Source organism: Mustela nivalis, assembly GCF_964662115.1.
Source record: "Mustela nivalis genome assembly, chromosome: X".
Taxonomy (NCBI): domain Eukaryota; kingdom Metazoa; phylum Chordata; class Mammalia; order Carnivora; family Mustelidae; genus Mustela; species Mustela nivalis.
In genome coordinates this window covers 20,741,724-20,885,902 of record NC_139040.1, presented here as the reverse complement: position 1 = coordinate 20,885,902, position 144,179 = coordinate 20,741,724, and positions in this window count along the sequence as shown.

Sequence of the window (144,179 nt, the reverse complement as noted above, 5' to 3'; positions counted from 1 at the left end):
TGGCAAAGGGAACGAGCATCAAAATTCAGGAGGTTCAGAGAACGCCCCTCAAAATCAATAAGAATAGGCCCACACCCCATCACCTAATAGTAAAATTTACAAGTCTCAGTGACAAAGAGAAAATCCTGAAAGCAGCCCGGGAAAAGAAGTCTGTAACATACAATGGTAAAAATATTAGATTGGCAGCTGACTTATCCACAGAGACCTGGCAGGCCAGAAAGAGCTGGCATGATATTTTCAGAGCACTAAACGAGAAAAACATGCATCCAAGAATACTATATCCAGCTAGGCTAAAATTGAAAATAGAAGGAGAGATTAAAAGCTTCCAGGACAAACAACAACTGAAAGAATTTGCAAACACCAAACCAGCTCTACAGGAAATATTGAAAGGGGTCCTCTAATCAAAGAGAGAGCCTACAAATGGTAGATCAGAAAGGAACAGAGACCATATATAGTAACAGTCACCTTACAGGCAATACAATTGCACTAAATTCATATCTCTCAATAGTTACCCTGAATGTGAATGGGCTAAATGCCCCTGTCAAAAGACACAGGGTATCAGAATGGATAAAAAAACAAAACCCATCTATATGTTGCCTCCAAGAAACTCATTTTAAGCCTGAAGACACCTCCAGATTTAAAGTGAGGGGGTGGAAAAGAATTTACCATGCTAATGGACATCAGAAGAAAGCAGGAGTGGCAATCCTTATATCAGATCAATTAGATTTTAAGCCAAAGACTATAATAAGAGATGAGGAAGGACACTATATCATACTCAAAGGGTCTGTCCAACAAGACGATCTAACAATTTTAAATATCTATGCCCCCAACGTGGGAGCAGCCAACTATATAAACCAATTAATAACAAAATCAAAGAAGCACATCAACAATAGTACAATAATAGTAGGGGACTTTAACACTCCCATCACTGAAATGGACATTTCATCCAAGCAAAAGACCAGCAGGGAAATAAAGGCCTTAAACGACACACTGGACCAGATGGACATCACAGATATATTCAGAACATTTCATCCCAAAGCAACAGAATACACATTCTTCTCTAGTGCACGTGGCACATTCTCCAGAATAGATCACATCCTCGGTCCTAAATCAGGACTCAACCGGTATCAAAAGATTGGGATCATTCCCTGCATATTTTAAGACCACAATGTTCTAAAGCTAGAACTCAACCACAAAAGAAAGTTTGGAAAGAACCCAAATACATGGAGACTAAACAGCATCCTTCTAAAGAATGAATGGGTCAACTGGGAAATTTAAGAAGAATTGAAAAAAATCGTGGAAACAAATGATAATGAAAATACAACAGTTCAAAATCTGTGGGACACAACAAAGGCAGTCCTGAGAGGAAAATATATAGTGGTACAAACCTTTCTCAAATAACAAGAAAGGCCTCAGTTACACACCCTAACCCTACACCTAAAGGAGCTGGAGAAAGAACAAGAAAGAAACCCTAAGCCCAGCAGGAGAAGAGAAATCATAAAGATCAGAGCAGAAATCAATGAAATAGAAACCAAAAAAAAAAAAAAAAAAACAATAGGACAAATCAACGAAACTAGGAGCTGGTTCTTTGAAAAAATTAATATAATTGATAAACCCCTGGCCCGACTCATCAAAAAGAAAAGAGGAAGGACCGAAATAAATAAAATCATGAATGAAAGAGGAGAGATCACAACTAACACCAACGAAATACAAACAATTATAAGAACATACTATGAGCAACTCTACGCCAACAAATTTGACAATCGGGAAACATATAAACTACCACAACTCAACCAGAAAGAAACAGAAAGCCTGAACATACCCATAACCAGTAAGGAGATTGAAACAGTCATTAAAAATCTCCAAACAAACAAAAGCCCAGGGCCAGATGGCTTCTGGGGGAATTCTACCAAACATTTAAAGAAGAACTAATTCCTATTCTCCTGATACTGTTCCAAAAAATAGAAATGGAAGGAAAACTTCCCAACTCATTTTATGAGGCCAGCATCACCTTGATCCCAAAACCAGACAAGGATCCCATCAAAAAAGACAGCTATAGACCAATATCCTTGATGAACACAGATGCGAAAATACTCAACAAAATACTAGCCAATAGGATTCAACAGTACATTAAAAGGATTATTCACCACGACCAAGTGGGATTTATTCCAGGGCTGCAAGGTTGGTTCAACATCCTCAAATCAGTCAATGTGATACAACACATCAATAAAAGAAAGAACAAGAACCATATGATACTCTCAATAGATGCTGAAAAAGCATTTGACAAAGTACAGCATCCCTTCCTGATCAAAACTCTTCAAAGTGTAGGGATAGAGGGCACATACCTCAATATCATCAAAGCCATCTATAAAAACCCCACCTCAAATATCATTCTCAATGGAGGAAAACTGAAAGCTTTTCCGCTAAGGTCAGGAACACGCAGGGATGTCCATTATCACCACTGCTATTCAACATAGTACTAGAGGTCCTAGCCTCCGCAATCAGACAACAAAAGGAAATTAAAGGCATCCAGAATCAGCAAAGAAGAAGTCAAATTATCACTCATCGCAGATGATATGATACTGTATGTGGAAAACCCAAAAGACTCCACTCCAAAACTGCTAGAACTTATACAGGAATTCAGTAAAGTGTCAGGATATAAAATCAATGCACAGAAATCAGTTGCATTTCTCTCCACCAACAGCAAGACAGAAGAAAGAGAAATTAAGGAGTCAATCCCATTTACAATTGCACCCAAAACCTTAAGATACCTAGGAATAAACCTAACCAAAGAGGCACAGAATCTATACTCAGAAACCTATAAGGTACTCATGAAAGAAATTGAGGAAGACACAGAGAAATGAAAAATGTTCCATGCGCCTGGATTGGAAGAATAAATATTGTGAAAATGTCTATGCTACCTAAAGCAATCTACACATTTAATGCAATTCCTATCAAGTACCATCCATCTTTTTCAAAGAAATGGAACAAATAATTCTAAAATTTATATGGAACCAGAAAAGACCTCGAATAGCCAAAGGGATATTGAAAAAGAAAGCCAAAGTTGGTGGCATCACAATTCCGGATTTCAAGCTCTATTACAAAGCTGTCATCATCAAGACAGCATGGTATTGGCACAAAAACAGACACATAGATCAATGGAACAGAATAGAGAGCCCAGAAATAGACCCTCAACTCTATGGTCAACTAATCTTCAACAAAGCAGGAAAGACTGTCCAATGGTAAAAAGACAGCCTCTTCAATAAATGTGCTGGGAAAATTGGACAGCCACATGTGAAAAATGAAACTGGACCATTTCCTTACACCACACACGAAAATAGACTCAAAATGGATGAAGGACCTCAATGTGCAAAAGGAATCCATCAAAATCCTTGAGGAGAACACAGGCAGCAACCTCTTCGACCTCAGCCGCAACAACATCTTCCGAGGAACAACGCCAAAGGCAAGGGAAGCAAGGGCAAAAATGAACTATTGGGATTTCATCAAGATCAAAAGCTTTTGCACAGCAAAGGAAACACTTAACAAAATCAAAAGACAACTGACAGAATGGGAGAAGATATTTGCAAACGACATATCAGATAAAGGGCTAGTGTCCAGAATCTATAAAGAACTTAGCAAACTCAGCACCCAAAGAACAAATAATCCAATCAAGAAATGGGCAGAGGACATGAACAGACATTTCTGCAAAGAAGACATCCAGATGGCCAACAGACACATATCACTTGGCATCAGGGAAATACAAATCAAAACCATAATGAGATATCACCTCACACCAGTCAGAATGGCTAAAATAAACAAGTCAGGAAATGACAGATGCTGGCGAGGGTGCGGAGAAAGGGGAACCCTCCTACACTGTTGGTGGGAATGCAAACTGGTGCAGGCACTTTGGAAAACAGCATGGAGGTTCCTCAAAATGTTGAAAATAGAACTGCCCTATGACCCAGCAATTGCACTACTCAGTATTTACCCTAAAGATACAAACATAGTGATCCAAAGGGGCACGTGCACCCGAATGTTTATAGCAGCAATGTCCATAATAGCCAAACTATGGAAAGAACCTAGATGTCCATCAACAGATGAATGGATCAAGAAGATGTGGTATATATACACAATGGAATACTATGCAGCCATCAAAAGAAATGAAATCTTGCCATTTGCGACAACATGGATGGAACTAGAGCGTATCATGCTTAGTGAAATAAGTCAAGCAGAGAAATACAACTATCATATGATCTCCCTGATATGAGGAAGTGGTGATGCAACATGGGGGCTTAAGTGGGTAGAAGAAGAATCAATGAAACAAGATGGAATTGGGAGGGAGACAAACCATAAGTGACTCTTAATCTCACAAAACAAACTGAGGGTTGCTGGGGGGAGGGGGTTCGGGAGAAGGGGGTGGGATTATGGACATTGGGGAGGGTATGTGCTTTGGTGAGTGCGTTGAAGTGTGTAAACCTGGTGATTCACAGACCTGTACCCCTGGGGATAAAAATATATGTTTATAAAAAATAAAAAATTAAAAATAAATAAATAAATAAAAATAATAAAAAAATAATAATAAAAAATAAAAAAATATATCTCACTCTATCCATGCAGTACTGATATGCAAAGACATGCCTAGACAGTTCTATTAGATTATTAACTACGCCTATTTTTCAATACCTCTAATTTCAACATTTGGGTTGGGAAGATTTTTCTGAGTCTGAGCCAGAAAATTTCCATTATTTTAAAAATTAAAAAATATTTTCAGTGATCTTCCACCAACTCACACTGCATTTAAGTTACATCTGTACTATATAGATATGAATATTCAGTTCAAAGCATTTCAGGGAGAAGAAAAATGTCAAAACTATCATTGTCTCTATAGGCAAAACAAATAGCTGCTTGAATGGCTTTTAGACTTTCCAGTCATTCCGGGAGGTATGGCCAGAGGGTTCTTCAGACACAAATAGAACTACTGCCCCTTCACACAAGCAATGAAAAGACTCAAAGAAGAATCACATACACCTTTAATCATTATTATTTTTTCCAAGACCTCCTTTAAAGATAAAACAAAAAGATAATTTATGTTTGCCGTTCTGTGACACATAAAAAATATAATTAAAGTACTAAATCTCTCCAAAGAAATGTGATGTACAGAATTAAATTCAGCATTTATCTGGAAAGGAGTCCCCTTGGAGAAATCAGGTTGATATATGAGGGATCAATCTTGAAGTCTTGTTGCTGATTTTTTTTTTCAAGAAATGATGTTTTGGTCAACCCCACTCTGATTTCTCCTTACAACTATCAGTCAGAATGAATTACAAGATCTGAATCCCAAGATCCATCCATAGATATATTTTTGTTCTTTTGAATATCATTTAGATATCTGGAAGTTGCTCTTTTCTATCATATTTCCAGCACCTTCTGACAGAGCAGAATTTAACATTTTCCACACAAGAGGTTTGGTTTTGTTTTGGTAATGGATTTAAGAATACAGAAAGTTGAAGTTTATTTATTTTTTAATCTTCTTTATTAGTTGCATAAAACTGTCAACAGCTCATGCTAGTCTTGAAAATATCAAGCTGATTTAAGAGAAATTTTCCTGACTTGGATGGGAGTGGGGAGAGAAGATAAGAAAAATGGAAGAATATGAGAGTGGGGGGGGCAATATTTTTCCCCTAAAGAATTTCAATTTCTTTGTGTGTGAAAACACAGTTCATCTTTCTAACACATTATTGGCTCTAATAACAATACAACAAACTCAAAAAGGTCAAAGTATAAGCTTTAAATATTAGGTATGTTATTTACAGACTTGGGCACTGACCACATTTGCATGCATGAATCTTGAAGAAGTATTTTTGGCTCGGCTCATGAAAAATCTATTGGGAGGCCAGGTATTTGAAACTGCTATCTTCCCTTCTTGTAGAATGGTAGCCCCAATCAATCTTTTGTGTTATGACCAGGTGTAAGTCATAAAACAGCAGTTATTGCAGGGTTTATGGAGCTGAGAGCTGGGATACTCATGAGGAGGATAAGTTCATAATAGCCTTAAAGAGCAAACTACCCTCTTCAAGGTCTTAGGTTTCAATAGCAAGGCTGCTCCAGTGATTGGCAACCTTACTATTTTTTACCAACACTTCTTAGAAAAACACTTCCACATTTAACAACCCAGCTAGATAACAAGTTTATTGTATTCAAAGCCTTGTGTACTGGATGATCTTCCTAAAAACCATATGTTCAGCAGCCTGCACCACATCTTTTGAGGTACTAAGTCTTTTCTGTTTTAAATTTGCCTTTTGCAAGAATTCCAAAAGAGAGTTTTAGCTATAAGTAATTGAAGTATGTCTTTAACATGCCATACTCCATCACCCTAAAGAGCCCAATTCTTCCCTTGGCTAGCTGTCTCTAGCCCAATACCTTGATACCACATCACTCTAATCCACCATTTTCTGATCTAAAGATCAGTACCATTTTCATTTCCTGTAGTTCATACTGTCCAATCTCCAAGTTTTAGCTATTTTAATGCCAACCCATACTAATATAAAACTAAAAACTATATAGTTTTTTCTTAGTTTAGTTTAGTTTTTTATATAACTATAAAACTAAATTTTAATGCCAACCCATACTAATATAAAAATGGAAAGTGACCTAAAGTTTTGTGTGTGTGTGTGTGTGTGTGTGTGTGTGTGTGTGTTTTACAGGAAACTAGCATAGATGTACTTCTTCTGGATCCTTCTGGAAAAACTAGTGTCTCCACCTTTGTTGTCTAATTTTACTAATGGTAGAGAGAACCAAGCATGTTGGAAGGATGGGCAATAGGAAAATAAGAGCAATGCATGGAGTTAGATGTAGCCTCTTAAGAGTTAACAACAAATTAGGTGAGTATATACAGGTATCCTCTGTATAATGATCACTTTATTTAACAAATGTTTGCTCAGCAACTCACTGTATGGGCCAAGCCCTGTTCTGGGTGCTGGTGATACAGTGATAAATCAGACACAGGCCCAGCCCTCAAGTAGACTTCCTGGTGGGAGAGACAATCAATGAAACAGAGAATCACAAGATTTTAAGGGCACTGTATCTGTGATGAGAAGCTAGAAGGATAGTTTTTGGAGGGAATGAATTCCACCTGTAGTGACACTTAAGACTGTATAGCTCTGATTTGGGGAAATATATCACTTAAAAAGTAAAATTATGCCACAAAATATAAAGAAAGCTGCCCCTTTGTTTGATTTTGCTGAAGAGAGTTTAATATGGAAAGGAAGTTTTTCATGGAACCCCTAACAAACCTTCATGGCAAAGAGTCCCACACTGAAGTAGTTGAATTTTGGATTAACCAGAACCACAGTGCCCCTCAGTGTTCCTGTGATCTGGAAATACTTCTTTTTCTGTTTTTAATGGAAAAAGAAAATTAACATACAATAAAATGCACAGATTTTAAGTTTTTAGTTTGATACATTTTGACAAATATAAGCATCGTGGTAACCACCCCTCAAAACAAGACATAGAGTATTGCCAGCACTCCAAAAAGTTCCCCTTGCCTCTTTCCAGTCACTTCTTTTTTTTTATTTTATTTTTTATTTTTTAATTTTTTATTTTTTATAAACATATATTTTTATCCCCAGGGGTACAGGTCTGTGAATCACCAGGTTTACACACTTCACAGCACTCACCCTCCCCAATGTCCATAATCCCACCCCCTTCTCCCAAACCCCCTCCCCCCAGCAACCCTCAGTTTGTTTTGTGAGATTAAGAGTCACTTATGGTTTGTCTCCCTCCCAATCCCATCTTGTTTCATTGATTCTTATCCTACCCACTTAAGCCCCCATGTTGCATCACCACTTCCTCATATCAGGGAGATCATTTCTATATAGACACACACTCAGAGACAATCACTGTTGTAAATTATTCTATATTATAGAATAATAATTTATTCTATATTATTGTGGATTAGTGTTTTCTGTTCTTGAACTTCAAATGCAGGGAATCATACAGTTTTTACTCTTTTGCATCTGGGTGGATACCAGCATTTGGAGCAGCACACTTGAAGGGATTAAAAGATTCAAAAGAAAATTAAAGAAGTGAGAAATAAATACAAAACAATCCTCCAGTGCAGCGTTTCCATATCTCACTGTGTATATAAAAATATCTACAGTTATGTATTCATTTCACTGCCCTTCAGCTCCAAATCATTTAAGCCAAACTGTTTTCTCCACAAGAAAAATTCTCATATGTTCCAAGGCACACAAGACCTTTCTTTGATGTGGCCTGGCATGCTATGCCTATTATGTTTTCCTCAAACAGGTTGCATATGGCTCTGCTTTCACATAGCACATACCACTCAAAGTATGATCCCTCAGTTTGTCATACACACAATTTACATGATGATCGAAATTTCACTGTGCAACTGGAAAGGCTTTGAAGACACTGTTGTACTATACTACACTGGGTGAAAAACACTGGGGAGAGACATTCATGCCAAATGAAACAAGTATATTTGCATTCGTATGCCAGGCAATGCCTTCATTTCCCTAGTAGGTCACTGAATAACACTGCCCATCATAACCAGTTGCACCAGTTGGGATTTTCTCTGCCCCATTCAGCCCAAATGCTGCTGTTGTTTTCCACTCTTTAATCAGAATACAGAATGCCACATCCTGTGTGCATCAGAGAGAAAACAGAGCAGAAAAGACAGTTCAATAGTGGAGTTAACTGGGTAGGGAGAGAAATGATGTCTTAAAACCATGACTCAAGCCTTATATATTTCCTTCTTCCAAAACTGGGAAACAATTATGATTATATGATATCCTGTATATGTATAAAAGTATGGATCTTTTGTGTATATATGCTTAAATATGTATACAATAGCCTGAAACCAAAAATGACTCAAGATCACAAGAAATTCTCAGATATGTGACTGCTGTTTTCATTTATATTTTTGTCCTCAGTGGATTATTTTTTTAACAAAATCCCCTCCTACTTCAATTTCTACTGTTCCCTTAAAGGATTACCAATTAACTTATTTATCTGTAAGGAAATGGGACTACTAACAGGCAAACACATTTTCAACCTTTCTTTGGAAACCCAATCACACCACCATTTCTTCTGTGATTACAATCCTCTGGGGAAGAAAGTTTCCACTTAACCTCACTTTAGCAATTTACTTTTTGTTCCTCCCTGCTAAATATTTAGTACCGTTATGTCTTTAATCTCAGGAAATATGGGGACATCTAAAGCTAACCTAGTTAAGAAACATATTTTAGAGAGTCTGAAAAGGTAAAACAAAGATTTTCCTTTGCCTTTAAGATTCTTGGATGTCCTGGATCTTGAATTTGAGGGAAGTTTTGAGAGTTAATATGTTTTTTCAATATAAGTTTTTGTGGAATAGCAATTTCATACAGATATGAGTTACTGGATTCAGTTGTAGAAGAAAAAATCTCATGATAATCTCAATACCCTGGGTCTATGGAAACAAGAACACCATCCCCTACTATAGTCCCCTTTGGTACTAGAGGCCGTTCAGCTCACTTAGCTTGGACTAGAAGCTAAGTCACCCCCATTCAACCACGAATACCTGAAGGAAACTTCAAGTCAAGAGATCCAGATTTACAGAATAGAACTTCTTAAGGATCCAGCCCTGGTGCAGATATTCTTAATGATGATGTTCTCCTACTGACTATCCCTCAACTGAGTCCCTAAGAGTAAAGTGAAGGGTGCCAGGTGGTGGCTGATTCTTGGGCTTGTCAAAAGGCAAAGTTTCTCCCCCTCTAGGCCCAAGGAGCCATGCTGGCATTTTTCTAAGTTTTGTTTCAAAAGGGAATGTAGTATCTATAAATTGAAAGATCTGGGAAAATACAGAAGACAAGAAACTCAAATGCCATTTGCCATTATCTTGATAAAATGGCAGTGACACACATTCCACCTGCCACAATTAGAGTGATAAATGCCTGTTTCTTTGAGACTTGTTTGAAAGTCAATTATGTAGATTATTTGGAGAATACTGACAGATGGCTTTCTTCCCCAAATAAAACAATAAAGCTAAACTTTGAAATGTGTGTTAAAAACACTGTCATTTCTCAAACAGAGGAGGCTTCCCTAAGAGGCTGATCAGAGGACTGGATAAAATTTTACCATGGGCCACTTTTGATGAACTCTGCCCTTAGGTCTTTTTTCCCCCTCAGATCTCCCTTTTCTCCCATTCTCTATGAAAGTTTTGCTTCTTTTCATCTTGTAGTCAATATTGATCCTCCAAACTGTCCTCAAGGTTTTGATTAACACAAAAGGTTGCCACGTAAGCAGCTTTTTGTTTGTTTTCAGCTAATTCATTTTTTATTATTCACTTGCTGCAGTAAATCTTACTCTTATTGTCCAACCGCTGAACAGAGAAAAATGGATTGATTTGAGTAACTAAATAATTCAAGCTGTAATGTGTAGTGAGGTGTGGGGGAAGAAAAGAAGCATTGAGGGGAAAGTCTAAGAAGCTTGATGTAACACTGCCCTTTGTTCTTCTTAGTTCTCTCCTGATTCCCAACCCAGGTTACAATTTTGATTAGACTGTGAGGGAGTTTAAGGAGGTGACATTGTGGTACTGCAGCAGTGATTTAAAGGAATAAAGGTTTTAAAAATGATTGTTTAAAAAGTCTTCCCTCACCAAAAAAATTAGAGGTTCACCAAATGAGATGTTGCTTGTTACTTTTCATTATATAAGCAATTCATTTGGCGCAGTTATTTCAGTCCTGAGGTTTATTTATTTTTGATTCCTAATGGCACAAACTAATCTTCTCCACTGATGTTTACTGGTGACACCAAGTTTTGGTGGGGAAAAGTTTTGAAGAAAAATTTCACCAAGGAAAAGTTTTGAAGAAAACAGCCCAGCAGAACAAAGCAAAAGATATATAGATGTAAAATTGAACAAATCAAGCAAAAGACAGCTTAACCTGTTTGTTAAAGCCATCAATTTTAGGATGGGGAAACAGGGAGGAAATAGTGGAGGAAGAAAGAAGAGAAAAACAGGAATGAAGGGGTATTTGTCTCTAGCTTCTATCATCTGCCCACCCAGTTACCTTTTCCCTCAGGTACTCAGTATGCTCAGGCTTCCTCAAACAAAATAGAAACACACAAGATATAAATAAAAAGGTTGGTAGGGTTCACGTCATGAAAATGTAAAACTTTTATATACAAAATACACCATAAACACATTTAAAAATAAAACACAGATTGGATTTACAAAGCATATAACTGACAAAAGATAGAGATCTAAAATATATAATGAATATCTGCAAATCTATAAGAAAATCAATACAATAGGAAGATGGGCAAAAGACTTGAACAGGCATTTTACAGAAGAGGAAATTTAAATGCCCAATATACATAAGAAAATACATTCAACCTCAATAGTTATCAAGATAACACTATAAATTAAAATAGTAAGTTACTATTTTCTGTACTGGAAAAATGCAAAGCCTAACAATACCATGCATTTTCAAGAAAATAGAGAAAGGAGGAATTTAATAATGCTGGTGGAATTTCATATGCTTTTGGATAGGAGAGCAAGTTGGTAAAACTAGTCAATCTGAATATGAATGTTCTCTAATGCCCAGTAATTCTAATTCTAATCATTTGTCTTAGGAAAACTCTTGCACACACAAAAAAGTAGCATGTTCAAGGATATTTGCCACAGCATTGTAATAGGAAACAATCTAGGTAATCATCACAACAGAAATGAATAAATTATTTTATAGTCATATAGTAATACAAATACAAAGCAGCAGGTTAAATGAATGATCTAGGTATGTATGTATCAGCATGAATAAACAATCATAATGTTAAATGAAAAATGCAAGTTGCAGAATGATATGTATACAGAAAGCCATTTATATAAAATTTAAAAAACAATAATACTGTATTATCTGTGAATACACACAAACACACAAAATACACTAACATGCATGTGAAGTATGCACAGAAACTATGGGACATAGGATACTTCTAAAAACAGGGGAAAACAATGTAATCAGGGAGGCTGAATTACAAAGGGGGCTATAAATTTAACACTTCATTTCTTACAAAAAGGGAAAAAAAAGAAAGGTGGAAATGGCAGGAGTAAATTAAAAAAAGGAATACCTGGGAGCCTCTAGAGCTTACAAAATGGTTACTAGTTTTAGAAGAACCACTTTCTCTCTCTGAGTGGTACCTCTTCTGCCTTTTACAGATATATCCCAATGCTTCAGTAGTTTAGCACTTCTTTTTTTTTTTAAAGATTTTATTTATTAATTTGACAGAGAGAAATTACAAGTAGATGGAGAGGCAGGCAGAGAGAGAGAGTTAGGGAAGCAGGCTCCCTGCTGAGTAGAGAGCCCAACGCGGGACTCGATCCCAGGACCCTGAGATCATGACCTGAGCCGAAGGCAGCGGCTTAACCCACTGAACCACCCAGGCGCCCCAGTAATTTAGCACTTCTAACCTAGGTGTTAAAACCTAAGCCTTTTTTTGGCCTCTAATAATGCCCAGGTCAATTCCAAAGCAGGATTCAGAATTACACCACATCAAAAGAAAAAATGAAATCTTGCCATTTGCAACAATGGGGATGGAACTAGAGGGTATTATGCTAAGCAAAATAAGTCAATCAGAGAAAGACAATTATCATATGATCTCTCTGATATGAGGAATTTGAGAGGCAGGGTGGGGGGGGGTTATGGGGAGCATGGAGGGAATAAATGAAACAAGATGGGACCAGGTAGGGAGACAAACCATAAAAGACTCCTAATCTCAGGAAACAAACTTAGGGTTACTGGGGGAGGGGGGAGGGGATAGGGTGGCTAGGTTATGGACACTGGGGAGGGTATGTGCTATGGTGAGTGCTGTGAATTGTGTTAAGACTGATGATTCATAGACCTGTACTCCTGAAACAGATAATACATTATGTGTTAATAAAAAAATAAAATAAAAATAAGAAAACCCCTGTATAACATAGTAGTGGACAATGGAGATTTTATTAGAGATTTTGTTTGAGGAGGAAAAAAAATTTACATCAAAGAGCAAATAACTAATCAAAATCCTCAAGGAATAGGCGTTTCTCCCCCAAACATCCTCTTCAACAACTAGCTGCCAGTTTCTTCCTCCTTTTGTTCCTGCCTTCATTCAACCTTCCCCCCAATCTTTTTTTTTTCTTTTTTGCTTTTCTTACCCAGATCAATTTAGCTCCATCCCATCTCTCAATCTAAGGCAGTAGCTAAACTGATAAGCCTCTACCTATTCGCCAAAACTTTCAGCAAAAGTGGGTCTCTCCCTTGACTGGAAAGCCATTTTCATATATTGTCCTAAAAAGGCCATAATGAAGTACTCAAAAATTACTGAAGTGCTCTGATAAAACTAACAGACTGACCAGAGGTCAATTGCCAGTCATCTATTGCTAGTAAAAGCAAAAATAAAGAGCAACCCAAATTCAGTGGCTTTAAAGAACAACCATTTATTCTCATCCATGAGTCTAGATTAGCAATGGTTGCCTGATCTAGACTGGATTTAGCTTCTAGCTACAGGTCCTGCCGGGCTTGGCTCAGCATGCTAAAAGACAGGCTCAATCTGCTTATGTATATTTATTCTGGGACCCAAGCTGACTCTTTTTATGGTGATGGTAGAAGCACAAATCACATGCATATTTCATGTCTCTGTTCACACCAGGTCTGTTAACATCCCATCGAGGAAAGCAAATCATATGATTGAATTCAAGGGATATGAAGGTATATTCATCCCATGGAGACTGGAGGAGGTAGATATTTTTGAAGTGTAATCTAATCTACTGCATCAATCAAAGTATGTCTTTCCTATGATGGAAACCTTTCATTTCTTACCTTCCTTGTAAATATTCCCACTGTTTTCCCCACTGAACTTCTAGAAATCTTACAATGCTCTCTTAAAGGAATAATGCATCACATCTTTACTGTAGTGAAGGAAATAAATGATGTTATTTAACTTGAAGAAGAATGGGTCTATGAGTAGACTGTGTGAGAAAATCATGCCATACTGATGGATTAGGAAATCCCACAAATCACTCAGTGGGTCCTCCAATTTAAGAAGTGTTATAAAGAACCCAGAGGGCAAGGAAGATGAAGAGAGTCACTTTTAACAATGGAAACTGTTAAAAGAGACTGTTTTGATTCCTTGTTTTATTCATTCATTTATTCAATAAGTATTTATTGAGTACCTACTATGGGCCAGGCACTGTGCTAAGGGCACATTGTGAGCAAAACTATGAAGTGCAATAAAAGAAGGGAATACAGTGCTGCAGAGTAATGGTTGTGGGAGAGGAAAGGCAACTTATATAGTGGCCAGGGGAGGCTTCACTGAAGAGGTAGCATTTAAGCTTAAACTTGAGAGGTAAGAAAAATCTAGCCACATGAAGAACTAGAGAAATCATGTAATCAAGAGGTACAGATCAGAGTTTATTATAACTCTGATATATATAACTCTGATATAATATATCTCATTATAACATTAATGAGAAGAGTTAAAGAAACAAAAGGCGTTATATGATGGATATCACTGCAACTGCTTTAGAGAAAGCAATTTTAGAGAAAGATGTTACGAGAAAGAAATCTATGGCATATAAAAAGGGAAGCAAAAGTGTAGAAGAGGAGCACAGTTGCACTTTGTCTTGTTGTTATCCTCAGCATTATACCCTCTACTGAAAGGTGCTGAAGTATATTGCACCTAACAACAAAAGTTTGTTATATGACCCAGCTCTCTAGGGGATTGCCTGAATCAGTTTTTTCTAGTATATCTACCAAGAATCTTGTTTCCTGGGATGTTAGTAAATGTTATGCAAGAACGAGTAATATACTGGATAGAATTAATCAGGTTTCTTTAACACAATGCTTCTTAGAACACTGAAGTATATTCACATAGATTGAGAACTTTTAAGAAGGAAACAGGCTGTGCTCTCTATTTTCAAAATTTAATTGATCAAGAATTTTCTTTCACTGGCCACATTCCAGACTGTTCCAAGGGGCACACTGACTCTTATGAAAATCCTGTACTGGATCCTTTTCAAGGTCCAGTTTAGCTCCAAAAGTTTCTGTGATGAGCACAATCACCTCAGGGGGAGACCCTGTTGGTACCAGATCTTCTCTTAAAATTATGATCTATGTATATAATCATTCCTCAGTTAACCAAAAGAATTCAAATCAAGTACAATCCTAGTCCTCTTTATGCCAAAAGCTACTCTTTAGTAAATACTATAATAGCAAGGCTATAAAGTATATGTGTAGAATACAGGCTATGTTTAAACAGGGAAATGATTATCAACCAGATAATGAAGACAAGAATACTTTTCTGCTGAAGTCTTGGAGGAATGGTGTAAAAATGAAACAGATTGAAACAGCTGAAAATTCTAAGAATGGCACTGTTTTGTTTTGTTTTGCTTTGTTTTGTTTTTAATTTAAAATGCTCCCATGTTCATGTATTTTGAAATTACACCATCACACCAGAAGTTCAGGAAATAATCCATGATTAGTTGTGATTAAGTGAGAAGCATGGAACTAGCTAGCCCTTTGTCCTCTTTAGGAGACTATCACCATATCAATCATTTCCAGATTATTTATTATCTTTCTTCATTTTGCACCATTTGGCTAGAAAAATGGTTAAGAATTTCTTTAAGCCACTTATAATTTACCATGTCAATGAGTGTGTCAGCTTTGTCGTTTCGCAGGTTATTTCCCAGGTAATAGACATTCATTCATTCTATCTTTCTATGCTTCTGCCATTCTCAGCAAATAAAATCCAGGGCACTAAAGCCAACCATGTGCATCCAGATTACTGAGAACATTCATTTTGTCCCCAGACTGTATGACCTTGAGCAAGTCCTTACTTGACTGGACCTCAAGTTTTTCAACTGTAAAATAAGTGATTTGGACTGGATATTTGCTTCTGTACAACAAAGGAAACAGTTAACAAAACAAAGAGGCAACCCACGGAATGGGAGAAGATATTCGCAAATGACAGTATGGACTGGATATTTGCTAAAGTTCCCCCTAGCTTTAAAATTATTGGATTCTGTTTTGCTTTCTAATTAAAATTACTAGAAAAATATACACTTTATTTTAAAAATCCTCCTTCTACCTATACACATTCTGTTCTCTAAATACATTTTTTTAATTCTTAAAATATCAGATTTTAGATAGAGAAAAAGAAATTAAATACCCCCAGGACATTCAAACTCACTGTTCTTTCATTAATTAATGTAATTTCAAGTAGAGAATAAAAAGTGAAATAAAGAAAAGCTGGAGTGATGACAATTTAATAGCTTATAATTTTAAGTGGAGAGTAAAAATATAAGATTTTCTGGCTTCTCATGTGCACTTTAATTTTACCAGTATCTTATTCTCTCACTAAAAATATTTTAACCAATCACTGGTACTTATTAAACATCTATATACAGATTGTCCATTCCTGTACTAGTTGCTAAAGAGGATTAAAATATACTTTACTGACTTCAAAAAGCTTCAGTTGTGGCTAGGGAAAGAAAACTTGGCCCTAAGAAACAATTAGGGGCTAATATCAGATAATATATAGTTAGGTACCAAATTGTATGGTAAAAGTGAGCAGTTGTAAACTTTTTTCCTCTCTACAACATATATAATGAATATGTTCCCTATAGTTGGAATAGAGCAGGGACTCAATAAATATCTACAGAATGAATATATGTATGAATATTTACATGCTAAGATAGTCATACAAGAGTATTCAGGATTCCAATAATTCAAGCTCTTCTCTCACATTCAAGAAATTATATCCATCTGAGTACAAGTGGTTTAAACAGATGTCTATCATATGACTAATATATTTGAATACACACACATACACATATACACATGTACATATATAATCCCTCTCAAAATAAATTGATTATTATTACCACATTAAGATACAACTCACAACTGGTATTGCAATGTCATGGTTGAGAATATTTGGCAGAGACTATAGGTGCCATAAGAACTCTCAGCAAAAAGAGAGATTACTATAGAATTAAGTGGTTTCCAAATGCCTTCATGAAGGAGGCAAAGGAGAAAAGACTTTAAAAATAGGTAGGCAGGAGGAGTCAAGATGGTGGAGAAGTAGCAAGCTTGAGACTACATCAGGTAGCAGAAGATCAGCTAGAGAGCTTATCTAAAGATTGCAAACACCTACAAATCCAACGGGAGATCAAAGAGAAGAACAGCAATTCTAGACACAGAAAATCAACCACTTTCTGAAAGGTAGGACTGGCAGAGAAGTGAATCGAAAACGATGGGAAAATAGGTTGCGGAGGAGGGGCCAGCACCTGGCAAGTGGCAGAGCAACGGAGCACTAAATCAGGACTTTTAAAAGTCTGTTCTGCTGAGGGACATTGCTCCAGAGGCTAAACTGGGGTGAAGCCCACACGGGGTCAGTGTGGCCCGAGGTCCCACAGGGTCACAGAAGGACTGGAGGTGTCTGAGTGTTGCAGAACTTGCAGGAATTAGAACGGGGAAGCTGGCTACAGAGACAGAGCCGAGGAGTGAGCTCTCAGCTCGGGGTTACCTTGAACCGGTCGCAGGCTCAGTGAGCTCGGAGCATGGCCAGAGGCCAGGGAGACAGGAGTAATTGGCCGCTATTCTCTGAGGGCGCACTGAGGAGTGGGGCCCCAAGCTCTCGGCTCCTCTGGGCCAGAGACTGGGAGGCTGCCATTTTCATTCCCGTCCTCCAGACCTCTATGGAAAGCATTCCAGGAACAAAAGCTCCTGAAAGCAAACCAAAGCTGATTACTCAGCCCAGCCCTTGGAAAGGGCAGTGCAATTCCACCTGAGGCAAAGACACTTGAAAATCACTACAACAAGCCCCTCCCCCAGAAGATCAATAAGAAATCCAGCCAGGACATATTTCACCAGCCAAGGAGTGCAGGTTCAATACCAAGGAGAGCAGCGGAATTCCAGAGGAGGAGAAAGCAAAGCACAGAACTCATGGCTTTCTCCCCATGATTCTATAGTCTTGCAATTAATTTTTTTTTAATTTTTTTCTTCTTCTACTAAACTTTTTTTTACTTTCACGCTTATATTTTTAAATATTTTAACTAGTTTATCTAATATATATATTTCTTTTTTATATTTTTTCTTTATTCATGTTCTTTTTTTAATTATTTCTTTTTTTTCTGAACCTATTTTTATCCCATTTCTCCCCCTCATGATTTGGGATCCCTTCTGATTTGGTTAAAGTGTATTTTCCTAGGGTCTTTGCTACCCTTTTAGTATTTTACTTGCTCCTTTATATACTCTTATCTGGACAAAATAACAAGGCAGAAAAATTCACCACAAAAAAAAGAATAAGAGGCAGTACCGAAGGCTAGGAACCTAATCAATACAGACATTGGAAATATGTCAGATCTAGAGTTCAGAATGATGATTCTCAAGGTTCTTGCTAGGCTCAAAAGAGGCATGGAAGATATTAGAGAAACCCTCTCTGGAGAGATAAAAGCCCTCTCTGGAGAAATAAAAGGACTAAAATCTAACCAAGTTGAAATCAAAAAAGCTATTAATGAGGTGCAATAAAAAATGAAGGCTCGCACTGCTAGGATAAATGACGCAGAAGAAAGAATTAGCAATATAGAAGACCAAATGACAGAGAATAAAGAACCTGAGCAAAAGAGGGACAAACAGCTACTGGACCACAAGGGAAGAATTCGAGAGATAAGTGACACCATAAGATGAAACAACATTAGAAAATTTAGGATCCCAGAAGAATAAGAAAGAGAGAGGGGAGGAAAAGTATATTGGAGAGAATTATTGGAGAGAATTTCCCTAATATGGCAAAGGGAACAAGCATCAATATCCAGGAGGTGCAGAGAACCCTCCTCAAAAATCAATAAGAATAGGTCCACACCCTGTCACCCAATAGTAAAATTTACAAGTCATAGTGACAAAGAGAAAATTCTGAAACCAGCCTAGGAAAAGAAGTCTGTAACATACAATGATAAAAATATTAGATTGGCAGCTGACTTATCCACAGAGACCTGGCAGGCCAGAAAGAGCTGGCATGATATATTTAGAGCACTCAATGAGAAAAACATGCATCCAAGAATACTATATCCAGCTAGGCTAAAATTGAAAATAGAAGGAGAGATTAAAAGCTTCCAGGACAAACAAAAACTGAAAGAATTTGCAAACACCAAACCAGCTCTACAGGAAATATTGAAAGGGGTCCTCTAATCAAAGAGAGAGCCTAAAAGTAGTAGATCAGAAAGGAACAGAGACCATATATAGTAACAGTCACCTTACAGGCAATACAATGGCACTAAATTCATATCTCTCAATAGTTACCCTGTATGTTAATGGGCTAAATGCCCCAACCAAAAGACACAGGGTATCAGAATGGATTAAAAAACAAAACCCATCTATATATTGCCCACAAGAAACTCATTTTACACCCGAAGACACCTCCACACTGAAAGTGAGGGGGTGGAAAACAATTTACCATGCTAATGGACATCAGAATAAAGCAGGGGTGGCAATCCATATATCAGATCAATGAGATTTTAAGCCAAAGACTATAATAAGAGATGAGGAAGGACACTATATCATACTCAAAGTGTCTGTCCAACAAGAAGATCTAACAATTTTAAATATCTATGCCTCTAACGTGGGAGCAGCCAATGATATAAACCACTTAATAACAAACTCAAAGAAACACATCGATAATAATACAGTAATAGTAGAGGACATTAACACACCCATCACTGAAATGGAAAGATCATCCAAGCAAAAGATCAACAAGGAAATAAAGGCCTTAAATGACACATTAGACCAGATGGACATCACAGATATATTCAGAACTTTTCATCCCAAAGCAACAGAATACACATTCTTCTCTAGTGCACATGGAACATTCTCCAGAATAGAACACATCCTCGGTCCTAAATCAGGTCTCAACTGGTATCAAAAGATTGGGGTAATTCCCTGCATATTTTCAGACCACAATGCTCTGAAGCTAGAACTTAATCACAAGAGAATATTTGTAAAGAACCCAAATACATGGAGACTAAAGAGCATCCTTTTAAAGAATGAATGGGTCAACCAGGAAATTAAAGAATAATTTAAAAAATTCATGGAAACAAATGATAATGAAACACAACGGTTCAAAATCTGTGGGACACAGCAAAGGCAGTCCTGAGAGGAAAATATATAGCAGTACAAGCCATTCTCAAGAAACAAGAAAGGCCTCAAGTACACAACCTAACCCTACATCTAAAGGAGCTGGAGAAAGAACAAGAAAGAAACCCTAAACCCAGCAGGAGAAGAGAAATCATAAAGATCAGAGCAGAAATCAGTTAAATAGAAACAAACAAAAAAAAATAGAGAAAATCAATGAAACTAGGAGCTGGTTCTTTGAAAGAATTAATAAGATTGACAAATCCCTGGCCAGACTTATCAAAAAGAAAAGAGAAAGGACCCAAATAAATAAAATCATGAATGAAAGAGGAGAGATCACAACCAACACCAAAGAAATACAAACAATTATAAGAACATACTATGAGCAACTCTACACAAACAAATTTGACAATCTGGAAGAAATGGATGCATTTCTAGAGACATATAAACTACCACAACTGAACCAGGAAGAAATAGAAAACCTGAACAGACCCATAACCAGTAAGGAGATTGAAGCAGTCATCAAAAATCTCCAAACAAACAAAAGCCCAAGGCCAGACGGCTTCCCAGGGGAATTCTACCAAACATTTAAAGAACTAATTCTTATTCCCCTGAAACTGTTCCAAAAAATAGAAATGGAAGGAAAACTTCCCAACTCATTTTATGAGGCCAGCATCACCTTGATCCCAAAACCAGATAAGGATCCCATCAAAAAAGAGAACTACAAGCCAATATCCTTGATGAACACAGATGCGAAAATTCTCACCAAAATACTAGCCGATAGGATTCAACAGTACATTAAAAAGATTATTCACCATGACCAAATGGGATTTATTTCAGGGATGTAAGGTTGTTTTAACATCCGCAAATCAATCAATGTGATACATTAGTAAAAGAAAGAACAAGAACCATATGATACTCTCCATAGATGCTAAAAAAGCATTTGACAAAGTACAGCATCCCTTCCTGATCAAAACTCTTCAAAGTGTAGCAATAGAGGGCACATACCTCAATATCATCAAAGCCATCTATGAAAAACCCACCGCAAATATCATTCTCAATGGAGAAAAACTGAAAGCTTTTCCGCTAAGGTCAGGAACATGGCAGGGATGTCCATTATCACCACTGCTATTCAACATATTACTAGAATTCCTAGCCTCAGCAATCAGACATCAAAAAGTAATTAGAGGCATCCAAATAGGCAAAGAAGAACTCAAACTATCACTCCTCGCAGATGATATGATACTATATGTGGAAAACCCAAAAGAGTGCACTCTAAAACTGCTAGAACTTGTACAGGAATTCAGTAAAGTGTCAAGATATAAAATCAATGCACAGAAATCAGTTGCATTTCTCTACACCAACAACAAGACAGAAGAAAGAAAAATTAAGGAGTCAATCCCATTTACAATTGCACCCAAAACTATAAGATACCTAGGAATAAACCTAACCAAAGAGGCCAAGAATCTATACTCAGAAAACTATAAAGTACTCATGAAAGAAATTGAGGAAGACACAAAAAAATGGAAAAATGTTCCATGCTCCTGGATTGGAAGAACAAATATTGTGAAAATGTCTATGCTACCTAAAGCAATCTACACATTTAATGCAATCCCTATCAAAATATCATCCTTTTTTTTTTTTCAAAGAAATGGAACAGATAATCCTAAAATTTATATGGAACCAGAAAAGTCCACGAATAGCCAAAGGAATCTTGAAAAAGAAAGCCTAAGTTGGTGGCATCACAATTCCGGACTTCAAGCTCTATTACAAAGCTGTCATCATCAAGACAGCATGGTACTGGCACAAAAACAGACACATAGATCAATGGAACAGAATAGAGAGCCCAGAAATAGACCCTCAAATCTATGGTCAACTCATCTTTGACAAAGCAGGAAAGAATGTCCAATGGGAAAAAGACAGACTCTTCAATAAATGGTGTTGGGAAAATTGGACAGCCACATGCAGAAAAATGAAACTGGACCATTTCCTTACACCACACACGAAAATAGACTCAAAATGGATGAAGGACCTCAATGTGAGAAAGAAATCCCTCAAAATCCTTGAGGAGAACACAGGCAGCAACCCCTTCAATCTCAGCTGCAGCAACATCTTCCTAGGAACATTGCCAAAAGTAAGGGCAAAAATGAACTATTGGGATTTCATCAAGATCAAAAGCTTTTGCACAGCAAAGGAAACAGTTAACAAAATCAAAAGACAACTGACAGAATGGGAGAAGATATTTGCAAACGACATATCAGATAAAGGGCTAGTGTCCAAAATCTATAAAGAACTTAGCAAACTTAACACCCAAAGAACAAATAATCCAATCAAGAAATGGGCAGAAGACAGGAATAGACTTTCTGCAAAGAAGACATCCAGATGGCCAACAGACACTTGAAAAAGTGCTCCACATCCCTCAGCATCAGGGAAATACAAATCAAAACCACAATGAGATATCACCTCACACCAGTCAGAATGGCTAAAATCAACAAGTCAGGAAATGACAGATGCTGGCGAGGATGCGGAGAAAGGGGAACCCTCCTACACTGTTGGTGGGAATGTAAGCTGGTACAACCACTCTGGAAAACAACATGGAGGTTCCTCAAAATGTTGAAAATAGAACTACCCTATGACCCAGCAATTGCACTACTCAGTATTTACCCTAAAGATACAAACGTAGTGATCCGAAGGGGCACATGCACCCGAATGTTTATAGAAGCAATGTCCACAATAGCCAAACTATGGAAAGAACCTAGATGTCCATCAACAGATGAATGGATAAAGAAGAAGTGTTATATACACAATGGAATACTATGCAGCCATCAAAAGAAATGAAATCTTGCCATTTGTGACAATGTGGATGGAACTATAGGGTATCATGCTTAGCAAAATAAGTGAAGCGGAGAAAGACAACTATCATATGATCTCCCTGATATGTGGAAGTAGAGATGCAACATGGGGGTTAAGGGGGTATGAGAAGAATGAATGAAACAAGATGGGATTGGGAGGGAGACAAAACATAAGTGACCCTTAATCTCACAAAACAAACTGAGGGTTGCTGGGGGGAGGGGGTTTGGGAGAGGGAGGTGGGGTTATGGACATTGGGGAGGGTATGTGCTATGGTGAGTTCTGTGAAGTGTGTAAACCTGGCAATTCACAGACCTGTACCCCTGGGGATAAAAATGTATTTTATGTTTTTAAAAAATAAAAAAATTTTTTAAAAAGAATGCTAAAAATATGTAGGAAAGGAAAAAGAAATAGGTAGGTAAGGTACAGAAAGGCCATGAGGAATGGGAAGGGTAGAATAAATATAAAGTGAGCATGAGGCAGTGAGGACGCAGTCTTGAAGCAGGGGATCTTTGTTAGGAAGCAAAAAGAGACAAGTTTGGATAAATGAAGTACGACTGAAATACTTAAAGTTGATCCAATGACAACAGAACTCAAAACCTCAAGCAATACTCAAGCAAATTCTAGTATAAAAGGGGTTTGTGAGCTCTGTATCTCTACTTATGTATGAATATAAGACACAGGTGAAAAGATGAGCAGGGCAAGATTCATCTTTTTTATAGACCTTTTCTAAAGGGATGGCAACTTAAGCCTGTCATTTTAATACCATTTTATGAGGCTTCATACATTTTAATTAATATGAAACTGACTTATACCCTAAGGGGTTATACACAAATGGCACAATCAAATAAAATAAAGACACATGTGCACACGTTTCCATGTGTCTATATGTATTTATAGACACATCCTTCAACTGCATTTGACTGTGCTTCTGTTATAAATGCCATGTTCCATCCACAGGCCAGTCTCTCTGGCTTCAATCAGGAAGGAAGAATTAACAACACATGATGACTTGGGAGGTTTATTGCCCATTATTTGATCTAAAACAACTTTAACAGTATAAAAAGGGTGTTGCTCTTAGAAGAAAAAGGAGATTAGTTATGTAGTCACTTTGCTGGCCCCTCTGTTTTGCTTTTAACTGTAAGCTGTATTTATTTTTTCCATCCTAAAATCAGGTTTCTTAAAAGCTTGCTGTGTAACTTAATGCAATAGCTTGCATTTTTCCTTTGGAAAGGAAGAAAACAAGACTTTCCTTACATGCTAACAGTGAAAATTTTGCTCAGTTGGAAATGCATATGTGTATGTTGCAGGGGGTTGAAATGACACGAGGATGTCAACAAAATGGTTGGTTTCTCATTCTGGAAAACAATATGGAGTTTCCTCAAAAAGTTAAAAATAGAACTACCCTAGGACCTAGCAATTGCACTACAAGGTATTTATCCGAAGGATACAACATAGTGATTCAAAGGGTCACATGCACCACATTGTTCATAGCAGAAATGTCCACAATAGCCAAACTGTGGAAGACCCCAGATGTCCATTGACAGATGAATGGATGAATGGATAAAGAATATGGGTTGTATATGTGTGTGTGGGTGTATACACCCACACACACAAACACACACACAGAATACTACTCATCTGTCAAAAAGAATGGAATCTTGTCATTTGCAATGATATGGATGGAACTAGAGGGTATTATGCTAAATTAAATAAGCCAGTCAGAGAAAGGCAAATACCATATGATTTCACTCATACATGAAAGTTAAGAAACAAAACAGATGAGCATAGGGAAAGGGAAGGAAAAATAAAATAAGATGAAAACAGAGAGAGGCAAACTATAAGAGTCTCTTAACTATAGGAAACAAATTGAGGGTTGCTGGAGGGGAGTTGGTTTGGGTTGGGGTAATTGGGGGATGGGTATTAAGGATGTCATGCTGAGCACCGGGTGTTATATGCAAAAACTGATAAATCACTAAATTCTACCCCTGAAACTAATAATACAGTATATGCTAACTAAATTAATTTAAATAAAATATATTTTTAAATTAATGGTCAGCTTTTCTAACCTTATAATTCCCAACGTAACTACAAACAGACCTCCCATAAGTGCAGGAGAGGAATTAGAAGCATAAAAGAAATAAGTCTTCTAATTTATAAAGCACTGTATGCTTTATATCTTTTCTCACACTTGATCCTTATAATATAAAGGGCAGTGATTGTTTTTCTCCTTTGACAGAGGAAGAAACCAAAATGAAGAAATCTTGAGTGACTTGCATAAGATCTCACACAAGCCATATATATACTTTTAGAACAACTTTACAGAGATATAATTCACTACCATGACATCCATCATTTTAGATGGATGTCATTTTAGAGTGTACACTTCAGTGTCTTTTACTATATTCACAAGGTTGCACAAGCATCACTGTTATCTAATTCCAGAACATTTTATCACTCCCGAAAAAAACCTCATACCCATTTTCACTTCCTACCTTCTCTCATCCCCTGTAAAATACCAAACTACTTTCTGTTTCTATAGATTTGCATATCCTGGACATTTCATATAAATGGAATCATATAATGCATGACCTTTTGTGTCAGGTGTCTTTCACTTAACATATTTTCAGGGCTCACTGATGTTGTAGCATGCATCATGTTTTTCTATGCCCAAACAATATTCTATTGCACACATATAACACATTTTTAACCCACTCATTAGTTGTTTAACATTTGAATTGTTTTCAGTTTATGAACACTGATTTTTCATTTCTCATGTCTAGGAGTGTATTTGCTAGGCCATATGGTAATTATATGTTTAACATTTTTGAAGAACTACCAAACTGTTTTCCAAAGTGGCTGGCAATCCCATCAAGGAAGGATGGAGAATTCTAATTTCTCCACATGTTTGCCAATACTTTATTATCTATATTTTTATTATAGCCATCTTAGTGTAACTGAAGTGGTTTCTTATTGTGGTCTTGAATTACATTTCTCAACAGCTACTGATGTTGAGCATCTTTTCAAAGCTGATTCATATATCTTCTTTGTAAAAACACTCAAATTCTTTGCAAAAATTTTAATCGGATTATTCACTTTTATTATTGAATTTTAAGAATCCTTCATGTATTCTGTATACAAGATCCTTATCAGATACATGATATGCAAATATCACACATTCTCTGGGTTGTGTTTTCACTTTCTTGATGATGGTCTTGAAATGCATACTTTTTAATTTTGATTAAGTCCAATTTGTCTATTTTTTTCTCTGGTTGCTTGTGCTTTTGCTGTCATATCTAAGAAAACCATAGCCTTCCCTAAAGTTATGAAGATTTATGCCTACATTTTACCAAAAGTGGTTTTTTTTAATATTGTATTTGAGAGCAAGAGAGAGAGCACACACAAGAAAGATGAGTCAGGGGGAGGGCCAGAGGGAGATGGAAAGGGAGAAGCAGTCTTCCTGATGAGTACTGAGCCCGCCAATGAGTTCTCAATCCCAGGACCCCGGGATTGATGACCTGAGCCAAAGATAGATGCTTAATTGACTGAGCCACCAGGCATCCTGCCAAAAGAATTTTAAAACTTTAGGTGTGACATTTAGGTTATTGATCTATTTTCAGTTAAAATATGTATGTGGTGTTTGATAGAGAAACAAATTCATTCTTTTGCATGTGGCTACCTAATTGTCCTGGCACAATTTGAAAAGACTATTCTTTCCCTCAACAAATTCTCTTGGGTGGGGGGGGAGTCAATTTGGTGGAGATGTAGCAGGCTGAGACGACATCAGGTAGCAGGAGATCAGCTAGATAGCTTAGCAAACCATTCTGAACACCTACAAATCCAACAGGAGATTGAAGAGAAGAAGAGCAACAATTCTACAAACAGAAAATTGACTACTTTCTGAAAGGTAGGACCGGCAGAGAAGTGAATCCAAAGCGACAGGAAGATAGACCGTGGGGGGAGGGGCTGGCTCCCAGCAAGCAGCAGAGCAATGGAGCCCAAAATCAGAACCTTTAAAAGTCTGCTCCACTAAGGGACATCTCTCCAGAGGCTAAACTGGGGTGAAGCCCACACAGGGACAGCATGGCCTCAGGTCCTGCAGGGTCACAGAAGGATCGGGGGTGTCTGAGTGTTGCAGAGCTCACAGGTATTAGAGCAGGGAAGCTGGCTACAGAGACGGAGCCAAGGAATGAGCTCTCAATTCAGGATTACCTTGAACCATAATCTGTGGTACAGGCCACTGTTCTGTGAGTGGGGACCCCCCAAGATCCCAGGAGACCCCTCTGTAATAGCTCAGGGATCTATGGGGTTCAGAGATTCCAGGCAGAGCTGTGTGCCAGAGACAGAGATGCTTGGACACAGGGTGGGTGAGCTCAGAGTGCAGCCAGAGGCCAGGGAGATGGGAGTGGCTGACTGCTTTTCTCTGAGGGCTCACTGAGGAGTGGGGCCCTGAGCTCTCAGCTCCTCCAGGCCAGAGATTGGGAGGCAGCCATTTTCATTCCCATCCTTCAGAACTCTATGGAAAGTGTTCAGGGAACAAAAGCTCCCAAAAGCGAACCCAAGCAGATTACTTAGACTGGGCCCTGGTAAGGGCAGTGAAGTTCTGCCTGGGCAAAGACACTTGAGAAACAATACAACACACCCCTCCCCCAGAAGATCAACAAGAAATCCAGCCAAGAGCAAGTTCACGTACCAAGAACAGCAGAATGCCGGAGGAGGAGAAAGCAAAGCGTGGAATTCATGGCTTTCTCCCCATGATTCTTTAGTCTTGCAAAGTTAATTAATTTTTTTAATTTTATTTTTTTTCTTCTGCTAAATTTTTTTAACTTTTACCCTTTCCTCTTTTAGTGTTTTTAACTAGTTTATCTAACAATACCATTCATTTAAAAAAAAAAAAACTCTTTTTTGAACCTTCATTGTTACAGTCATATTTTATCCTTCATTGTATCTAACTTTATTTTTTGTATACACATGGGGTTTTCTCATCTAAAAAATTCTGGGTAGAACTTCTTCTAATAGATCAAAATACACCCTAAATCTAACACCAGGCTTCTTCTAGTCTCCACCCCGAGTAAATTCTCTCCACTTTCTTTTTCTTTATTCTCCCAACCAACTTATCTTATCAACTCCTTTTTTAGAAATTAAAAAAAATTTTTTTATCTTTATAGTCATAGTCCATCCCTTCATTGTGTTTACCCTTATATATGTTTTTCACTCTTTAAAATTTTGGGAGGTAGTTTCTTCTAAGAGACCAAAATACTCCCAAAATAAAGTGGGTGACCCTGTTCTAGTCACCATTCTAATATATATATATTTTCTTTTTTATATTTTTTCTTTATTTGTTTTATTTTTTTAATTTTTTATTTCTTTTCCACATAACAGTATTCATTGTTTTTGCACCACACCCAGTGCTCCATGCAATATGTGCCCCCCAATACCCACCACCTGGTACCCCCCAACCTCCCAACCCCTGCCCCTTCAAAACCCTCAGATTGTTTTTCAGAGTACATAGTCTATCATGGTTCACCTCCCTTTCCAATTTCCCTCAACTCCCTTCTCCTCTCCATCTCCCCTTGTCCTCCATGTTATTTGTTATGCTCCACAAATAAATGAAACCATATGATAATTGACTCTCTCTGCTTGACTTATTTCACTCAGCATAATGTTTTCTTTTTTTATTTTTTTTCTGAACTTCTTTTTACCCCCTTTCAGCCCCGCATGATTTGGGGTCTCTTTGGATTTGGTTAAAGCACATTTTCCTGGGGTCTCGGCCACACTTTCAGTATTTTATTTGCCCCTTCATAAATTCTTATCTGGATAAAATGATAAGGCAGAAAAACTCACCACAAAAAAAAGAAAAGAAAAGAAAAAGAGGCAGTACCAAAGGCTAGGGACCTAATCAATACAGACATTGGTAATATATCAGATCTAGAGTTCAGAATGACGATTCTCAAGGTGCTATCTGCGCTCAAAAAAGGCACAGAAGATATTAGAGAAATCCTGTCTGGAGAAATAAAAGCCCTTTCTGGAAAAATAAAAGAACTAAAATCTAACCAAGTAGAAATCAAAAAAGCTATTAATGAGGTGCAATCAAAAGTGTAGGCTCTTACTGCTGGGATAAATGAGGCAAAAGAAAGAATTAGTGATACAGAAGGCCAAATGACAGAGAATAAAGAAGGTGAGCAAAAGAGAGACAAAAAAATACTGGACCACAAGGGGAGAATCTGAGAGATAAGTGATACCATAAGATGAAACAGCATCAGAATAATTGGGATTACAGAAGAAGAAGAAAGAGAGAGGGGGGCAGAAGGTATATTGGAGAGAATTAATGTAGAGGATTTCCCTAAAATAGGGAACAAGCATCAAAATCCAGGAGGTACAGAGAATCCTCCTCAAAATCGATAAGAATAGGTCCACATCCCATGATCTAATACTAAAATTTACAAGTCTTAACAACAAAGAGAAAATCCTGAAAGCAACCCGGGACAAAAAGTCTGTAGCATACAACAGTAAAAATATTAGATTGGCAGAGGACTTATCCACAGGGACCTGGCAGGCCAGAAAGAACTGGCATGATATATTCAGAGCATTAAATGAGAAAAACATACAACCAAGAATATAATATCCTGTTCGGTTATCATTGAAAATAGAAGGAGAGATAAAAAGCTTCTAGGACAAACAAAAACTGAAAGAATTTGCAAACACCAAGCCAGCTCTACAGAAAATATTGAAAGGGGTCCTCTAAGCAAATAGAGACCATAAAAGTAGTAGATCAGAAAGGAACAGAGACAATATACAGTAAAAGTCACCTTATAGGTAATAATATGGCAATAAATTCATATCTCAATAGTTACCCTGAATGTTAAAGGGCTAAATGCCTCAATCAAAAGACACAGGGTCTCAGAATGGATAAAAAAAAAAAACCATCAAAATGCTGCCTACAAGAAATTCATTTTAGACTCAAAGACACCTCCACATTGAAATTTACGGGGTGGAAAACAAGTTACCATGCTAATGGACATCAAAAGAAAGCTGTGGTGGCAATCATTATATCAGATCAATTGGATTTTAAGCCAAAGACTATAATAAGAGATGAGGAAGGACACCATATCATACTCAAAGTGTCTGTCCAACAAGAAGATCTAACAATTTTAAATATCTGTGCCCCAACATGGGATTAGTAAACTATATAAACCAATTAATAACAAAATCAAAGAAACACATTGACAATAATACAGTAATAGTAGGGGACTTTAACACACCCTCACTGAAATGGACAGATCATCCAAGCAAAAATCAACAAGGAAATACAGGCCTTAAATGACACATTAGACCAGATGGACATCACAGATATATTCAGAACATTCCCTCCCAAAGCAACAGAATACACATTATTCTCTAGGGCACATGCAACATTCTCCAGAATAGATCACATCCTGGGTCATAAGGCAGGTCTCAACCAGTATCAAAAGACTGGGATCATTCCCTGCATTCAGACCACAATGCTCTGAAGCTAAAACTCAGTCACAAGAGGAAATTTGGAAAGAACCCAAATAAATGGAGACTAAACAGCATCCTTTTAAAGAATGAATAGGTCAACCAGGAAATTAAAGAAGAATTGAAGAAATTCATGGAAACAAATGATAATGAAAATACAATGGTTAAAAATCTGTGGGACACAGCAAAGACAGTCCTGAGAGGAAAATACATAGTGATCTAAGCCTTAGTCAAGAAAGAAGAAAGGTCTCAAATACACAACATAACCCTACACCTAAAGGAACTGGACAAAGAACAACAAAGAAAGCCTAAACCCAGCAGAAGAGAAATCATAAAGATCAGAGCAGAAATAAATGAAATAGAAAGCAAAAAACAATAGAACAAATCAATGAAACTAGGAGCTGGTTCTTTGAAAGAATTAATAAGATTGATAGACATCTGGCCAGACTTATCAAAAAGAAAAGAGAAAGGACCCAAATAAATAAAATCATGAATCAAAGAGGAGAGATCACAACCAACACCCAAGAAATACAAACAATTATAAGAACATATTATGGGCAAATCTACACCAACAAATTTGACAATCTGGAAGAAATGGATGTGTTCCTAGAAACATATAAACTACCACAGCTGAACCAGGAAGAAATAGAAAACCTGAACAGACCCATAACCAGTAAGGAGATTGAAACAGTCATCAAAAATATCCACACAGGGGAGCCTGGGTGGCTCAGTGGGTTAAGCCACTTCCTTCGGCTCAGGTCATGATCTCAGGGTCCTGGAATCGAGTCCCACATTGGGCTTGCTGCTCAGCAGGGAACCTGCTTCCCTCTCTCTCTCTCTCTCTCTGCCTGCCTCTCTGCTACTTGAGATCTCTCTCTATCATATAAATAAATGAAATCTTTAAAAAAATATATCCACACAAACAAGAGCCCAGGGTCAGATGGCTTCCCAGGGGAATTCTACCAAACATTTAAAGAAGAACTAATTCCTATTCTCCTGAAACTGTCCCAAAAAATAGGAATGGAAGGAAAATTTCCAAACTCATTTTATGAGACCAGCATTACCTTGATCCCAAAACCAAACAAAGATTCCATCAAAAGGAGGATTACAGACCAATATTCTTGATGAACACAGATGTGAAAATTCTCATCAAAATACTACCCAACAGGATCCAGCAGTACATTAAAAGGATTATTCACCACGACCAAGTGGGATTTATTTCAGGGCTGCAAGGTTATTTCAACATCTGCAATCAATCAATGTGATACAATACATTAATAAAAGAAAGAACAAGAACCATATGATACTCTCAATAGATGCAGAAAAAACATTTGACAAAGTACAGCATCACTTCCTGATCAAAACTCTTCAAAGTGTAGAGATAGAGGGCACATACTTCAATATCATCAAGGCCATCTATGAAAAACCCACCACAAATATCAATCTCAATGGAGAAAAACTGAAATCTTTTCCGCTAAGGTCAGGAACACGGCACAGATATCCATTATCAGCACTGCTATTCAACATAGTACTAGAATTCCTTGCCTCAGCAATCAGACAACAAAAAGAAATTAAATGCATCCAAATCAGCAATAAAGAAGTCAAACTATCACACTTTGCAGAGGATATAATACTATATGTAGAAAACCCAAAAGACTCCACTCCAAATCTGCTAGAACATGTACAGGAATTCAGTAAAGTGTCACCATATAAAATCAATGCACAGAAGTCAGTTGCATTTCTTTACGCCAACAACAAGACAGAAGAAAAAGAAATTAAGGATTTCTTAATTTCTTAATTTCTTATGGACTTGGGTGCATTTAGATCTGCACCCAAGTCCATAAGATACCTAGGAATAAACCTAACCAAAGAGGCACAGAATCTATACTCAGAAAACTATAAAGTACTCATGAAAGAAATTGAGGAAGACACAAAGAAATGGAAAAATGTTCCATGCTCATGGATTGGAAGAACAAATATTGTGAAAATGTCTATGCTACCTAACGTAATCTACACATTTAATGCAATCCCTATCAAAATACCATCCATTTTTTTTTCAAAGAAATGAACAAATAATCCTTGAATTTATATGGAACCAGAAAAGACCTTGAATAGCCAAAGGAATATTGAAAAAGAAAGCCAAAGTTGGTGGCATTACAATTCCAGACTTCAAGCTCTATTACAAAGCTGTCATCATCAAGACAACATGGTACTGGCACAAAAACAGACACATAGATCAATGGAACAGAATAGAGAGCCCAGAAATAGAACCTCAACTCTATGGTCAACTAATCTTTGAAAAAGCAGGAAATAATGTCCAGTGGAAAAAAGACAGCCCTTCAACAAATGGTTTGGGAAAATTGGACAGCCACATGCAGAAAAATGAAACTGGACAATTTCGTTACACCACACTCAAAAATAGACTCAAAAATGGATGAAGGACCTCAATGTGAGAAAGAAATCTATCAAAATCCTTGAGTAGAACACAGGCCACAACCTCTTCAACCTCAGCCACAGCAATTTCTTCCTAGGAGCATTGCCAAAGGCAAGGGAAGCAAGGGCAAATATGAACTGTTGACACTTCATCAAGATCAAAAGATTTTGCACAGAAAAGAAACAGTTAACAAAACCAAAAGACAACTGACAGAATGGGAGAAGATATTCACAAATTACATATCAGATATAGGGCTAGTATCCAAAATCTATAAAGAGCTTATCAAACTCAACACCCAAAGAACAAATTATCCAATCAAGAAATGGGCAGAGGACCTGAACAGACATTTCTTCAAAGAAGACATCCAGATGGCCAACAGACACATGAAAAAGTGCTCCACATAACTCAGCAGCAGGGAAATGCAAATCAAAACCACAATGAGACACCACCTCACACCAGTCAGAATGGCTAAAATTAACAAGTCAGGAAATGACAGATGCTGGCGAGGACAGGGAGAACATACATTATATGTTTATAAAAAATAAAAAATATATAAAAAGAATAAAAAGAATAAATTTTCTTGGCACTTTAGGGACACTTGTGTGGCTCAGTTGGTAAGCACCCCAATCTTGATTTTGGCTCAGGTCATGATCTTAGGGTTGTAAGATCAAACCCTGCTTCAGGCACTGTGCTGAGCATAGAGACTGGCTCAAGATTCTCTCTCCCTCTCCTCCTCCCCCCAATAATAATAATAATAATAATAATAAATAATAATAAAATTCTCTTGGCACTTTTGGCAAAAATCCAAAATGAGTTAGTTCCCGAAACCTCAATTCTATTCCACTAATCTGTATGTCTATCCTTTTTTAGGTATCATATCATCTAGATTACTGTGGCCTTGTATTAAGTTTTAAAACCAAGATATAGGGGGAGACAAGATGGCAGGGAAGTAGGAGTATGTGCCATTTCAACCTGTACCCTAAAGTGAGCTGATTACCTACCAAAGAACTCCGATCACCCATGAAATCAGCCTGAGATCATAATTATACACGTCTGGATCTCTACAGGGGCAGAAGATGCCAGTGGGCAGGTAAAATGGAGTGGGAAAATCGGACTGATATTAGAAGATAAACAAAAGGGGGAGGGAGCCACCAGAGGTGACCGACTGGAAAGTAATATCCCAATATGAGAGTGCCCTGCATCTGGGGACCAGCATTAACTTGGAGTCTGGTTGAAAGCACTCAAAAAGCGCAAAGGATCACAGGGGGAAATTGTGGGAATTGAGGTGGTTAGGGACAGAGGTTTAAGTTCCCAGACCAAGGACAGCCTCCCCTGGTGCTGAGCCAGAGAGAGTGCGGTGGAGAATCCAGGTCTTGGTCCGTGAGTCGCCAACATGCCCAAGAATGCGTGGGGTCCAGCTTCTGTGAGGGGCTGGGAGCCTCGCCAGACTGCAGAACGCCACACCATGCTATCAGAGCCTGAGACGCGCATGCCCCACACCCACCCCTGAGAGAGGTGCGTGAAGGCCCAGCCTGGCAAATAGACCCACACCATACTATCAGAGCCTGAGACTTGCGTGCCCCATACCCTCCCCTGGGAGAGGTGTGTGCAGGTACCAGCCAGATGCTCTCGGACCCAGAAAGACCAGGCACTCCCAGCCCGGGCCAGCGGGAAACTCTCAGTGTGGGATCGCTGCTTGGAACCTCTCTGGCAGTCTGGAGCTAACCAGACAGCCACCGCTGCTGTGATTTTGGGTACAAGCAGGAGACACTGCATCCCCAGTGTCCGTGACTCGGAACCTGCTCTGCCAGCAGCTCTGCAGCACCCACAGGGAAGCAGACCGACGCTTCTCTCTGAGAGGAAGGTCAGGGTGCAGTTTGCTTTCCTCTAAACCTCCAAAACCCATCAAAAGCTGTCAAGGCGAGAGGAAAAAAAAAAAAAAAAACGAACAAACAAACATAAAAATCTCCAGAGAACAAAAGCCTGAAAATACCGGTTTCCTCAGAGCCCACCCCCTTGAGGGGGCGGGAGGACTTAACTCAGAGAACATCATTGACTGAAAACCCACGTGGCAGGCCCCTCCCCCAGAAAACCAACCAGGAAAGAAAAAAAAAAAGATGACAAGAGAACAATCACAACTACTTCACAGATACAACTTTTATTTTTAACTCATTCCCACTATTCTGGTTCATTTATTTTTTATAAGATGATTTTTTTAAAGATTTTATTTATTTATTTGACAGAGAGAGAGAGTAGGCAGAGAGGCAGGCGAGGGGGGGAAGCAGACTCCCCACTCAGCAGAGAACACGATACGGGGCTCAATCCCAAGACCCTGAGATCTATAAGATAATTTTTAACCTATTTACCATCACAGTGAGATGTCCAGTACATCAAATTCCATAATAACCTTCTAATTGGAACTTTTTGATACATACACCTGTGTTTTTCTTTTGCTTTTCTATTTTTTAATTTTTTTTTTACATTTTAGTTTAGTTTAGTCTAATTTATTCTTTCTTTTTTTATTTTCTAATATTCATATAGACTTAAACTTCAAGATAACTCCCTCTCCACAATCAATGCTACTACTATAGGTAAACCAATTTTTAATCCCCCTTTATCTTAAGAAAGTTGAGTCCTTTAACAAAGATATCAAGATACATTGAGGAAGAATCAAAATAACCTTCCTCGCCCATACCTAGAATTTATAACCACTCTCCCATCTTTATCTTCTGCCAGTGTTTCTGTGTATTTGTGTTTGTCCAGATAGTATATAAATCTTATACTTGGGGTTCTTTTTGATGAGGTTCTTCCTTTTTTTGCTTTTGTATATATTTTTTTTTCTCTTGTCATATACTTTTATCAGTCTTTTTGTTTGTCTGTTTTTGTTTGTATAGTTCATAAATCTTACCTTGGGGCCCATTACAGCTGAGCCTTCTCTTTTATCTTCCATTTTTTTCCTGTCTCTCTCTCTCTCTCTCTCCCTTTTTTTTCTTTTTCTTTTCTTTTTTCTCTCATTTGGGTGGGGAATCCTGATTGCTCAGAAGCGTTCCAGTGTGCACCTTGACTGCACCATGGTCAATACATCCAGCTACATCCATTCAGTCATCTCTCACCAAAATGATTAGGAGGAGGAATGCCCAAAAGAAGAAAAATACAGAGGATGGGCATTCTGCAACAGAGCTAATGGCTATTGACATAGACAATATGTCAGAACGGGAATTCAGGCTAACAATTATCCAGGCAATAGCTAGGTTGGAGAAAGCCATGGATGACCAAACGGAATTGATTAGGGCAGAACTGAAATCCACCTGGGATGATGTTCACAATGCTCTCAATGAGTTCCAATCTAATCTAAATTCTCTAAAAGCTAGAGTAACTGAGACAGAAGATAGAATTAGTGATCTGGAGGACAAACAGAGAGAAAGGATCAGGAGGAAGCCTGGAACAAACAGCTTAGAAGTCACGAAAACAGAATCAGGGAAATAAATGATGCCATGAAATATTCCAACATCAGAATTATTGGAATCCCTGAAGGGGAAGAGAAAGAAAGAAGTCTAGAAGATATAGTGGAACAAGTTGTCCATGAAAATTTTCCCAATCTCATGAATGGAACCAGTGTTCATGTACTAGAGGCAGAATGGTTTCTCCCCAAGATTATAGATTCTTGAAAGTACTCGAGACACCTAATAGTAAGAATGAAGAATTATAATTGTAGGCAGACCCACTTGAAAGCATCCAGGAAAAAGAAGCTCCTTATGTACAGAGGAAAGCCCATCAGAATAACATCAGACCTGTACACAGAGACCTGGCAAGTCAGAATGGGCTGGCAAGATATATTCAGGGCACTAAATGAGAAGAACATGCAGCCAAGAATACTTTATCCCCCAAGGTTGACATTCAAAATGGATGGAGAGATAAAGAGTTTCCAAGACCAGCAAGGCTTAAAAGACTATGCAACCACCAAGCCGTCACTGCAGGAAATATTAAGGAGGGGTTCTATAAAAGAGGAAAAATCCTAAGAATAGTATTGAACAGAAATATAGAGACAATCTACAGAAAGAAAGACCTCAAAGGTAACACAATGTCAATAAAAAAGTACCTATCAATAATCACTCTCAATGTGAATAGCCTAAATGTGTCCATAAAATGACACAGGGTTACAGACTGGATAAAATGACAGGACCCATCCATATGTTGTCTACAAGAGACCCATTTTGAACCTAAAGATACACCCAGACTGAAAGTGAAGGGATGGAGAAGCATCTTTCATGCCAATGGCCTCAAAAGAAGGCTGGGGTAGTGATTCTCATATCAGATCAATTGGATTTTAAAACTAAAGACTGTAGTCAGAGATACAGAAGGACACTACATAATTCTTAAAGGGACCATCCACCAAGACGATCTAACAATTGTAAATATCTACACCCCCAATATGGGAGCAGACAATTACATAAGAAAACTATTAATCAAGATAAAGAGTCATACTGATATGAATACATTAATAGTAGGAGATTTTAACATGCCTCTCTCAGTAATAGACAGATCATCGAATCAGAAAATCAATAAAGAAACAAGAGCATCCAATGACACATTGGACCAGATGGACCTCATAGATATATACAGAACATTCCACCCTAAAACAACAGAATACTCATTCTCAAGTGCACATGGAACCTTCTCCAGAATAGACCACATAATGGGTCACAAATCAGGATTCAACCTATACCAAAAGTCTGACATTATTCCCTGCATATTCTCAGGTCACAATGCTTTGAAACTGGAGCTCAATCACTAGGAAAAGTTTGGAAAGAACTCAAACACCTGGAAGCTAAAGACCACCTTGCTTAAGAATGCTTGGATCAACCAGGAGATCAAAGAAGAACTTAAACAATTCATGGAAACCAACGAGAATGAAGACACTTCGGTCCAAAACCTATGAACTACAGCAAAGGCGGTCCTCAAGGGGAAGTACATAGCCATCCAAGCCTCCCTCAAAAAAATTGAAAAATCCAGAATACACCAGCTGTCTCTACACTTTAAAGAGCCGGAGAACCAACAACAAATCAAACCAACTCCACACATAAGAAGGGAAATAATCAAGATTAGAGCAGAGATCAATGAGGTGGAAACCAGAGATACAGTAGAACATATCAATGAAACTAGAAGCTGGTTTTTTGAAAGAATCAATAAGATTGATAAACTATTGGCTACACTAATCCAAAAGAAAAGAGAAAAATCTCAAATTTCTAAAATTATAAGTAAAAAGGGAGAGATCACAACTAACACCAAGGAACTAGAAACAACCATCAGAAGTTATTATCAACAGTTATATGCCAATAAACTAAGCAACCTAGATGAAATGGATGCATTCCTGGAAAACTATGAACTCCCAAGATTGAACCAGGGAGAAATTGACAACCTGAATAGATTGATATCTAGTAATGAGATTGAAGCAGTGATCAAAAACCTCCCAAAAAACAAGAGCCCAGGACCTGACAGATTCCCTGGGGAAGTCTACCAAATCTTCAAAGAAGAAATAACACCTATTCTCCTGAAGCTGTTTCAAAAAATTGAAGCAGAAGGAAAACTTCCAGACACTTTCTATGAAGCCAGCATTACCCTGATCCCCAAACCAGGCAAAGACCCTACCAAAAAGGAGAATTTCAGACCAATGTCACTGATGAATATGGATGCTAAGATTCTCAACAAGATCCTAGCAAACAAGATCCAACAGTACGTTAAAGAGATTATCCACCATGACCAGGTGGGATTCATCCCTGGGTTGCAAGGATGGTTCAACATTTGCAAATCAATGTGATAGAACAAATCAAGGAGAAGAAAGAACCACAGGGTCCTCTCAATTGATGCAGAGAAAGCATTTGACAAAATCCAGCATCCGTTCCTGATTAAAACGCTTCAAAGTATAGGGATAGAGGGAACATTCCTGAACTTCATCAGATCTATCTATGAAAGACCCACAGCAAATATCATCCTCAATGGGAAAAAGCTTGCAGCCTTCCCATTGAGATCAGGAACACGACAAGGATGCCCACTCTCACCACTCTTGTTCAACATAGTATTAGAAGTCCTAGCAACAGTAATTGGAAAACAAAGAGAAGTAAAAGGTATCCAAATTGGCAATGAAGAAGTCAAACTCTCTGTATTCGCAGATGACATGATTCTTTATATGGAAAACCCAAAAGACTCCACCCCCAAACTACTGGAGCAATTCAGTAACATGGCAGAATACAAAGTCAATGTACAGAAATCAGTGGTTGGGGCGCCTGGGTGGCTCAGTGGGTAAAGCCGCTGCCTTCGGCTCAGGTCATGATCTCAGGGTCCTGGGATCAAGTCCCGCATCGGGCTCTCTGCTCAGCGGGGAGCCTGCTTCCTCCTCTCTATCTCTCTCTGCCTGCCTCTCCATCTACTTGTGATTTCTCTCTGTCAAATAAATAAAATCTTTAAAAAAAATGAAAAAGAAATCAGTGGCTTTCTTATACACTAACAATGAAAATACAGAAAGGGAAATTAGAGAATCGATCCCATTTACTATAGCACTAAGAACCATAAGATACTTGGGAATAAACCAAAACAAAGAGATAATGGATCTGTACTTGAGGAACTACAGAACACTCATGAAAGAAATTGAAGAAGACACAAAAAGATGGAAGACCATTCCATGCTCTTGGATTGGAAGAATAAACATTGTTAAAATGTCTATACTGGGGTGCCTGGGTGGCTCAGTGGGTTAAAGCCTCTGCCTTTGGCTCAGGTCATGATCCCAGGGTCCTGGGATCGAGCTCCTCATCAGGCTCTCTGCTCCACAGGGAGTCTGCTTCCTCCGCTCTCTCTCTGCCTGCCTCTCTGCCTACTTGTGATTTCTTTCTCTGTGTCAAATAAATAAAATCTTTTTAAAAATTTTTAAAAATGTCTATACTGCCTAAAGCAATCTATACTTTTAATGCCATTCCGATCAAAATTCCACCAGTATTTTTCAAAGAGCTGGAGCAAATAATCCTAAAATTTGAGTGGAATCAGAAGAGACCCCGAATCACTTAGGAAATGTTGAAAAACAAAAATAAAATTGGGGGCATCACATTACCTGATTTCAAGCTTTACTACAAAGCTGTGATCACCAAGACAGCATGGTACTGGCATAAAAACAGACACATAGACCAGTGGAACAGAGTAGAGAGCCCAGATATGGACTCTCAACTCTATGGTCAAATAACCTTCGACAAAACAGGAAAAATATACAGTGGAAAAAAGACAGTCTCTTCAATAAATGGTGCTGGGAAAACTGGACAGCTATATGTAGAAGAATGAAACTTGACCATTCTCTTACACCATACACAATGATAAACTCAAAATGGATAAAAGACCTCAACGTGAGACAGGATCTATCAGAATCCCAGAGGAGAACATAGGCAGTAACCTCTTCGATATCAGCCAGAGCAACATCTTTCAAGATATGCCTCCAAAGGCAAAGGAAACAAAAGGGAAAATGAACTTTTGGGAATTCATCAAGATCAATAGCTTCTGCTTAGCAAAGGTAACAGTCAACAAAACACAGAGGCAACCCATGGAATGGGAGAAGATATTTGCAAATGACAGTACAGTCAAAAGGTTGATATCCAGAATCTATAAAGAACTCCTTAAACCCAACACACACAAAACAGATAATCATATTTAAAAAATGGGCAGAAGATATGAACAGACACTTCTCCAATGAAGACATACCAATGTCTATCAGACACATGAAAAAATGTTCATCATCACTAGCCATCCGGGAGATTCAAATTAAAACCACATTGAGATACCACCTTACACCAGTTAGAATGGCCAAAATTAGCAAAACAGGAAACAACATGTGTTGGAGGGGATGTGGAGAAAGGGGAACCCTCTTACACTGTTGGTTGGAATGCAAGTTGGTGTAGCCACTTTGGAGAACAGTGTGGAGATTCCTCAAGAAATTAAATATTGAACTTCCCTATGACCCTGAAATTGCACTACTGGCTATTTACCCCAAAGGTACAGATGTAGTGAAAAGAAGGGCCATCTGTACCCCAATGTTTATAGCAGCAATGACCACGGTTGCCAAACTGTGGAAAGAACCAAGATGCCCTTCAACGGACGAATGGATAAGGAAGATGTGGTCTATATACACTATGGAGTATTATGCCTCCATCAGAAAAGATGAATACCCAAATTTTGTAGCAACATGGACAGGACTGGAAGAGATTATGCTGAGTGAAATAAGTCAAGCAGAGAGAGTCAATTATCATATGGTTTCACTTATTTGTGGAGCATAACAAATAGCATGGAGGACAAGGGGTGTTAGAGAGAAGGGAGTTGGGGTAAATTGGAAGGGGGGGTGAATCAAGAGAGACTATGGACTCTGAAAAACAATCTGAGGGTTTTGAAGGGGCGGAGGGTAAGAGGTTTGGGGAGCCAGGTGGTGGGTATTAAGGAGGGCACATATTGCATGAAGCACTGAGTGTGGTGCAAAAACAATGAATACTGCTATGCTGAAAAGAAAGAAAGAAAGAAAGAAAGAAAGCCAACACTTATGAGTCCTCCAATTTTTTCTTCTTTAAGCTTGTTTTTGTTATTGAGGGTTCTTTGCATTTCCACACGAATTCTGTGATTAGCTTGTCAATTCCTACTAAGAAGCCAACTGGGATTTGTTAGGGATCATATTGTATCTGTTCATCAGTTTGGGGAGTACTGTCATATTGACAATATTAAGTCTTCTCATCCAATAACGTGGAATGTCTTTCCATTCATTTTGTTCTTTAATTTCTTTCAGTGACATTTTATAGTTTTAAGTGTACAAATTTTTTATTTCCTTTGTTAAAATTATTCCTAAGTGTTTTATTCTCTTTCATGCTATTGCAAATGGATTTTTTTTTTAAGATTTTATTTATTTATTTGACAGAGAGAAATCACAAGTAGATGGAGAGGCAGGCAGAGAGAGAAAGAGAGGGAAGCAGGCTCCCTGCCGAGCAGAGAGCCCAATGCGGGACTCGATCCCAGGACCCTGAGATCATGACCTGAGCCAAAGGCAGCGGCCCAACCCACTGAGCCACCCAGGCGCCCCTGCAAATGGATTTTTTAAGTTTATTTTCAGACTGTTCATTGTTGGTGTTTCAAAATACAATTGTTTTTTGTATATTGAGCTCATGTCTTACAACCCTGCTGAACTTGTTTATTCTAATACTTTTTTGTGGGCTCCTTGGGTTTTTTAATATAAAAGATTATATCATCTGTGAATAGATACTTTTATTCCTTCCCTACAAATCTAGATGCATTTCATTTCTCCTTCTTATATAATTGCCCTGGCTAGAACAAATAGCACAATGTTGAATAGAAGTTAATGAATTTGGATAAGCTTGTTTGTTCCTAATTCTAGAAGTAAAATATCTTGACTTTAGCCAATGAGTGTAATGTTAAATGTTGGCTATGATGGGCTTTTTATTATTAACATATAATGTATTATTTGTTTCAGAGGCACAGATCTGTAATTCATCAGTCTTACATAAATGGCTGTGAGTTTTTCACAGTCTTTATCAAGTTGAGGAAGTTCCCTTCTAGTCTATTTTGGCAAGATAGCATATTGAGATTATACTAGGAATTGTGTCTCTGACTGTGAGTTGAATGCATTTTCTATTATACACTTTTGCCTGCCCCTATTTCTTGCTTTGTTTAAGCACAGATTAAAATATAAATTTTCAGGACTTCAGTTGAATACAGCAAACTAGGAACCAAATGTAAATTTCAAGATATGTGATAGCTAGATGATAGAATCAAAAAGAAAATTCAATGATTCTTCTCCTACTTTATTCCAAATTAAGATTTCTCTTGATGAATCTTAGGATAATTTTGGATTCCCTGATTGTACTTATCTTCATCATAGCTCAGGTGGACAATACTAAAAAAACCTACACCTAGGTCCTTTGGTTGGTAGGGAAGCAGCATAAACTGAGACCAAGAAGACACACTACCCAAAGACTTTGACTCTGCATAGAGACTAGCTTCAGATTCTGTGTTCAGAAAGCATACCTTTAAAACAGATAGAAAAGCATCTGTGATGGTTGATTTTATGTGTCACCTTGACTTAACTAAGGGGTGCTCAGACTAAACATTATTTCAGAATATGTCTATGAGGATGTTTCCAGATGACATTAGCATTTGAATGAGTGGACTCAGTAGACTGCCACAATGTGGATAGACATGATCCAATCAGTTGAGGACCTGAATAGAACAAGAAAGTAGAGGAAAGAGGAATTCACCACTCTGCTTTCTGTCTACCTGCTTGAGCTGGGATATCAGTCTTCTTCTGCCCTTAGAATGGGATTTATGCCACCAGCTTTCTGGTTCTCAGGCCTTCAGACTTAGACTGGTATTACACCACTGACTTTCCTTGTTCTCTAGTTTGCAGATGGCATATCATGGCACTTCTCAGCTTTCATTATAGTGTGAGGACAATATTATTTCATGATAGTGAAGACACGCCAGGTATTATTAGATCATATCACATACTGCATATATGAATAAATAGGAGATTTTATATATATGTTATATATAGAGAGAGAGAAACAGATTTTATATATATGTTTAACAGACTATACATATGTAGACAGATTATGTATGTTTTTATGTATGTATGTTTAATGTGTATATGTATGTTAAAAACATAATATATAAAACATATATAAACATATATGTTTGTAATATGTTTCTCTGGATAACCCTAACAGAGCACCCAAAGGATAATAGTCTTAGAACTTCAATAGAACCATCTCTTAAGCCAGGATTCAAACTGTGATTCTGATCCTGGGGGAAGGAAAATGTAGACAGGAGCATCAGACAGTGGAACCAGATCATTTGGTATGAGGACTGATCTAATTCCAGGCTTCACAAAGCTGGTCAGAGGTATTCAGGAGGTGCAGACAGACACTATTAATAAATACCTTGACTCTAACAAAATTGACTCAGTACTGAAGCAGTTTTAATATGACCATATGTTCAAACAGGAAAGTGAATAGAAACAGAGGCAAGTTGCTAATAATCTTTACCTATTTCAAAAGAATACATCATTGACAACATAGCTTCTACTAGATTCCATGGCTTCAAATAAGTATTTCCATATATCCCAATATCCCTCTTTATCTCACCATGTACACTTCCCTTCTGCTCTTGTCCCTTGAGTACCTCCCACTCTCAATTATCAACCTGAATACTATACACCTCACTCTACTACCCACCCACATTCACACACCCAACAGCTGCCAGATAAGAAGGGAAAGAATTTGAATTTTTCCACCATGTCAAGAGCTATTCAGTAAGGTGAGGTATTCCAGCAACAGAGGGCCACATATAAACATCACTTACACACTTTGTAACACCCTAATTGACTCTTACTACTTAAAAGTATTCTTAAAAGCTACATTCCTTTCAGAAGTTGGAGAAAGACCTCTAAGATTGGAGAATCCATTTTAAAAGAATATTTTTAAGAGGTTAAGACCATCAGCAGATCCAAAATAGAATCAGCATCTACTTCAACACAGACTAGTAAGAATCTCTGTGACTAAATACAACCTGCAAAGGTACAAATGTAATGAATGAAGTAAAGCATCTTCTGAATTATAAAGGACTAGAAGGAAGCTTCTAAAAGTCATTTTTTTTAGTCTAGGAAGTATTGGGAAAACAAAGGAAAAAATATTGTGTAAAAAAATAAAATACCTATAGCATGAGTTTCATTAATGAAATGAATTCTTAAATATACTGCAAGTAAATTGAGCTCCTGAAAACTAAACTCTACATTTCTTCACTTACCTCTCCAAGGTGTTTTCTCTTATTGTAGATGAACATCCCTGAGCATTTAGTTTTAACACTTTTTTTCCCTACAGTTTTACTCTCCCCTTTGGTCTTTTTCTCAAGTGCTTATGATCTAACAAGAAACAATGTATTAAGAAAGCTCTATACTTAAAAGAGCTAGGCATTATTTGGTTAACCAAATAATCATTTTTTAAGTAGTAATGATTTTATCATGAGAATAATGTTTCCTTAATTTATGTTTTTTAGGTCAGATTAGTATAGTATAGTTTCCTAAAGGAAAACCTATCTAAGTATAATAACTGAAGCAATAGCATGAGGTCCTGAAAGAAAAGGGTCTCCTTTTAAGGCATCCTACACAAACATATAAATGAGAAGTAGAAATACATGCACATGTCTTTTCCTTTCCCATTTCATTAGCAATACCTTACTGATCCTATGTCCCTGTTACTCAGGATGCTACTCTCTTTTGTAGTAAATAAGAAATAATGGAATATGATAATCATATTAAACTGACCCTTAATGATGTATTTGTGTGTTTTTATGTTACATAATGTTTTCACCCAGTTTAAATACATATTTCTTTGGCAAGAGCCTTAAAGTGGGATACTTAGGACATTGTGCTGATCATGGGAATTCCCCTCAGGCAGGCAATAAAGGAAAGCCCTTTAGACTTAGGATCTCTGATGCCCTTTACATTACCTATCAAGTCTACTTAATGTGAAAAGCCAACCTTTCTCACAGATTGCACCATTCTCCAAATTTAGCCATCTACATCCACCTTCTCAATTCTATATTCATGAATTATCCGTACTGTGATTTTCCATTCATCATGTATCAGCAATACTATTATTTACTCAATATTTTTCCTCTAGCCTCAGCAATCTGTCAACAACAACAACAACAAAGAGCATCCAAATCAGCAAAGAGGAAGTCAAACTTTCACTATTTGCAGATAACATGATATGCTACGTAGAAAACTCACCAAAACATAATTAGAACTGACCACGAATTCAGCAGTCAAAGGATTTAAAATCAATGTATGGAAAATCTGTTGCATTTGTATACACCAATAATGAAGAAGCAGAAAAAGAAATCAAGGAATCGATCCCATTTACAATTGGACCAAAAGCCATAAGATACTTAGGAATAAACCTAACCAAAGATGTAAAAAAATCTGTACTCTGAAAAATATACAACACCTATAAAAGAAATTGAAGAAGACACAAAGAAATGGAAACATTCCATGCTAATGGATTGGAAGAACAAATGTTAAAATGTCTATAAGAACAAATGTTAAAATGTCTATAATACCCAAAGCAATTTACACATTTAATGCTATCCCTATCAAAATACCACAAAGACTTTTCACAGAGCTAGAATAAGCAATTCTAAAATTTGTATGGAAGCACAAAAGACCCCGAATAGCCAAAGCAATCTTGAAAAAGAAGAATACAGCTAAAGGCATCCCAATTCTAGACTATATTTTTTTAATTAATTTTTTATTTTTTATAAACATATATTTTTATCCCCAGGGGTACAGGTCTGTGACTATATTTTTTTTAAAGATTTTTTCTTTATTTATCTGACAGAGATCACAAGTAGGCAGAGAGGCAGGCAGAGAGAGAGGAGGAAGCAGGCTCCCTGCAGAGCAGAGAGCCCGATGTGGGGCTCGATCCCAGGACCCTGGGATCATGACCTGAGCCGAAGGCAGAAGCTTAACCCACTGAGCCACCCAGGTGCCCCCCAATTCTAGACTTTAAATTAACCTTTATTTAAATATCTACTTCAGTCTCATTCTATGCCATAATATATATAAAACCATGGGTCTTTGCGTTAGCTATATGAACTCTTTTAGTTAGTACACAGATGGAAATTTTTATTTCAATATTTATGGATTTATTTTAATGTACAAATAGTGAAATAAAAATGTTTATCTGCATACTACCTAAAAGAATTTAATATCCTAGTAGTGGCACATATACCACACTTTAGAAAACAAGTTTGGAAAATTAGTCCAGCCCCAACATTTTAAAAATCATGAGATTTCATCAAAGATAAATATCCAAATGCCAAAAAATGTGTACAGTTCAAAAAGATCTTTAAAACTGTTTCTCCACACCCAGGATCAGCAACCGTGACACTGTAAAGCCAAGCCCTGATATTCTACAGCAAATGTCAGCAATAATTGACCAGGCCTCTCTGAAAGCTCCAGAACCCCCAACCACTGAGGGTTAGCCAAGTGTGCCCAGTGCCAAACCCAAATCCCAGCTCATATAATAAAATTTACATTAAAAGTCAAGGTTTTGATGAATGTCACACTTGGAAGCCAATTAAATGGGCAGAAAGGAAGACACAATTTCCCATTGTCTAATTGACTTGCAACACCTTCAAGGTAATAAATTTGTCACACTGAATTATTAATGAGAAATGAATATTTGAATTGCTGCCTTGAATAGAAAATATTCATTATTGGGTAACATTGTTCCTACCAAATAATAAGTCTGGCATTAGGGGATCTTAGGGACAATGTGACTAAAAAATTTTATTTTTCTTCATCACTGTATTTTCCATACCATGTATCTCTGTAAAACAAAATCTTATGATCATTTTAATAGTCAGAAATGGTACCTCTAATTTAGAGGTTAATTCTGCATTAATTTTCATTGCCATAGGTTTAATACGTTTCTCTAATATTTTCAGATATTCAATATTCAAACTTATTGTCGTGGTTAGGAAAAGGAATTCCTTAGACCTTATTATTATTTATTCAATATTTCCTTTAAATCAATTCCCTTGTATACTTTTTATATCTCCTAAACTATAATATCTATAAAATCATGGGGTTGATATATGAAATTGTAATGTTTTTCAACAGTGTATCAAAGCAAACATGAGACTCTTAAAATATAAAATATGGATCTGTGCACCACATGTTAACATCACCTACACACTTTGGGTAACAGCACATTTTTTTGAAACACTGCATTAAAAATGATGCATTTTTTTAAAAGTGTGTACTTGAGAAAATAAGGGAGGAAGAAAGCATACAACCTACAAAATCAAAATTTCAAAACATTCTTTTTGTGGAGAAACTTGGGACCTACTTAATTTGTTATCTTTTTATTAAGAAATCCACTACTACCACCCCCACCCTACCCCACCAAACCCTATTTTCTGCTTATTAAAGCTGTGCCTATTCTTCTTTCATGAAGCCCTCCCTGATTCCTTTAACTATTTCTTATCTTATTTTCCTCTGAAATATCATAACACTGTGTATTCCTTTTAAGGTCCTTATCATATTCTGACATCAGCTGTAGTTATGTTTGCACTGCACCTATTCCCCTCATTAAACATTATATTCCTTGAAGTGGCTAACACAGTACTATGAACATTAAGTGCTCAATAAACATCCTTTTGAGTTGAAAGAGTATGGCACAAACCAGGATATTTTGCCAAGTCTAGCTAACCTCACACACCTTCGTTTATCGACATTCTTAAATGTCAATTATCTAAACACCAAATCTCAGTGTCCAGACAGAGAAAATGATGTTGAAGGTATAGGATATTTGGGTGAACATATAGGGACTCTGTACATCTTGCTGGATGATGAGAGTCTCATTCAGCATCCATTATAAGTGGCAAGGAGTGAATTTTTGCAATGCTCTTTCCATAAGCGAGCCTACTGGGACAACATATCTTATTTGATGGGTTCAGCAAGTAGCAATTAGGTTTTCTTACACAGACCACATTTCTTGATCATGTCGGTGCTGTGTTCATTATGCTCCCTCCCTTGACATCAATAAGTCAATTTGAAAGAGCATCTGATATTTTACAGGGTATTATGGAAAGTTCTTTTTCTGAGTAATGCAGTTTTTCTTATTGTCCCTGATTATGTACAGGGACAATAATGGAAAATAGGATATTATATTTTCTGAAGATTTATTCCTCTTAGCCTCTCTCAACCTTATCTCCTAAACCTAATGTCCAAAAGTAGAAAAAAGTAAAAGTAACATATCTGGAATAATCAGGCCCGGTATAATCTAAGCATTCTTAAACATGCACAATTAGAAGAGTTATTTTATGACCACTTTCCTGCCTACGCAAAGGACTGTACAAGCAGACACATCATACCTACTGTAGCAGACAAGAAATGCCAAGATGACATTCATTCTAGCCCCAGTGAAAATAAAAGAGAAGTATTATGGTTGTTACCTGCATACAGGTTTACAGAAGACTACTTACCCAAAAAGCTCATATCCACTGCACTTCCCACTGTTACAGGCATTAATGGGTTACTTTTCTCCCACTGATTTTTATATTTGGTAAAGGATTTGAGATACCTTATAATTAAAGATATGAGAGGAGAGGGAAAGAGAGAGGGAGGGAGATAAACCACTAAAGCCAGAACAATGGAACCGAAGTTTTATAATAAAGAGAGGAAATAGATATTGGAGAAAGAAAATATGATAGGCATAATAGTATAAAAAATTGCCCTGAGCTTCCTGAAAGTCAGTACAAGACTGGTATAGAATGATTATACAATATTCATTACCCAATAACAAGGAAAAACAGGTAAGGATTTTTGTCTTAGCACTGAATTCTGAGAATTTTTTTGATGATTCATTTTATTAAAAAAATGAACAGCATGGTTTAGTCTATGAAACCTTTACTCAGCTAGGCGCCTAGAATTCAAACACAAATAAGAGCCAATCATAGGGGGCGCCTGGGTGGCTCAGTGGGTTAAGCCTCTGCCTTTGGCTCAGGTCATGATCTCAAGGTCCTGGGATCGAGTCCCATATCGGGTTCTCTGCTTGGCAGGGAGCCTGCTTCCTCCTCTCTCTCTCTCTGCCTGCCTCTCTGCCTGCTTGGTCTATCTCTGTCAAATAAATAAATAGATAAATCTTGAAAAAAAAAAGAGCCAATCATAGAATTTAAGATACTAAAAGTAAAATCTGTGTGATATAAATATGTGGGTATATGCACACATTTATGTGTAGATATGATTCCATGTACTTGAAGTGAATACTTTTTTTAAAAAATGTATTTATTGGGCACCTGGGTGGCCCAGTGGGTGAAAGCCTCTGCCTGCAGCTCAGGTCATGATCCCAGGGTCCTGGGATCGAGGCCCCCACCGGGCTCTCTGCTCGTCAGGGAGCCTGCTTCCCTTCCTCTCTCTCTGCCTGCTTCTCTGCCTACTTGCGATCTCTGCCTGTCAAATAAATAAATAAAAATCTTTAAAAAATGTATTTATTGGGGCACCTGGGTGGCTCAGTGGGTTACGTCTCTGCCTTTGGCTTGGGTCATGATCTCAGGGTACTGGTATGGAGCCCCACATCAGGCTTTTTGCTCAACAGGGAACCTGCTTCCCCCTCTCTCTCTGCCTGCTGCTTTGCTTACTTGTGATTTCTCTCTCTGTCAAATAAATAAATAAAATCGTTTTTAAAAAATTAAAAAATAAAAAAATGTTTCGGCTCGGGTCATGATCTCAGGGTCCTGAGATCCAGTCCCGCATTGGGCTCTCTGCTCCGCGGGGAGCCTGCTTCCTCCTCTCTCTCTGCCTGCCTCTGTGCCTACTTGTGATCTCTCTCTGTCAAGTAAATAAATAAAATCTTTAAAAAAATTATAAATAAATAAATGTAATTATTATTTTAGAGAGAGAGCACATAGGGTGCAAGTAGTGGGAGACAGAGTCCCAGGAAGACTCCACACTGAGGACGGAGCCCTACATGGGGCTCAAGCCCATGATCTCCACCTGAGCTAAAACCAAGAGTTGGACACTGAACCAACTTGGCCACCCAGGTGCCCCATCGAAGCGAATTCTGAAAGAAAGTATTCTGAAGATAAATTATCTTACTATTTATTTTGGGGTAGAACCAGAGAGGGATATAGTAATCTAGTATAATGGTCCTCAAAGTGTAGTCTCTTCAGTACCAGCAGCATCTGAATTACCTGGGAACTTCTTAGAAATGCAAAAATATGGAGCCCACTCCAGACCTACTGAATCTGAAACTCGGGTTGGGGCCCAGAAGTCCATGTTTTAATTAGTCCTCCAGTAGATTCTGGTGCAATGTTATGTTTGAGTTCCACTGGCTTAGTAAAACCCACCCCTAATCTTTATCACCCTCTTTGGGATCCAGGTCCTGAACCCTTTTCCCCAGCTGAAGAATTATACTGCTTTTCAATCAGATGGACTTTAAATCCCTGCTCCTTCTCCAGAATGCTTCTTAAAGCACAGAACAGAATGATACAGACATAGTCTAAAATAAATTTCCCAGAACCTACTACATGCTTTACCCGTATCAAACCTTCGGAATTGCCTGGGATAATAAACTCAAATTCAAACATAAATTTGATCTGTTTTGAAGATAAGAGTATAGCTAGAGATCAAACAGTGTAAGTGATTCTGGCAGTAGTATAATAAATTGAGGGGGGGGGTCTTTAGACTTTGAAATAAACTGCCAAACAAACTATTCTATAAATGAGGACCATAGAAATACAGTAATCTGTCATAGTTCATTCAACTAGAGATCACTTTTCCAGAAATCTCATCTATCTGCAATAAGGTGGGGGAAAGGAAAATAAGAAAAAACAAAGCTAACAAACAAAAAACAAGTTTCAAAGAAGCACAAGGATCTATGACTTAGTGTGATTTAATTTACACATAGGGTAATTTCTCAGGCTGATATTCACATGCTATTTTTATTTTAGAAGTAGTTTAATAATAATTTAGTGGTATTATTTGAGGTTTATGCATTGACAGCTGCAAGAAATTCACCTGGGCTATGGAGGAGACCAAGGAAGAGGAGATTAACTCCCCAACACCAGAGCCAGAAGACATGCCATGGCTTCCAGCCACATATGTAGTCTTCCCCCATATAAGGCTAAGTCAAATCACCAAAATTTGCCAGTCAGCGTCATGGTCAGTTTAACAACTGACCAATGTCTTAAATTCCTTGCTTTTTTACTTATTTAGTTTTAGTTTTCATTATGTCTTCATAACAGCATTTTGAGAAACTTTCAATTTACCTCGGCCTTAGTGCCCTACTGCTACAGCTGAGGAATGAGAGTGAGACTGATGTTACAAGGAGAATACATTCATAGCAAATCCTATTTTATAAAAAGACACTTTATTAATATTTTGTCAAGAATATACAAGAATACTTCATATTCAAGTGCACAGTCAAGAATGTATTCAAGAATATATTTAAGAACATATTAAATATATTTACTATATTCAAGGAGGTATTTAAGAATATATTTAAGAGTTTATTCAAGAATATATAAAAATATATTTAAGTATATAGTCAAAATACATTGATGTACGTAAAATATATTCAAGAACATATTCTTCATAAATACATTTTATTTCAAAAATATTCTCAAGTTTTTAATACATTTAATGAATTATCAAATGATTGTATTTTCCTTGTTCATATAGTCTTGCTATTTGTGACACAGCATGTTCAAAAATGAAAGTAGAACAAAATTATGCATGATATTTTTCTAGTTTCCTTCTGTGGCATAGTCACAGTCCTGCTTCAATTTAAGCAAAGACCTAGTATGTACATGAGGTAACACAAAGCTAAACTTTATTTACCTCCTGTCAAAAAGAAACTACACAAAACATCACACTACATACACATCACAACATAAACATGTTTTCTGACCAGGTACAGTAAAATTCCATGGCACTATCACAATATGACAAATCAAAATCTTAATAATAAATTTATTTTATTTTATTTTATTTTATTTTATTTTCAGCATAACAGTATTCATTATTTTTTCACCACACCCAGTACTCCATGCAATCCATGCCCTCTATAATACCCACCACCTGAATGAATAATAAATATATTTTTTAAAGATTTTGTTTATTTATTTATTTGACAGACAGAGATCACAAGTAGGCAGAGAGGCAGGCAGAGAGAGAGGAGGAAGCAGGCTCTCTGCCGAGCAGAGAGCCCGATGTGGGGCTCGATCCCAGGACTCTGGGATCATGACCTGAGCCGAAAGCAGAGGCTTTAACCCACTGAGCCACCCAGGCGCCCCTGAATAATAAATATTTTAACTTGAGAATAATATCTGTGTAATTTTCAAACTAGAAAATATTTTACTAAAAATATTTTATTCATTTTATGATACATACATTTATGGCCTGGAGACCATCACTCTATCACAGCACAGTACAAGAGAGAGTTCTCATAATGATGGCTCAGAATTTCAAAAATTAAAATAAAATATAATAATATTAAATTGTGTTTAGCATACTTGGTTTACAAAAGAAATATACAGAGATGCCTGGGTGGCTCAGTTGGTTAAGCTGCTGCCTTCGTCTCAGGTCATGATCCCAGCGTCCTGGGATCGAGTCCCACATCGGGCTCCTTGCTCAGCAGGGAGTCTGCCTCTCTCTCTGCCTCTGCCTGCCACTCTGTCTGCCTGTGCTCACTCTCTCTGACAAATAAATAAATAAAATCTTAAAAAAAAAAGAAATATACAATTCATTGTAAAAAGATTTCCAACAAAATATTTAAAAGAGTAATCAAAAACAAAAGTTTTGCACTTAAAGGAGTAAGCACCAATTATTAGGAAATTTAAGTAATGTGTAAAGGAATACTTCATGTTTTTTCTAGGTACTATTGTAAAGCTTCTCAATAAAATATTAGCAAAGAAAATCCAACAAGCACACTTTTAAATATTTTTCTAGCTTAATTGAGATATTACTAAACATAACATGTAAGTTTAAGGTTTACAACATGATGATAGATAATAAATAGATAGAGATATGCATATAGCCACAATCAGGTTTATTAACACCTCCATATTCTCACGTAATTACCATTTTTTCAGCAATAACTTTTAAGATCTACTCTCTTAACAACTTTCAAGTATATAATACAGCACCATTAACTGTAGTCACCATGTTGTACATTAGATTCCCAGAACACTTTCATCATATAGCTGGAAATTTGTACCCTTTGACCAACATATCCCGGTTTTCTCCACCTTTCATCCCCCGGCAGCACCATTCTACTCTATTTCTGTAAGTTTGGCTTTTTAGGAATCCGCCTATAAGTGAGAACACGCATTATTTGTCTTTCTTTGTCGGGCTTACTTCAGTTAACATGATGTCCTCAAGGTCCATCCATGTTGTTACAAAGGACAGGATTTTCCTCTTTTATATGACTGAATAATATTCCTGTGTGTGTGTGTGTGTGTGTGTGTGTGTGTGTGTGTGTGTGTGTGTGTAATGTATACATGCCACATTTTCTATATCTATTTATCCATCACTGGACACTTGGGTTTTTCCATGTCTTAGTTATCATAAATAATGCTTCAGGAAGCATGGAAGTGCAGATATCTCTTCAAGATAGTGATTTCATTTCCTTCCTATATAAATGCAAAAGTAGAATTTCTGGATCATACGGATCATACTAACTTACACTCCCACCAACAGTGCACAAGTGTTTGTTTTTATCCACAGCCTTGCCAATACTTGTCTCTTGTCTCTCTGATAGCCATTCTAACAGGTATGAGGTGATGTATTATGGTGGTTTTGATTTTCATTTTTTTGATTAACGAGGTTAAGCATTTTTACATGTATCTGTTGGTCATTTGTGTATCTTCTTTAGAAAAAAAAAAGTTTATTTAAGTTCTTTGTCCACATTTAATTAGATTATTTTTTGCTACTGAGTTGTATGTACCTTAAATATTAACCACTTACGAGATAGATTGTTTGGAAATATCTCATCTCATTCAATAGGTTGCCTTTTCATTTTGTTCATTGTTATTTTTCAGTGTAGAAGCTTTTTAGTATTAAGCACTTTAATTTGTTTATTTTTGCTTGTTTTAAGATTTAACTTTAAAAAAAAAACCTTATTTATATGAAAGAGAGAGCATGAACTGGGGAGAAGACAAAGGGAGAGGGACAAGCAGACTCCTCGCTGAGCACAGAGACAGACCCAGGGCTCAATCCCAGGACCCTGATATCATGACCTGAGCTGAAATCAGAAACTTAACTGACAGAGCCACCCAGGCACCCCTAAAGATTCTAGTTTTTAAGTAATCTTTACACCCAGTGTGGGTCTTACACCTAACAAATCCAAGACCAGGAGTCACATGCTTTACCAATTGAGCCAGCCAGACACCCCCAATTTTTCCTTTTGTCGTTTTTACTTCTGATGCATATCCATAAAATCATTGACAAGACCAATGTCAAGGAGATTTTCCCCTGTTTTCTTCTAGTAGTTTTAGTTTCAGATCTTATATTTAAGTCTTTAATCAGTTTCAAGTGAAGTTTTGTGAGTGGTATAAGATAGGGACCCAATTTCATTCTTTTGCATGTGAATATACAGTTTTACCAATACCATTTATTGAAGAAATTGTTCTTTCCTTGTTGTGTATTCTTGTCTGTTGTCAAATACATGTGTAGCTTCATTTTCGGGCTCTCAATTGTTCCATTTGTCTATGTATCTATTTTTATGTCAGTATAATATTATTTTAATTACTATGCCTTTGGAACAATGTGTAAAATCAAGAACTGTGATACCTCCATCCAACTCTATCTTCTCAAAATGGTTTTGATTATTCAGAGTCTTTTAAATAGATTGAATTTCATAAGAGCTTCTTACAGAGGAAAAAAAAAAAAAACAGGTCCAGATGGCTTCACTGGCTAATTCCCTCAAACATTTTAAAAAGAATTATTACCAGTCTTTTAATTTTTTCCAAAATAAAGGGATGAAAGCACTTCTCAATTCATTGTATGAGGTCAGTATAAATTGTTCTTTGGAATGTAAAATGGCACTACTATTTTGGAAAACAGTTTGACATTTCCTCAAAATGTTAAATATGGACTTACTATATGACATAACAAGTCTAATCTTGGTTATATACTCAAGAGAACTGAAAACATATGAATGTTAATAACATCATTGTTCATAATGGTCAAGAAATAGAAACAACCAAAATGACCACCAGTAGATGATTGCATAAATAGAATGTGGTATATCCTTACAATGCACTAATATTTGGCAGTACAGGGATATAATATTAATTGCTACAACATGGATGAAACTTGGATATATGCTAAGTTTAAAAAGCTAGTCATGAAAAGAAACATATTGTATGATTCCATTCAAAAGAAACTTCCAGAATAAGAAATACATAGAGACAAAGATTTGTGGTTGCATAGAGATGAAAAGGTGAATGGAAGTGACTGCTTATGATATAGATTTTCTTATTCAGTTACTAAAGGGTTCTGGGTTTATACAGTGATGGTAGTTATACAACTCTAATATATTGAAAGTTACTGAATCATACACCTTAAAAGGCTGAATTTTATGGTATGTGAAGTATATGTCATTAAATTTATTTAACAAACTATTTTCTCAATTTCAAAAAAAGAAAAAAAAGCATTTGACCAAAATTTGCACCATTCCATGACTCAAAAACAAACCTCTAGTCAATCTAGAAATAGCAGGGAACATTTTTAATTCAAATATTATTCATCAAAAACCAACAGTAAATATACTAAATGTTAAAACACTATAGGAATTCCCATCAAAGATCAGGATGTCCATTAAAGTCATTATTGTTCTAATGGTTCTGAAAGTCTAATTTAACACAAGACAAAGAAAAATATGAGGTTGAAATGTTGAAAATGAAATTTAATTTATCATTATTTGAAGATAATATAGCTATACAATACAAGATGTATACCCATGTAATACAAGAGACTACTATAAAACTTCAAGAACTAAGTAGGAACTTCACTGTGATGGCCAGATACAAATGAAGTATGTAAAATTCAAAACATTCCTATTTCAAACATGAATATACAATAAAAATAAATATGAAAATGTAATGGCAAAAGTACACCATTCACATGCACAGACATACACACACTTTACAGAGTAATAAATTTAACTATAATCATGCAAGATCCATATGCAGAAAGCTTGAAACTTTACCAAAGGACACAAAAGAATACCTAAATAATTGGAGAGATATACCCTGTTCCTAGATGGGATGTAAAGCAAGAGAACTTTCATCCCCTACTAGTGGGAATCTAAGTCACTCTAATTTCTTTGAAAAATTGACAGTATCTGCTAAATTTTAACATATGCATATTCTTATCACTCAGAAATTTCAGTCTTAGGTGTATACATAAGAGAAATAAAATATATTTACAATAATGCTCCTAGAACCATGAAATGTTAATTCCCCCAAACTGGAAACAATCCAAATGTCCCTCAGCATTACTACAGATAAACTGTGAAATACTATATAGTGATGAAGATGAACAAATGTTTGTTCCATGAAACACCATGACTGAATCTCACAAACATAATATTGAATGAGAAAAGCCAGACCCAAAAGAATACATACTATATGATTCCACTTATATGAAAGTGAAAGAGCAAGGCAAATTAATGAATAATTCTAGAAGCCAGAATAATATTTACTCTGGGGAGGAACGAAGGAGTAGTGATAAAGAGTAACATATGAGGGGGGCTTCTGGTGTGCTGGTGATGTCCTATTTCTTGAACAAGTGGGTGCTGGTATCATGATGTTTTTACTTTGTTATAAATCACTGAAATATATGCCTATGACTTATTCTCTTTTCTATGTGTATATTATACTATAATAAATGTTTATTTTGGTTTTTAAAGATTTTATTTTTTGAGAGAAGAGAGAGAGAGCATGCACGAGTAGGAGAGAGGGACAGAGGGAGAAGCAGATTCGTTGCTCAGCAGGGAGTGCCACATGGGGTTCTATCCCAGAATCCTGAGGTTATGACCTGAGCCTAAGGCAGAAACTTAACCTCTTAATCAACTGAGCCATCCAGAGGCTCCAAATGTTTATTTTTTAAAAGTTAATTTTGAAATGGTTTCCATGGGGGAAAGAGAGAGCTCAGTGGAGGGAATAGGGATAGAAGTTAAACTTTCAAAAATACTCCTTGTTTTTTTTTTTTTTTTTTTTTGGTTTTGGTTTATTTTTTTTATTTTCAGCATAACAGTATTCATTATTTTTTCACCACACCCAGTGCTCCATGCAATCCGTGCCCTCCATAACCCACCACCTGGTACCCAACCTCCCAACCCCCCCCCACTTCAAACCCCTCAGATTGTTTTTCAGAGTCCATAGTTTCTCATGATTCACCTCCCCTTCCAATTTCCCCCAACTCCCTTTTCCTCTCTAACTCCCCATGTCCTCAATGCTATTTGTTATGTTCCACAAATAAGTGAAACCATATGATAATTGATTCTTTCATCTTGTTTTTTATATTATAACTCTGGATTTTGTAATATCATACATAATTATAAAATTAAATTAAAATTTAAGAAGTGATCACTAAAAATGAAATAAAACTGAAATAATCCTGCATATAGAGTTGATGCCATAACAATCCATAAAGGAATTATTTCTAGTGATTTTAAAACATTAATTTGATTCTCCATTCCTAGTCAGATATATCTTAAGGAATGAATTAATTTTTAAAAATCTTAAAATATGTTTAGTACTCTTACTATTGGTAACAGTAGTTTGGTGTCATTAAGAGATAAGTGAAATAAGTGCTTTTATTAGTGTTGTTAAGAAGGACTTTTAGCATAGACAAGAGATATACACATAAGATTGATGATGCCAAGTAAAAACCTTGCAGTCCTGAATCTGATATAGAAATATCTTGTAAGTCCATGATGTATTTTACATTTTTAAAAAAGTTATTTTCTAGTTATGTTCACTGAAAAAGCCTAGAAATAGTGACAGACTCAATAGCAATGAGCAGCCTTAGCACTCAGCTTGTCATGTCTGTATACCATTTTCCACCAAAAGGAACCAAGGCTCACAAACTCCCAGTTACAAAATAAATAACTCATAAGGATAAAAAGTATAGCTTAGGGAATATAATTAATAATATTGTAATAACTTTGTATGCTGACAGATAATAACTATACTTATTATAGTGAGTACTTCATAATGTACTTAGTTGTCATCACTATATTGTACCCATGAAAATAATATAATATGTATCTCAGTTATACTACAATTAATTGATTACAACAATGTTCTAGAAGAAAGTGAAAAAAGGAACCAAGGCTCCTTGGAGAAATTAGATTCCAGGTCTGGGAGAGGGAATGTTCAAATTGAGACTGGATCATCTTGTCATACCAGATAGCAAGAAAACTACCAAAAATAAATTGATCATGTCAAAGGACTCAGGAGTCAATGTGAATAGTTTGAAAAATTTCATAATCAATATAATTGATAACTGCAAAAAATATTACTGTAATCAATTGAAATGTAAAGTTTATTAAAAGTATGATTTCATAATAACTCATTGCTGGTGAATGCTAGTGAACCAACTCATTATTTTGAAAACTGGTAAATGAAAAGGAAGAATGAAGAATTTACCTTACTCTTCTTATAGATGTGCACCTCATTGAAACTGAATAATTGGTGAGGGGAAGTTTGTCTTTGTGGAGGTATTCAAACTAATAAATGAAGAATAAATATTAATAGTAACAAGATATCACCATTTCATAACCCCTACAGATGTAGGCAATGAGTGTCAGTGGTTATTGACACCACAAAAAGAGACAAACATTACATGCTTTCAAATGGAAGTATGTAACCCCACCTATAGGGTATTCTTCTGAAAAGATCAAACCTGAATTTGATCAAATATTTAACTTTAACTACCAATTTATAAAAAATAGAGGACAGAGAAATATTTTAAGAGACACCAGGATGCACTGAGCAAAATCCAGACTAGGAAACTCTACAGAACAAGAGATCTGGTTTATTAAATAAAGGAATTATAAATGAAAGAGAGGGAGAGGGGCAGCTGGGTGGCTCAGTGGGTTAAGCCTCTGCCTTCAGCTCAGGTCATGATCTCAGGATCCTGAGGTCAAGCCCCTCATGGGGCTTTCTGCAGGGAGCCTGCTTCCCCCTCTCTCTCTGCCTGACTACTTTTGATCTCTCTGTCAAATAAATAAATTAAATAAATCTTTTTTTAAAAAGAGAAAGAAAGAGACCTAACATTAAATGAGATTTAAGAAACATCAAAAAATTGCAATGTATGTGTCTTATTTTGATCTTTTTTCAAACAAACTGTTGAAAGAAAATTTTATAAGAAAATCAAGAAAACTGATAACACTGGCTACATTATTTGATGACAGCTGTTAAATTTTTAAATATGATAATGGTACTGAGAATATGATTTATAAAGAGCTTATATATTTTAGAAATATGGACTGAAACATTTAAGATAAAATGAGATGATGTCTTGGACTTGCTTCAAAATAATCCTGGGTAGGAAAGTGGAATTAAACAGATGAAACAAGATTGACCATGAACTGATATTTGTTAAACATGGGTGATGAGTTCATGAGAGTTCATTTAGTTTCTATTTTGGTAAATGTTTGAAGTTTTCCATACTGAAAGACATTTTTTAATGATACAAGAAAAATAAAGCTTATTAAAATTGCCCAATCTCCCCAATTAATCCATACACCTCAGAATGCCCATACACTTAATGATACAAGTAATTACAGTTGTAATAAGTGTTTCTTCGGAAAAGGGAGTTTAATGAAAGCTTATGTCAAGAGGGCTCTGTACTTAGTTATTCATAATGTGATTGTGAGTGGATCCATATTTTCATCTGTTCCATTTTGGTTGGTTACCTTACTTACATCAATTTATTCATTATGGAAAAAAATGAATCACCTTTCTCAATAAGGGGAGAAAAACAACAAAGAGCAATAAGTAAAATATATAGTTCATTAATTTTACCTTTTGGGAATTGGATATTTTGAAAACATCATTTTAAAAACAGTTCTAAGTGAAGTTCAATCTCTTTAGAGCTCATGTAGAGATCTGCGTTAGGTCTTGGATGTTACATTTTAAGAAAGATATCAACAACTCTGGTAGAGCTAGAGGAGAATAACACAATTGTAAGGTGATCTAGAAATCCTGTCAAATGAAAAGGAATTGAAGGTGCTAGGAAAATTTAACTTGGACGAGAAAAATCTTGGGTGTCCGTTCAAACAACATTCAAATATATGAAAGGACTGGCAAACAGTTGGTAGATAGATTTATAATGTGTCACTCAAGAAAGCCAAAATAGATTAAAGTTGCAGAATAGTAGGTTTTGTCTCCACTGTGAAGAACCTTCTAACTGTGAGAGTTCTCTAGCAGTAGATGCTGTGCCCTAGATGACATAAAGCTCTCCCCAGAAGTGGGCAAACAAAGAGGACAACAAAACATCTCAGATCTCTCCCAACCCTAAGGTTCTGAGTCTAAGCTGTTCAAAAAAGTCTGCTTAAAACCAAGTGGGAAGCTTCCTTAGCTTAAAAAGGTTTTCTTTAACCAGACAGGTACCTATTTATTCAATAAACACAAATACAGAGGAGATATTTAGGGGGTGGCGGTGGGAATCAATACTTTTAAAGATAAAACCCATCAATGTTACTTGTGTCAAATGCCTAGAGTAAATTAAGTTTACAACTTCAGCGGACTGTCATGTAAAAGTGTGACAGTGACTAACAAATTGAATTATCATAGTACTACATACTCACAAAAGTATTATTGATAGTGACAGAAGGATATTGAATTTAAATTATTCATTTTTATTGATTGAACAGCACATCTTTACTAGGAAACAAGAAGAAAAGAGCTGAGATGTTGGACTTGAATTTTGCCTCCCGTTGAGAATGACCCCAAAAAAGAATATGTGTATATGGAGTTGAGCCCTGTAAAAATTAACTGATGTTTCCTCAGGATACAGTAGACTTCTCTGTCCATGTCCACCTAAGGAGGGACCTAAATACCCAGAGCTCTGTTCTTCAAAGTCTCCTCCTTCTTGTATTCCCACCTTACCCTGTTTCTCTGGCACCCTAGAGGCTTGGTTTCATTCCTTATTTCAAAACCATTTATTGAATATTTCTGTGCTAAATACCTTGCTGGGCATCAGGGAGGCTTGGAGGAGTATGGCTTTCCCTCAAGGAAGACAGTCTGATGAAGGGAAAGAGTCACATAAAAAAAAAAAAAAACAAGCTACAAAAACGTGTTGCACATTTCTCCCTTACCATTCAAAATTCACTATCCTAAGTTCTGTCATCCTTATATCTAAAGAGAGTCTTACCCTTTGGGGAATTGTGGGATCCATCTGAGAATTCTATATAAGCTATGGACTCTCTCTCTAGGAAAAAATTCACAAACAATATATAATATATACATATAATATATTCAATATATACATATTATATATGTGTACATACATAAGTATCTGATTAAATTTGGGGGGGTGGTTCAGAGATCCTCAGAAACCTAAATAAAAAGCCCTAGGGCTAAAACTCCTTGCCCTAAGATGTTCAAGATCATTAATTACTACTTTCCTAATTCTGGAGCATTTCAATTGTCATGGGGGAATTTCTGGAATCTAAATGCATCAAGGCAAAAGAATTAAATGATAATGGGAATTTTAGGATTCTTAAAAGGTCAATAATGGTGAGGAAAGCATTATTCTCCTGACCAAATTGTTCCATGCAGGTGGCCAAAATTCCAAGATGTACTGTGCCTCGGTCTTACTTACTTTTATGAACTGAATGTTTGTGTCCCCTCCATATTCATATGTTGAAGTTCTTAAACCCCAATATGACTATATTTGGATATGGGGCTTTTAAGAAAATAATTAAGGCTAAATGATGTCTTAAAGATGAGGCCCTGATCAGACAGAATTAGTGCCCTTACTGTGAGAAATAAATGTCTGTTCATTAAGCCACCCAGTCTGGTAGACTAGGAGACTAATACATTTACCAAAGAAAAATTCTTTCATCTAAGTTCTTTGTAGCACTTTCAAGTATCTGTCCATCACCTCCAAAATCTCCCTTGTTTCATTTTTTAATTAAACAAAGACAGGTACATTATTCCATCCCCTCAGAAAAAGAACAACACAATTTACACCCATGAATTTTGTAGCTGCAGAGATGTTTATCTTAATTGATTAGGGGTCTTTCTTAATTAAAACATGTATGGTTTTTGGTAGAGCCTGAAAATTAAGCAGCTATCATTGGGGCCTCAGGCAAGGTAATTTCTCTGCAACAGAAGAACAAGTAGCCCCAAGGAAACAACAACCACCTGGCTAGCTATACCCACCACCATTTTTTAGCTTAAAGCCTTGCTACTCAAAGTGTGGTTGATGGATGAAGAGTACCAGCATCACCTGGGAGTTTATAAGAAATACAGAATCCCTGGCCCATCCCAAACATACTAAATCAGAATTTGCATTTTAACAAGAAACCCAGGTGATTTTTGATCATTAAAGTTTAAGAATCACTGTCAAAGAACAGCTTAACCCTTATTGTAATAGCAGAGTGGACCCTCCGACCTAAGGGATTTGGACTGTTGGGCAAATGGGTTTAAGTACTGAGATGCTTCCACTGGGGTAGCCTCAGCATCTAGCAGAGTACCTCAAGCCTAAGAAACTACAGTAAATATCTGTTCATTGATCCATCAAAAAAGTATTTGTTGAGCTCTACTATGTGTGAGGCACTAGAGGCATTGTAGTTACAAGACACAAAGGCATTACATTATTGAGAATGTCCTCATGGAGCTTAGAGTCTAGTGCAGTATGTTTCAAAGAGGTATCATCTTACTATCCATATCAAAATTATAAGGGTGAGTATATATTTAAAATAAGCAAATTCCTGGCACCCACCCCAGACCAGCTGAATCATGATCTGAATGGACATGGCCCCAGGAGTCAGAATTTAACAGTTGCTTCAGGTGACTCTTGAGGCACACTAAAGACTGAGAACAATTGACTTAGTAGATTGTGGAGGATTAATGAATAAGCTCATTCATTCAACAATTTATTGAGTCCCTACTATGTACAAGGCACTGTTTTAGGCACTAGATATGTAGTAATGAATGAAATTCCCTGTTCTCTGGGTGCCTGGGTGGCTCAGTCAGCTGAGCATCCAACTACTGATTTCAGATCACGTCATGATCTCAGGATCATGACACCGAGTCCTGGGTTGGGCTCCCAAGTGGGAGTCTGTTTTTCTCCTTTTCTCTCTCTCTCTCTGCCCCTCCCCTCACTTGTACTCTCTCTCAAATAAATTTTTTTAAAGAAATCCCTTGTTTTCATGGAGTGCCCACTCTAAATGGAGGAGGCAGATAATAAATACATATGTCAATTAATGATAAGTCAATTAATGATAATGAAGAAAACTAAAGCTAGGACTAGTTAGCAATGGGGGTGCTATTTCATATAGGGTGGTCCAGAAGGTTCTCTTTGTAAAGGCAATATTTGAGCCAATACCTTAATCAAGTGAGCAAATGAGCCTTGCAGATATCTGGGAAAGAGTTTTCTGGGTAGAAGGAACAATATGGGTAAAGACCCTGTGGTAGGAGTGTGCCTGACATGTTCAAAAATAGAAGGGACCAGTGGGAAAATTGAGAAGATTCAGAGAGGTAATAATGGTGGGAGTATGGACAAGTCCTGTTGGACTTTATAGACCATTCTAAAGATGCTGGCTTTTACACCCTGAGAAATAGGGAGCCATTGGAGAGATTTAAGCAGAGAAGAAAAATTATATGTTTTTATAAAATTAACTCTGGCTGCTGTGTAGAGAACAAACTGTAGGAGGTAAATTAGTTAGGGTAAAGCTAGGCTGCTGTAACAAAGAGACTCAACCTTATGGTAGCTTAAAGACCAAAGCAATTTTTTCTTCTTACTTAGTCCTAATGTTAACAGTTCAGGTCCATAGAGCCAATCTATTGCTCATGGTTATTCTTGGACCTTTTAAAGTTGTTGCTGTGTCATGATGGAGAGCCTTGTCATGATCTGCAAGGTCAAAACCAGATTGTCAAGATATCTAAGTTCCAGCAGACAGAAAAAAGATGAGGTCATAGAGGAAGCAAGCCCAAATGTCAGAAATCCTTGACTCAGAAATGGCATATGTCACTTCTTCCAACATTCCATAGATGGAAACTTACTCACAGGGCTACTACTAACCGCAAGCAATGTTGGGGTATGTAGTCCGGCAGGATAGCTGTGCATCCAGTTGTATACTATGGATATATAAAGAGGATTAAGTGAGTTCTGATGGACAGCTAGCAGCATCTACCATAAAGGACAAGGGCAAAAGAAGGGAGATGTTGCAGTCATCCAAAGAAAAAATGATTGTGGCCTGGACTAAGATGGTGGCAGTAGAAGTAGGGAGGAGTGGTTGGCTTATGGATATACTATATTTTAAAGGATTTGCTGATAGACTTTATGTAGGTATGAAAACCAAGGATGACTCCAAACATTTTGTTCTGAAAAACTTGAAGAAAGGAGTTGAATAAATGATCAGACAAAAATATTCCACCAGAGCTAGACATTTCTCTCTCCTCCCTATCTTCCTAAACCTAATACTACATCTTAGTGCAAATAAGACTCAAAGTCCCCCTTTGAAAGCAGTATTTCAATTTTCAATTCTACTATTTTCTACATGTGTGATTTTAGGCAAATCATTTCATTCTACTAGGTCTTAGTTTCCTTCTCTGTAAAATAGAAATAATAATAGCACCTACCTAATCAATTCAGTGTGAATATTAAGTAAGATAATGCACAGAAATTACATTGCATAGTATAGGACACATAGGAAGAACTCTGTAAAAAGCAACCCAAGACTTGTTACAAGGATCAAATAGGACTATATATACCTTGTAAAGCACATAACACAATGCTTGACACATGGTAACTACTTAAAAGTGGCAGTTATTATTAAAAGGCTAGAACTGCCAAGGACAACTTCAATGACTTCCCAAATTCTTTCAGAGATAGCATTGAAAAGAGTATGTTCTCGCACCACAGTGCAGAAACTAAATGAGCATGCTGTATGGAATTGTTGGACTCTTAAAAATAGTTCTCTTAGACCCCGGCTTGTAATTATCAGCCATAGTTTCTCCCTATATCTGGTATCTAGGACAATGACATCCTCCATCTACTAGCATCAGAGAATAATATAAATGATCTTCATTCAAATCATATGTTTCTGCAGTTTCATTAACCAATCATAATGCCTACACCTTTTGAAGAAACAAAGGATCCAATGGAAAGAAAACTCAGGCCAGTCTACATGAGTGCCTGCATTTGAAAAGATAAAGAGGTTTCCATAAACCAAACAGAACAAGGAGAGCTGTGAGAGCCACTAATATCATTTTCCTCTGTGGTCCTCAGGATAAGTCACTGAATTTAAGAAAGAAAATATATTTCTGATCAAGGAATGAGATTTTTTTTTAATTTTATTTATTTACTTGTCAGAGAGAGAGAGAGCATGCAGGCAGACAGGGTGACAGGCAGAGGCAGAGGGAAAAGCAGGATCCCTGCTGAGCAAGAAGCCTTGATGTGGGACTGAATCCCAGGACGCTGGGATCATGATCTCAGCTGAAGGCAGCTGCCTAATGGACTGAGCCACCCAGGCATCCCAGGAATGAGATTTCTATTATGACCCATCTGTTATAATCTATATATCTATGTATTATCCTACAAAGTTTGTAAAACACTCACACACATTGATACTTACAATTTTACAAGTTATTAACTCTATTTTAGAGATAAAAAAAACTAAGAGTTAAGACCTAAAATAACTTGACCCCTTCCACACAACTAGCAAGCAATTTAATCCATTTATTATAAGGTAGGGAGCTGCTACAGCTTGGATTTAAGATCTTTACAGTGAAATTCTAAATTTGCAATTATCATACTTGTGTTTTCCCACAATCAACAAGGTTTCCTAGTGTAGGTGCCCAACCAAAACTAGAATCTGTGAATCCTCAGTGCCCCCTCCTCATCTTAGTGAGATACAACATTTGAGTTCATTAGCTCATTCAGATTTTTTCCACACATGACTAGAAGCTGGGCTATACCTGAGCAAAATGTTTCAGAAAGCAATGTTTGTTTCATACCCACTGACCAGATTGTTTCCCATAGTAGTACTTGCCTTCTATTTGACCTGAGTTAGAACCGTTAATTCACCTTCTACCTGAGAAACACTGTGCAAATTACTTGTTCTTCTCAGCTCAGTTTCCTAAACTGCAAAATTGAGATAACAGTGGTATCCACTTCACAGGACTGTTGTAGGAAATCCAGGTACATACTATCATCCAATAAATGATGACAGTGTGATGGAAGTAGTAGTGATTGCAATGAGAGAACTAATTATAATTACGGTTTCCAGATTATTCCTTCATACTTCCCATCAGAACCTTTATTCCAGTTCTCCTCAAAGCCATATGTGTTTGCCTAACCTATTGAATCACCTCCTAAACTGCTGATAATTTAATGTGTTACTTCAACTAGATAATATATATGCATTTTAACAAAACACTTAAAAAAATACTTGTCCTGAAAAATAACCAAACCAGGGGCGCCTGGGTGGTTCAGACTCTCAAATAAATAAATCTTTAAGAAAAAACAACCAAACCAAAACTGCTGTACCCCCAAATAAAGAGATGTAGGGGCTAGTTTTAGTTTGGCTATACCTACCTTCTGCAGGCAAAAACTCATTCTGTCTGGTATATATCTAGACCTGACTGGTTGGGTTGACTCCACATGTAAAAGAAAAAGAAGGAACAGTAGATTTTGCCAGGTATTCCGGAAATTCACTTCCAATCCAAGCTATTTGAAATGTTACTTTGGGAAAACAAAAACAAAACAGAATAAAACCAAATAAGCCTTTGTCATTCCAACTTCCCTAACTCCCTGCCTCCTTGCATTCCAGCCCTCTACCCCCACAACAGAAACATGCACACACATGAAACAAATATATGTGGACTCACATAAGTTGTGTAAAAGATTATAGTATTCTGTCACAGTGGTACCAAGGGTAAATTTTGTACTCTACTACAGTCAAATGCATTTGATAAGAAATAATGCATGAGAAGGGGAATACAGGTGTTGTCAGAAATGAAAAAATACCTCTATGCTTCTCAGAATTGGTAAACATAAAAAAGCTGAACACAGAACAAAATCAGTCAGAAACCTTCTTTTTCTGAGAATATTTGATTTTCCATAGTTATTTCTGAACACCTTTATGGTGCACAAGGAGTGATAAAATCTTTTAGATATAAGTTGATCTTTTCCAGAGGAGCAGAATATCCTAGCTAAGGTATCTGGCTATTGCGGATTTTTACATTTTAATCAGACTCTGGTAAAGCTTTTTTGTGTATGAAAAAAGGGCTGTGTCAAATATTCATTGAAGTGAAATTAATAATACAGAATGCCACCATATTCCTCAATTTAAAATCTCAGGAGGGTTGTCATCCTTGGTAACTTTCCAATGAACTGAAATCTGAAGCCTCTTGGCTATGGGACTGTAAGCCTTCTAAACAAGAATGGTTTTATCCAGAAAATGCCTTACTGAGGAGGGCCAAGATGGCAGAGAAGTAAGAGACCCTGTTTCAACCAGTCCCCTAAAGTGAGCTAATTATCTACCAGAACACTCTGAACACCCATGAAATCACCCTGAGATGTAGGATTATACACTTCTGGATCTCTATGGGGGCAGAAGACACAGGAGAGGTAAAGCAGAGTGAAATGATTGGACTGATATCGGAGGATAAACAGAAGGGGGAAGGAGCCACCAGAAGCAATTGTTGGAAAACAATACCCCAATATAAAAGTGCCTGTGATTGGGGACCAGAATTAACTTGGAGTCTGGTTAAAAGCACTCAAAAAGAGCAAAATATCTTAAGGGGAAACTGGTGGAATCGGGTGGTCATGGGCACGGACCTAAGCCCATGGACCCAGGACAGCCACTGCTGGCAAGTACCCATGCCATAGAGAGTGGAGTGGCAGAGCCTCCAGTTCCTGGTCTGAGAGCCCCAGGTTGTGTGGCTTGCACCACTGCTCAGCCAGGGCACACGCCCACCCAACCCCACATGAGGGAGTCTGTTAGGTGCTCTCTAGAACCACAGCCATATGCATTCTGTGCTCACTGTGCCACCAGGGTCTGAACTGCGCTCCCCAACTGTGCCTGAGAGTGCTTCATGTTGGTGCTAGCCCACGGCTTCTAGAACCCATCAAGGGTCCGGACACTCCCAGACCAGACATGAAGGAACCCAGCCAGATCTCTGGTTGGGATCTCTCAGCAGGCAGCTACCTGCAAAACCTTGAGGTCTGACCCCAGACAGCAGTCCCCACATAGGCAGCCACCAGAAGTGGGCTCCCTGGACCAATATTGCTCCGAGGTTTTGGCACAGAGGTGCAGAGACAAGTGGGTGCTTTGGGCGACCCCTAAGACAGTGGCTGTGGATGTACACTGACTGTGGATGTAAACTGACTGTGAGAGGTTGCATGGTTCAGAAGAGTTCACAGAGGGGGAGTCTGCGTGTTCTGGACCACACAGAGGGGAGAAGACTGAGGGTTCTCTTAGTCTTCTGAGACAGATGTCTGGGTACAGTTTGCTTTCCACTAAGCCTCCGAAAAGCCACAAAAAGCCACCAAAGAACAATAACCTCCAGAGAACAAAAGCCTGAAAAACTAGTTTGCACAGAGCCCAGCCCCTTGACAGAGAACAGGAGGACTCAACCCAAGCAAGACTAACTGAAAAACAATTCAGCAGGCCCCTCCCCCATAAACCCAGCCAAAAGAATAAGAGGACAAGTACCACAGCATCCCCATAAAACTATAAAACTAAAACATCAGAGAAAACAATATATAAAACTCCTGGTATTGTCCTAAAGCCTGTATATTTCACAGATACAACTTTTATTGTAATTCATTCTCACTAATCTTGTATTTTTTTTTTAATTTTTTTAACCTCCTTACCATTAAAGCTAGAGGTTTAATACAATATATTCCATAATAACCCTTTAAACTTTTTTCATACATATACTTGTATTTATCTTTTTCTTTTCTATTTTTTTAATTCACATATAGATATGGCCTCCAAGGTAACCCTCTTTCCCTAATCAATACTATCCTTATATATAAACCAGTTTTAACCTCCCTTTATCTCTGGAAAATTGAGTCCTTTTACAAAGATATCAAGATACACCCAGGAAGCATCATAATAAACTTCCTCGCCCACATCGAGGATTTATAACCACCTTTCCATCTTTTTCGGTCAGTGTTTCTGTGTATTTGTTTTTGTTCTGGTATTATGTAAATCTTATCCTTGGGGTTCATTTTGGCGGGATCTTCATTTTTTTTTCTTATTTACTTTTATCAGTCTTTTTGTTTGTCCATTTTTGTCTGCATACTTTATAAATCTTACCTTTGGGGTCCATTCAGCTGAGTGTTGTCTCTTTTTTTTCTGTCTCTATCTCTCTCCCTTTTTCTTTTTTCTGTCATTTTGGTGGTAACTTCCAATTGTTCAGAAGCATTCCAGGGTGTACATTGACTGTATCATGGTTGATATCTTCAGCTACATGTCACCTCAACTACCTTTCACCAAAACAACTAGGAGGAGGAACACCCAACAGAACAAAAATTCAGAGACTATGCCCTCCCCATCAGAGCTACTGGATATGGACATAAATGGTATGTCAGACAGGGAATTCAGGCTAACAATTATCCAGGTAATGGCTAGGCTAGAGAAAGCCTTTAATGACAAAATGGAACTGATTAGGGCAGAAGTGAAAGCCACCAGGGAAGATGTTCACAATGCTATCAATGAGTTCCAATATAATCTAAATTCTCTAACAACTAGGGTAACTGAGGCAGAAAATAGAATTAGTAATCTAGAGGACAAACTGATAGAGAAAAAGGAAAAGGAGGAAGCAGGAATAAACAGCTTAGAAGCCATGAAAACAGAATTAGGGAAATAAATGATGCCAAGAAACATTCCAACGTCAGAATTATTGGGATCCCTGAGAGGGAAAAGAAAGAAAGAAGACTAGAAGATATAGTTGAACAAATTCTCCATGAACATTTTCCAAATCTGGGGAATGGAGCCAGCGTTCATGTCCCATAGAGAGAAGGAACACCCTGCAAGATCAACGAATCTAGAAAGACCTCGAGACACTTGACTGTAAGACTGACGAATCATAATTTTAGACAAGAGCTTTTGAGAGCAGCTAGAGGGAATAAATCCCTTACTTACAGAGGAAGGTCCATCAGAATAACATCAGACCTGTCCACAGAAACCTGGCAAGCCAAAAAGGCTTGGCAGGATGTATTCGGGGCACTAAATGAAAAGAGCATGCAGCCAAGAATACTTTATTCAGCAAGGCTGACATTCAAAATGGATGGAGAGATAAAGAGCTCCCAAGACTGGCAAGGTTTAAAAGAGTATGTGACCAGCAAGCCGGCACTACAAGAAATATTAAGGGGGGGTTCTATAAAAGAAGAAAGAACCCAAGAGTGTCATAGAACAGACATTCACAGAGACAATCTATAGAAACAAGGACTTCACAGGTAACAAGATGTCAATAAAACCATATCTTTCAATAATCACTCTCAACGTGAATGGCCTAAACGCTCTCCTAAAATGGCACAGGCTTGCAGATTGGATAAAATAACAGGACCCGAACATATGATGTTTACAAGAGACCCAGTAGGAAACTAAGGATACATCCAGACTGAGAGTGAAGGGATGGAGAAGCATCTTCCATGCCAATGGGCCTCAAAAGAAAGCTGGGGTAGAAATTCTCATATCAGATAAATTAGATTTTAAACTAAAGACTGTAGTCAGAGGTCAAGGAGGACACTACATCATTCTTAAGGAGTCTATCACCAAGAAGATCTAACAATGGTAAATATTTATGCCCCCAATACGGGAGCAGCCAAATACCTAAGACAACTGTTAATCAAGATAAAGAGTCATGTTGGTATGAATACGTTAATAATAGGGGATCTTAACATGCCACTCTCAGTAATAAACAGATCATCCAAGTGTAAAATCAATAAAGAAACAAGAGCATTGAATGACACATGGGACCAGATGGACCTCATAGATATATACAGAACATTCCACCCTAAAACAACAGAATATCCACTCTTCTTGAGTGCACTTGGAACTTTCTCCAGAATAGGCCACATACAGGGTCACAAATCAGGCTCAACTGATACCAAAAGATTGACATGATCCCCTGCATATTCTCAGACCACAAAGCTTTGAAACGGGAACTCAACCACAAGAAAAAGTTTGGAAGGAACTCAAACACCTGGAAGCTAAAGACCACCTTGCTTAAGAATGTTTGGATCAGACAAATGGATAAGGAAGATGTGGTCCATATACACTATAGAGTATTATGCCTCCATCAGAAAGGATGAATACCCAACTTTTGTATCAACATGGATGGGACTGGAAGAGATTATGCTGAGTGAAATAAGTCAAGCAGAGGGTCAGTTATTATATGGTTTCACTTATTTGTGGAGAAAAACAAATAACATGGAGGACATAGGGGGATGGAGAGGAGAAGGGAGTTGAGGGAAATTGGAAGGGGGGGATGAACCATGAGAGACTATGGACTCTGAAAAACAATCTGAGGGGTTTGAAGGGGTTGGGGGGGGTGGGAGATTGGGTGAGCCTGGTGGTGGGTATTATGGAGGGCATGTATTGCATGGAGCACTGTGTATGGTGCATAAACAATGAATTTTGGAACACTGAAAAAATTTAATTTTTTTTAAAAAAATGGTTTACACTGAAAAGAAATTTAAGAAATAAATAAAAATTTAAAAAAGAATAGTTTTATCCAAGAAAGTGGAATTTTCCATGGATCCTGGTTGAAGACCAATTTAGAAATCCAAGGTACTATATGAGGCAATGGGGAAATTAATTCAGAAAATTTTATGTATAAACAAGGGCCAGCCTCATTAGGAGTGGCTATCTATGTTTATAATTCCCCATTAAATTGTCATATAGTATTAAAATTCATTCTTTTGGATTAAAACATAGAAGTGCTGTTTAACAGGTATTGTCCCAAAAGTGGAGTATGCTTATATTGGTTTACCAGGAAAGGGTCTGATCTTGAGAGAGCCAGAGCATTCAATTATTACCAATGGATGTAAGTATGCCAAAGGTCCTGGCTTCTGGAGCTTGAGGGTGGGGGAAGTGGAACAGATGCTGAAAATACTTGAGGTAGGACATAAAATCACATCATCAATTAAACAATTTTGCGAAGAATCAGACCTTTTATTCTTCCCCATCTCTAAGCATCTTCTTACTTTACACTAGCCCCTGGAGGACCCTGAATGATAACCAAGCATTATCACCTTGCTAGGGTTTTCATCAGCCTTATCTGATAATTATGAAAAGCAGAGAACACATTTCTTCACTTCTGGTATTGCTTTCTGTGACTCCTTCCTCACTTCTTCCCAGGAAGATGGAACTCAGGTACTTAAATGATCAGAAAAAGCCTGTTGCATTTGTCCTAGCCCCTTTATCTATTCTTGGTCTTGGGAGTGAAGCTGTGTACACAGAATGTGCATTCTGTTCTGTCCTTCCATGCAGAAAGATCCATGGGGACAGGAAGAGATATGTAAGGTATGTAAGATATGTGATGGTCTAATGCTATCTGGGTAAATAAGTCTGTGATGCAGTATTAAGAAGTTCACTTAAAAAAAAAAGCTCACTTACCCACAGATATAAACTGTATTTTAAAATACCAGCTTAATTTTGAATAAAGGGGTTATTTTCATTTCCCATCCTCTTTTTTCTTAAATTTCTATTGGTTCAGAATTCAAGGTGTTATTCATTTGACTTCTTCAATCAAAACACGTGATGCATTGGACCAAGAACATGGAGAAATAGGCTAGGACTAGAATTCATGGGCTAAAATACCATGAGGAGGATCTCTGGGTGGGGCCAGGTCACATGGTTATAGGCCTTGTCCTTCAGTATATAGACAAGACATTTTAAACTTGGCAGTCTGTAGAGCCTTACATTAGGCCAAGAGACTAGTTTTTATAATTATGCAGTCAGATTTTATGTACACAAGGCCAAAATTAACTACTTAGTGAGATATTTCTCCAAATTGGATTGAAGTTCACAGATCATGGACTCCAGATATTTGAGTAGACTGGCATCCCTATCAAGGCTAAAACCAAGGTATCTTCTACCTATTATTTTTCCTTCAGGTAATATTGAGTTTCCACCACAATCTTTAGCAATTCTGAGTACTAGACATAGTATAATTTTGTCCAGAACAACCTCTTGGCCAGTGTATTAGTTGTCTATCACTGCATAACAAATTATCCCAAAACTTAGTGGCTTAAAACAAAAACATTTATTATCTCACAATTTCTGCAGGAATCAGGTACAGCTTAGCTGGACCATCTATGTCAGAGTTCTTCACAAGCCACAGTCAAGTATTTTCTAAGACTGCAATCAACTGAAGGCTCAACTGGAAGAGAAGCCACTTCCAAGCTCACTCACATGTGCTTTTGTCAGAATTCAGTTTCTCAGACTGTTGGACTGACAGCCTCATTACTTGTCTCATGGCCCCTCCTAGGGCAGCTCATAACATGGCAGCTGACATCAGTTCATACAAGTGACAAGAGCCAAAGTGGGAGAAAGTACTAAAAAGTCAGTCTTTTGTAACTTAGTTATTAAAATGATACCCCATCATTATGACATATCCTATTTGTTAGAAGAAATATGCTAGGTCCAGCTCACACACAAGGGAAAAATTCGAAAAGGGATGAATTGTAGGAAGCAGGGATCAATATGAGCCACAAGGTGGCTAACATAGCTTGTTAGTTTGTTAACTGAAAATTATGGGGCTGGTGAAATGATTACCTTGTGGCTTCTTTTAATACTTTGAACTCTATGTAACATCAGAGACTTGGCATTGAACTAATATAAACTCTGGGGCCCTGAAATGACCCCACCCATTCCAATAAGAAATAGCACAGGTTAAAGCTGCTGAAGAGCCCCATTTGGACACGGGCCTTGAGAACTTTTCTAGTTGAGATTGAGCAGAATGAGAAGATAGGATATAGGGAGGAAAAGGGAGGCTATATTTTGGTCCTTAACTAGTTTGAACTCACAAGGACAAGAAAGCTTTGTTTTAAACTTTAAGTTCCTCAGATTTTAAGAAATGTGGACTTTTCTCTGGATGTTCAGTGAAGCGTGCAAGGGAATTAATATTTGGACTTTAATGCACCCCTAGAATTATGATAAGGGCAGATTATACTCAAATGAGTGGCATCTTACTATTGCACATTATTAATGTAGTGTCTTAATATACTTTGATCTCACAGTATATTCTCTGAGAGATGATGTAGCTGGACATCATTTGAAAAGGTTAATGGAATAGAGAATGAGGGGCACCCGGATGCCTCAATCAGTTAAGCGTCTGCCTTTGGCTCACATAATGATTTCAGGGTCCTGGGATTGAGCCCAAGCCCGGTGTCAGGGTCATTGCTCAACAGGAAGCCAGCTTCTCCCTCTCCTCCCTGCTCACGCCCTTCTCCCTATTTCTCTCTCTCTCTCTCAAATAAATGCATAAAATCCTAAAAAAAAAAAAAAAAAAGAATAGAGAATGAATTTTCATCATTGGGTGTGGCATGATCCTGATGTTAATTTAATTAATATAGTCTTCAGACACATTTCAGAGCCTTCTAGGTACACTATCACCTACACCGTCCATCAGCCGTCCCAGTGATTGCTTCTTCAATGTGAAAGCAGGACTTCCATAAACTGCTGACCGCCCCCCCCCACTCTATGGAGATTGCTCAACAATTAAACTCAGTGATTTAAGAGAAAAATAAACTGTGAAACATTAGGGGAGACTCTTCTTCCCACTCCAGATGCTTCTTTCCATATGTTTGATATACCTGTAGGGAGTAGGGGACTGAAAAATAATGTAACAAGTTGTCAAACTTGGGACAAGGAAATGCGTAGGCATATTTCTGTCTATATTTCTTCTTCTTAGGATATGGCAGACTACAGAGGAGCTGTGCTCTGCTCTGATTTCTTCTAAATAGTGAGAGGGGCCTGACCCTGTAAAAGGATTCTGCAATGGTATGGCACAGGCTGTGATGGAGGGGGTAAGTCTCCCTAACGCAGGGGCACAGTATTAGCCCACTTGCTCATAGATCTGTATAAGGTGTCCTTCACCCTAGACTTTATTCATATTAAAGGAAATATTTTATATTATTTTTAGATTCCTTTGAATTTCTCAATTGTTCAGAACTCAAGGTAAGTAAAATACTACACTACTGATTAGCCTCCCACTTGCTCACAAACATATATGGTCTGTTTATGAAAGGCAATTTGCTTCTCAAGATGACATGAAATAGAGAATTCCTGTGGAGAATGGGTGCAGGGACCCTGCACAGGCAACATGAAAATCTTGGGAGGTTTTCACCCAAAGCAGGGAGTAGGACCCTCAAAAGGGAAATGAGTCTTAACCACTTGGCTGAGGACCAGCCAAGAATAACAGAACTATTCTCAGAACTTTACTTTTGAACTCAAAAATCCCTTTAAGCCATTCAAATGCTTATTTTAAAAAATTCTCCTGATTCAACAAGGTCTGAAGGCTGAAGCAGAATTGAGCAACTGTGATAAATAGCAATATGATCAGTGGCTTATTTGCTCTCACAAATTCCTATTGCCTCTGGGGATTTTCCTGATACTCAAGGAAATGAATTTGTAAATAACATCTTTCTCTGGGTCTGGAAGAGTTTGTCATTTTCTTCATTTTTGTTGACATTTCCCCAATAATTTATGAGCTTCTCTTGATATGTGGAAAGATCAATAGTTCTGTGTGTCTTTGGGAACTAAGTGACAAAATAACACTAACATGCTCCAGTAAAAAGCACTACATTTCTCTTGTCATGGTCAATATTTAAAGTTGGTAAAACATAGAAGTGACTCTTTCTTTGTGCAAATCTATGTCTCCTCAAATATTCTGAAGCATGGATCCCTTTCTAAATGCCAAAGGGCAGTAGTTTTTCAAAAGAGCTAAGAAACATTAGGGGTGTCAAGGAGCCCTCTCAGGGGCTGCCATGGAAATGAAGAGTGATGAGGTAGGCACTAATCTCTTTTCCAACTATACCTGAGGAATCTTTGTTTTAATCTGTTTTACACATTGAGATTTACTGAAATATGTCATTTGAACACAGAGTCCTAAACTTTTAAAAAGTTTGAAAATCCAACATCAAAAATATAAATGACCCAATTTAAAAATGGGAAAAGGCCTTGAATAGACATTTCTCCAATGAAGGCATATAGATGATCAATAAGCACATGAAAAGATGCTGACCCTCACTAATTATGAGGGAAATACAAGGCAAAACTACAGTGAGATACTACATCACATCCATGGGAACATTTGTGTATTACTGGTAGGAACATAAGTAGTGCAACTGCTATGAAAATGATATAGTTGTTCCTGAAAAAATTAAATGTAGAATTACTGTATGATTCAGCAATTCCACTCCAGCATATATACCCACAAGAATTGGAAGTAGGGGCTCAAACAGATATTTGTACACCCATATTCATAGCAACAATATTTCTTTTAATAATTTATTTATTTATTTGGCAGAGAGAGATCACATGTAGGCAGAGAGGCAGGCAGAGAGAGAGAGAGAGAGAGAGAAGGAAGCAGGCTCCCCACTGAGCAGATAGCCTGAAGTGGGACTCAATCCCAGGATCCTGAGATCATGACCTGAGCCAAAGGCAGAGGCTTAACCCACTGAGCCAAGCAGGCACCCCTCATAGCAACTTTATTAGCAATAACCAATGATAAATGGATAAACAAAATGTTATATATCCATACAGCCTTTAAAAGGATATAAATTCTGACACAAGCTACAAATGCATGAAACTTGAAGGCATTATACTAAATAAAATAAGACACAAAATGGAAAATACTGTGTGATTTTACTTAAATGAGTTAAGTGTAATAGTCAGTTCATAAGGACAGAAAGTAGAGTAGTAGTTTCCAGGGGTAGGTGGGAGAGTATAATGGGGAAATACTGTTTAATGGGTGCAGAATTTTTGTTTGGGAAGATGAAAATATTCTGGAAATGGATAGTTGGTGATGGTACAGAAATCGGCTGCTTCATGAAACCAAATGGTACACTTAAATTTGTCCCAATAGAAATTTTTATCACAATTTTTGAAAGTTTGAAAATCAATGCTCATGACACTTTATCATTTTGTTGATAGGAAATCTTTTGAAGTGTGTGAGGTAGCCTACCTTTCATCAAATGGTACCAATATGTCCCCTAGGATGCAGAAATTCATGGATATTCTATTTTTCTAAATGTAAATATTGCTTGGTATGAACCAAATACAAACACATTGGGACCTCAGCAAAGATTCAAGAATCAAATCCATTCTAGAGGAGAGGCCAGGAAATGGAACCCAGAATATGTATGCATGTAGAGAAAGGCCTAGAGCTTCAAGGGCTTGTTAATGCCTAGCCCCACTCACTGGGGCCAAAATTAGGGACCTGTGTTATCAATAGCTTCCATAATGGTTTACTAAAGGTATACATCAACAGACAAGGTTCTAAGAGCAAGTTACTGGAGAGCAAGAAAAGTTGAAATTTAGGGAGTAAAGTGGATTCGGTTGGATGCAGTTAAACCCAGATGCCAAAGTTGGACTGAAAAGACCCCAAAACTAGAGTATACAAAGAAGATAGTCAACACAGAGAACAAATAAGGATTGAAATATAGGCTTAAGTGTAGTGTGACGAAGTTGGGTTGGTAGGAAGTTGGTTGGTTGGTCCTGAACCATCATTAACTCTTAGGACACAACACTCCAAACAATATACCACTAGTGAAGCTAGCCTAAGCTCTCCCAAAAATTCTGAGCCAGGTAAAGTAAGGACAGTAACAGGAGAAACTATTCTGAATTCCTTAAAAATGACACCCCCTTGAGCCTAGTTATGGGGGTTAAGAAGGGCATGGATTGCACTGAGCACTGGGTGTTATATACAAACAATCAATTATGGAACACTATATCAAAAACTAATGATGTACTGTATGGTGACTAATATACCACAATAAAAAAAAATACCACCACCCCCAATGTTGGAGAGAAATAATTAAAGCCCAGAAGACCACTGGAGAAGAAGGGCAGGTGCTATTTCAAAAATAGTCAATTCACATATGGATGATCAAGCATGAAACAAAACACTAAGCTGAATCACCTGTGGGGATTCCATTGTCATCAAGAACTAAGTATTTCTTGTCTACACTGGTGTCCACTTTAAAGAAAATAAGTGGGGTGCCTGTGTGGCTCAATCAGTTAAGTATCTGCCTTTGGCTCAGGTCATGATCCCAGGGTCCCAGGATCAAGCCCCAGATGGGGGGGGGGGGTCCGCTCAGCGGGGAGTCTGCTTCTCCCTCCCCCTCTTCCTCTACCTCACCCCTACTCATGCCACCTCTCTCAAATAAATAAATAAAACCTTTAAAAAGAGAAAGTGCTTCCAGATGCACCAGGAGATTTCTATGTCAACAATAACTAAATCTTTTTAAAAGTCATTTCTATATTATCTTCAAATCTTAGTATCATCCTTGACTTTTCTCTTTCTCTCATACAGTCTGTCACATTCAGTCTGTTACATCCTGTCTTTCTCACATCCAGTCTGTCAGCAAACTGCCTTCAAAATAAATGCAGAATCTGTCTCCTTGTCATCTCTTCTACCAAGCCACCATTATTTCTTGTTGTATCTACTCCAGTAGCTTCCTAACTGGTCTCTCTGCCTCTACTTCTGCCTGTGGAGTGCTCTAAACAAAGCAGCCAGAGGGAGCCACTTAAAATATAAATCAGATCATTGACATGATGTACAAAAAGGCAGTATAATGCAGACTCAGAGTGCAAGTGTGGAGCTAGACTGCCGAAGTTCAAATTCTAGATCCATCTTTTCTTAGCTATATGATCTTAGCCAAGAAAATTAATATCTGTGTAACTTTCTCTCATCCTTACAACAAAGATATTATTAGTAGCTATATTAAAGATATGCTTGAAGATTGAGTTGATACACCCAGCACACCTAGAATAGCTCCTGGAACAATAAATATTAGTTCTTTTTATGTCGTATAACTGCTCAAAATCCTCCAAAGTATAAAAATCTCAAGTCTGTACCACAGCTTAAAAGATCCTACATGAACTGGACTTTACATATTTCCCTGATATCACTTTACTTCATTATTTTCCTTATTAAACTAATTGTATGTACATGGGCCTCCTTGCTGTTACTAAAACACACTGGATGTTATAACATATATAGTTTGTAATTTCCTTGTTCATTCAACAAATATTTGTTGAGCAACTACTATGTAACAAGAACTGCTCAGGTTATTTAAAATACATTAATGAATAAAGCAGATGAAAACCCATACTCTTTATAAACAAATCTATGTCTACCCCCTCCCATCTTTGTCTCCTAAATCCTATTTCCCCAGGCAAATCAAAAATAAGTGAAAGTGGAGAGTGCCTGTGTGGCTCAGTTAAGACACTGCCTTCAGCTCAGGTCACAATCCCAGAGTTCTGGAATCAAGTCCCGCATCAGGCTACTTGCTCAGCAGGGAGCCTGATTCTCCCTCTCCTCCCCACTCATGTTCTCTCTAGCTCTCTTTCTCACACACAAATAAATAAATAAAATCTTTTTTAAAAAATAAGTGAGAGCTAACCAGGAGGAATGTGGGGCCAGGTAGGGGCAAAAGAGACAAGTGAGAAGAAAGTAGGAGTCCTAGTTTCTCACATGAGTGTCAAGTTGCCAGAAGTTGAGTGGTTTATTAAGGAGTCCTGAGACGTCAGGGCCAATCACCTAATGATATCTCTCAGTCCCAAGCCATACCAATCTGCCCAGTCAGCCAGTCTAACCCTCCCTGGGCAAGGCCCATGCACATAAAATTAATTGCACTCATGTCCCCAGCTGAAACATTAAAGGACTTCAACACAATATCATTAGAAAATGACTTATTTTGCTAATACAATAAATGGGACATGGTCTAATATGTCCCTGCTGAAGGAGCTCTTTAGGAGATTATTTTAAAACATATGACTAATTGGGGCACCTGGGTGACTCAGTCTGTTAAGCATCTGCCTTCAGATCAGGGCCCTGGGATGGAGCCATACATCGGGCTCCCTGCTTAGCGGAGAGCCTGCTTCTCCCTCTCCTACTCCCCCTAGCTCATGCTCTCTCTGTCAAATAAATAAATCTTTTTAAAATATGACTAAATTATTGAGATGTGAATAGTGGATTTTTTATTAATGCATACTGAGGGGAAAAATCCACAATATTTTTTAGTTCATTACTAAACTAACTTCTGAGTTTTGAGACTTTTTTGTTTTCTATAAGGCAATGAAGAACACAAAGCACTGAGCCAGTCCAATAGGAGCCTAAGACACTCCTGGCCCAGGCCCCAGGATGGCCCCTCCTATACATGGCCCAGCCTTCTCACTCAAGATCCTTTACACAAGGCTAAGTCAAGGAGTAGAATAAGACAAAGTAAGGACACCTTCTGAAGAACTTATGTTTCCAGGGTCTATACATGCTACAGGATACAGGCTGCAAGAACTAACTTTCTGAGAGTTCTGGAACTAAAATAAAAGGTTGGAGAGCCAACCCAGCACTAACAAACCTGTTTTTAAAAAAACCAAGGGTCATATGTCCTAAACACTCCTCTCTCTATCCTTATTTAGCATTGGGCTTAGCTGGCTACAACAAATTCTTGTGAGTCAAGTTTGCTATTTACAGCAATCTGGTAGTAAACCTTTCTTTCTTTGAAGGCAAAATGACCCCCAAATTCTTCTGCATATCTGTACGATGTTGATGGATTTTGATTTCCCACTGTGTATATTTTTAATTATACAAGCACTACCTAGATATATTCTTATAAAAATACAATTGGTACACATAGAGTAAAAGGGCCCTTTAATCACTGACTCCCTATTCTACTTCCCTACCTAGAGAGAACCATTATGATTTTTATCCCTCAATTTGCTTTATATCCCTCAAGGCATTTTCCCATTCTTCTTCATTCTTGTATATATTTGAAGTTACAAAGTTGTTTTGAGGGATTTTTCTTTTAAAGAAATAGTGTCAAACTGTTATAGTACATTTTCTGCTTGCTTTTTCTCCTTGACAATATGCATTAGAAATTTTCCATGTTAGTGGATACACAGTTATCTTGTTCTTTTTAACTGTTATATAATATTCCATAATAAGACTGTACCTTAGTTTATTTAATCAGTTACCTTTGAGGAGGTTCCCATGTTCTATTTACTTGGGATATTCTTAAAATTTCTGAGAGATGTTCATTTCTCCCCTACAATTCATATGTTGAAAACCTACCCCTCCCAAAGTGATGGTATTAGCAGGTGGGGCCTTTGCAAGGTGATTAGGTCATGAGGGTGGAGCCCACGGGAATGGGATTAACGCTATTATAAAAGAGACACCAGAGAACTCCCTTGCCCCTTCTACCACATGAAGACACAGTGAGAAGACAGCTATCTATGAACCAGGCAGTAGGCCCTCACTAGACACTAAATCTGCCAGTGCTTGACCTTGGGCTTTCCAGCCTTCAGAAATACAAGAAACTAATATCTGTTATTTATAAGCCACCCAGTCTATGGTATTCCTTTATAGCAGCCTGGATGGTCTAAGACAATATGTCATGACAGAAAATAACATATTTTCCTTTGTCCTGTAACTACTTTATTTTATTCTACTTTTCACTTTTCCCCCCACTAATTCTCTATTTGGGGAAATGTTGCCTTGACTTAGATTGAGGGACCATGGAATAGATTGCTCTGATTTTCCCTCTTTCACCAGAATGGTAAAAATTTTCTCTCTCTACCATAACAGTATGATTTATTCACAGCCACTCCCTGTTCCATCTCCTGTTTACTCCCCATAGTCAAAGTCAATCTATTCCCTTTTCCCATGGTTTCTAAAACAACTTATATTTAGAAGCAATTATCTCTAACTTCTAAAAAATATATCACCTTCTTAGGGATGTTATTCAAAATATTTAGTAATCATATGAACCAGGCACAGACCAATCATACTGGATGCCTGAACAGAGCAAACATTGTTGTGCTAACAGCAATTGGCTGAGTGCCAGGACTTCTCAAAATTCCTTTATAAGGTTGTCTGCCAAACATGTGTCTGCTACCAAATCACATTTTTGTTCCCCGAACTTCATTCATCTATTCAATACACATTTATCAGGAGGCTACAATGTTTCTTGTATTTAGACATTGCATTAGAGCAGGGTTTCTCAACCCCAGAACTATTGACATTTCAGGCAAGATAAGTGTTTGTTATGGGGGACTGTTTAGCGGTATTCCTGGCCTCTACCCACTAGATTCCAGTAGCAATTGCCTCCTCTGCAGTGATGACAACCAAAAATGACTCCAGACATTGCCAAATGTTCCCTGCAGGGACAAAATCACCCATGGATGAGAACTACCATATTAGAAGTTGATGAGCTATAAGACAAAAAGACAAAATTTCTGTCCTTGGTTAGATTAGTCTCATTTAATAGTTCATTTAATTTTGGGCCAGCCTAAAATATGTTTCTGTTGTTACAGTTATGTAACCTCAATATTCAATCTTTACCCAAAGTTATACAGAAGCATTTTCACATTGGCAGCGTTGGTCCTAGGGGTTAAAGCAGTAGTTAATGGAAGAAATGGGTCAATGTTTATAAGCTTCATAAATGGAAACTGTAATCACAACTCTACCTTTTTTATGCAATAGCAGAGTCCTGAAAAATTATGGATAAATGCAATTACATTTTCCCACTGACAGAATTTAATAACTCCAAATCACTTTTTTTATCTCTACTTGATCCTAAATGGATATAGTCTCTTTAGACTTTAGGTATTGATTAGGAACATGTGTGTAAATTAACTAGCCCAGTTTTAAATGCTTGTCATGGATTATCTCATTCATCACAAAAAGCCTATAAGGTAAGTGCTATTATAATCTCAGTTTTAAAGATGAAGGAATGGAAGTGCTGAGAAGTAAAGTAAGTGGCCTTAGGTCATACAACCATTACATGATGCCCAAATCTTCAACTACTGCATGGCACTGCCTTAATAAAGATGAAGAAAAGAAAGAATATTGAGCATAAGGAAGAGAAAGGAGTAAAGAATTAAACTTACCCATCTTTTCCCATCAGTTTGAATGTGGCCCAAGTACCAAGAGAAAGAGGGTCTTTTTCTTTTTTAATATTTTGTTTATTTATTTGAGAGAGAGGGAGAGAGAGAGAGAGAAGAAAAAAAAAAAAAAACAAGCACAAGCAGGGGAGCGGCAGGCAGAGGGAGAAGCAGGTTCCCGCCTTACCAAGGATCCTGATGCAGGGGCTTAATCCCAGAACTCTGGGATCCTGACCAAGCCAAAGACAGATGCTTAACCCACTGAGCCATCCAGGTGCCCTGAGAAGGAGGTTCTGCACTACAAATGCTCCAGACCACTTTGGAACTTGATTATGACCACTTCAGCGTCAAGTGTTACAGATCCAAAGTCAAGAGTCCCTGGCAGGTCTTAAAGATGTGTCCTCAGAGGGGATATGAAATTGGCAGGAACTTCTAGCTTTGTTCAAGGTCAGAGAAGCAAGCGCACAAAGTCCAAATTCTTTAACAATGTCTCACTACCTATTCAATGCACTACACTCCAAAGAAATAGAACTGCTTGCTGTGGAAGAGAATGCTCAAGGTCAGAAGAACAGGAGACCCAGAAGCCAGAATACCAAGTAACTGTTAGCGAGGAAATCCACCAAAGGAGTCTTTAGATAGAGGTTCTGAATGGTCCACACCAAACATAAGCATCTCCACCATACTTGAATGTTTCTCTTCTTTTTCTTTTTGCTTCTGCAACAAAGAATCTTCACTGACTTGATCTTCCTTGTTTGCTAAGTCCACTCAAATACATTGTCCGAGGTAAGTTAAATATATATAAGCATGTGTGTGTGTGTGTGTGTATACATATATACAGTCATGTCTGCTATAACTTGGCATATATATACTTTAAAAATTACTGCACTCTATGTGCGTGCTGTGAGGTGTGTAAACCTGGCGATTCACAGACCTGTACCACTGGGGCTAATAATACATTATATGTTTATAAAAAAATAAAAAAAATTTTAAATTACCGCACTATGTAAAATTGCGCAATGAAAAACACACAGCTTATAGGGAAAATGAGGTTAGAAGAACAAAAATAAAAAGTATTAGCAGCATGTTAAAAACCAGATAGAAAATGTGGTCCATATACACTATGGAGTATTATGCCTCCATCAGAAAGGATGAATATCCAACTTTTGTAGCAACATGGATGGGACTGGAAAAGATTATGCTGAGTGAAATAAGTCAAGCAGAGAGAGTCAATTATCATATGGTTTCACTTACTTGTGGAGCATAACAAATATCATGGAGGATATGGGGAGTTGGAGAGGAGAAGGGAGTTGGGGGAAATTGGAAGGGGAGGTGAACCATGAGAGACTATGGACTCTGAAAAACAATCTGAGGGGAATGAAGTGGTGGGGGGGTGGGAGGTTGGGGTACCACGTGGTGGGTATTATAGAGGGCACGGATTGCATGGAGCACTCGGTGTGGTGCAAAAATAATGAATACTGTTATGCTGAAAATAAATAAATGTAATTTAAAAAAAACCAGATAGAAAATGCAGCACAGTTTTACCCGTTAATGGCTAAGAAATACATAAATACTACAATAAATATTGCACTTTACCTTGAAAAGACCTAAAGTTTATAGATGTAGTCATAGCACCTTATGAGTTATTGTGGAGTGATGGAAGGAATGTTAACTGAAATTGGATGGAAACTTGCAACACTGAATGTGAATGGTTGTGGCTAACAGATGTTTGAGGTGTGTGTTTTGTATATTACCATACTGCTTAGTTCATCTGAGTGCAGTTTTCTGCACTCACCTAATGTTTCTTGCTGGTGAAATCATGCTCAAACAAACACAAATTCATGTCATACTCAAATTGTTCTCTTATATATCAATCACATTGGACCAAACTCGAGTTTTCAAAACAGACATTAGAGCAGAACTGACTTACAATGATTTATCTAGTAAGAAAATGGAAGACAGTGGCAGAATAGAGTATTAGGAAGGACAACAAGCCTCCAATTGAAGTTCCAGGATACTTTCCCATGTTACTGTAAAGGCATATACCTACAACTAAAAGAAAGTATCTTTTCATATTTTTCCTTTTATTCCAAGATCTTAAAACAAAACACCATGACGGCTTCAGGTCCTATTTATCTCCTAGAGTGAAGGCACTGATCTGGATCTGCTGCCTTCCCCAAACAGGGCAGGTAAGTAGAAGTCTTTAGAGGATTATCTGACATTCAGAGAATCTTCACATCAACAAATACTTACTAGGTCCAACTGAACTAAAAAGAGAGAGAAACAGCCCCCATTGTCCATTTTTAATTCTTTCCTTCAATTTTTTGCTTTTGGATATCTGATTCCTTCCTCCTAGAATAGCTTTCTTTTTGTGGTGGTTTTAAAAATATGTCCACAAGTTTTTTGATACTTTGCCATTTCAAGATGTGATGTTTGATCCCTCTCCCCTTAAGTACGGCCTGGAATTAATGACTCACTTCCAACAAACAGAACAGAAGTGATCATATGTCACTTGTGAGATTAGATTATAAAAAAGACAGTGGCTTCCATCTTGTTTTTCTGTCTCTCCCATTGGGATCATTTACCAAGTCAGAAGCCAGCTGCCATGCTTCAAGTTTCCCTAGAGAGAGGGCCATGTGGCACTAAAAAGAGATCTTTCAGTCCAACAGTCCTGAGGCCTGCCAATAATCACGTGAGTAAACGTGGAAGCAGATTCTCCAATCCCAGATGGGACTTGAGATGACTACATCCCTGCTGACAGTTTAACTGCAGCCTCTTAACAGACTGAGCTAGACACACTCACTTAAGTCACCACCAGATTCTTGACTCTGAAATACTGTGTGAGATAATAATATTTGTTGTTTTGAATTGCTATATTTGGGGATAACTAGTTAATGATAGTTATCTATCTACTAGCAGTAGATAACTAACACAACACTCCCCCACTTGGTTTATTTCCATTTGTTCTTCAAGCAGCAACTGAAGTATAACCTGGTTCACGAAATCATGCTGACCACATTCTGCTACAAGGCCCACTAAGTAAACTTTTTCTAGGCTTAGTTATATATTTTCAGTCTTTAAACATTCATTTGGTGATTGTTTATGTTTTTTGTTTCTTTGCTGAGACTTTCTATTTTCCCATTTCTTTCAATGATTCTTCCCTTACTCATTGGTATATTTTTACAATAGCTGCTTTAAATTTTTGCATATAATTCCAACATCTGTTATCTAGGATAGCATCTGTTGATTTTCTTTTCTCACATGAGTTAAGACTTTTCTAATTCTTTATATGCCTAATAATTTTGAATTGTATCCTGGATAATTTAGATGTATCCTGAATAATTTAGATGCTACCTTATCAGATCTTGGAAATTGTTTAAATCCTATGAAGAGTGTTGTTACTGATGGTTTTAGCAGGCAGTCAACCTGGTTAGGTTTAAGTGAAAGTTCTGATCCAGCTTCTGTGGGTTGTGGTTCCAACATCCATTCCATTTTCAAAACCTTTACAGCACTATCCAGGTATGTTTCATATGTCCACCATTCAGTGAATAATCTGGGATCTGGGTGGTGGTCTGTTCAGTTCTTAAAGACTTTTGTCTACTAAATAGGGTCTAATCCACACATGTTCATTCAGGGTTGAGTTCCACAGTTCATAAACAACCTTATAAGGTCACTTTCCAAAGCTTCTCCCTTTCTTTGATCTCCTCAGCACTTTCTGGTTCCCTGAGGCAGTCTCCAATTACAACTGCTGCCACTATTGCCACAGAATTTCTAGGAAGCCAAAGCACAAGAAAACGTAAAAGAGTAGAAAAAGTGGAAAATTTCCACACTAAGTATTAATAGTTCCCTTTTCCATTCTTGAGTCAGAATTAGATTGCTTCTCCTAGAGCTCTGTCTGCTCACTGATAGCCACTTAATAGGAGATCAGGCCAGGGTATATCAAAAAAATTTTTTTAAATATTTTATTTATTTATTTGACAGAGAGAGATCACAGGTAGTTAGAGAGACTGGCAGAGAGAGAGAGAGAGAGGGAAGCAGGCTCCCCGCGGAGCAGAGAGCCCGACGTGGGACTCGATCCCAGGACCCTGAGATCACGACCTGAGCCGAAGGCAGCAGCTTAACCCACTGAGCCACCCAGACGCCCCTATATCAAAATTTATAAGTAGCATACTCACCATCAGTTCAGTGATACTGTGATTTCTGGGGGTTTTTCCCTCAACCTACTACTATTTACTTTTCAGACTGCTGAATGTTCCATTCATCCCATTCAGGTTTTATAGCTATATACAACAGCGGAGACAGGGTAGAATATGCTTTTTTTATCTAACCCAGAACTGGAATACCATGATACTATATTATAATTATCTAATTTTTTTTTCTGTTTTTCCCTGCAAACTCCTTAGAACTGAGATTTTGTGTATTCCCCATAACTAGAACAGAGTTTAGAATAATATTGGTGACTAATAAATTATTACATAATGAGTGAGTGATTGAAGGTCCTAACCAGGAAAACTACCCATTCCTAAAGTCCAAAAGCAAGGAAACAAGCTTGGCAGCATGAGCGTGAAGCAGAGCTTGTACCAGTGGGAAAGAGTTGCAATGCCCTCTTTGGTAGTGTCAGTTATTTCCACAGAGGCCTTCTGATGGCAATGCTCCCATTTTTGCCATCTAATCCATATTACCTGCAGGATGGAGATTTCATACATAGTAGTAAAGAAATTGATATATTGAAAAAATGACCATCAATCAGTACATTTCAATGAACAAGCCCATATAATATTCTCAAGTCTATGTTAGACACAGGAAGAATAAAAAGGGAAGAGGCCTTGCCTCTACTTCTCGAGGAATTCAGTTATAATACAGTTATAATTTATAAGACTAATTCACTGAAAAACAGAAAAATTCAAGATATGACATCAGGAAATATGTAATTGTGAAGAGTACTATAGCAGTTCAAAGAGGTGCAGATCAGTGTGGGCTAGCCCAGCTATAACAGAGGAAGAGGCAGGACATTAGATGAATCTTGGACTATGGGTTAGAGGTGTTTTGAGAAAGATTAAGCAACACAAGCAAAGATGTGAATATGGGGAAGGACAGGAAAAACAGATGGACCTGACTAGAGAAAAGATTTAGATTTGATGAGCTCCGTGGTCTATACTTACTGCTGCATTCCGGCCTTGGTGTCAAATAATATTAAAATCTCAGGACTGAAAGGGATCTTCACTTATTCACCTATCCAGTGCCAAGACTCTTACTGTTTTGTGTATCCAGTTCCCCCGCCCTCCTCCCAATACATACACACACACACCACCACCACCACCACCACCACCAGCTTTCGGATTACATTTGTCCATTTAGAATCAGTGTTTCTCTTTTCAGAAGTATCAGAAAATATCTTCTCTCTCTACTGGGGTTGCCAGGACACCACAGGGAGGGAGCCTGAATGCAGAATAAAGGGAAGCAAAGACAAATAGAACCCAAAATAAGTGGTGAGAAAGAGCCTGATATCAATTGATCCCTTGAATCAGCCCTCCCTGAAGTCACTTCCCTGTTATATAATACAATTGACTCTATTTTTAAGCCTTTTGAGTTGGGCTTCTGTCATGTGCCACAAAGAGTCCTGAATAATACAAGCCTTCTCCACACTCTCCTCACCAACTGGTTAAGCAGTCAAAGGGTTTGGAGTCCCCAAATTACAGGGCAATCATTTCTTCCTGAGGCAGCCTATTACATCTTTAGACAGTTCTCCTAGAATATTATTCTTTTCATTGAATTAAGATTTGCCTTCATTTAAAAAAAAATAAGATTTGCCTCCATTTTACTTCATCTTCTTGGTTCTAGTTCTCATCTCTGGAGCCAAATAGAATAATGGTAATCCCTCTGGCACACTCATTTGAGACAACTTTTATGTCTTCCCTGAGATTGCTTGCACTCAGTTCCTTCAACACTTCCTCAGGGCATAGTTTGTATGACTGCAGGCCTCCTTGCCATCTTGTTCACACTGTTCCCAATGGGTTCCAGTTTGCAAAAGGTAGAGCAATACACATTACAATCAGATTATCAATTCTCTCACATTCTATAATCACACTGGTTCTCAACTTTGGTTTCCCACTGGAATAACTTGGGGAGCTTTAAACATTCTTAGTTCTAGGCCCTACCCTAACAGATTCCTATGCAGCTGATCTGGGTTGCAGCCCAGGAATCCAAGTGTGTAAACCACCTTATTAATGTGTCACAAAAAATGCACAGACATAGGCAAAAATATGTGAAGTGGCTAAAATATACCAACTTCTAGCTATAAAATAAATAAGTCATAGGGATGAAAAACAACATGGAAAATATAATAAAAATATTGTAATAACTTTGTGTGGTGATAGATGTTAACCACTTAATGTGGCAAACATTCAGTAATTGATATAACTATAATTCTATATATATTAGTTATAGGATGTACTAAAATTAGTATATTAATATTAGTGTAATATTCTATATATAGAATTATTGAATCACCATGTCGCATACTTGAAACTAATATAACACTGCATGTCAACTATACTTTAATTAAAAAAGAATAACCATAAGAGACTGTGGACTCTGAGAAACAAACGGGATTATGGAGGGGAGGGTGGTAAGGGGTTGGGAGAGCCTGGTAGTGGATATTAAGGAGGGCATGTATTGCATGGAGCACTGGTGTGGTGCATAAACAATGAATCTTGGAACACTGAAAAAATAAAATTTTTTAAAAAGAATAAGATATCCATAACAAACAAACACATAGACACATCTCATAGCTAACTTACATTTGAGCTCATTGAATATTAAAGCCCCTAAACCTTCTTTATATGAGCTCTGCTAAGCCACACTCCGTATTTGGGTAATCAGTTGCTTGGACTTTCCCCATAGTCATTTGTGCTACATTTATTAAATTTTATCTTGCAGATTCAGTCCATCTACCAAATCTGCCAAAATTTGCAGAATCATAATTCTGGCCTCCATTGTATATTCTATCCCTTTATAAATCTTATGAGACTGTTTTTTGTAACTTCAACCAAGTCATGAATAAAAACACTTAACAGAACAAGGTTGAGGACAGAACCCTATAGCTTGTTACTATAAATCATCATATTAATAGTGTCCAAATCTGTTCTCATACATTTTCATTATATCAGTTCAACAAAATACTAATTGACATAGTTGTATGAGTGAGGCCACAGATCTTCATACTTTCCACAAATATATCATGGAAAATCTTGCTAAAGGCCTGGATGACAGCCACATATATATATATTGTGGCTCCAATCACTCAACTAATTAAATAAGCAAATGAAATTTATATTACATAACTTAGCAAACCCATGTTGACTCCTCCTGATCAGAGCCAACTCTTCTTGGGATTATAAACTACCTTTTAATAGCATTTCTAGAATCATTGTCTAAGATTAACATCGAGTTTGCCAGTCTGTGTTTTGTACAACCAATCCATCATTAACTTCCTTCCTAAAAACTAGAAATTCAATTGGCCATTTCCTGTTTTCCTGAAAATAGGTAAAACCCAGGGTCCAACTTTTCTTCAACTTTTATTATCTGCAGAAGAGTCTAGAAATTAATATCTATGATTACATCTGACATGTGACTTTCACATCTAAGCTGTGTTCTATTGAGAGCTGAAATACTGAAGTAACTAGCCTCTCCTTCCACTCCAACTTTCTGATGCAAAAATTGAGCACTATAGACATCAGCAATCATCAAACCACCCCATTAGGAAATCAAAGAAAGGCTCCCTTCCACATCTTAGCTCAAAAGTCTTTTCCCTCTTTGTTCATTATACTCACTATCATTGTGTTCCTCCAGGAGGGGTTGCCAACGTGTGCGTGTGTTGGTGGATGGGGCTCATTTACATGTCATCAACTTTTATCTGTGGCTGTACTGTACCTTTCATTGTTTTGCTGCTTTATCATTCTCTTTGAGCTGGGAGCAAAGACACAGCCCACATTATTATTTAGTAGAAGCTGCAGTTGAAGAGTCTGGGCAGCAAACAGAATAAGGAGCAGCAGAGTGTTCCTTTGTTCTAACACAGCTGCTTGCTTTTTACCTCTATATTTTATATGTTTAGATCTTACCCGTCAAGTGCTTTCATGTATCTCTCCCTCCCTCTCTCATGTTCCCTCTTTCCTTTCCTCCACCTTCTGTTTCTCAAATACATTTCTATATTGTGTCCTCATGGCAAAGCTGAGCCTTTCAAGTTGATCTGAATTCATTATTTTTGTCAGTTTTATTCCAATTAAATGGGATTTTCTTGAACACACATGGAAAGGCAGCTGAGATTAAAAGAGGCACTCTCGTGAGCATGGCTGGTCTTAACAAAACTGGTCAACAAGCAAAGTCTTAGATACCACTATCCTCAGTTCATATTACCAGATGTGTGCTGCTTGCATACAATAGCTCCCCTTTTTCCCTGAATCTGGTCTTGCAGGTCTAGTGCTGACCTACAGATTATGTCTCCTTTTATAACTTTTCTGCAGTTCTTGAGAAGGAAGCTCTGATATAGAAGTATGAGCACTGGCCTTGGTCAGCTCTGCTCCCTCAGTGATTTACTTTTCTAAACCTATTATTTTATCTGTGGGTTGGGATAATAATAACAACAATAATAACAACAATGCTAATCCCTGTGAGGTTGTTATGAGGATTTGAGGGACATAAAAGAATTCTATAAACTTTGATCGGTGAATGAAGAGTGGGCTAAAGGCTTTCATAAGAACCATGTGTATATAAAATACCATCAATTATAATTTTAATAGTTATAATAATTATAGTTAAAATATAATCGTTATTATATATTATAATTATAGTCAAAATGCATGAAGGTGTCTGACAGTACCTTTTCTAAGCATTACACACACACATATGTAAGCACATACATAAAAACCAGGGATTTTCTAGACAACATGCCACCTACGTGTTCTATCTTAGCTCACACAAGAGAGACACTGTGGTATACAAGAAAAAGCACAAATTAGGACATCAGGAGCTCTGAGTTATAGCCCTCACTAAGACATGAATTTGTTCTGCAGCCTTAGGCAAATCAGCCCCACCAGTGATAAACTAGACAATGCCTACAAACCCTTCCTCTTATATGCAGAGACTAATAGTAAAAGGGGACACAGCACTATGGCAATACAGAAAGAGTCCCTGTTTCAGTGCCTCACTGTGAATACTGATAGGGAAAGATTAGTTCTCATGCCAGTTACTAGGGCTGGTCCAGCCTTTATGTTCAGCCAGTACCGTATGCTTGTGTCTCTCCTGATGAGGCTGGAAAGGATGATGAAGATGAGTACCCGCTATTTTGTGATGTCTGGAGTACTACTGCTTTCAAAGGAATGGCAAGAGATGCCCCTGGCCTTGATTCTAACAGGATTCCTCTTGCTGGTTTTATCTAGTTCAATCCCATCTCAATCTTTATCCCATTAAATACTCTATAAAATGTCTCAAATGCCAACCTCCAAGCGCAGAACCCAAGCAGTCCAGGCTCCATCACTAAGAGTTATAACATCTTCTACTTCAGCCCTCCCACTGCTGCAAAAAACTAACAAGCAAAGACTTACCTCATTGTAACCCAAAGATTACCTATATTTCTCTAAGGCTCCAAAGGATAGATATTTTCAAGTGGCCATCCAGGTGGTGTGAGAAAGCTACCTACTCAAATTTCTCTCTTCCATAACCTAATGCCTTCATGCATAATTCCACTGTATGTTCATTTCTTTGAGGAAAGCACCTTGCTAATATGCAGATGAAAGGTAATACTAGAGCATTAACACTATAGTTTTATATAGTAAACCTATACTTTACTTTATCAAGTAAATTAGACATACAACATATCAAAAAAGGAATGGGACACAAGACAAGGAATTTTTTATAATAATGATTATGAAGAGGGTAAAGAGCTATCCAGAGATAGAGGGCACTCCTTGAATTGCAAGCCTAGCCTGGGAAACATGAGAGTATGTGGGGTATGGGAAAGAGAGGCATACTAGAGGAAATACACACTTTTCTAATCACAAATAAAATCTCATTTTCTACTTACAAATCCTAAGCCTGGTAAATAGAAGGGTAGAGATCCTTGTCAGTTTCAAATAGCTAAAGCAAGATCAAGAAACATGAATTTGACCAAGGTAACTGACTTTATCAGGAGGTGCAATTGAAGCAATATAGGAGAACAGGATAACACAAATTCAAGTCCCTCCTCTTCTATGAATCTCAGTTTTACTATATAAAAGATGAGGAGTTTGGATGAACCAAGCCTAAGATCTCCTCTAGCTTTAATATCATCTAACTAAAATCTCAAGAACTTGCTGATGTCCTATTAAAGCAAACAGAAGAGATCTGGACTCCAATGATACTTCTTTGAGACAGATTATTTTTTCAGTCAATATATGTTGAATGCTTAATCTATACCAGGACTACGCTAGACACTACACAAGGCCCTTCACATGTATCATTTATTTAATCTCCCCAATATCCTATGAGAGAAACACTATATTGGTCCCATTAGGAAATGGAGACTTAGGAAGATTAAATGAATTTTCTAAAATCACACAAGTTGATAAATGTTAGAATTCAAACCTAGGATTGTCTGGATTCCATATCCTGGCTCTAGCCACTGTTGATCAAAATGATGGTAGAACACATATCACCATACCCTCAGAATGACCAAGCATAAGCAAAATATAAACAATGGCTGTGTGATGTCATGGAAAACATAAGCTTTGGATTCAGATAGATGTGTTAGAACTTCTTCTTTTATTTTTTATTTTTTATTTTTTATAAACATATATTTTTATCCCCAGGGGTACAGGTCTGTGAATCACCAGGTTTACACACTTCACAGCACTCACCATAGCACATACCCTCCCCAATGTCTATAACTCCACCCCCTTCTTCCAACCCCCTCCCCCCAGCAACGCTCAGTTTCTTTTGTGAGATTAAGAGTCACTTATGGTTTGTCTCCCTCCCAATCCCATCTTGTTTCATTTATTCTTCTCCTACCCCCTTAACCTCCCATGTTGCATCACCACTTCCTCATATCAGGGAGATCATATGATAGTTGTCTTTTTCCGCTTGACTTATTTTGCTAAGCAAGGATCCCATCAAAAAAGAGAACTATAGACCAATATCCTTGATGAACACAGATGGGAAAATTCTCACCAAAATACTAGCCAATAGGATTCAAACACATTAAAAGGATTATTCACCATGACCAAGTGGGATTTATTCCAGGCAACTTCTGACACTTAATTTACTTACTCTAAGCCTAGGTTTCCTGATATATATAATGAGAATGAAAAGGCTGATGTCAGAACTAAATCTGAATGAATGATATAAAGAATGTAAAGCACTTGACACATGGTAAATAATAATAGAGTTATTTCCCAATGTAAAGTCCTACCAATTATGATTATGAACCAAAGGGCATATGCAATCATAAGTATTACTCTTTTCCAGACTCCAGAGGTTGTATGGTTCTGAAAGACCACTAAGAATGAGATAGAAAAGCTGCCTTATTTTTACAAAACAACTTCAAGGCCCATGCATCTGGTAGAAAGAAGCTAGACTTTTCTTTTCTTTAATCTCTAGGCCACATATTCTGCATTCAATAAGTTACTGGGGACAACTCTAAGAAGCCTAGAGCGATGTAATACCAAGAGCAGCCTACCACTGCTTCAGCTCCTCAAAGCTAACTCATTTGGATACCTAAATTTCTGTTGTCAAGGAACTAGGATTTTCTGAGTCCTAGGCAGATGGTGAGTGTGGTTATGATGCTCCTACCCAGGTGTTAGAAAAAAAGTACAGAGGAGAAAGTGAGATTGCTGAGCCCAGACTGTGTCAGGAGCCAGAGGTTGTGAAACAAACTTGCCATGCCACAGCTTCCTGAAAACTCCCTCCTAAGGGAGAAAAGAACACTGGTGATGACTACTAGCAGCTCCTAGCTTGCTGAACATATTCAGGGTATATAACAAGAATAATAAGATCTCTTTAACCTTTACTGAGTTCCTGAAGCCCAGAACAATGCTGTGAGGGAAGATGGGCAGAGACTGAAACCCTACTTCATATACGAAGAGTCTGAAGCTCAGAGACAGTATATAGCTTACCCACAGTCCCACAGACATTAAAGGATGGAAGTATTATTCAAGACCAAGTCTGTTTAGATCCACATGGGAAGAAACAGTCATGAAGAATGCAACAGCATACAACCTTATGATCTGTTACTTTTTGTCAACAGGAGCCATGCAGAGAGCTCTATAGGGATGCTGATGATGCATTTACAAAGGGGACCAAGAATAACAAATCCAGTTTAAGGAACTAGGAACTTTGATGCCTCACCCTACAAGTCTCCACCATGCTCTGAAACTCCAAATAAAACTAGCAGAATTTGGCAGAACTAGTAAATATGGTGACAAAAAGAAGAAAATCCCATTCCTTAACAAGAACACTTCTAGGTGGAAAACGGGCCTGGAAATAGCAAGCAATGAATAAAGCAGAGATTACAATATCCTTAGGCTTTATCATTGAAAAAAATCATATGTTCATTTAATTTTCACGTAAAAACATAAGATGTTCTCAACCAAATATTTATATGGTCTGTCATTTGCCACATTATTTATATGGTCTGCCATTTGGCATTAGTCCATCATTTGCCACAATACTGCTGCTTAGCAAACCACCCCCAAACTCAGAAATCTGAAACAACAATTATTTATTTTTACCCACATGTCATTCACCTAGGTTAGGCCTATGTGGACTTAGCACCAAACTGTGGAGTGGGGTCCATGTATGTTCCACATGTCTTTCATCTTCCCTAGAATAGCAAGATCCTGGGACATGTTCCTTTCATGGTAGTAGAAGAAGAGCAAAGGATAAGCTTAACCACAAACACATTCCATGCTTCTGTTCTCGTCATGTTTCTTTAGTCAGATGGCTAAGCCCAAAGTAGGGACCACATTCCAATCACCACTAGACCAAAGCTAATCACATGACCAAGCTCCATATTAAAAGGGTACGGTAGTATACTCCTACAGGGATTGAGGAAGGTCAATGGAATAAAATATAAATATAACATAGTCAGTAAAAATTCTAGATAAGGGGCAGCATTTATTTAACTTAAAAAGGCAGCATTGTATAGTGGTGAAAAGCTTAGGCTATGATATAATGCATATTTGAGTTGAAATCCCAATTTGCCATTTAATATAGTAACCTTTTTAAATTTATTTTTTTAATTTATTTTCAGTGCTCCAGAATTCATTGCTTATGCACCACACCCAGTGCTCCATGCAATACATGCTTTCCATAATACCCACCACAAGGATCACTCAGCTCCCCACCCCCACCCCTCCAAAACCCTCCGATTGTTTCTCAGAGTCCATAGTCTCTCGTGGTTTGTCTCCCCCTCCAATTTCCCCCAACTCGCTTCTCCTCTCCATCTCCCCATGTCCTCTGCGTTATTCCTTATGCTTCACAAATAAGCTAAACCATATGATAATTGAATTTCTCTGCTTGACTTACTTCACTCAGCATAATCTCTTTCTGTCCTATCCATGTTGATGCAAATGTTGGGTATTCATCCTTTCTGAAGGAGACATAATTCTCCATAGTATATATGGACCATATCTTCTTTATCCATTAGTCTATTGAAGGGCATCTTGGCTCTTTCCACAGTTTGGTGACTATGGCCATTGCTGCTATGAACATTGGGGTACAGATGGCCCTTCTTTTCACTACATCTGTATCTTTGGGGTAAATACCCAGTAATGCAATTGCAGCATCATAGGGTAGATCTATTTTTAATTTTTTCAGGAACCTCCACACTGTTTTTCAAAGTGGCTGCACCAACTTGCATTCCCACCAACAGTGTAAGAGGGTTCCTATTTCTCCACATCTTCTCCAACACATGTTGTTTACTGTCTTGTTAATTTTGGCCATTCTCACTGGTGTAAGGTGGTATCTCAAGGTGGTTTTGATTTGAATCTCCCTGAGGGCTAGTGATGATGAACATTTTTTCATGTCTCTCTTAGCCATTTGTATGTCTCCTTTGGAGGAGTGTCTGTTCATGTCTTCTGCCCATTTTTTGCATGATTATCTGTTTTGTGTATGTTGAGTTTGAGGAGTTCTTTATGATCTTGGATACCAGCCCTTTGTCTATAGTGTCATTTGGGAATATATTCTCCCATTCCATGGGTTGCCTCTTTGTTTTGTTGACCATTACCTTTGCTATGCAGAAGCTATTGATCTTGATGAAGTCCCAAAAGTTCATTTTCGCTTTTGTTTCCTTTGCCTTTGGAGACATACCTTGAAAGAAGTTGCTGTGGCCGATGTCAAAGAGGTTACCACCTATGTTCTCCTTTAGGATTCTGATGGATTCCTGCCTCACATTGAGGTCTTTTTTATTTCGAGTTTATATATGTGTATGGTGTAAGAGAATGGTTGAGTTTCATTCTTCTCATATAGCTGTCCAATTTTCCCAGCACTATTTATTGAAGAGACTTTTTTCCACTGTATATTTTTTCCTGCTTTGTCGAATATTATTTGACCACAAAGTTGAGGGTCCATATCTGGGCTCTCTACTCTGTTCCACTGGTCTATGTGTCTGTTTTTGTGCCAGTACCATGCTGTCGTAGTGATCACAGCTTTGTAGTAAAACTTGAAATAAGGCAATGTGATGCCCCCAGTTTCCTTTTCCTTATTCAACATTTCCTTGGCAATTTGGGGTCTCTTCTGATTCCATACAAATTTTAGGATTGTTTGCTCCAGCTCTTTGAAAATTGCTGATGGAATTTTTATCAGGATGGCATTGAAAGTATAGATGGCACTAGGCAGTATAGACATTTTAACAATGTTTATTTTTCCCATTCATGAGCATGGAAAGCTCTTCCATCTTTTTGTGTCCTCTTTAATTTCTTTCACAAGTGCTCTACAGTTCCTTGAGTACAGATCCTTTACCTCTTTGGTTAGGTTTATTTTCAGGTATCTTATGGTTCTTGGTGCTATAGTAAATGGAATTGATTCTCTCATTTCCCTTTCTGTATTGTCATTATTAGTGTATAAGAAAATAACTGATTTCTGTACATTGATTTTGTATCCTGTCACATTACTGAATTGCTGTGTGAGTTCTAGTAGTTTGAGGATGGAGATTTGGGGTTTTCCATACAAAGTATCATGTCTTCTGCAAAGAGAGAGAGTTTGACTTCTTCATTGTCAATTTCAATACCTTTTATTTCTCTTTGTTGTCTGATTGCTGTTGCTAGGACTTCTTGTACTGTGTTGAACAAGAGTGGTGAGAGTGGGCATCCTTGTCATGTTTCTGATCTCAAAGGGAAGGCTGTCAGCTTATCCCCATTATGATGATCTTCACTGTGGGTTTTTCATAGATAGATTTTATAAAGTTGAGGAATGTTCCCTCTATCCCCATACTTTGATTCATTTTAATCAAGAACAGATGCTGGATTTTGTCTAATGCTTTTTCTGCACCAATTCAGAAAACCATGTGGTTTTTCTCTCTTCTCTTATTGATTTGTTCTGTCACATTGATTGATTTGTAAATGTTGAACCACCCCTGCATCCCATGGATAAATCCCACCTGGTCATGGTGGATAATCTTTTTAACATACTGCTGGATTCTATTAGCTAGGATATTGTTGAGAATCTTGGCATCCATTTTCATCAGGGATGTTGGTCTGAAATTTTCCTTTTTGGTGGGGTCGTTGCCTTGCTTAAGAATGTTTGGATCAACCAGGAAATCAGAGAAGAACTTAAACAATGCATGGAAACCAATGAGAATGAAGACACTTTGGTCCAAAACCTATGGGATACAGCAAAGGCCATCCTGAGGGGAAATACATAGCCATCCAAGCCTCCCTCAAAAAAGTTGAAAAATCCAGAATACACCAGCTGTCTTTACACCTTAAAGAACTGGAAAATCAACAAATTAAGCCAACACCATACACAAGAAGGGAAATAATCAAGATTAGAGCAGAGGTCAATGAGATAGAAACAGTAGAATCGATCAATCAAACTAGAATCTGGTTTTTTGAAAGAATCAATGAGACCAATAAACCATTGGCCAAAATATTCCAAAAGAAAAGAGAGAAGACCCAAATTAATAAAATTATGAATGAAAAGGGAGAGATCATGTCAAACACCAAGGAAATAGAAAAAAATCATCAGAAATTATTATCAACAGTTATACGCCAATAAGTTAAGCACCCTAGGTGAAATGGATGCATTCCTGGAAAACTATAAATTTCCAAAACTGAATCAGGAAGACATTGAAAACCTGAATATACCAATATCTGGTAACGAGATTGAAGCAGTGATCAAAAACCTCCCCCCCCCCCAAAAAAAAAGAGCCCAGGACCTAATGGATTCCCTGGGGAATTCTACCAAACATTCAAAGAAGAAATAATACCTATTCTCCTGAAGCTGTTTCAAAAAATTGAAACAGAAGGAAAAAGTCCAGACTCTTCTTAGGAATCCAGCATTACTTTGATCCCCAAACCAGACAAAGACCCCACCAAAAAGGAGAATATAGTAGCTTTTTACACCTGATCACCAATTTTTATGTGCCAGTCTGGGGCATAGAGGAAGAGGAGGTAATGAAAATGAGCAGAATGTTTGTTTCACTTAAGTTATCACACCAATAAAATCTTAAAATTGTTGTAACCAAGAAGAAACAACATGCTTGTGTACTCAAGAGTTTCAGATAATTAAGGGGCACTTGACTGGCACAATCAATGAAGTGTGTGACTGTTGATCTCAAGGTTGTATGTTTGAGTCCTATGTTGGGTGTAGAGATTACTTAAAAACAAAATTTTAAAGAAAACTGTATTTTTTAAAAAGTTCCAGTTAATTAAGGCTTAACTGTTTTGTTTTGTTTTTTTACTTTGCTTTGATTTCAAAAAGAAAATGAGTCATTTCCCATAACAAACCAAAGTTTCTCTAAAGAATGGAATTGAGATTTGGCCCCAGGCAAGTTGAAATAAGTGACTTTTCTCTCACTGAAATTAATCACAAAACCAAAGAATACATGGAGCATCTGTTTGAAAGGTAAATAGCAGGGATAGAGAGAACACCAGAATTTGAGGCATCACCAACCTAGCAATGAGTTTACTGTATTCCTCCTGCCCAAATCATCTGTCCAGTAATCAAAGCATCAGAAAACCAAAAGTGAGCAGATAGAGAAAGCACCCCCCCAATCTCTTCTTCCAGCTGGAAGAGCAGGAAAAGGAATGACTAGTGTTCATAAAGTAGAAGAAAACTCTGGCTCCTTTTCCTTCTTTTTCATTTTCATAGTACTTCAGCCCCTAGGTGACCTTTCCCAAAATGAATGTCTGACCATAAACCATAGATACAAGAAGCTCAGAAAATACCAATATTAAAAAAAAATACATAAAATCTCCAACTCCATATATCATATTAAAACTGAAGAAAACCTAAGACTAGAAGAAAATCTAGAAGGAAATCAGAGGATGAAACCCACCTTACCTGCAAAAGAACAATGATAAGAATTATAATAGACTTCTCGGAAACCATGCAAACAAGAAGAGAGTGGACTGAAATATTTACAGTGTTGAAAGAAAGAAAATCATCACCTACAGTTCTATATTCAACAAAATTATCCCTCAAAAGACTCTCATACAAAAACTGAAGATATGTATTGCCAGTAGACCTGCCTTGCAAGAAATGTTAAAGAAGTTCTTCAGAGAGGGGGAAAATTATATATGTCAGAAACTCAGATCTACATAAAAAGAAGAAGAGCATCAGAGAAGGAGTGAATGAAAGTTTAAAAAATTGCATTTTTTATTAGGCTGAACTGTTCTAACAGATAACTCTTCAAAATAATGATAGCAACAATGTATTAGGAGACTGTAGCATATAGATAAGTGAAAAAAGTGACAGCAATATTATAAGAGATAGGAAAGAGGGTTTGGGAATACTGTTATAAGGTTGTTATAAGGTACCTGCACTACCCTTAAATAGCATAGCATTATTAATGGAAGTGGACTTAGATTCTTTGTAAATGTATATTGGAGACTCTAGTAGAATTCTCAAAAGAAGTATAATTGATATGTTAAGAGAGAAGAGAAAATTGAGTTATATAAAATGCTCAATTAAAACCAGAGAAAGCAGAAAAATAGGAAAAGATATTTTAAAAGAGCAAATGAAATTAATAGAAAGCAGTTGCCAATATGGTAGATATTAATCTATCATATAATATAAATCATTTTAAAGGTGAACGATCTAAAATACACCAATTAAAACACAGAGACTGTCAGAGTAAATAAAATAAGGACCAACTACACACTGTCCATAAGAAACTCACTTCAAATACAATGAAACAGATGTATTAAAGGATGGAGAAAGATACACCATGCTAACACTAATCACAAGAGATTTGAAGTAGCTGTGTTAATTTCAGACAAAGCAGGCTTCACGAAAAAATGGGAATTATGAGAGGCGAGATAGATGATACATAATGATAAAGGGATCAATTCTCTAAGAAAATATAATGATTTTGACATGCATGCACCTAACGAGAGATCATCATAATATGTAAGACAAAAACTGATGAAACTGTAAGGAGAAATGGACAAATCCTGTCCTCTATCAGTAATTGACAGACCCAGCAAACAGTAAATCAGTAAGGATATACTTGATTTGAAAGCCATCATCAATCATATCTAATTGACATTATAGAATAACTCAGCCAACAGCAGAATGCACATTCTCCTCAAGTTGACATGAACATTCACTAACATAGACCACATCATATCCCATAAAGTATACTAACACATTTCAAAGACTAAATATCATTCAGAGTATTCTCTCAGACTACAGTGGAATTGATCTAGAAATCATTAACAGTTAGCTGGAAAAATGTCAAACTATTTGGAGATTAAACAACACACTTCTATGGGGCACCTGAGTGGCTCAGTCAGTTAAGTGTCTGCCTCCAGCTGAGGTCATGATCCCAGAGTCCCAGGATGGAGCCCCACATCAGGCTTCCTCTGGCCTTCATCCTGCTCATGCTCTCTATCACTCTCTATCTCTCTCAAATAAATAAAGAAAGCCTTAAAAAAAAACAGACTTCTAAATAATATGTAGATCAAAGAAGTCCCAAGAGACATTTAAAAATATTGTGAACTAAATTAATATGAATATACAACTTAGATGGATATTATGGAAGGCACATATTGCATGGAGCACTGGGTGTAGAGCATAAGCAATGAATTTTGGAACACTGAAAAAAAAATAAAATGAAATAAAACTTTAAAAGACAAAAAAATAAAATAAAAATATTGTGAACTAAATTCATATGAATATACGACTTAGAAAATTTTGTGGAGTGCAACAAGAGCAATGCTTAGAGGAAAATTTATATTAAATGCATATGTTAGAAAAGAAGAAAGCTGTAAAATTAATAATCTAAGATTATATATTAGGAAAGTACAGAAAGAAGAGTAATATAAGCCTAAAGCAAGCAGAAGAAAATAAATAATTAAAAATAGGATATCAATGAACTTAAAAACAGAAAACCAATAAAGAATACCAATGAATCAAAAGCTGATTCTTTGAAAAGAACAATAAAATTGATAATTATGTCAGGCTAATCAAGAAAGATATGAGAAGACACAAATTACCCATCAGAAATGAAAAAGAGGACACCACTACTTTTCCCATGGTCATTAAAAGGAAAATAAAGGGTATTATGAACAACTCTATGCTTATAAATTTGATAACATAGATAAAACATACCCATTCTTTAAAAGAAACAACTACCAGAAGTCACATAAGAAAAAATAGACCATCTGAATAGGTCTATATCTATTAAAAGTATGAACTCAAAATTAATAATCTTCCAAAAAAGAAAGCACAAGGCCCAGACATTTTCACTGGTGAAGTCTAGCAAACATTTAAAGAAAGAATTATACCAATTTTCTCCCAGAAAATAGAAGCAGAGTACACTTCCTAATTCTTTCTATGAGACCAGCATTACCCCAATACCAAAACAAGAAAAAGGTATTGCATGAAAGGAAAACTATAGACTAATATCTCTCATTAACTTATATGCAACAATACACAAGAAAATATTAGCAAATTGAATCTAACAATTTTATAATTTATAAAATAATAAAATAATTATGTACCATCAACTAGTGGAATTTATTCCCATTATGTTCTTTTTTTAAAAGATTTTATTTTAATTTTTTTGACAGAGAGAGACACAGTGAGAGAGAGAACTGAAGCAGGGGGAGTGGGAGACGCAGAAGCAGGGAGCCTGATGCCAGTTTCAATCCCAGAAACCTGGGATCATGACCTGAGCCGAAGGCAGATGCTTAATGACTGAGCCATCCAGACGCCCATATTCCAGTTATGTTCTAATTCAAAAATTAATTAATGTGATCAATCAGATCAACAAGCTAAAGGAGAAAGATCATACAATCATAATCATTAGATTCAGAAAGAAATTGACATATTTAAATTTCACTCATGATTTAAAAAATCCCTCAGCAAACTAGGAACACATGAAAATTTCTTTACTTATTAAAGAACATCTATCAAAAAAAATCAATGAGGGCAACTTGATGGCTCCATCAGCTAAGCATCCTAATCTTGATTTTAGCTCAGGTCATAATCTCAGGGTTGTGAGACTGAACCCCAAAATGGGCTCTGTTTTGGACATGGAGCCTGCTAAAGATTCCCTCTCCCTTTGTCCTTCCTTTGAAACTCTCAAAAAAAAAAAAAAAAAAAAAAAAAAACTATGGGGCAGAGGAGTGGGAGATTCCTTTCCAACCAGTCCCCTGAATTCAGCCAGAAATTTACCAAACCACTCTGAATGAAATCAGCCTGAATGTAAGATTATACATTTCTGGATCTCTATGAGAGCAGAGGATCATCAGTAAAGAGGGCACACTTTGACTGGATTGTGGTTGAGATTTTTGGCTGCACATCCCTTCAACTACAACTCAACAGAATAACCAGGAGGAGGAACTCCCAACAAAGAAAAGACCCAAAGACAATGGCCTCTCCTACAGATATAATAGATATGGATCTAAACAAGATGCCAGAAATAAACTTCAGGGTAGCAGTTATGAAGACAATAGTCAGGCTGGAGAAAACTATTAATGGAAACATAGATTTGCTAAGGGCAGAAATGAGAGATCTGGCAGAACTTAAAAATGTTATCTGTGAGATAAAAATTTATCTAGATACTCTAACAGTTAGGGTAAGTGAGGCAGAAGAATGAATTAATGATCTTGAAGACAAAATGATATAAAAGAAGGAGAAGGAGGAGGCCTGGAACAAACAACTTAAACTCCATGAAAACAGACTTAGAGAAATAAATGACGCCATGAAACATTCCAATGTCAGAATTATTGAGATCCATGAGGGGGTGGAAAGAGGGAGAGGACTAGAAGATATATTTGACCAAGTCATAGCTGAGAACTTCCCTAATCTGGGGACTGAAACAAGCATTCGTGCCCTGGAGGCAGAGAGAACACACCCAAGATAAAGGAGAGCAGACCAACACCCAGGCATGTGATAGTAAAACTCACAAGTCTTAGAACCAAGGAAACCATTTTAAGGGAAGTAAGGGGGAAGAGATTCCTTATGTACAGAGGGAGGAATATCAGAATAATGTCAGACCGGTCCACAAAGACCTGGCAAGCCACAAAGGTCTGGCAAGACATTTTCAGGATACTAAATGAGAAGAATATGCAGCCAATAATTCTTTAGCCATCAAGGCTGTCATTCAGAATGGATGAAGAGATAAGGAGCTTCCAGGACCAGCAGAGACTGAAAGAAGACATGATCTCCAAGTTTGCCCTTCAAGAAATAATAAAGGGGGTTGTATAAAAGGAGAAAGACCGCAAGAGTGATATAGAACAGAAATACACAGACACAATCTATAGAAACAAGGACTTCACAGACAACATGATGACAGTAAAATTGTATCTTTCAATAATAACTCTCAATGTGAATGACCTAAATGGTCCCATAAAATGGCACAGGGTTGCAGATAAAAAGACAGGGCCCGTCCATATGCTTTCTACAAGAGACTCATTTTAAACCTCAAGATACATCCAGACTGAAAGTGAAGGGATGGAGAACCAGCTTTCATGCCAACAGACAGGAAAAGAAAGCTGGGGTAGCAATTCTCATATCAGACAAATTGGATTTTAAGCTAAAGACTGTAGTTAGAGATATAAAAGGACACTATATCATTTTAAAGTTCCAACAAGAGGATCTAACAATTGTAAATATCTATGACCCCAATATGGAAGCAGCCAACTGCATAAGCCAACTATTAACCAAAATAAAGAGACATATTTATAATAGTACATTAATAGTAGGAGACCTCAACACTTCATTCTCAGGAATAGATGGATCAGCTAAACAGAACATCAAAAAAGAAACAAGAGCTTTGAATGACACACTGGACCAAATGGACCTCATAGATATATACAGAACATTCTATCCTAAAACAACAATACTTATTATTCTCAAGTGCACATGGAACTTTCTCCAGAATAGACTACATACTAGGTCACAAATCAGGTCTCAACAATACCAAAAGATTGAGATTATTCCCTGCATATTCTCAGACTACAATGCTTTGAAACTGAATTCAATCACAAGAAAAAGATTGGAAGAAATTCAAACACTTGGAAGCTAAAGACCACCCTGTTATGAATGTTTGGATCAACCAGGAAATCAAAGAAAAACTTAAACAATTCATAGAAACCAACGAGAACAAAGACACATTGACCTATGGTATACAGCAAAGGCAATCATAAGGGAGAAATACATAGCCATCCAAGCCTCCCTCAAAAAATAGAAAATCCCAAATACACTACCTTTACACTTTAAAGATCCTGAGAATCAACAACAAATTAAACCTAACCCACATATAAGAAGAGAAATTATTAAGATTAGACCAGAGATCAATGAATTTGTAACCAGAAATGTGATAGACCACATTTACAAAACTAGAAGCTGGTTCATTGAAAGAATTAATAAGATCAATAAAGCACTGGCCAGACTTATACAATAGAAAACAGAAAGGACCCAAATTAACAAAATTATGAATGAAAAGAGAAAGATCAGCACTAACACCAAGGAAATAAGTACAATTATCAGAAATTATTATCAACAGCTATATGACAATAAATTAAGCAACCTGGAAAATATGGATGCATTCCTGGAAATGTATAAACTACCAAGACTTGAAACATAAACAGACAACCTGAATAAACCAATAATCAGTAACAAAATTGAAGCAGTGATCAAAAACCTCCCAAAAACAAGAGTACAGGGCCTGACAGATTCCCTAAGGAATTCTACCAAACATTCGAAGAAGAAATAATACTACTCTCCTGAATTTGTTTCAAAAAATAAAAACAGAAGAAAAACTTCCAGACTCTTTCTATGAGGCCAGCATTACCTTAATCCAAAAACCAAACAAAAACCCCATCAAAAAGGAGAATTCCAGACCAATATCCCTGATGAATACAGATGCCAAAATTCTCAACAAGATCCTAGCTAATAGAATCCAACAGTACATTAAAAATGATTATTCAACATGACCAGGTGGAATTTATCCCTGGGATGCAATAGTCGTTCAACATTCACAAATCAATCACTGTGATAGAGTATATAAATAAGAGAAGATATAAGAACCACATGGTCCTCTCAGTAGATGCAGAAAAAGCATTTGACAAAATACAGCATCCATTCCTGATTAAAACTGTTCAGAGTATAGGGATAAAGGTAACATTCCTCAACTTCATAAAATCCATCTATGGTAAACAGTGAATATCATTCTCAATGGGGAAAAGCTGAGAGCCTTTCTGTTGAGATCAGGAACGTGACAAGGATATCCATTCTCACCACTATTGCTCAGTGTAGTACTAGAAATACTAGCAAGAGCAATCAGACAATGAAAAGAAATAACAGGTATTCAAATTGACAATGAAGAAGTCAAACTCTCTCTTCGCAGATGACATGATATTTTATGTGGAAAACCCAAGACTCCACCCCAAATTACTAGAACTAAAATAGCAATTCAGTAATGTGGCAGAATACAAAACCAATGTACCGAAATCAGTTGCTTTCTTCTACACTAACAATGAAACTGTAGAAAGAGAAATTAGAGAATCAATTCCATTTACAATAGCACTAAAAACCATAAAATACCTTGGAATAAACCTAGCCAAAGAGGTAAAGGATCTATACTCTAGGAACTACAAAACACTCATGAAAGAAATTGAAGAGGACAGAAAAAGATGGGAAAACTTTCCATGCTCATGGATTTGAAGAATAAACATTGTTAAAATGTCTCTGCTGCCCAGAGCAATCTATACTTTCAATGCCATCCAATCAAAATACCAACAGCATTTTTTAAAGTGCTGGAACAAACAATCCTAAAATTTGCATGGAACCAGAAAAGACCCTGAATCACCAAGGAAATGTTGAAAAAGAAAAACAAAGCCACATCATGTTGCCTGATTTCAAACTACATTACAAAGTTGTGATCACCAAGACAGCATGGTACTGCCACAAAAACAGATACACATACCAATGGAACAGAGTAGAGAGCCCAGATATGGACCCTCAACATTATGGTCAAATAATCTTCAACAGCAGGAGAAAATATCCAGTGGAAAAAAGACAGTCTCTTCAATAAATGGTGCTGGGAAAATTGGACAGCTATATACAGAAGAATGAAATATGACCATTCTCTTATACTATACCCAAAGATAAACTCTAAATGATGAAAGACCTCAACAGAGACAGGAATCCATCAAAATCCTAGAGAAGAACATAGGCAGTAACCTGTTTGTCATAGGCCACAGAAACTTCTTTCAGGACACATCTACAAAAGCAAGGGAAACAAAAATGAAAATGAACTTTTGGGACATAATGAAGATAAAAAGCTTCTGCACAGCAAAGGAAACAGTCAACAAAACTAAGAGGCAATCCACAGAATGGGAGAAGTTATTTGCAAATGACACTATAGACAAAGGGCTTCTATCTAAGATCTATAAAGAACTCAAACTCAACACCCAAAAACAAATAATCAAGTCTAAGAATGGGCAGAAGACATGAACAGACACTTCTCCAAAGAATACATACAAATGGCTAAGAGACACATTTTTCATGTGTCTCTTAGCCATCAGGGAAATTCAAATCAAAACCACACTGAGATACCAACTTATACCAGTTAGAATGGCAAAAAGTGACAAGGCAAGAAACAACAAATGTTGGAAAGGATGTGGAGAAAGGGGAATCCTCTTACACTGTTGGTAGGAATGCGAGTTGGTGCAGCCACTTTGAAAAACAGTGTGGCGGTTCCTCAAAAAATTAAAAACAGAGCTACCCTATGACTGAGAAATTGCACTACTGGGTATTTATCCCAAGGATACAGATATAGTGAAAAGAAGGGCCATATGTACCCCAATGTTCATAGGAGAAATGTCCACAATAGTGAAACTGTGGAAAGAGCTGTAATGCCCTTCAACAGACAAATGGATAAAGATGTGGTTCATATACACAATGGAATATTACTCTCCCATCAGAAAGGATGAATACCCAACTTTTGCATCAACATGGAGGGACTGGAAGAGATTATGCTGAGTGAAATAAGTAAAGCAGAGAAATTCAATTATTACACAGTTTTACTTATTTGTGGAACATAAGGAATAAGATGGAGAACATTGGAGAAGGAAGGGAAAAATGAAGGGGGGGAATTGGAGTGGGTGATGAACCATGAGAAACTACGGACTTTGGGAAACTGAGGGTTTTAGAAGGGGGAAGAATGATTGAGCCTGGTGATGGGTATTAAGAAGGGCACGGATTGGGGGCACCTGGGTGGCTCAGTGGGTTAAGCCGCTGCCTTCGGCTCAGGTCATGATCTCAGGGTCCTGGGATCGAGTCCCGCATCGGGCTCTCTGCTCAGCAGGGAGCCTGCTTCCCTGTCTCGCTCTCTGCCTGCCTCTCTGCCTACTTGTGATCTCTCTCTGTCAAATAAATAAGTAGAATCTTAAAAAAAAAAAAAGAAGGGCACAGATTGGATGGAGGACTGGCTGTTATATACAAACAATGATTTATGGAACACTACATCAAAAACTAATATGTACTGTATAGTGTCTAACATAACATAATAAAAAAAATTTTTTTAATCTATGGCCAACATCATACTTAATGATGAGAAACTAGATGCTTTCCTACTACTGTCCCTTTTTACCACTCTGATTCAACATTATACTGAAACATGCTGGAAGTCCTAACTAATGCAATAAGACAAGAAAGGGGGTAAAAGGAATACAGATTGGGAAGGAAGAAATAAGACTATCTTCATTCACAGATGACATGATTTCCGATATAGAAAATGGACAAAATGGTCAAAAATACCTCCTGGAACTAACAAGTGATTATAGTGAGGTTGCTGGCTATGCAATTAATGTACAAAAGCCACGTGCAGCACTGACAGTTTGGAATTGGAAATAAAAAACATAATGCTGTTCACATTACCATCCAAAAAAATTCAGTCTTCAGTTACAGTTCTTTTTTTAATTAATTATTTTGTTTTTTTTATTAACATATAATCTATTATTAGCCCCAGGGGTACAGGTCTGTGAATTGCCAGGCTTACACACTTCACAGTTACAATTCTAAGAAAATGTGTAATGGGTCTATATGAGGAAAACTACATAATTCTGATGAAAGAAGTCAGTTATTTAAATAAATGAATAGATATTCCATGTTATGAATAGGAAGACAATATTTTTAAGATAGCCATTCTTCCCAAATGAATCTATAGATTCAAGACAAATCCCAATCAAAAGCCCATCAAGTTATTTTGTGAATATCAACAAATTGATTCTACAGTATATATGGAAAAGCAGAACGTCCAGAATAAGCAACATAGTGCTGAGGAAGTGGAACAAAGTTAAATGACTGACAGAGTCCGATTTCATGACTTAATATATAGCTACAATAATCAAGACAGTGTGGTATTTGTGGGGAAAAAAAAAAAGTCGAACAGATCAATGAACCAAATAGGCCCACAAATACAGTCAACTGGTCTTTGACTAAAGAGCAAATGCAATTCAAAGGAGAAAATACCGTCTTTTCAACAAATTGTGATGTAACAATTGGACATTTAAATGCACAAAAAAAGTGAATCTGGACACAGACCTTACATTTTTCACAAAAATTAACTCAAAATGGATCTAACTGTAAAATAAAAAAATTATAACAATTCTAAAGATAACACAGAGAAAAATCTAGGTGACCTTGAGTTTGGTTATGACTTTTTAGATACAGCACCAAAAGCACAATATATGAAAAAAATCGATAACTTCAGCTTTATTAAAATTAAGAATGTTTTCTCTGCAAAAGGCACTGTTAAGATAATGAAAAGACAAACCACAGACTGGGATAAAATAGTCACAAAACACATATCTGGTAAAGATATTCATATCCAAAATATGAAAAAAAAAATTTTAATTCAACAAGAAAATAAACCAGTTTTTAAAATGGGCAAAAGATCTAAAGAGATACCTCATCAAAAAAGATATACTGGGTATTATAGAGGGCACGGATTGCATGGAGCACTGGGTGTGGTGAAAAAATAATGAATACTGTTGTGCTGAAAATAAATAAATTTAATTTAAAAAAAAGACATACAAGTGGCAAATAAGCATATGGAAAGATGCTTAGCATGATATATCATAAGGGAATTATAAATTACAACAACAAGATACCACTATACACTTATTAGAATATCTGAAATCCAAAAACCCAATATTACATACTGGCAAGGATGCAGAACATGAAAAACTTTCACTCTTTGCTAATGGCAATGAAAAACTGTACTTTAACTTTGGAGGACAGTTTAACAGTTTCTTACACAATTAAACATTCTTTTACCATATGATCCAGCAATTGTGCTATGTCCGGGGGAAAAAAAAAGAAAAAGAAACAGCACACAAATGTCTATAACAGCATTATTCTTTGTCACCAAAGGTGGAAGGAACCAAGATGTCATTCAGTAAGTGAATGGATAAACGAAGAACTTTGGTACATCCATACAACGGAATGTTACTCAAGCAACGAGAACAAATGAGCTATCGAGCCACAGAAAGACATGGAAGAACTTTAAATACATATTGCTAAGTGAGGGAATCCAGTCTGAAAGGCTGTATGTTAGAAGATTCCAATTATATGATATTATGGAAAAGGCAAAACTATAAAGATATAAAAAGATTAGTGGTTGCCAGGTGTTTGGAAGTGTGGAGGGATGATTGGATGGATCATAAGAAATTTTTAGGATGGTATAACTATCCTGTATGTTACTGTAATGGTGAATACACGACATTATGCATTTTTCAAAACTGACATGACTATGCAACACAAAGAATAAACCTTAATGTAAACTATAGACTTTAGTTAATAATAATGTATCAATATTGGTTTGTTAATTGTAACAAATGTGCCATGCTAAAAGATGTTAATAATAGGGGTAACTGTGGGAGTAGAGGGTGGTAATACCAGAACACTCTGTACTACCTGTTTGATTTTTCTGTAAATCTAACACTGTTCTTTAAAAAGCTTATTAGTTATCAGAAATGTTAAAATTTAAAAGTGGATTTTATAACAGAGAAATCACCTAAAATATTGTAAACAATAGTAGATGAAAATAGAATAGTGAAAATGTTTACCCCGAAATAAGTCAGGATGGACAATTAAAGGAATAAAACAGAGAAGAAACAAAACAAACATGACACACCTAAATCCAAACATATCAACATTTACATTAAATATAAATCATCTAAACATACCAGTTAAAAAACAGAACAACAGATACTAGGGAAAAAAGAGACAGCCGCCCCAGCATCCTAGTCCTCAATATTTACTGTCTAATTGAGAAGTATAAGCCAGAACCAGAGAAAATGATAAGTGAACCCCATACTCATGGTGCTCCAATCACCCTGAAAAAATCTTTCAGTTTTTCAAGCACACAAAAATCATTTCTGCCTCAGGGACTCTGTACTTGCTGTTCTCTCCTCCTGGAACACTATTTGCATGACTGATTCCTCATCTTTTATCACTGAGTTAAAATGTCACCTCCTCAGAGGAGCCTTCTCAGGCCAGCTTATGTAGTTAGCCTGTCTCTCCTTCACTCTCTATCCCCTTGTCTTGCTTTTCTTCATATCCTTTATCACTATCTGACATTATCTTGCTTGATTAATTGTTTCTTTGTTATTTCTCCCACTAGGATGTCAGGTTCATGAAGGCAAAGAATCATGTCTGTTTTGTTCACTGCTATATCCCCAGCATGTAGTAAGTGTTCATAAATATCTACTGAGTGAGGGAACAAGGAACATTTAAAATATATTGAAAGTCTATATTTCATCAACATAAAATTGAAGCATGGAATGTGGAGTACAGAAAGTATTTTTGAATTGGTTGTGGTTAAATGGGGAAGTCTTCTTTTTTAAAAAGGTAAGCTTAAAGATTTTGAAAATGGTCAGATACAGATTTGCAGAAAGGGGGACAAGACATTCCAGGCCATGACAATTTCATAGGCATGTAAGCATAGTTTAACCCAGTTAGGCCATATCTAGGACTCAACTACATCTGGCAGGTGGAGTTAAGTTATGCTTTCTTTACCACTCTCCACCCACAAACCAATTACACTGATTGATTTGTACTGGTACAAAATCTTCTCATAAAGGACATCAGCCACATCTCCTCTTGGATTTCTGATGAATGTATGGAGAACCCAGCTGAAGATTTATTTCTTTTTTTTTTCTTCCATTTTAATTTTATTTATTTTTTCTTTTTAATTTTATTTTCAGTATTCCAAAATTCATTGTTTATGCACCACACCCAGTGCTCCAGGCAATACATGTCCTCCATAATACCCACCACCAGGCTAACCCAACTTCCCACCCCCACCCCTTCAAAACCCTCAGATTGTTTTTCAGAGTCCACAGTCTTTCATGGTTCATCTCCCTCTCCAGTTTCCCCCAACTCACTTCTCTGCTCCATCTCCCAATGTCCTCCATGTTATTCCTTATGCTCCACAAGTAAGTAAAGCCATATGATACTTGACTCTGCTTGACTTATTTCACTCAGCATAATCTCTTCCCGTCCCATCTATGTTGATATAAAAGTTGGGTATTCGTCTTTTCTGAAGGAGGCATAGTACCCCATAGTATATATGGACCATATCTTCTTTATCCATTTGTCCATTGAAGGGCATCTTGGTTCTTTCCACAGTTTGGTGACGGTGGCCATTTCTGCTATGAACATTGGGGTACAGATGGCCCTTCTTTTCACTACATCTGTATCTTTGGCATAAATACCCAGTAGTGCAATTGCTGGGTCACAGGGCAGCTCTATTTTTAATTTTTTGAGGAATCTCCACACTGTTTTCCAAAATGGCTGAACAGATGATAGGACCCCTGGGAAAGAATCCACCAATGAGCAAAAAGAAGTCAGGCATGGTGAGTCAGATTTAGAGGGGCTGAGAATGAGGAGCAGGAAGAGTTTGAATTTATAAGATAGCTGTTGTTGCCTAAATCCATCTCAACCCAAAAACTCTGACTAGGCAAATATGTGCTCTGGGGTATTAAGACTGTGAGTAAAAGGCAAATGAGCTGAATAAACTTTCTAACACCTCATGACCCATATAACTATGCTACGAGATTCTCCTAAGGGAACATAATGCAGGAAGAAGAAAGCTTTGCCCGTTTTAACTCTGTAGTTGATTGCCAAGGTCTCATAATTCTATGATGATTGAGAGCATTGATATCCTGAATAATCAACAGGATACAGCAGGCCGGCAAGGCAGCAACAGCAGCACTGACAGTATGGAGCACAGGACCAGCAGCAGTGATGGTGGTCCAGTTAATTGTGAGCTCATATAAAATAACACCTGGGGACTTCCATAAATATTTTGGCAGTGTCTTTTTGAGAGGGACTGTCTTAAAATTACTGTGTGAGCCAAGGCCAGAGCCTGGGTCTGTTGGTTACAGCCATAAATCAGACAGACTAGCAGAATGAAATGTGATACAAAAATAACCTTCACACTAGAATGACTATACATTATTCACTCTCTGACAAGAGCAGTGTTTTCTTAGTGCTGTTAAGTGACTTGATGGTATTAAAAACCTAATAATTAAATGACAAATTCACATGGACAAGTCAATTAAAGTCTGCTTTGGTTAATCAATTTCTTTCTTGGTGCATGGTACTGCACTTCTAGAAAACCAGCTTATACTTGGGCATATTTAGTGAATGTGTTCATCATCAGTTCCAGGACAGAAATGACACATTTTAAAATAGGAGTCCTAGAACCACATACAAGCCCAGAAAAGGGAACATTAACAATGGGATAAATAGAAGTCCCAGCCACAGCAATCAGACAACAAAAAGAAATAAAAGGCATCCAAATAGGTAAGGAAGAAGTAAAACTATTTGCAGATGACATGATACTATATATAGAACACCTGAACGACTCCACCAAAAAACTGCTACAACTGATAAATTAATTCAGTACAGTAATAGGATATAAAATCGGTGTACAGAAATACAACATATTTATATAATGAAACAGCATAAAGAGAAATTAAGGAAACAATCCCATTTACAATTGCACAAAAATCCGTAAGATACCTAGGATTAAACCTAACCAAAGAGGTAAGACCTGTACTCTAAAAACTATAAAACACTAATGAAAGAATTGAACATGACACAAAGAAATGGAAAGGCATCCCATGCTCATGGATTGGAAGAATATTGTTAAAATGTCTATACTACCCAAAGAGATCTATACAGTTAATGCAATCCCTATCAAAATACCAATAACATATTTCACAGAACTAGGGCAAACAATTCTAAAATTTGTATGGAGCCCCAAAAGATCCTGAATAACTAAAGATACCTTGAAAAGAAAAGAAAAAAAAAAAGCTGGAGGCATCACAATTCCAGACATTAACTTATATTCCAAGGCTGGAGTAATCATAACAGCATGGTACTGGCACAAAAATAGACTCATATATCAATGGAACTATTGATATATGAGAATATTTCTATTCTGTCAATGGAACAGAATAGAAAACCCAAAAATATACCCACAGCTAAATGGGCAATTAATCTTCAACAAGGCAGGAAAGAATATCCAGCGGAGAAAAAGACAGTCTCTTTAACAAATGGTGTTGAGAAAACTGGACAGCCACATGCAAAAGAAAAAACTTGACCACATTTTTATACCATACACAAAAATAAATTCAAAGTGGATTAAAGAACTAAATGTGAGATCTGAAACCATTAAAATCCTAGGAGAGAACACTGGCAGTAACTTCTTTGACATAGGCCATAGCAACTCTTTTCTCAATATGTCTCCTGAGGCAAGGAAAACAAAAGAAAAGATAAACTATTAGTACTATGTCAATGTAAAAAGTTTCTACACAGTGAAGAAAACAATCAACAAAACTAAAAGGCAACCTATGGAATGGGAGAAGATATTTGCAAATGACATAACTAATAAAAAATTCATATCCAAAACCTATAAAGAACTGATACAACTCAACACCAAAAAAAAAAAACAAATAATTCAATTAAAAATTGGGCAGAAGATGATATTTAGATGGCCAACACACACATGAAGAGATGCTCAACATCATTCATCATCAGGGAAATGCTAATCAAAACTACAATGAGATATCAGTTCACACCTGTCAGAATGGCTAAAATTAGCACCAGAAACAACAGGTATTGGTGAGGATGTGGAACAAAAGAAACCCTCATGCACTGTTGGTGGGAATGCACCCACTCTGAAAAACATCCTCAAAAAGTTAAAACTAAAATTACCCTATGATATAGCAATAGCACTACTGGGTATTTACCCAAATAATACAAAAATACTAATTCAAAGGAATACATGCACCTGTATGTTTATAGCAGTATTATTTATAATGGCCATGATATGGAAGCAACCAAGTGTCCAGTGATATAGGGATGTATAAAGAAGATGTAGGGGGAGGCAAGTTGTTGGAGAAGTAGGAGGCACTGTTTCAAATGCTCCCCTAAAGTGAGCTGATTATCTACCAAAGAACTCTGATCACTCAGGAAATCAGCCTGAGATTAGGATTATACACTTCTGGATCTCTATCAGGGCAGAAGATGTTAGTGGACAGGTAAAGTAGAGTGGGAAGATTGGACTGATATTGGAAGATAAACAAAACAGGGAGAGAGCCACCAGGAGAGAGCCACCAGAAGCGACCAATTGGTAAGTTATACCCCAATACAAGAGTGCCCTGTGATTGGGGATCAGCATTAACTTGGAGTCTGGTTGAAAACACTCAAAAAGAGCAAAAGATCTTAAGGGGAAATTGGTGAAATTGGGCGGTTAGAGACATGGGCTTAAACCCACGGACTCAGGATGGCCACCACTGGCACTAAGCTGGAGAGAGCGCGCGAGAAGTCAGGCCTTGGTCCCTGAGCCATTGGCATGCATAACAGCATCTGGTGGTGGTGGCACATGAGAGAATCTGGTTTGGACACCAGCCAGCACTCTCTAGAACCAAAGCCTTTTGCACTCTGCATGCACACTGCACTACCAGGGTCTGAGTCATGCTCCACACCCTCCCCTGAAAGAGGTCCGTGCAGGTGCTAGCTGAACACTCCCAATTTGGGCCAGCATGAAAATCTCAGTGTGCTATCTCTGGTTGGGACCTCTCCAGTGGTCTGGAACTGCCCAGACAGCCCCATTAGAGGTAGCCCCTGGCAGCCAGCTCTCTGGGCTTGTACTTCTCATGGTTTTGGTAACACTGGGGAACAAGTGGGAGCTCCTGAGACACCTGAGACTGTAACTGAGGATGTGCTCTACTGGCAGCAGAGGGGGAGTTTATGTGCTCTAGAACACCCAGAGGGGAACAGACTGAGTCTTCTCTCTGAGCCAGAGACCTAGGTGCAGTTTGCTTTCCTCTAAACCTCCAAAGAACTGCCAAAAGCTGCCAAGTGGAGGAAAAAAACCCTCCAGAGAACAAAGGACTGAAAAACCGGTTTCCTCAGAGCCCAGTCCCTTGATAGGGGGCAGAAAGACTCAACTCTAGCAAGACTGCCTGAACAACAATGCGGCAGGCCCCACCTCCAGAAAGCCAGCCAAAAAATACAAAACAAAAAACAAGAGGACAACCACCACTACTTCACAGATACAACTTTTATTTTTAATTCATTCCCACTATGGTTGTTCTTTTTAATTTTTTATACCTTTTAACCTACTTACCATCACAATGAGATGTTCAATGCAACAAATTCCACAATAACCTTTTAACTTGAACTTTTTTGATGCATATACTTGTGTTTTTCTTGTCCTTTTCTATTTTTTTAAATATGCATATAGAGATAGGCTTCAAGGTAATCCTCTTTCTCCAGGCAATACTACCCCTTTATGTAAACAAGTTTAAATCCCCCTTTATCTCAGGAAAGTTGAGTCCTTTAACAAAGATATCAAGATATACCCAGGGGAATCAAAATAACCTTCCTCACCCACACTGAGAATTCATAACGCCCCTTCCATCTTTTTCTTCTGTCAGTGTTTCTGTGTATTTGTTTTTGTTCTGGTAGTATACAAATCTTATACTTGGGGTTCATTTTGGCTGGGTTCTTTTTTTTTCTTGTCATTTACTTTTATCAGTCTTTTTCTTTGTCCATTTTTGTCTGTATACTTTATAAACATTACCTTTGGGGCCCATTCAGGCTGGGTCTTCTCTTTTCTTTTTTGTTTTCTTTTTTTTTTTCTGTCTCTCTCTCTCTCTCTCTCTCTCTTTCATTTTTCTTTATTTTTGGTGCTGACTCGCGATTGGCTCAAAAGCATTCCAGGATGCACCTTGTCTGCACCACAGATGATACATTCAGCTACACATCCCCTCAGCAATTTCTCACCAAAATGGCTAGGAGGAGGAATACCCAACAGAGGAAAAATTCAGAAACTGTGACCTCTCCATCAAAGCTATTGGATATGGACATAAACAGTATGTTGGAAAGGAAATTCAGGCTAACAATTATCCAGGTAATGGCTAGGCTAGAGAAAGCCTTTAATGACAAAATGGAACTGATTAGGGTAGAAGTGAAAGCCACCAGGGAAGATGTTCACAATGCTATCAATGAGTTCCAGTCTAATCTAAATTCTCTAACAACTAGGGTAACTGAGGCAGAAAATAGAATTAGTAATCTAGAGGACAAACTGATAGAGAAAAAGGAAAAGGAGGAAGCAGGAATAAACAGCTTAGAAGCCATGAAAACAGAATTAGGGAAATAAATGATGCCAAGAAACATTCCAACGTCAGAATTATTGGGATCCCTGAGAGGGAAAAGAAAGAAAGAAGACTAGAAGATATAGTTGAACAAATTCTCCATGAACATTTTCCAAATCTGGGGAATGGAACCAGCGTTCATGTCCCATAGAGAGAAGGAAAACCCTGCAAGATCTACGAATCTAGAAAGACCTCGAGACACTTGACTGTAAGACTGACGAATCATAATTTTAGACAAGAGCTTTTGAGAGCAGCTAGAGGGAATAGATCCCTTACTTACAGAGGAAGGTCCATCAGAATAACATCAGACCTGTCCACAGAAACCTGGCAAGCCAGAAAGGCCTGGCAGGATGTATTCGGGGCACTAAATGAAAAGAGCATGCAGCCAAGAATACTTTATTCAGCAAGGCTGACATTCAAAATGGATGGAGAGATAAAGAGCTTCCAAGACTGGCAAGGTTTAAAAGAGTATGTGACCAGCAAGCCGGCACTACAAGAAATATTAAGGGGGGGTTCTATAAAAGAAGAAAGAACCCAAGAGTGTCAAAGAACAGAAATTCACAGAGACAATCTATAGAAACAAGGACTTCACAGGTAACAAGATGTCAATAAAACCGTATCTTTCAATAATCACTCAACGTGAATGGCCTAAACGCTCTCCTAAAATGGCACAGGCTTGCAGATTGGATAAAATAACAGGACCTGAACATATGGTGTTTACAAGAGACCCAGTAGGAAACTAAGGATACATCCAGACTGAGAGTGAAAGAATGGAGAAGCATCTTCCATGCCAATGGGCCTCAAAAGAAAGCTAGAAATTCTCATATCAGATTTTAAACTAAAGACTGTAGTCAGAGGTCAAGGAGGACACTAAATCATTCTTAAAGGGTCTATCACCAAGAAGATCTAACAATGGTAAATATTTATGCCCCCAATATGGGAGCAGCCAACTACCTATGACAACTGTTAATCAAGATAAAGTGTCATGTTGGTATGAATACGTTAATAATAGGGGATCTTAACATGGCACTCTCAGTAATAGACAGATCATCCAAGTGTAAAATCAATAAAGAAACAAGAGCATTGAATGACACATGGGACCAGATGGACCTCATAGATATATACAGAACATTCTACCCTAAAACAACAGAATACCCACTCTTTTTTTTCCTGTAAATTTTTTAAAATTTATTTTTTATTTTCAGCATAACAGTATTATTTTTGCACCACACCCAGTGCTCCATGCAATCCGTGCCCTCTATAATACCCACCACATGGTACCCCGACCTCCCACCCTCTGCCCCTTCAAAACTCTCAGATTGTTTTTCAGTGTCCATAGTCTCTCATGGTTCACCTCCCCTTCCAATTTCCCTCAACTCCCTTCTCCTCTCCATCTCCCCTTGTCCTCCATGTTACTTGTTATGCTCCACAAATAAGTGAAACCATATGATAATTGACTCTCTCTGCTTGACTTATTTCACTCAGCATAATCTCTTCCAGTCCTGTCCATGTTGATACAAAAGTTGGGTATTCATCCTTTCTGATGGAGGCATAATACTCCATAGTGTATATGGACCACATCTTCTTTATCCATTCGTCCGTTGAAGGGCATCTTGGTTCTTTCCATAGTTTGGCGACCGTGGCCATTGCTGCTATAAACATTGGGGTACAGATGGCCGTTCTTTTCACTACATCTGTATCTTTGGGGTAAATACCCAGGATCACAATGGCAGGGTCATAGGGAAGTTCTATTTTTAATTTCTTGAGGAATCTCCACACTGTTCTCCAAAGAGGCTGCACCAACTTGCATTCCCACCAACAGTGTAAGAGGGTTCCCCTTTCTCCACATCCTCTCCAACACATGTTGTTTCCTGTCTTGCTAATTTTGGCCGTTCTAACTGGTGTAAGGTGGTATCTCAATGTAGTTATAATTTGAATCTCCCTGACGGCTACTGATGATGAACATTTTTTCATGTGTCTGATAGCCATTTGTATGTCTTTATTGGAGAAGTGTCTGTCCATATCTTCTGCCCTTTTTTTTTTTAATATGATTGTCTGTTTTGTGTGTGTTGAGTTTGAGGAGTTTATTATAGATCCTGGATATCAACCTTTTGTTTGTATTGTCATTTGCAAATATCTTCTACAAGTAACATGGAGGACAAGAGGAGATGGAGAGGAGAAGGGAGTTGAGGGAAATTGGAAGGGGAGGTGAACCATGAGAGACTATGGATGCTGAATAACAATCTGAGAGTTTTGAAGGGGTGGAGGGTGGGAGGTCGGGGTACCAGGTGGTAGGTATTATGGAGGACACGTATTGCATGGAGCACTGGATGTGTTGCATAAACAATGAGTTCTGTTATGCTGAAAAGAAATTTTAAAAATTAATTAATTAATTTAAAAAAGAATGTTTGGATCAACCATGAAATCAAAGAAGAACTTAATTCATGGAAACCAATGAAAATGAAGACACTGGTCCAAAACCTATGGGATATAGCAAAAGCCATCCTAAGGGGGAAATACATAGCCATCCAAGCCTTCCTCAAAAAAAATTGAAAAATCCAGAATACACCAGCTGTCTTTACACCTTAAAGAACTGGAGAATCAACAAGAAATTATGCCAACTCCACACACAAGAAGGGAAATAATTAAGATTAGAGCAGAGGTCAATGAGATAGAAACTAGAGATACAGTAGAATGCATCAATCAAACTAGAATCTTGTTTTTTGAAAGAATCAAAAAGATCGATAAACCATTGGCCAAACTAATCCAAAAGAAAAGAGAGAAGACACAAATTAGTAAAATTATGAATGAAAAGGAAGAGATCATGATGAACACCAAGGAAATGAAAAAATCGTCAGAAATTATTATCAACAGTTATATGCCAATAAGTTAAGCACCCTAGATAAAATGGATGCATTCCTGGAAAACTATAAACTACCAAAACTGAATCAGGAAGACATTGGCAACCTGAATAGATGAATATCTAGTAAGAAGATTGAAGTAGTGATCAAAAACCTCCCCCTCAACCCACCAAAAAAGAGTCCAGGAGCTGATGGATTCCCTGGGGAATTCTACCAAACTTTCCAGACTCTTTTTATGAAGCCAGCATTACCCTGATCCCCAAACTAGGCAAAGACCCCACCAAAAAGGAGAATTTCAGACCAATATCCCTGATGAATATGGATGCTAAGATTCTCAACAAGATCCTAGCTAATTAGGATCCAACAGTACATTAAAAAGATTATCCACCATGACCTGGGATACAAAGGTGTTTCAACATTGGCAAATCAATCAATGTGATAGAACAAATCATTAAGAGAAGAGAAAAAAAACACATGGTCCTCTCAATTGGTGCAGAAAAAGCATTTGACAAAATCCAGCATCTGTTCCTAATTAAAATGCTTCACAGTATAGGGATAGAGGGAATATTCCTCAGCTTCATAAAATCTATCTATGAAAAGCCCAAAGCAAATATCATCCTCAATGGGAAAAGGCTGAGAGCCTTCCCTTTGATATCAGGAACACAACAAGGATGCCCATTCTCACCACTCTTGTTCAATATAGTATTAGAAGTCCTAGCAACAGCAATCAGACAATAAAGAGAAATAAAAGGTATTCAAATTGGCAGTGAAGAAGTCAAACTCTCTCTTTGCAGATGACATGATAGTTTATATGGAAAACCCAAAAGACTCCAACTCCAAACTACTAGAACTCATACAGCAATTCAGTAATGTGGCAGGATACAAAATCAATGTACAGAAATCAGTTGATTTCTTATACACTAATAATGAAAATATAGAAAGGGAAGTGAGAGAATCAATTCCATTTACTATAGCACCAAGAACCATAAGATATCTGCAATAAACCAAACCAAAGAGGTAAAGGATCTGTACTCGAGGAAATACAGAACACTCATGAAAGAAACTGAAGAAGACACAAAAGGATGGAAGAGCTTTCCATGCTCATGGATGGGAAAAATAAACATTGTTAAAATGTCTATACTGCCTAGAGTCATCTATACTTTCAATGCCATCCTGATTAAATTCCACTGACATTTTTCAGAGAAGTGGAGGAAATAGTCCTAAAATTTGTATGATCCAGAAGAGACCCCGAATTGCTAAGGAAATGTTGAAAGAGAAAAAACTGGGGGCATCACGTTGCCTGATTTCAAGCTTTACTACAATGCTGTGGTCACCAAGACAGCATGGTACTGGCACAAAAACAGACACATAGACCAGTGGAACAGAGTAGAGAGCTCAGGTATGGACCCTCAACTTTATGATCAAATAATCTTTGACAAAGCAGGAAAAAAAATGCAGTGGAAAAAGACAGTCTCTTCAATAAATGGTGCTGGGAAAATTGGACAGCTATTTGTAGAAGAATGAAACTGGACCATTCTCTTACACCTTACACAAAGATAAACTCGAAATGAATAAAAGACTTCAACATGAAGCAGGAATCTATCAGAACCCTAGAGGAGAACATAAGCAGTAACCTCTTCAACATTGGCCATAGCAATTTCTTTCAAGATATGTCTCCAAAGGCAAAGGAAACAAAAGCGAAAATGAACTTTTTGGACTTCATCAAGATCAATAGCTTCTGCACAGCAAAGGAAACAGTCAACAAAACAAAGAGGTAGCCCACGGAATGAGAGAAGATATTCCCAAGTGACAATACAGACAAAGGGCTGATATCCAAGATCTATAAAGAACTCAAGCTCAACACATACAAAACAGATAATCATGTCAAAAAATGGACAGAAGACATGAACAGACACCTCTCCAAAGAAGACATACAAATGGCTAAGAGAGACATGAAAAAATGTTCATCACTAGCCATCAGGGAGATTCAAATAAAAACCACATTGAGATACCACCTTACACCAGTTAGAATGGCCAAAATTAGCAAGACAAGAAACAACATGTGTTGGAGGGGATGTGGAGAAAAGGGTACCCTCTTACACTGTTGGGAATGCAAGTTGGTGCAGCCTCTTTGGAGAACAGTGTGGAGATTCCTCAAGAAATTAAAAATAGAGCTTCCCTAGGACCCTGAAATTGCACTACTGGGTATTTACCCCAAAGATACAGATGTACTGAAAAGAAGGACCATCTTTACCCCAATGTTCATAGCAGCAATGGCCACAGTTGCCAAACTGTGGAAAGAACCAAGATGCCCTTCAATGGACGAATGGGTAAGGAAGATGTGGTTCATATATACTATGGAGTATTATACCTCCATCAGAAAGGATGAATACCCAACTTTTGTATCAACATGGATGGGACTGGAGGAGATTATGCTGAGTGAAATAAGTCAAGCAGTCAATTATCATATGGTTTCGCTTATTTGTGGAGCATAAGGAATAACACAGAGGACATGGGGAGATGGAGAGGAGAAGGGAGTTGAGGGAAATTGGAGGGGAATATGAACCATGAGAGACTGTGGACTCTGAAAAATAATCTCAGGGCTTTGGAGGGGCAGGGGTTGGGAGGTTGGGTGAGTGTGGTGGTGGGTATTATGGAGGGCAGGTATGGCATGGAACACTGGGTGTTTTGCATAAACAATGAATTCTGGAACACTGAAAGAAATTTTAAAAATAAATATTTTTTTAAAAACGTTTTTAAAAAAAGATGTAGTCTATATATACAATGAAATACTATTCAACAGTAAAAAAAAAATGAAATCTTGCCATTTGTAATGGCAATGATGGAGCTAGAGAGTATAATGCTAAGTGATAAGCCAAAGAAAGATAAATACCATATAATTTCACACATATGTGGAATTTAAGAAACAAAACAAGCAAGCAGAGGTGGGGGAAGACACTAATCAAGAAACAGACTCTTAATTATAGAGAACTAACTGATGATTACCACTGGGGAGTGGAGTAAGGGTGTGGTTTAAATTGATGATGGGGATTAAGGAGTACACATGTGATTAACACCAGCTGATGTATGGAATTGTTGAATCATTACATTAAAAAAAGAATTGGGATATATATCTTTTAAAAAATTATTTAAATGGGATAAATATAACTCAGTTGGAATGTCACAGGAAATGTCATCTCATTGTTTGTGTTCTTGGAGATAGAAGAACACTTCCCAGAATGCTTTTCTACAAAACCATATATTCCACTTTGGGCCAGCTCTTGAAATAACAGGAATGGGGCACCTGGGTGGCTCAGTCAGTTAAGTGTGTGCCTTCAGCTCAGGTCATGATCTCGGGGTCCTGGAATGGGAGTTCCTGCATCAGACTCCTGCTCAGTGTGGAGTCTGCTTCTCCCTCTCCCTCTGTTCCTCTCTCTCCCTGCTCATTCTTTCTCTCCAAAATAAATAAATAAAACACTTTTTTTTTTAAATAATGGGGAAATACCCAACACTTACTTCTTGGTCTTACTGTGAGCCAGATACAACTCTAAGTATTTACATGAAAAATCATACTCAGTCTTCCCAAAATTCCTATTAGTCAAGCACTTATTATCTCTACTTTTCAATTGAGCAAAATAAAGCTTAGGAAGTTTACATAGTGAGTGGCAGAGACAGTATTCTAACAGTCCAGTATCAGAGATAAAGCTCTTACATTTGAGTGCTTTCCATGCACACCTAATGCTTGCATCCCAGCTCCATCACAGCCTACCCTTCTGAGCAACCCTCATACAGCATGGAATATAAGCTAAACAAAAATGTGCCTATTCATGAATTTGTCTGTTCAGCCCATTCTCTCCATGGGCAAATAAGCATGCTATTTAGTTGGAAACCTATGCTCTTTAACTCTTAGCAAACATGTTGGTAGCAAAATCATTCTCCCAGCACGAGTTTAAAGTACTTAGTTTGCCTCATAAGACAGAAGTGTTCTATTCCACATCTGGATATGATCCCCAGACTAGCTATTAGTAGGACATTCATTATAAGTTGGTTTTCCAGCATTGAGATGACTCACCAAATCATCCATTTTCTCTGCTTTGGTTCAAGGTTCAGTCTTACAAGGAAATAGGCCATAAGGGGGAAAAATCTTGCAAATAAATTTTAACCAATTTTTAAAACTGTTTCTTCTATTTCCCCTGCTTTGTATAATTTTATATCAAATGCCTGATGACCTAACCATTTTTCATTTTCTGTTTTTGTACAGATAAACCTAATTTACAATTCCAGCTTTGCTGCTTTCTAGCTCCATGTTTAATCTAGGGCAAATTAATTAACCTTTCTTTTTCTTTTTTTTTTAATTTTAAGATTTATTTATTTGACAGAGAGAAATCACAAGTAGACAGAGAGGCAGCCAGAGAGAGAGAAAGAGGGAAGCAAGCTCCCTGCTGAGCAGAGAGCCCGATGCGGGACTCGATCCCAGGACCCTGAGATCATGATCCGAGCCGAAGGCAGCGGCTTAATCCACTGAGCCACCCAGGCGCCCAACCTTTCTTTGATTTAATTTTCTCAGCTCTAAAATGGGCACACAGATCTCTCCTCACAAGGGATTTAGTGAGGAGAAAGTGAGCATATGTGTGGAAACATTTGGCAAAAAATAATAATATATTAAATAATATATTATCATTTCGCTTTAAATAGCATAAATTCTCAGAAGGACAAATCAAAAGTGACAATAAAATAATCTTATAAATCCAACAAGAGAGGATTTTTGATGTATGACACTTTCCAGCTGTCTATCTATGAACCTCCACTGCTCAGTATTAAGGATTTGTATAGACTGTCATTTTCTTGGCATTCAAAAATGGCCAGAGCTCAACCAATCTGCAAGCACAGTCTCTAGTAAATACACAAACAATTTCAGTCTTCATAAATTCAGTTCCTAGTATCCATCATTTTGACCAATACATAAACTAAATGCTCAGGTTCCTTAAGAACAATGTTTAAAGCTAAGTTATTGGCCCAAATTGCCAGAGAGTGGGTTCAATTTTTTTTATATTGACTCAGTCAACACATTTTATTTTAATTGCATGTAAAACTACAGAATCACTGAATTACAATTCTTTTCCCCCTTTATAACGTTCCTTTATTGTTTTTTGTTTGTTTGTTTGTTTGTTTGTTTGTTTTTCTTTTCAAAGGTTTTTATTTGAATTCCAGTTAGTGAACATACAGGGTTATATTAGTTTCAGGTGTACAATTCAACAGTTCTATACATTACTCAGTGTTCATGACAGGTGCATTCTTAATCCCCATCACCTATTTACCCACTCTCACCTTCCAGCCTTTCTTTTTTTTTAATTTTTTATTTTTTATAAACATATATATTTTACCCACAGGGGTACAGGTCTGTGAATCGCCAGGTTTACACACTTCACAGCACTCACCATAGAACATAACCTCCCCAATGTCCATAACCCAACCCCCCTCCCCCAACCCCCTCCTCCCAGCAACCCTCAGTTTGTTTGGTGAGATTAAGAGTCACTTATGGTTTGTCTCACTCCCAATCCCATCTTGTTTCATTTATTCTTCTCCTATCCCCTTAACCCCCATGTTGCATCTCTACTTCCTCATATCAGGGAGATCTCATGATAGTTGCCTTTCTCCAATTGACTTATTTCACTAAGCATGATACTCTCTAGTTCCATCCACATCATCGCAAATGGGAAGATCTCATTTCGTTTGATGGCTGCATAGTATTATTCCATTGTGTATATATACCACTACTTCCTTATCCATTCATCTGTGGATGGACAACTAGATTCTTTCCATAGTTTGGCTATTGTAGACATTGCTGCTATAAACATTCAGGTGCATGTGCCCCTTTGGATCACTACATTTGTATCTTTAGGGTAAATAGCCAGTAGTACAATTGCTGGGTCATAGGGTAGTTCTATTTTCAACTTTTTGAGGAACCTCCATGCTGTTTTCCAGAGTGGTTGCACCAGCTTGCATTCCCACCAACAGTGTAGGAGGGTTCCCCTTTCTCCGCACCCTCGCCAGCATCTGTCATTTCCTGACATAATTTTAGCCATTCTGACTGGTGTGAGGTGATATCGCATTGTGGTTTTGATTTGTATTTCCCTGATGCCGAGTGATATGGAGCACTTTTTCATGTGTCTGTTGGCCACCTGGATTCTTTGCAGAAAGGTCTGTTCATGTCTTCTTCCCATTTCTTGATTGGATTATTTGTTCTTTGGGTGTTGAGTTTGCTAAGTTCTTTATAGATTTTGGACACTAGCCTTTATCTGATATGTCGTTTGCAAATATCTTCTCCCATTCTGTCAGTTGTCTTTTGGTTTTGTTAACTGTTTCCTTTGCTATGCAAAAGCCTTTGATCTTGATGAAATCCCAATAGTTCATTTTTGCCCTTGCTTCTATTGCCTTTGGCAATGTACCTAGGAAGAAGTTGCTGTGGGTGAGGTTGCTGCCTGTGTGCTTCTCAAGAATTTTGACAGATCCCTTTCTCACATTGAGGTCCTTCATCCATTTTCAGTCTATTTTTGTGTGTGGAATAAGGAAGTAGTCCAATTTTATTTTTCTGCATGTGGCTGTCCAGTTTTCCAAACACCATTTGTACAAGAGACTCTTTTTTCCATTGGACATTCTTTCCTGCTTTGTCAAAGATTAGTTGACCATAGAGTTAAGGGTCTATTTCTGGGCTCTCTATTCTGTTATATTGATCTATGTGTCTGTTTTAGTGCCAGTACCATGCTGTCTTGATGATGACAGCTTTGTAATAGAGCTTGAAGTCCAGAACTGTGATGTCACCAACTTTGGCTTTCTTTCTCCATATTCCTTTGGCTATTAGAGGTTTTTACTGGTTCCATAAAAATTTTAGGATTATTTGTTCCATTTCTTTGAAAAAAATGGATGGGATTTTGATAGGGATTGCATTAAATGTGTAGATTGCTTTAGGTAGCATAGACATTTTCACAATATTTGTTCTTCCAATCCAGGAGCATGGAACATTTTTCCATTTCTTTGTGTCTTCCTCAATTTCTTTCATGAGTACTTTATAGTTTTCTGAGTATAGATTCTTAGCCTCTTTGGTTAGGTTTATTCCTAGGTATCTTATCATTTTGGGTGCAATTTTAAATGGGATCGACTCCTTAATTTCTCTTTCTTCTGTCTTGTTGTTTGTGTAGAGAAATGCAACTGATTTCTGTGCATTGATTTTATATCCTGACACTTTACTGAATTCCTGTACAAGTTCTAGCAGTTTTGGAGTGGAATCTTTTGGGTTTTCCACATATAGTATCATATCATCTGCGAAGATTGATAGTTTGACTTCTTCTTTGCCGATTTGGATGCCTTTAATTTCCTTTTGTTGTCTGATTGCTGAGGCTAGGACTTCGAGTACTATGGTGAATAGCAGTAGTAATAATGGATATCCCTGCTGTGTTCCTGACCTTAGCGGAAAAGCTTTCAGTTTTTCTCCATTAAGAATGATATTTGTGGTGCATTTTTCATAGATAGCTTTGATAATATTGAGGTATGTGCCCTCTATCCCTACACTTTGAAGAGTTTTGATTAGGAAGGGATGCTGTACTTTGTCAAATGCTTTTTCAGCATCTATGGAGAGTATCATATGGTTCTTTTTCTTTCTTTTAATAATGTGTTGTATCCCATTGATTTGCGGATGCTGAACCAACCTTGCAGCACTGAAATAAATCCCACTTGGTCATGGTGAATAATCCTTTTAATGTACTGTTGGATCCTATTGGCTAGTATTTTGGTAAGAATTTTCGCATCTGTGTTCATCAAGGATATTGGTCTGTAGTTCTCTTTTTTGATAGGATCCTTGTCTGGTTTTGGGATCAAGGTGATGCTGGCCTCATAAAATGAGTTTGGAAGTTTTCCTTCCATTTCTATTTTTTGGAACAGTTTCAGCAGAATAGGAATTAATTGTTCTTTAAAGGTTTGGTAGAATTCCCCTGGGAAGCCATCTGGCCCTGGGCTTTTGTTTGGAGATTTTTGATGACTGTTTCAATCTCCTTAGTGGTTATGAGTCTGTTCAGGTTTTCTATTTCTTCCTGGTTCAGTTGTGGTAGTTTGTATGTCTCTAGAAATGAATCCATTTCTTCCAGATTGTCAAATTTGTTTGTGTAGAGTTGCTCATAGTATGTTCTTATAATTGTTTGTATTTCTTTGGTGTTGGTTGTGATCTCTCCTCTTTCATTCATGCCATGGGCTTATCAATCTTATTAATTCTTTAAGAGAACCAGCTCCTAGTTTCATTGGTTTGCTCTATTGTTTTTTTTTCTTTTTTTGGTTTCTATTTCATTGATTTCTGCTCTGATCTTTACGATTTCCCTTCTCCTGCTGGGCTTAGGGTTTCTTTCTTGTTCTTTCTCCAGCTCCTTTAGGTGTAGGGTTAGGTTGTGTACCTGAGACCTTTCTTGTTTCTTGAGAAAGGCTTGTACCGCTATATATTTTCCTCTCAGGACTGCCTTTGCTGTGTCCCACAGATTTTGAACCATTGTATTTTCATTATCATTTGTTTCCATGAATTTTTTCAATTCTTCTTTAATTACCTGGTTGACCCATTCATTGTTTAAAAGGATGCTGTTTAGTCTCCATGTATTTGGGGTTTTCCAAATATCCTCTTGTGATTGAGTTCTAGCTTCAGAGCACTGTGGTCTGAAAATATGCAGGGAATGATCCCAATCTTTTGATATCAGTTGAGACCTGATTTATGACCCAGGATGTGATCTATTCTGGAGCATGTTCGATGTGCACTAGAGAAGAATGTGTATTCGGTTGCTTTGGGATGAAATATTCTGAATATAACTGTGATGTCCATCTGGTCCAGGTGTCATTTAAGGCCTTTATTTCCTTGTTGATCTTTTGCTTGGATGATCTGTCCATTTCAGTGAGGGAAGTGTTAAAGTCCCCTACTATTATTGTATTATTGTTGATGTGTTTCTTTGATTTTGTTATTAATTGGTTTATATAGTTGGCTGATCCTATGTTAAGGGCATAGATATTTAAAATTGTTAGATCTTCTTGTTGGACAGATCCTTTGAGTATGATATAGTGTCTTTCCTCATCTCTTATTATAGTCTTTGGCTTAAAATCTAATTGATCTGATATATGGATTGCCACCCCTGCTTTCTTCTGATGTCCATTAGCATAGTAAATTGTTTTCCACCCCCTCTCTTTAAATCTGGAGGTGTCTTCGGGTCTAAAATGAGTTCTTGGGGCACCTGGGTGGCTCAGTGGGCTAAAGCCTCTGCTTTCGGCTCAGGTCATGGTCCCAGGGACCTGGGATTGAGCCCCGCCTCAGGCTCTCTGCTCAGCGGGGAGCCTGCTTCCCTCTCTCTCTATCTGCCTCTCTGCCTATTTGTGATCTCTGTCTGTCAAATAAATAAAATCTTTTAAAAAAATAAAAATAAATAAAATGAGTTTCTTGTAGGCAACATATAGATGGGTTTTGTTTTTTTATCCATTCTGATACTCTGTGTCTTTTGACAGGGGCATTTATCCCATTAACATTCAGGGTAACTATTGAGAGATATGAATTTAGTGCCTTTGTATTGCCTGTAAGGTGACTGTTACTATATATGGTCTCTGTTCCTTTCTGATCTACTACTTTTCGGCTCTCTCTCTGCTTAGAGGACCCGTTTCAATATTTCCTGTAGAGCTGGTTTGGTGTTAGCAAATTCTTTCCGTTTTTGTTTGTCCTGGAAGCTTTTAATCTCTCTATTTTCAATGATAGCCTAGCTGGATATAGTATTCTTGACTGCATGTTTTTCTCATTTAGTGCTCTGAATATATCATGCCAGCTCTTTCTGGCCTGCCAGGGCTCTGTGGATAAGTCTGATGCCAATCTAATATTTTTACCATTGTATGTTACAGACTTCTTGTCCCAGGCTGCTTTCTGGATTTTTCTCTTTGTCACTAAGACTTGTAAATTTTACTATTAGGTGATGGGGTGTGGACCTATTCTTATTGATTTTGGGTTTCTCTGCACCTCCTGGATTTTGATGCTTGTTCCCTTTGCCATATTATGGAAATTCTCTCCAATAATTCTCTCCAATATTCCTTCTGCTCCCCTCTCTCTTTCTTCTTCTTCTGGAATCCCAATTATTCTAATGTTGTTTCGTCTTATGGTGTCACTTATCTCTCGAATTCTCCCCTCGTTGTCCAGTAGCTGTTTGTCCCTCTTTTGCTCAGTTTCTTTATTCTCTGTCATTTGGTCTTCTATATCGCTAATTCTTTCTTCTGCCTCATTTATCCTAGCAGTGAGAGCCTCCATTTTTGATTGCACCTCATAAATAGCTTTTTTGATTTCAACTTGTTTAGATTTTAGTTCCTTTATTTCTCCAGAAAGGGCTTTTATATCTCCCAAGAGGTTTCTCTAATATCTTCCATGCCTTTTTCCAGCCCAGCTAGAACCTTGAGAATCGTCATTCTGAATTCTAGATCTGACATATTACTAATGTCTGTATTGATTAGGTCCCTAGCCTTTGGTACTGCCTGTTGTTCCTTTTTTTGTGGTGAATTTTTCTCCCTGTCATTTTGTCCAGATAAGAGTATATGAAGGAGCAAGTAAAATACTAAAAGGGTGGCAAAGACCCCAGGAAAATACACTTTAACCAAATCAGAAGAGATCCAAAATCATGGGGGGGAGAAAGGGGATAAAAAGAGGTTCAGAAAAAAAAAAGAAACAATTAAAAAAAACAAAGAAAATATGTAAAAATTATATATATATATGATAAACTAGTTAAAAATGTTTAAAAAGATAAGGGTAAAAGTTAAAGAAAATTTAGCAGAAGAAAAAATAATTGAAAAAAAATAAATTAACTGCAAGACTAAAGAATCATGGGGAAAAATCCATGAGTTCCGTGCTTTGCTTCCTCCTCCTCTGGAATTCAGCTGCTCTCCTTGGTTTTGAACCTGTACTCCTTGGTAGGTGAACTTGGTTCTGGCTGGGTTTCTTGTTGATCTTCTGGGGAAGGGGCCTGTTGTAGTGATTCTCAAGTGTCTTTGCCCCAGGCGAAATTGCACCTCCCTTACCAGGGCTGGGCTGAGCTCGGGTTTGCTTTCAGGAGCTTTTGTTCCCTGAATGCTTTCCGTAGAGTTCTGGAGGACGGCAATGAAAATGGCTGCCTCCCAGTCTCCAACCCGGAGGAGCCAAGAGCTCGGGGCCCCACTCCTCAGTGTGCCCTCAGAGAATAGCGCCCAATTACTCCCATCTCCCTTGACTCCAGCCACGCTCCGAGCTTATCAAGCCTGCGACCCGTTCAAGGTAACCCCGAGCTGAGAGCTCACTCCTCGGCTCTGTCTCTGTAGCCAGCTTCCCTGTTCTAATTCCTGCAAGTTCTGCGACACTCAGACACCCCGGGTCCTTCTGTGACCCTGTGGGACCGAGGGCCATGCTGACCCCGTGTGGGCTTCACCCCAGTTTAGCCTCTGGAGCGATGTTCCTCAGCGGAACAGACTTTTAAAAGTCCTGATTTAGTGCTCCCTTGCTCTGCCACTTGCCAGGCGCCAGCCCCTCCCCCGCGGTCTATCTTCCCAACGCTTTGGATTCACTTTCCACCAGTCCTACCTTTCAGAAAGTGGTTGATTTTCTGTTTCTAGAATTGCTGTTCTTCTCTTTGATCTCCCGTTGGATTTGTAGGTGTTTGAAATCTTTAGATAAGCTCTCTAGCTGATCTCCTGCCACCTGATGTAGTCTCAGCCTGCTACTTCTCCACCGTCTTGACTCCTCCTCCCGGATTCAATTTTTAATTAAAATAGACAATGGGGAATCATTAGCTGCTTCAGAACATGTCCAAACATATTATTAGTTTTTCCTAACCCTCAGGCATTCTGGAATACCAGAGTCCAGAGCAGCATAAATAAGTATGCTTTCAAAAAAGGGAAATTAAAAATGAGAAATTACAGATGGAAATTGAATCCACCAGACAAATTTTCAGCAAGAAATTAACATATGCCACATTTGCAAAAAAGGATAAAATAACCAACTACTCCAAATACCCATATTTTATATTAAACCTTTATTAAATATTGAGATCAGTTGAGTTCCATCAATATTACACATGTCCTGCAATATTATAATCATACATATTTCATTAACTACATATCCACAGCTTTCTTTTTTTTTTTTAAGATTTTATTTATTTATTTGACAGAGAGAGATCACAAGTAGGCAGAGAGAGAGAGAGAGGAGGAAGCAGGCTCCCCGCTGAGCAGATAGCCCGATGTGGGACTCGATCCCAGGACCCTGAGATCATGACCTGAGCCGAAGGCAGCGGCTTAACCCACTGAGCCACCCAGGCACCCCTCCACAGATTTCTAATAAGATTTCCATTTGGGCTTCCTGTCTTTGGAGCTTATATTAGTATATAGGCACTTGGAGTCCATGAAGAAGGGAAGGAAAAACATAATAACCAAAATGTTTTTCATTCTCATGTCAGCAGGAACTGTAGCTTGAGACACATAATTGAAAAGCAATACTGACTTGAAATACTGCATTAGACAAGAAAAAAAATACAGCAGCAGATTCAGAATGGAGAAAAGAAAGCACATTGTTTATCACAGTAATTGCAGGCTTTCATTTTTTTTAATTTATTAGATATCATTTCACCAAATTTCCTCTCTTCATTTGCATGAAACTCTGACATCTGCTTCTACAAAATACTCATTATCTGGTAGAATTTTGAAATCTAGAGCACACAGTAAGAGGCATAGACAGGCAGCCCTCACGTTACGAACCAATGATTTATGATGTTCTATTATTACTTGCTTAATTTCTGACATTTGCCTTTCAAGTGATCTCTTCAATCTGAATGAATGCTACCTGCACTTAACCTTCACCTTTATTTTTTCTCTACCACTTTTTAGGTCATGCTTGTCTTGACTTGACCAAGTAGAGCAGGACAGGGTCACAGTGAAATGTCAGTGTCAAAATAGATTTGCAAAAGCAAAAGCAGGGATAGCCTGAGATTTGTTTTCCTAGAGAACAGGAGAAGGCTGCCACAATCTGGCCTTTGAACCAAAGAGAATTGGGAGCAGAGTTAGGATCAAATATAGGGTCATCCCAGCAGGGAATGACAGATCCAAGTGGATGAAAATGAGAGTTTACATCCCTGGGCAAAACTGAGGCCAAAGCTATAAAAAGCCTGACAACTAAAGTGGATACAGACAAATCCTATGTATAGCATTTCCTTGTTATCAGATACCTTTTGAAGGCATAGGACCCCAACCCCTTAGATACGCCTCTATCAGTATGAAGAGCACAAATCTCTTCACATTAAACTTCTATAATACCTAGCATGCAGTAAATGTTTAGAAATTGTCTAAATAATGTGCTATAAAATACAAATCTATGATCTTTTATATGCAATTCCAAAATACAAAGTGCTCTGAAATGGAAAGATATTTATAACTCATTGGGCATCAAAATCTGACTTGAACAATTATGAGGTTATTTATAGTCTACATATATCTTTCTTAGAGTGAATGTTTATATACTTTGCTGAAGAAATATTACTGTGTTTGATTATGAAGCACTGCCCTACACTCCACTAAGGACATCATAAAATGTTTGGTACACACATTGGATTACCTCACAAAAATCTGAAAAATTCTGAATTTCAAATCAGAGTTGGTCCTAAGAATCAGATAAGAGATGTGGACCTATATTAAAAGCAGTTGTCAGGGCACCTAGGTGTCTCAGTCTGTTAAGCAGCCAACTCTTGGTTTCAGCTCAGGTCATGATCTAAGTGTCCTAGGATTGAGCCCCACATTGGGCTCTGCTTGAGATTCTCTCTCTCCCCCTGCCCCTTCCCCTGCTCATACTTCTCTAAATAAATAAATAAATAAATCTTTAAAAAAATAAATAAAAGCAGTTGTCTCTAAATACTGGAATTGTACACTTTGTTTTTTAAACTTTTCTGTATTTTCAATATTTTCTATAGTACATATCTTTTTATAATTATAAAAATATCTTAATAAAACATCTATTCATCACAGATATTGTAGAACATCTCTCTACTCATATTCTTTCAATAGTTAATTCATTACATACACTTAAATAAAACATAGTTCTCTAAACATTATATTATAAATCAGGTTTTTTATCAATAGAAACTTTCACGTTATTCCAAATGAGAATGAGAGGTATCTTAATTTTTCTTCCCCATTCATTTTTTAAAATGAATAACTTCAGGCCAACATGCTTGTTTTAGAGGGAATTTATGTATTGAATAACACTGCCTTTCAAACTTTTCTGCCAAAGCAGAAGAGAATGAACAGTTACTCCTCAGGGCCTGAGGGCATAAAGCCTGCCTGTTGTCTCCCTATGTGCCCAACTCAGGTCCTGGCAGGAGTGAAATGATTTGAAAAATGAATAAGCTAATAACTAATTTTCTTTTTAGAGCATTGTCTAAAAACAATCTTGCTTGTAATACTTTAAGGATCAATGAAACTTTTCAGGGACACATACGCCTTATTTATGCATCTCTCTAGATGTTAATTAGTAATCTGGAGCCAAGAATTTTCTCAGTGGTCAGCTTAGGATTTCCCAAAGGCCTAGAAGTTTTAAGCGGAAATGATGAGGAACATATAGGGAAGCTAATAAAGATGGTTTGAATTTTTTTACTTATCTCTGGAGCCAAATCAAGCTTCATAGATTAGAAACCAGGAGTAGAATCTTGGAGCCAGGTGTGGCCTGCTTGAGAGGTGTGTAGGGGTGTGTGTGCGGGGGGGGGGGTGCGCGTGCACATGCATGTACACATGTGCACACATGCACAAGTGCATACTTTAAATATTTTAAGCTATACAAACTGGTTTGAAGCCAAAGATTCAGGGCCTAAAAGAAACAGGCAAAAACTGAAAGTAATCTGTTTTCATACAAATAAAATCAGAACTAAAAGAGGCATGATTTCTTCTTTCCATTTTCTCTGGAATCCTAGTAGGTCTATTGAAAATGGAGTGGGTTAAGTCAAATTCTTTATTGACAAGGCTAGATTAAGGATATCTGCAAGTATGTTTAAGGAGATTCATTTTCCCCTTAGAGGAAAACCAGGTGGTGGGTACTATAGAGGGCACGGATTGCATGGAGCACTGGGTGTGGTGCAAAAATAATGAATACTGTTATGCTGAAAATAAAAAATAAATTAAAAATTTTTTTTTAAAAAAAGCTTGTTTCTGCCCATTCTTCTTCAACTGTTGTGGAAGAGGAATTAAATGCATCTTGTGGGCCATGATGCTCAGCAAAGAAATGCCTTACACTGAAACAGACTGGAACCCTGGACAATGCTCAACATAATACGACATAATACTCCATGCTCTTGGTAGCATAATTCCTTTCTGCTTGGAGGCACTGCTCTTTATGTCGAGCGTCTAGCTTGTAAATAGGCAGAGCTACTACTGTGAAGTAAGGAAGTCCAGGAAAGGCCCTAAGAAAGTCTAGGAATGACCCTGTCCACTCATCCATTCAGTCATTCAAAAATATTTACTGAGGGGCTACCATTGTCCAGGCTCTTACCTGGGGGATACAAAACTGCGTATAGTGTGAGAACACGGAAAATCACCACTCACTTGTGATTTAATCTCAGAATATAACAGGAAGGAATGAAAATTTTCCTCCTTACCCCTGCCCCCAACTGCATCTCCAACTAGAAGATGTCTGAACATCCAATGGTAGTACTTCATCTCATCAGCTAAATGGTGCATTTCCTGTTTTGGTGGCCTTTTGTGCTGCATCAACATGTCCGCATCACGTTGCAGAAGTTCTGCATCCTTTCCAAAAGCAGGTTTTGACAAGGTGGGATAGAAGAAAGTCAAAGGGGTCTAGGAACCTGTCAGGGAAGGTAGGGGTAAAGGAAAGGGAGGAAATGCAGGCCTATCAAGGGAAAACAAAAAGAATTAAGGCAACAACTAGGGGCAAAAAAAATTAAGATCAAATTGCTAGCTTTAACAATTTTGCCAAAGATTGGCTTTTCAATAGATAACCGAGCCAGGAAATAGACTGGGGACATGGGGCACCTCAGCAAAGGAGCAGAGGAGACAGGTAAGTATGTGGAGGAAACTGTAAGCCAGATGCATGTGCTCAGGATTCACACAGTTGTTCCTACTTTTCTTTATGGTAACTGTAATTCAGACCACTGAGAGATCTAAGTCTTTCCTCCCTGTCCCACTCACCTATACTCCTGGACAGGTTCTCAGACTCACCAAGATCTTGTTTCTAGTCTGAAGACTACATGACTGTGTGATTATAAAACAGGAAGTCACACAGGACCCTTTAATAAAATCAAGGCCACAAATACTATCTAAGAAAGGCTTCCTACACAAACTTAGGGTAAGACATAAAGTGTCACTTGTCATAAATCTGTGCAATTATAGAAGAGATAAATCCACATTTGGAGCATGATGTTGATGGATCAAATTCCCAATGTCTTGATCTCACTCTCTCTTTCTCTCTCTCTCTCTCTCTTACACACCTCATACATTCTTCATTGTCATTCTCAAAAATATATACCTAGAAACATTAATATATCAACTACATCTTTGAGAATCTTGCATTCTAAAGCATCTAAAATATTCTTTGATGGATAATTGGAAAATATTTCCACCAAAGGCCAGTTATTTTTAAATTTAAAAAAAAATCTCGAGAGCCCAGCTTTAGTCTGCACCCTGACTCTGGGCACAAACTAAACATCTAATTTTGATTATCAGTCTTAAAAACGTGTAATGAAACAGTTAAGGGGATATCAATGTGAAAGTATGGGTGACAGAACAAACACAACCGCAATGATGGAAAAACTCCAGAAACCTCATCTTATTCCCAGAAGGTCATTTTCCTATTACAGAGGATAACGCATTTTGCTTTCTTCAGTGAAAGGAACACACCTGACAGGCCAGTTTTAGAGCATGCCAGTGACTTCAGTGAAGGCCTCCTCCTTAGAAGACACTCATCATGAAGTTTTCCATGCCACTCAGAGCAAGTGAAAAAGCTTGAGGCAAAATCCAACAAGTTCAATCAGTTTCAACTTCACAAAGGCAGAAAAATACCCAGTTAGATTTGCCTTCATGAGAAAGTACATTTAAATATGCTTAGAGAGTCTTTTTTTTTTTTTACAAGATCCCTCTGTTTGCATCTGATCTACTCACTGCAATATAACACAGACATAAAACAGTGCAACTGTGTTTGTTTTAATAAGGCCATTTTGAGCAGCTGTTTAATGATCCATGGTGTTAAATGAAAACTACAGGTGTTCCAAATGCAAACCTTATGGCCCAAGGCCCCCCTTATTACAGCTTCACAATTAGCAGCCAACTGCTCTTAGGCTGTGCAAAGAATTGCCGCCATCATCATTACATTATTTCCTAATTTCATTCTCTGCCTAAGTGTCTTCCCCCAAAGGAAAAACCTGTTTGGCATGAAGAAGCAACAACAGTGACAAAACTAAAAGGGAAGAACACAAACCGTTCCCTGTCCAACCACAGGCAGCCCTCAATTAGGAAGGAAAAAGCTGGCTGAAAGGCTCAGACACTTGAGGAAAACTTGAGTGGCTTCATAGTCAAACTGAGAAAAGTCTTGAAACTATCAATGTTCATGAGGATTCCGTTAACTCTTTCCTCCCCATGACTTTCCAAGCTTTATTACTCTGCTAAACTAAATTACCAAAAGCCATGTAACTGGACCCTATTCCTCTGGCTTTTGCTTTTACACAACTATCATTTTAACCTCGCAGCTTTAGCTTTCACTAAAGCTGGTACATATAATAAACAGTAAAGAAGAAAACCTTCCTTATCTCGTATGAAATTGCTAATCTATACCATCATTCATTACATAGCTCAACACCCTTTACATAAAGATGCCTGAGACAAAATTAATCAGAGCTCAGCAACAAGTTTATCTCTCCATATCAATGGGTATTCTTTCTTCTATAAAAGTAATATTTCCTAATTCTGGCTGCATATTAGAATCATAGAATCATCTAATATTAAACATATTCCCATGCCAGCTCCATCCTAGACCAGCAAAATTTGGATTTCTAGAAGTGAGTGAGGGACAGGGCTGTTGAGTTGTGCAGCATCAGAGGTCACCATTTACAATGTGCTTGGCTAAGCTCCAGGATTATACTCTGCTGCCAAGATTGAGAACCACTGCCCCAGAAAATGAGAGTTTTATAACTCATTGCCTTTGCCTCTTCATTTTGGTTACTAAGAAGCTCAAAACTAATTGTATTGAATTGCAGCAGTTTTCCTCCGCCAGACGTTTTCAATATAATTTTCACTCTGAATCCCCTTGCATTAATGGTTTTACCAATACTTTAATGTAAGCTACCAAATATTCTTTTTGTAGATAAAGCAAAATAAAACAAGCAAATATATAAAGTAAAAATTTGTTCAGAAGCAAAGGTAGATCAATATATGGATATTTAGGGGTGCCTGGGTGGCTCAGTCGTTGGGTGGCTGCCTTTGGCCCAGGTCATGATCTCAGGGTCCTGGGATCGAGCCCCACATCAGGCTCTCTGTTCAGCATGGAGCCTGCTTCCCCCTCTCTCTGCCGGCCTCTCCGCCTACTTGTGATCTCTCTCTGTGTCAAATAAATAAATAAAATATTTTTAAAAAATATATATGGATATTTAATAATCAAGTCAAACACAGACTTGTGTTTGAGCCCTTAGTTCCCCTCATACTAGCTCTTCCCTAATTCTCCACATTGCAGTAAAGGATGCCCCATTTCCTCAGTTGCTCAAAAGTGATCCTTCATTCTTCTCCTTCTCTTTCATCCCACATATTGCAAACATCAGCAAGTTTTTTTAGTTACACCTTCAAAATATATGTAAAATCTAACCACTTCTCACCATTTCCACAGCTACCAGTATTTTGGGGGGTGGTTTTGTTCATTTTGGGGTTTGGGTTTGTAGTTTTGTTTTTGTTATTGCTTTCGGTAGCTTCAAACAATCCCAGAATCTCTGGGGCTTCTAGAAATACTTATTTCTTGCTCAAGTTACATGAGGGCTGCAATTCAACTAAACTTTGGGGGGTTCCACTGGGATGAACTTAGCTCCATGTGTCCACAAAGGACCCTAAAAGCCATGCTATTCTCAGTGGAGAACAGAAGCTCATGGGCAACAGAGCCAAACCGTAAGTGCATTTGCAGCTCTGCTTTAATAGGATATAGGTTACATCTTCTCAAATTTAACTGGCCAAGTCAAGTCACAGGGCCAAGCCAAAAGTTAAGGGGAAGCAAAAATATATTCAGCCTACAGGAAATCATGACAAGAAAGGAACAAATACTTTTGAACAAATACACAATTACCATAGTCTCCTAATGGCTACCCAGTTTCCACTCCTGATGCCTTTGGTTGTTTGTTTGTTTTTTTCTCAACACAGCATCCAGAAGATTCTTATTCAAATTCAAAACTGATAATGTAACTCCACTGCTTAGAACCCTTCAATGGCTTCCCATCACATTTATAAATGATTTGTTTGTTTGCTTATAATTCCCTTCATGGTCTTGCCCCTGCCTACCTCTATGGTCTCCTCTCCTTAGGTTCTATACTTTTTCCCTCCAATCCCCTTAAGAAATTCAGACATTGATACTGGTGTTGACCCCAGCCTGAGCCATCTCTTTTTTCTTTAGAATCCAGACATCCCTATCATATACTCCTCCACTCGGCTGGATATGGTCAGAGAAATCCATGACTAGTCTGTGACTTTTTCCCAAAGCAATTTGTTCTTCTCCAGGAGAAGGAAACAATCTCCAGAAGTGAATGAGGTGAGATTCTATGGCTGGTGCAATGCACTGAAATGAATCCAGATCATAGTAAGGAGTATGTTTCACCATTCCCCTGTTTACGACTAAGCAGAGAAAGAAACAGATGGGCCAATTTTACCATCTTACAAAAAAACAGTGCTTGCAATATGGTTTCCAATACGGAATTTTGTTGGGGGACTGAATAGCCAAAGAAATTATTTCAGGAAGACAACAATAAACCTAGTTATGAGCAAGCAGCATGTTTTTGATTGATAGCATTCATTAAAGTGTGGACCAACAAATGAGCCAGACTTCTGCCATATGTAACTGTCTTTGGAACAAAGTTTAGGTAGAGACTGAGCCTACTGAAACATGCCCAAATCCTCTACCTCCCACCTGCCAGTGCTTGGAAGTCTTCACAGAGAGCCTTGCCTCTGTTGGTTCTGTTAGCAGATGTGGTGCCTGCCTCTGACCTCTGAAGAACACTGCCTTACTCTAGGTGAGATCACCCACACTGGCTTTGTCTATTCTCACTAAGAAGCAGGTTAAATCAGAGCAGAGGAAAACAATCTTGCCCAGAGAGATACATCAGGGAAGTTTGGAAAAACACTTTTACTTTTTTCCTTCAAATTTATTTAAATTCTAGTTCGTTATCATACAGTGTAATATTGGAGAAAATGCTTCTAATCTTAACTTTGGGGAACACTATGTTTCATGAAAGGTAAAGAGGAATGCAGATGACCATTGTATGGCCATGTTTAGAAAATAGGAAATGTATAATCATGGTGGACTTTAACAATGCTTAACTTAATTCCCAATTTCTGATCCCCAACTACCACCCCCCCTTAGGTAGATCCCAGTATAATTCCTTCACTTCCAAATGAGAATTCCCATTTAAGGTTATTTTAGCAAGCATAATTTGTTAGGCAGAGGTGTAAGACAAGCAAAAAGGAAAAAAAAGCACAAGGCAAGCATAACTAGAACATAAAACTGCATATAGATGCAGAGGAATCAAATAAAGAGGAGTCTGATCATGCCAGATGTTGCCTGGAAGGCTGAAGAGTTTAGACATTCACTTAATGTTAACTCCTCACTTGGCTGGGGGAGGTTGGTGGGCCATAGTGAATACAACAAAGAAGGAACTACTTGTAAATCCTAGCTCTGACATCACTCACAGGTAAAAATAAACTGTTTTACAAGAATTTGAGCAGCACCAACAGTCCTCATGCTTTGTCTATACCCTCCTCCCACTGACCCAGCCACTACCACCACAGTCAAAATCCCAGTAATAATGTAACAACAACATTAGTGACTAACTTTACTAAGCACTTATTATACTCCAGAATCTATTCTAAGCACAGCATATAGATTATTACCCATTCCTCTAGTTCAAGACATTAAAATTTCCTGATAAAATCCATAAGTTTCTGGAAATAATACATTAATCTATTATCAACAACTAACATCTAAATATTCATTAGAACTTAGATATATATGTGTGTATATGTATGCATCTATACACACATACACACACACACACACACACTCATTTATGTATATACTAAAAAAATAAATCCAATCAGATGGGCGCTTTCAAGCAGTAAATGCACAAGCTGTGAGTATGCAAAGGGAGGCTTAGAATTAAGTTTTGGAATTGGCAGTAGAGAGCCTAATTGCTCTGCATAAGAAAATGTGTAATACCTTTAGATTCCTCCCGAGAGGACAGGAGCAAAAAAGTAAAGAAAAGGAAAGGGGCAATGAGGAAAGATCAAGGAGGCTAAGCAACATGGTGGAAGGTTGGATCTTGGGCTAAGGGACTTTGAAGGACAAGAATAGCTACTACTCCATTTAAAGTTGTTTGCATGCCTGTGGTAAAAATCCGTCCATATCACCCAAGCTTCATTAAAATGGTCCAAATCCACTTTCCTTGTGTGAGTGGGTTTTTGGAAAATTAAGGAAAGGAGCTATGTTCTGAGTTTCAGACAACGTAATATAGAATAGAAACTGCACATACAGCAGGGTGAGAAGACCCTGTCACGGCAAGTGTTCAAAGCTATGGGTGACTGCAGTGGCATTCACAGCTTGTGGAGGGCTTTTAACTTTTCACAACCACTGGGATAGAGGTTCCAGCTAATCTTATTTAGATTCTAAGGATGATGAAGGTGATTCTAGCTGACATTATATTGCATGTATATAGGATTTTCTTAAAATAAAATGCAAAAACAACAGGAACTAGAAAGCTTTCCACCACAATTTGGTTGCCATAGGCCCCTAAAGCTGAGCTATTTTTTTTCTTTTTCTTCTCCTTTTT